The sequence below is a fragment of the Prinia subflava genome, chromosome 13 (assembly GCF_021018805.1).
Source record: "Prinia subflava isolate CZ2003 ecotype Zambia chromosome 13, Cam_Psub_1.2, whole genome shotgun sequence".
Lineage (NCBI taxonomy): Eukaryota > Metazoa > Chordata > Aves > Passeriformes > Cisticolidae > Prinia > Prinia subflava.
Window position 1 is genome coordinate 10219684 of NC_086259.1, and position 144179 is coordinate 10363862.

Consider the following 144179-nt stretch of genomic DNA (forward strand, 5'->3'; position numbering starts at 1 on the left):
GCTGATGTTCCCTACAAGGAGAGGACACAGGGCTGAGCCTGGAATTAAACACAGTTTTTACACCTTCCCCAGAGGGTCTGCCTGTATTGGAGCCCGAGTTTATGGCCTGACATCTGCACTGGGGACAGCATGAACAAGAACACTGTGGCACAGGGGGTTCACCCATTAGCTGACAGCACTGGTTTGTCTCTCTGTGACCCACCAGGACGGGACCAGCTGGGAGATGGGAGAAGGGCAAGGGCTGCCCTGCACCTATTCCCTCTGCCTCTGCCATCAGTCACCCAGCAAGACATGGTTTCTCATTTCTGATGGCCTTTAGATGGTTTAGTCTACAAAACAGATTTCACAGCATGAGCAGAGTGGCTGAGCAAGAGGAAAGCCAGTGGCTTGCAAAATGTAAAAACATTTGGATGCATCTTGTAATTCATCTCCTTAGAAAAAGCTTTAACATCTAAAGATTAAATTAGAAATAGGCGTGGCCTTATTTTTCCCTCAGATCAAGAGCTGGCCAGGCAGGAGCATCACCCATCACCCAGAAATGGCCCTAGCCCTGCTGTGTGTCACGGGGCTGGTGCTAGATCTGCTCCATCATACAGGGTTTGATCTCCCTCACAGTCCTCAGGGCTGTGTGTGGCAGTGGTTTGTCGTCCTGGCAACTGAAACACAGTTCTAGATGCTGCTTTTATCTGGTGCTGTACAACAACACAAATCCCTTCTGTCTGTCAAGCTTAAATGAATTTTTGGGGGGTTTTGTTTAGTTTTCTGGGGGGTTTTAAGTAAAAAAAATTCTTGGTTTTGTTAAGAGCTGGCAGTTGTTATGAAGGTAGAGATGAACTTTAAAACTTTCAATTGTTATTAATTCACTGTATTCCAAAGCTTTGAACTGATTCCGGGAGATTAAAATTCTGCAACGTTTCATTAAGAGCACACTGATGCACGTGCTGCTAGACTGTATAAAATGAAAGGCTTTTATTAGCACTTCTCCCTAGCATGAGAGTGACTTTCATATTGGATTAATATGGCTAATATTGCCACTGCATTATCACTTTATGAAAATTTGCTAATGAGATTTGAAATTGCTTAATGAAAATATCCCAGCTCTTCCAGACACCTACCCTGCTGACCACCTGCTGGAAGCTGGACTGCAGGGCCACTGCAGGAGTGGGGAGCGAACACCTGATGCCAGGAGAGGCAAACTTTGATTTTTCTCCCACACTGCAGCATGTAATAACATTCCACATTCCACATCAACATCCCCTGAGCTCCACCACATCGGCCTGGCTCAGGCTTCACGCAGTGTGACAGAAGGTGACACGGTGTAATCCAAAGCAATGAGCTCTGAGGAGCCTGTTGCCTCATTAAAGCACTTGTGCAACAAGGCTGGGTGTGCTGAGATCAACATTGCTGGCTCCTTTGCCCCACACCTCTCTCCAAACTGCAGTGGCCAGACCTTGCTGCCACCACGTGCCCCCAGCAGCCGTGGGCAGTGGGAGCCACTGCTGCACGGGGAAACACGCCCTGCAGACAGGTCCTGGATTTCAAAATAAAAATAAAACAAAAAAACCCAACCCAGAGCCAACAGCAGCAATAGTTATTCCCTGCTGTTTGCTTTGAACAGCTTCCACTTTGGGATCTGTTTTCAGTTTTAAGCTTAGCTTGTCCCACTTTGCTATTGCTTGCCCAGAGAAGGCTAACAATGGGCACTAGCAGAAGTGGCTGCACTTCTGCATTTGCAAGAGGGAAGACCTTGGAGACTTTTACTACTGTTCAGGAGACTTTAGGACTAAAAAAACATCCCTACAGATATACAGCCCAGGTCCACAGATTTGCAACAGATCCATTAAAAAGGAGCACTTCTCACTTCTTACAATAATTGCTGAAGGCCATCTGACTCCTCTGGTAAGCAATAAAGCTCCATTTTTTTCATCATTTCCAGCTGTCACAGTTTTCTACCAGGCCATGAAGACAACGAGAAGGAAAGCTGGAAGTCTTGGTCATAATTCTGCATTCCCTGGCACATTTCTCAGCCATGGAATTATGCAACAGAAGAATCTGTCCTCGGGTGTCTGCTTTTCTCCTGCCACGTGTCATGGCTTGTACTGCTGCATCCAATGCCCAGTGAAACAAAAAGAGCCCGCACTGTAGGAGGCATTTGGGCTGCTGCTAGCAGAGTGAAGAGCTCTGTGCAGGGAGCAGTGCTGTGCTCCAGGAACTGCTGAATGCCAGTGTTTATTCAGCAGGAATCTGGAGCATCTGAATTTCTCTTTTGGTTTTTGAGTATTTTTATTTATTTCTTCATTTCTTCATTTCTTCATTTATTTTTATTACTATCTTTTCATCCAAGTGAAAAGCTTACAGGAAAGAACCACTATGCAGTTTATAAACAGATTAGCGAGCAGATGTTCATCTAATCCAAGAACCCACCAGGAATTTTTGTTTATTATTGGATTACATTTAGGCCACAAGAAAGACAAAGCTGCTACTAGAGTGCACATGTATAATGCATATCAGGGCCATCCTTCTGCAGGTTTTAATGGAGAAACCCCAATTTTGGACACATAAACACAATAACACTAACAGGCTACTAGGAAGTAGTTGTACTTTCTAACTCAGCTCCTGGTGCCACTTGGTTCTCACCAGCAGAGATTCACCAACACCCCAGACAGCTCAGATGTCAGCTGGGAGCATTTAGGACTTGTATCCAAAATTATAGTCCAGACCATTTTAAATTTACTATTTATTTCTATTTCTTTTCACATCTTCACAGGCTGGTATGATTTCACAGCACATGTTGGAAAATAAACACCTTGATTTGAGCACTATGCCAAAGGCAGGTGGTTAATTGGTTATGTCATTAACTAGTCAATCCCCAGCACAAAAGGCATAAACAAAGTTACACGGATCAATGTTAATAAAATACTAAAACAAGGACTCCCAAACAGTCTACATGTATTGATCAGACATGGAAAACCACAGAATCAAGCAAAACCCCAGCCCCTGAGCCAACCTCTGCATGGCAACTGAGGGACTCAGAGCTCCTTATTCTCATTCACACAGAGGTTCTGAGGCATCACTCTGACAACATAGAAATACCTCAAAGGGGATATAAATATTCAGTCCTTAAGGTCCATTTACATTGCTAGAGGGGTGTAATATGGCCTTAGGGTAAAAGAGAATTAAGGTAATAGATTTTAGGGGCAGAAGGGATCCCTGTGATTACTTAGCCTGACCATAGAGTTTTACTCAATAATTCATTTGTTGAGTTGATATCTTCTGGTAGCAGGAGTGCATCTCAGTACCACAGGTACTTCCTGCCCAGTGAGCCATAAGGATATTTTGCAATGAATATGCCAAGGCTGCACAGTGCAGTGAAGTGCTCTCATGGCATCCAGACATCCCATTTGTAAGAACTGAGTCCCTTCTGTTTGGGTTAGAGCCCACCAGGCTGAGAGTGTCCAGGCTAACAGCACCACTTGAGCATTTTGGCTGGGGTACAGCATCAGAAGGAGCACCAGGACAAGGAAAAGGAAAAGTTTATAAGAGGAATTCTTTCCTCAACAGTTAAGGCAACCGACTCGTCACGTGTGCAGAAGTGACAGCCTGAAACCAGAGACAGTATTTATATAAATCCCACTGTTGTGCTGCTGCTGGCCGTGGTCATTGGTGCTGAGAAATACAATGCTGAGACACAGCTCCAGCAGAAAGGGAGAAGGTGACCAGCACCAAGGGGGATGCAAAAGGCTGCAGCCCCTGACTTGGGCTCATCTCCCACCCTTCTGGGGAGAGAAGTTCAGATGCACAGTGCTGGACCAAGCTCTTTGTGCTCTAGATGACCTAATTTTAAAAAAATTGGGTTCAACATACAGGCTCTTGCAAAAAAGACACATGCTGCAAGTGAGCTGAACAATCTTGGGTAATTAAATTGTAATAAAAAATTTGCTTCATTCATTAACTATAGTAATTGACCAAAAAGCAATAGGACTCCTGCTATTTTCATTATAACTGCCCTGATATAATTCAGGGTGCAATCTCCATGTGGAACAGGTCATTTAAGTTTAACATGGCTTCAGATTACTGTATTACACAGCTCATAAATATGTCCACTTTTTATTTCCAATCACTACTTTCAATAGAGTTTGACAAAACTGAATCCTTAGCCCAAGATTTATAACAAACATAATTTCACCAGATTTCTAAGAGTATTCTCATCTCCTTTTGCTCATTCCTCTAGGACTTATCTAGCATGAAATGTCTCTTGTAGATCTTTCAAAGGTCAGTGGGTGCTGCCTTGCATTTTGCTTATTTGTTATTTAAATGTGATAAATGTGACAATATTCTGCCTTATTGTTATTTTTATTTATTATTTATAGTGTGTCAATAGATGGAAGTGTCTCCCCTGCAGAGTACTGTCTGACAAACAGATGTACTGGAGATGCAAAAGAACACTTCTATTTTTCCAGTACAGGGCGCTTTTTTTTTTTTTTTTTTTTTTACATTCTGAAAAATTAGGATTTGTTGTCTAACTCTATGGATGTCAGTGCTGTGCCAGTTCTGCAGCCCAGTCTGACAAGGTTCTTACTACAGCAATATATTTACCCAAATAACAAGCATTGTGGCAACTGGTTGCAAGGATCCAACCAAACCCATTTCTCACAGTTTTAATTTAACTAGTAACGGAGTATGAATAAGTAACAAGAGCAAAAAATAGGATGGATTCATATAAAGGAATCATTTCAGTGAGTTTTTCACTGTAAAAATTACCCCAGAGCTCCTAAGTCGTATCTTGAGAATTTTAGCTAAGCTGCTTCTTGGCCGAGTTTTCTAAGGGCTCTGCTTATTTTCAATTTCAGCTGTACAACTTGTACAGCACATTGAATGATTTAACCAAGCAGATTTAAAGTTCAGTAGACAGTGTTCTTTGTTAGATTTTAGTCACATACCAAATTCAATAGACTCTGCTGCAGGCGTACGTCAAAATGCCAGGAAGGCATGAGACATTGTTGAATATGTTGGAGTTTATTGTTTAGAAAAAATTAAACTTGGTCTCTCATTCAATCTTTTTAATTAAATAGTCATACTCTAAAGCTCAAGGGACAAAGGAAAAGAGAGAATAAAGGCAGTTCTGTAAAACACAACAGATATTTCTTTATATCTGCACTGAAGAAGTCAGTATATGTTATCTTCCTCAAAAATAAATACAAGTATTTTGGGTAAATGTGTTCCAAGCAATGAATTACCATCACTACTACTAGCTATTACCTACACAAGATCATTAACAAACAAACAGCTTTCCTGCATAAATAGAGCTTTGTTTGTTTCTGCATAAGAGCTGCCATCATATTCTCTGCTGGTGAGTTTTGGAAAACAAGACTTAGATCTCTCTGTAAAAATCTCACACAAAAACTGAACAGCCATATGTGATAGCTAGCTGGAAATCAAGTCACTTTTCTGCTCCCTGTCTGCAAATTCATCCTTAAACATGAACCCTGAGCAGACTGTATGCTAAATCCCAGGCATGAGCATTAAATTGCTTAAGCCCGGAGAACCGCCAGGATTGTGCCGAGCCTCCCGTTTCAAGGAATCCGCTCAAAGGCCACTGTTAATAGTCTGACCACAAACCCCACCACTGGATTCGGTGTGGGAACACTTGAAAAGTGCTCCAAGTGTGGGCAACCACCCCACAGAGGAGCAGCAGCCTTTAACTCTGCCGCCCCTGCACTGCTGGAAGGATGTTCACTCTGCTGGGGTCGCGGGGGGACGCAGGCTGCTGTCCAGCACAGTCATGGCTTTGCTTTGCCAGCCCACCAAAGCAAGATGTTCATTTCAGACCATCCATGGGGTATGGCCCCTTCCACTCCCTGCCATGTTTGCCCAGACACTAATGCATGTCACCAGCCAACATTAAAAATAATGATAGTTTTGGCTGCTCTCTGCCTTTGACTGTATGATTATCAAAATAACAACAGGAACGATAAATCTCTTTTATCCTAGTTAATGCTAAATTGTGTGACAGAAGTGCTTAATTCCTGCAAATGTAATGAGAATGGGAAGTGGTACAAATTCTAAGCCATTGAATTACAATCTTTAAATTGTAATCCTGTTTTCTTCCTTGCAGACTAATTCACAGTTACTTGCAGCAAATCAATCAGTAACTCTTTAAATTGGGCTTCTTAATATTCACATTCTCAATTATCTGTTTAATGTCGGTAGAGATAGTTCATTATTTCTCTTCACTCCAAATATTTTCAAAGGCAAAGTGAAGTTTTACAAGGTAATGACTAAAATATGCAGTATTTTTTTACACCAAACTGCCAAGTCAGGAAAGTCACCCGATTAGTGGCAATCAAGCAGCAGCCATGGACTTACAGGCAGGAGCCTCCATCTGTTCCCTCTGAAACTGAGAGTTCCAGTTTTGCAGAGCAGGTCAATGCTGAGCGTAATCATCTTTGGTAGTACTTGAACAATAAAAAAAGGAAATAATTCTACAGTTTGAGAAAGAAAGAAAGAATATTAGTAGTTACTGCTCAGAACTTGGCAGTTAGGCTTAGGGCTTGGAAAAGACTAACTGAACTTGATATAGCAAATTTTCCCACTTACTTGCCTTCCCACACTCATGGGTTTGCCTAAAAAGTTTGTACATGAAACTTTACCTTCCCCATTCTGAAACTTTCCAAAGCCAGAGTAACCCTTGCAATGCTTTTAAAATTAGTCCATTTAACATAAGAGTTAAAAATAGGGCTTGCAAAGGTTTACTCAGCCTGGTCTCCAGTGTCCAAAATGAGCTGCTCTGGGATGAGAGTGAGAGCAAGACACACACATCATGTTATTTTCCCAGACTGCCTTCCAGTCTCCGACCAGTTTTATCAGGGGGCTTCCCAAACCAGAAATATCTCTATTGAAGAAACCTGAATGGATTTTCCTTGATGATTTTGACCTTTCCACACCTTGAATGCTCATAAACTTTCAGCATCCTGACAGGAGGAGTCTGACATGTTGAATATTCTGCAAGGGGATAGGATGGCTGGTACAGGTGCTGTACAGAAAAGGAGTGCAGGATTTAACCTTTTGCATGAATATATCAAAGCAAGTATTTAGCTGAGAGTACAGTAGCTATGTGGCAGTTTTATTCTTTCTTTTTAAGCAGAAGTTAACTTTTTTATTTAGTCGAACAGGCTTGAAGTAAATTCTACCAACTTTCATTTTCAAAATACAATAGCCAATAATCACTTACAATCCAGGTGCTGGGGAGGTGTTCAAGAACCTTTTAAAATGTAAAATAACATGATTCTCTGACAAATAGAAAGGAAATCATTTTCAATCTAAAAGCAGTTGGAAAATTCATGATGTGTACTCATTAAAAGTGCCTTCAAGATATCAAGACAGGCTTTCTCTGTAAACGCCAGATGAATAAGAATGGTAAGTAGCAGCTATGATGTACAAAACGCTTCAATGAACACAGTTGGATTTGGTTTATGCTGCTGGGATGGGGTTTTTTTTTAATCAAATCTGTATTGCTTAAAAGAGTTGTAAATGTACCAAAAGTAGGAAAGGAGTAGGGTAGAAAATCTAATCCCACCTCTGTGTAAAAACGGGAAAACCAGCAATATTGATGTTGCTTTGTTACCAAATATTGGGACAGTGGAGGCAGCACGTTTTTTAAAATTACTAGCTGCTTAAATGCCTAAGTGTGGAAAACAAGACATTTCAGTTTCTCTGTAAAGAGAAGCAGTATTGACTCTTTCAGCACCAACTGAACCTCCAAATTTTGCCCAACCTCAGTACTGCTCACAATCATTCATATAGAGCTGCAAATATGAACAGGACTGTGTTGGGCTCTGAGTCAAACAGCCTTCTCCTTGCTGCCAGCAGGAACATAAGCATAGCTCTGCAGAATAAAAATTCTTTTACTTTATAAAACTACCAAAGCTGCTTCGTCAAGACTTGGTTCTGTAGCCCCAAAGCTACTGTGAGCTTTACAGTGGATTTCAAGAGGTGATGACTAAAATCAGTGTTACTAAACAAAAACTATGGGATGGAAATTCTGCATATGATACTGTAAAGGTTTAATTACTTTTTTATTCAAGTGCCACTAAATTCACAAAGGGATCATCTATCTACTTTGTTCCAAGTGCTGTTTGTTACAGCACTTGACCAGCAAATCTTAGCCACAACAATATTTGTCTTTAGCTGCAGACGATCAGCCTCTCATCCTCTGCTTTTCCACACAGGAAATCCAGGAGGATGTTTTAAAGAAATAGGTGCGGCTATCAACACTTAAACATCACAGATGTTAATTAATCACCAAGAATAAAAGTGACCTGGTTCTGCTTTTCATGAAGTCACCTATTTATTCTGCTGCTTCAGTTTTAACAAAAACTCATGTAACAATCTTTTCTTCTTACTCCATTTTTATAGAGTGAAATCCTTAATAGAACCAAAACACAAAATAAAATCAAAACATCAATCCTTTGGGAAGCCTCGTTATTTCTATTTTCAAGGTCTGGAGAAAGAAGAGATGGATTATGAGCAGTTAAAGGCTCTTCTACTGTTCTTAAAGCTTAATTATGTTTTATACTCTGTAACATGCTTCCTAAGGAGCTTAACTTTGAGCATAAGAGACATGGAATCCAAGGAGAAGAAGGCAAAGTGTAAGAATGTTGGTAACCAGAAACAGTCTCTTGGCAGGCCACAGGTACCATTAGCTCATCTTCAGGTTGACAAAGGCCATTGACACCTGTGGGAGATTTAGAATGGTTTGATTTACCTGGGCTTTTACTGGTGTTTATTTTTCTGTAATAATAATGCATTGAATTTAAGCAGATTTTTCCATCTGAACGTGTGCTGAATCAGGTGTGACTGTCAGTAGGCCTGTTTTTGCTCTGGGTCTTCAAGTGAAGGTGTTTGAAGGCAAAAGAATCACAGCATCATCAAATCACAGAATGGTACGGGTTGGAAGGGACCTTAAAGATCATCTCATCTGGTTCCAATCTTCCTGCCATGGGCAGGGACACATTCCATAAACACCACACTGGTCAAAGCCCATCAGACCTGGCCTTGAAACACTCCAGGGGATGGGGCATCCATAATTCTGAATTCCTCTTGCCAGGTGCAGCCAGCAGTGAAAGTGCCCTCGATGCTCAGCAGGGCCTGCACGAGCCCACAGAGCCCCATGTCACAGGGAGGGCTCACTCCTGTCCCAGGGGTTTTCTGTGATGATCCTGAAAGTCACTTCACCACTGACATTGCCTGGCTGAGACTGGCTGGCTGCTGAGAACAAGCAGCAGACTAATGACATGGCCTCGAGTCTGCATAAAAATGAGAGTCCTGAACCAGTGGCAACAAGCAGAAAGCAACATTTGCCCTCAAGAGGAAGGCCTGGACAGTGCCTGTATGTGCACTGCGCCCTGCAGGGACTCTGCAAGCCTGTCATGTTATTCCCAGTTGCCTGTTATGAGCAACAAATACAGTTCTGGAGGAATTTTTGCTACACATGAAAGCTCATACAGTTTGTAATTTTGAGAGTGTTGTCTTCGGGGTTTTATGTGGTTTTGTGTTTTGCTTGTTTGTTTTTGGGTTTGGGGTGGTTTTGGTTTTGTGTTTTGTTTTGATTTGTTTTGTTTTTTTCTGATACTCTCAACATGAGTGCTATTTTATCTCTTCATTGTAAGGCTTCTTGAATTATTCAATTTTTATTTTCCTGTGCTGTCTGTGAAATGCTTCTTGTTGGCTGACCCAGATGATGCTGATACAGAGTGCTCATGTACCCTTGCATTTCCTTGGCTCCCAGATACTGACTGCAGATCTGTGTAATTAAAACCATGCTTCCCCACATGAATGCCTATTTGTCTGAGTAGGCAAGAAACTGCTCCTTGTTAGGGTTTCTTAAGGGTGCAGATTATCCCAGAATACATCATATATGTAGTTTGCCTCAATTTGTATGGATGACCAATTATCTTGTCATCTCCTTTTCTTTTATTCTGTGTCATGCCTTTAGCAGCAGAGGGCAGGGATTGTGCAGTGCCCACCTCCCACCTGGAAGCACCTGAAATCACCCTGCTTGGGAGCCAGGCTCCCACCAGGATTGTGTAACTTCCCAAAGAGGTGACCTTCCTCCACTGCTCGGGTTTCTGGTATCTCAGTCCACCTGTTTGTTTGGTCTTCTTGTGCTCCTGGCTCCCTTGGAATGGCCCTGGAGAACCGAGTTGCTACCCAAGATAAAAAAGATAAGGCCAACAGTCTTACCAATGTGGATGGAAAGGATTTGAAATCACCTTTACTACTTTGGTGTGTTAACCAAAACTCCTGTCCAGTTAGGAACACTACAAGCATTGTGCATTTTTTACAAATAAGGTACCTCACACTGGCAATAGCTTTTACATGTATAATTGCACTGCAGTTCTATAAAATAAAATGTAATGCAAAACTTCCACTTTCCAATTACACAATAGCAATTGTGAATAATCTCACAAAATCTCTGTCCTTTTTAATGGAAATTCCTAACTCTGTGCTTGTGCACACTGTATAAACACCATCTGTAGAGAATGTAAGACAACTTCTGCTGGAGCACAGATACATAAAAGTGTATCATCAACTTTTCAGTGAGCATCCAGTTAAACAGCTACTGTCTGTACCTTCTAAACTACATTGATTCAGCAACTTACCTTTTGGACTCACACTCCTGCCTGATTGCCTCCAAGCTTACAGACCTGTACTGTCTGTCTCTGGCCAGAACATTTATGCCTGTGCCCCAAATCCCTGCAGCACGTCCACCCCATCCTCCCCGGGCTCCATCCGGCACGTGCACCCTCACACCCTGCCCCAGCCCCTCCGGGGGCAGCCTGATTATGCAGCAGCAGTGGACACAGAGCAGTGGTTTCCAAATTCTTGCTGTGAAAAGCTTTTGAGGTGTTTCAGTAGAAGGCTGCTGGCTGTGAATACGAAAGCAGGGGCTTTCCCCTGTGCAGAGGCCCCTTCTTAAGTATAAAGTACAAACAAAGAAAATGAAAAGCAATAAAAAAAGAAAGATCTGGGCTTTGAATGCTTCTTAGGGTCAAGCACTAAACCCTCTTTTGACAGCTACACAACCCACACTTGTTCTCCTCAAGAGAATTTGACCTCAACTAAGGAATTGAACAAAGTGCATATTTTGTCTACAGTGGACAAATACGTTGTTCTAAAGAAACAAACTGCAGATAAAATATACAGATAACGATAGGGGAAAAAACCCACACTACCTAAAATTAAACCCCACTATAATTTATGCACATTAAGAAAAAAAAAAGTATATTTTTTTAATTTCCTTGACTTTGTATTGCACGGCAGAAGCTTATTAAAGCATTATATTTCTCCTCTGTTATTGATTAACTAAAGTCAAATAACATTATCATTTTGCTTAATGCATTTAAAGCACAAATATTTTCCCAGATGCCCTGCACAGGCACTTTGCAGATTTCAGTGGAAGTTGTTTACATGCTGAAACATTGAGCCTGGATAGAAACACTTTGCTGTGATAGCAACACACACCCAACAGTTTTCATTTTCTCAATTCAGAAGGAAAATTGCTGTTCCTCCCTCTCCTTCAAATTCTCTTTCTCCAAGAAATATTCCTACGTCATCGGAAAAAATTACAAGCGTGCTCATAATGGCTGCATTTCTCTGTCCATTTTGAGCTAAGCCCTGGTCCAAAGTCTCCTGAAATCATGGGGATTATTTTTACTGGCTTCAGGGGCTCTTACTCAGCCCTGGGCACATCCAGAGCTGGTTTTAGTTTTCTGTAGATGCAGTGCTCAGCGGTGCTGCTGCCCACTGGCACCCGGAGCTCTCCTGCCCCGCAGGGGCTGCAGCTCCACCCCCGATGGCCACGGGGATGAGGGGATGCTCTGCTCCCTGAAATTATCACTTTTAACATTGTGAGGTTAAAAGTGACATGACAAGACAAGAGTGACATGAAAGGAGATGGACACGGAGCCCACGCTCACCCACATCACCCATTCACCCATTCCCAGGGGGAGCTGCCTGTGGTGCACCTGGACAGGCAGGGATGCAGAATGGTGCATCGGTTCTTTTTTCTTTTTCTTTTTCTTTTTCTTTTTCTTTCTTTTTTTTTTTTGCTGATCAGCAGCTTTGAAAATGGAAAGAAATAATCAGAACAAACTCCACCTTCAGTTTAAAGCCAAGTACAGCTACAGGAAAAATCAACAGAAATGAGTGTGAAAGCATCACAGTTTTTGTTCAAGGATGTTTAATTTGTCCAAGCCTGCTAGCAAGTTCTGGCCATTTTCTGAAGTGAAGGATAACTTCATTTGCCTTGGGTTAAAGGAGAAAAGGAAGGGAAAAAGAGATATTGCCCAGCCTTTACAGAAACACAAGTATCTAAACTGACACTCAGAATTACATGTATTTCACCATGGGCTCAAGATTTGCTGTAATACACTTGTCTGCTGTGATTGATCAAAACTCTTATAGATTTATCTGCCATCATTCTATAAGGGAGGAAAGTATGTTTACAAAAGGATGATAATTATCAATGGCTTCATCTATATTCTGTCAGTGCCAAGGCATGCTCAGCAGTAACCAAATCCTTTGGCAGTCCATGCAGAAAAACACCTAACATGTTAACCCCAAAATCCCCAAATGCATGCCCAGATTAATGTATATTTTAGATATTTGTCACATACAATTAAGTGCACCCATCTGGAGATCTTTTTAGTAAAACAAATATGTGTTGTGTACATGCACAGTCTATTGATTTCCTTGTGACCCACAGGAGCAGGAGGAACATGAAGGGGGGTTGGCTGAAAGAGGAGAAGTTCTTCAGGACAAGCGTTCCACAGGTGGTGAGCTGATAGGAGCAGGGTGCAAGATTTTATTTATTTTATATATATATACATGTATACACACACCTGAGGGCAGCAGTGATAATCCCCTGATCAACAGTCCATAAAGCAGAATTTTCCAAAGTGAATTCTGATTTCCAGACACTGAGTATTCTTCACTTCCAAAATTAGGAAGAGGAAAGTAAGAAATGGTAGAGCTACTTACTATTTCTTTAAATGCAAAGGTCAATTCATATGATTCCTGGAACATCAAAACTAATTCCAAGATAAAGTACCTTTAACTACCAGCAAGAAACTTGTAACACAAAGGATTTATTATTTATGTCCTTTGTGCTAATGCAATGTATATGTTTGTTATCAGTACAGCATGGGCTGTAGCACTAAAATAAACCAGCCTGCAGTAACTACACCCTTTAGGTTTCACAAATACTGCCAGCAGGTACCCTGGCACTTCGCTTGCCTGCATTTACTTCTCTGTTCTGTAAATACAAATATTTGGTTAAGGCATCTGCTCAGTCAAGAGCTGTGACTGCTGATCCAGGTAGAAGTTTTCAGACCCGTGCACAGTAGAACCCCTTCTAAATGCCTGCAGATACAATTCACCGTCAGGTGGGCAATTCTTTAAACACTTATGATGATTCAGTCATTGAACCAGCACTAAGGTGTAGATATCTGTACTTGAAAATGAGACCCGTGACTTGTTTTGAATAGAATTTAATGAAAGAAAATGCAGAAAATGTAAGATTACTTTCAGGTTCTGATTATTATTATATATACTTGAATCTGTTTGGAAAACAATGTTTTCCAATTAGACCCCTGATCTATGAAAGCACTTGAGCAACTGTATAACTGAGCATATGAGTAGTCACTTCAATGAAATTACTACTTTTATACATGAATTATCAGCTCATTTTAAATTATTTTCTGGATCAAAGTCCTCTTCTACAATTAGAGCAGCAGAGTTACAATGATGTAGCAACTAACTGCATCATAAAGATATTTCTGGAGAGGAAAGAGAACAAATGATACCTGGAAGAGGTGTCCATATAGCTGCAGAACAAGCATAATTATCTGTTCAACTTTTCTAAGCTAGAAGATTAAAAAAAAAAAAAATTTGAACCTTCTAAGAAAACTCTCGACTAATTTGGTCTGTTTAGGGACTGAAGATGTTAATGCTCCAAGAACTTGGACAAAATCTGCTGTTTAAAATAGCACTTCTGGTTTTTAACTGAGGTAAACAGAATGCATTCTCAACCTCCAATGCAGGCTATTGAAGTGTCACAGCAGCTTGTTCAAAGCAATACATTCACTTCTCAAAGATTTTAGTATTATAATCGAAAATTCTCTCCCTCTGATGCACCTGAGAAGCATTAACTTCTTGGTGACTTTAAGAACCAAATCCTTTAATACAAACCTAGCTTTTCCCACAGGCACTTGAAAATATTTAGCATTTTTTCAGTTGGATGCAATTTTCATAATAAAGTAGCTCACTTGGCTACCTGACACCACAGACAAAGCCGCCGAGTGAGCAGCTCCTGCCAACTTAGAGCATGATTGCAACCCTCAGTTACATACTAAGTAGGCTTTGAAACATCCAATTGCTGTAACAATGCAAGTAATTTATGTATTATATATTATTGTTATACATCTTTTCATTATTCGTAACATATGTAGTTTCTTCTGTAACATCCAGGCTCAAGTGTTTCATCCCCCATGTTTTTTAGTCAGCCTTAACTGAGCATACAACAGTTCTTACATTTATGTAACATTTAAATTCCACCTCTCTGACCAGTTTTAGGTTACCAAAGCAGCCCTTTGGTATTCTCAATGGCACTGGCCCACTCCTATGAACGAGCTGCTCCCTACATTTGTTTAAATTTCACTGGCAAACCTCACAGAAATGTACAGGAATGACATGTTTTTTTCTGTGACAAAATACTCAGCCCAAATCCATCAAATCAGAAACATTCATAGCTAACTGCATTTCTGGCAGTTTCAAGGGTATAACTGTAAACCTACAGTATATTTTGTCAAATCAAGCCCTACAATGATCCTGGTTTACTTCCATCCACTTAGCCCCTTAAAGCAGGCTAATACTGCATGTTCTTGTGGCAGCAAACCCTAAAGTGTACCAGGAGACTCTGGTGATAGATTACATGTACATGCTGTGTCATATCCAATTAACTCAAATTGACTGTGTACCGCATTCTGCTGTTAGTGCATGGAAGATCAATAAATATGGAGAAAATCCAACGAGGCGCTCTCCATTCCCATCCAATTCTAGTAGGTCTGAGACAGATCATGCTCCTATGATGTGTGTGCTGCTGCTGAAGAGGGCAGGTGGTGCATAGACACCATTCAAACTTGGCCTATTCAATCTAAACTCCTCTAACTCGCCATTCATGCATAGCAAAACACCATCTGGTCCTATTTTGCCTCCAGCAATCACAGCTGACCAAAAACGATAATAACAGCTGTTGCAAAACAAAAGCCAAACAAAGGGGGGAGGGAAAGGTTAGAATGCAGTCCAGTGCTGCAAAATACTCCATGAAGTGAGAAATGGAAAAGGAGCCATTCAAAGAGGAATCCCCATTGAAAGGAGTCAGTGCAAGACTTGTGGTTAAACTTGAGATATTTAATCCATCTGTCCTGCAAAGCACAATGGTCAGGTGATAATATAAAATTGAGATTATGTTGCACAGAGGTATTTAAAGGCTTTGTTCTCCAAGTTAGAAACTAATGACCCTGTGTCAGCTAAAAATTAAACCTCCTTATGTTCTTTCATCATGTGTCAACCTGGGTTAATGTGAAAGTAGAATGTGGTTAACCGAGGTGATAAAGCATCTGAAACCTTGGGAAAAGAAGGGAGCAGTTAAGTGCTTGTAAATGCTATGAAGAAAAACATTCTTAAAAACCATGCATTACACTGAAACCATACAGATTATTGCATTTTTCTAGTATAAATTGCATATCAAGCGATTTAAACTAACAGTTTTATTTATGACCTATGATAGCACAGTTATTCACTTAGACTTAGTGAACATGAACACAAACTTGCACAGTTTGAAACACAAGATGTTCTGCAATATGCTATTGTGGGTAATGTAAAATATAATTTTGTGGCAAGCAGGGAGATGCTCCAGTTTTTCAAGATTTAAATTTTGATATTTAAAATGTACAGTCCTGCTTGATCATTAATTTTCTTTTTTTTTCTTTTTTTTTTTTTTTAGCTGCAGTAATTAAAACTATTTTTCCTGGAATTGAACATCAGTAGTTCAGCAGCTCTTAATCAAATGTGATAAAACCCAGGATTTATGAAACCATTTAATGAGTGTAATAACACCTGCTTCTCGCTGCAAATAGTTGAAAACAGACTTCAGTTGTAATTAACTCTTATCACTTGTGACATTTTTCCAACGATACTTCATAGGTCTTCAAAATGACAATTATAGAACTAATACACAATTACTGTCACATGCAGTTTAGCAATTATTTCTGAAGACATTTGTCTGAAGGTTTCAAAAACAACTATAAAATGGTTTCCTTTGTTATGTAACATTGGTTAAAACTGACACACACAAAATCTCTCCCAACCAGCCTCTGTCGTGCCATTTCTAATGCAGACAGGCTTCCTTGCACTTGGAATAAACACCCTCCATCCCAGGCATTATTAGATATCATGCTATGGCTATTAGGAGCATGGTAGCTGTCAACTAACACCTATTATGAAAAGCCTCAATTTATACATGATTTTTTCTGCTGCAAGAAATCTATAAATTTATAATTAGAATTTCTTGCTGTTCAATATTTGTACATCATAAACAGAGTACCTGAGGATGATGAAATATTGAAAGCTGAATTCATTATGAAGAAACTCACATGGTACAGTACCTCTTCCCTCAAGTCTGGCTGCAACTTTTTGGGGATCTCTATTCCACAATTTTTGGGTTGTGTACTGAGCATGATAGCCATGCCTCAAACAGGATTAGGATTCTGCTCAGGCTTGACACTTGCTGTTTTTAATTTTCATTTTATCATAAGCAGTTTAAGATTGTTGCCAGTGGTAATTTGCAATTTTTATCAAGACCTCTTCATTATAGCTTCTGACAGGACAGATGCTGTAATTAATCATGCCAGACAACTGGGGATAGTGGTCAGACTCCACTTGCAGCACAGATACTGCAGGCAAAAAAGGGAAACAAGAAAATAAAGGCTCTCTCCTTTCTGTTCAGAGCAAAAATATATGAACAGCACTAAGAACCTGACAACACACTGGATGTTAATGTTTCCAAACCCTTCATATAAAAGGCCTGCCCCCTCCATCCTCCCCACTCCATCATGTTCTCCCTTAACTAGAAAATAAAAGTCAGACAACTCAGGACCAGCCCAAGGCAGGAGCTGGAGCTTACAGAGGGAAGGCCCCAGCAGCATCTGCATTTACATCTGAAACTCTCAGATACAGAGAAACCCAGAGTTTGTGCTGATCTGTGTTTCTGGACATTACTGCAGACAGGTTCTGTCCCTGTTCCTGCAGATTACCAGCACAGGGCACCACCTCTGCTCTGAGACTGCACCATTTGCTTTCTCCCTCTCAAGTCACAGACATCAACTCTTCAGCAAAAGGGTACAAGAGCCAAGTGCTTGCTCTCTTCCCACTGGCACCAGTTCACCCAGAGTGTTTGATAAAAATCCAAAGGAGTTTTAAAAAGCCCAAGAAAGCATTTGCAGAAGGAAACACTTCTGGTTTCTCTATCAAAGACTTACAGCTCATCAGTTTTACTGAAATGTGTTTATTCTATAGCAAGATAAAAGCATTTATTTCAGATAAGCAAAATACAAACAACTTAATTGCTGCTATCATAACTCATAAAAAAGTATAAAACAGCATAAAAACACAATAAGCAATGTAGCAATTAATAATTCATGTTACCAGTGTTTACATTAAAGCCTCATTTATGAAAACTTTACAACACATGATATGAAAACTTACAACTTTTAAAGAAAATATTTACATTGATTATTCAGTTGTGGAGTTTCATTTAAATATTCTAATGGTTTTACAGAGTATTAATAACTTGCATTTCTCATCTTAGCTTTTTGTAATAACAGTTTTATTTAAGTGCATTTCCCTTTTAAAAATACAGTGTATTAAATCTGAAACTCATCACTTAGACACAGAATATAATATTCACATTTGTTCTGTAATTGGAATTAACGTAAGAGGGTAAATGTCAATATATATTTTCTTAAGAACTATGGCAGGTTTATTTGGGGAAATGAAGTGAAAAGTTGGGTCGAACATTTAAGTCCAGTTACTTGTATTTGTTTTTCTGAAGACATTTAAGAGAGAGGAAAAAAAAATAAGAGCTTTGGCAAAAATCTGTGATTTACTCTATTTTTTCATGACAAAAAATGCCATCAACTAACTCATGTAATACAAGTATGATTGTATGAAATCCAATCATAATTTTACAGGTAGTTACAACTGTGCTTTAAGGGCTCCATGAGTTCATACTGCCTTGAAGTGCATTATTCACTTTTAGAGAAAGAAGGGTTAGAGCATACACCTCTGAAAGGCCGTTTTGCAGTCATAAGGTCCAGGTATTTATTAGGCCAGATGATTCACATATTGTAGGTAAAGCTTAAATAAATTAAAAAGGCATCACATGAAAAAGAGAACAGCATTTTTCTTTTAAACAAAATGATTTATAGTCAGCTAAAAGATGATACACAGCTACATTGTAGTTCTTTATTGCCTATCTAATAGACACTTTAGAGGATCATTTGATCTGTTATGCATCCCTGCATAACTACCATCAACAATTTACAGTTTTCAGCCAAATATGGTTTACCCCTACCCCCTCCATCAACGCAAAGCCATGTTGCAAGATCATTTATCTTCAGAAAATACTGACCTGCGATAATACTTGAGTCTGTGTCTGAGATTGTATTTGTGACTGGTGCTGCTGAGGTGCTGGCTGAGGGCTCCCAATGGCAGGGATGGGAGAAGTGATCTGCGGGGCTCCTGGAGAGTGCTGCTGAGGAGAAGGCTGTGACTGGTGTTGCATATGCTGCATTTGCTGCTGCTGCATTTGCTGAAGCTGTATGTGCTGCAGTTGCTGTTGCATTTGCTGTTGATTAATCTGCTGCTGAAGATGCTGCTGCTGCTGCTGCAAATGTTGCTGCATGTGGTGCTGAAAATGCTGCTGCTGCATTTGCTGTTGTATTTGCTGATGCATCTGATGCTGATGTAGTTGCTGCTGCTGCATCTGCTGCATCTGTTGCTGCTGGAGCTGTTGCATCTGGTGCTGCTGGCTTTGCATGGAGGGGCTGACTTGAGACGAGGACGGCGTTGGCACCATGTTTGTGCCCATGGAGCTTATCAAGGGAGCTGCAATGTTTGTTGGCATGTTGGGGGCAATGGTGACAGAAGCCACAATCTGATTCATTGGCAGTCTCATGGTCAAGGGTTTTGGGGCAATTGCTCTGGAAAGGGGCTGTTGAAGAGTTTGGGGAGACGCCGACACCGTCGCGTGTTGGGAAAGGGAACTATTCAGAATCAGGGAGGAAGACAAATTTGTGGATGCCAGTGTTTGCTGAACAGAACGAATTGTCTGGGCCTCAGCAGATTCTGCAGCAGCCTGTGTTTGGAAGAGAAATTAATTGTCTTTCCAACAGAAAAAACGTTGTTACTGTTTACATGGTAATAAAAGTAACAGCTACTCCGAGACCTTTGCCATGTTTTGTTTTCTATCAGAAAAAATCAATCTGCAGTCTGAAAACAATCACTGATCACCAACACACGGTATCACCTCTTTATCAGATTCCCTATATGGTACCTCCACATCTTACTTGGACAAAAACTAACTTGTGCCCTTGATCAACACCTGAAAGTCACAGATGTCACAAACATTTTGTTGCTGAAAGAGCTAGAACAGGCCCAACATATTTACATTTTTTTTAAAAAATCCCTGCTCTTTAGGAGTCAGCAGTACACACACTCCCCACCCCACGAGTTATCAACCAACGAGCAATTAACTGACACTCTTTAGACATTTAACTGGGAATGCAATAAATTGTGCTGCACCAGTGTCTACCCCCTCCCTACCCTCAGCAACCACCTCACTGAAAAAGCTACAGCAAGGATGTCTTGGTCTAGAGGAGATGAGATACAATGACTTTGAGTGTCATTTCCACCTGCAATCTACCCAGAAGTTACTTGGCAGTCCTGGTCCCATGGATTTTGGGGAAAAAAATATGATTTCAGAAAGGGAACTTAAGATTCACAAAATAATATCCCTCAAAGGTATTTAGAATTCCTGCTGCTCTTGAACTTAGCAGTTAGTATTGTGATACTAAAGGCTTTTTGAATAATATCTAAGTTCCAGAGGCAACAGAAAAACACAGCTTCTTAGGACAAGAAGAAGAATTCTTCCAGCTTTCAAAAACATGTATAAAATTTCTGATGTTGTATTTTTAATCATTAATTAAAATACACAGCAACTTTCCATATGATTTAATAATGCCCTTCAGTTGTACATTCAAATAAATATTCTCAGAAGTTAAGACATCAACCCCCTCTCTTGCTTTCTTGTGATTGAATATATTTTTGTTGTTGATCTTTATAAAATATTATCAGATAAATAACCACCTTGGTAATGTTTTACCCATATTTTAGATGTCTATAAGCACACTTCCATCTATGATATTCAGATGCAACAGAACTACAACCTGCACAGTGCTGCTATCTAGAAAGGTAAATTCTCAAGTAAGAGAGCAGAGCTTTGTTTTCTTCACAGGTTTTATTTTAACTCAGGATCCACTAAAATACTCCATGTGGCTCACTGCCAGCTAGTGCATTTTTTAGTACTCTCCAAATTCAGAGTCACTATGCATTTCTTTCCCCTCACCTGCGAGAATACTTGAGCTTTGTCACACAACCACTGCTCTCCAACTCCATGCAAAGTAAGCCTGTCCTTTGAGGAGCAGCAATTGAGGAAAAACAAACCCCTGCAAACAGCTTGCAAATATTAATGTCAAAAGGTCAGTATATTTTTCCTGACTGAATTTTATTTGTGTGGTGAAGTGTATTACTTTGCCTCCGCAGCTCAAGGAAGATGTACAATTACAAGGATGTTTTCTGGTAATCATTAGTATGCCAGTAGAGAGATGAAATTACTTTTGCAGAGACTAAGCAGGGTTCAAGCAGCAGCACAACATCTTGTAGAGCTGTATTATAGAAATCCTAGGATTCTATTTCTACTGTGCATAACATCCCCCTCTTGCCCCAAATATTTCCATACCATTGGTAAAAGCTCATTTGCACTATATTGAAGCATTATTAGGCTTACCTTAGAAACAAGGCTTGCTCTGTAGGCAGCAAGTGCCTTTAGGTATTCTTTTTTGGCAGCTTCAGTTTTTCTTTTATATACCTATTAAAAGAGACCACAATTTCACCAACTTCAACTATTAAGAGGTTTTTGTCAGAATGGTCTCAAAATCACTTGCAAAGAAACAAAAAACATAGACTGAAACCCCTGAAAACGCTCCATTGTTAGATGTGCTTTTTCTTCCTTAAAAGTTTTCAATATTCTTGCAGATGTTATAGGCTTTCAGGTCTACTTGCACTACAGTTTATGCCGATTATTAGGAATAGCAAAAGGATGCTATTTGACATCAGTCTAAGCAGCCAACTGATTGACAAGACTACCTATGCACTCTTTCCTTCCCCAGAAAACAGTATTTTACTACTCCAAGTAGCAGGGATATTAGAACATTGAGTATTTCAGATGCTAAAATGTATCATCAGTAGTCTAGAATAGCAAAATACACCTGAGCATTTTCTTTTCCAAAAAAAAACTTGAACTACATATAAAAAAAAAAATCTGTAGCCCTTAAAAAAAATGTGGATCAAAGAGCTTGGACTTGCCCCAGAGCCAGCGTGAGAGAACCCCTTTGAGTTAAACAAGAACAGTTCAACAAAAAAATGACTAAATCTGTATTTTTAATCATCCGTAAATTTAAAGTTCACCTTTAAATCATGTTCATTATCACCTGTTAGATCAGACTAAGAGTTTCTAAATGTTTTTCAGAAACAAGAACCATTCATCTCTTGCCAAAAGGTGTCCTATCTGGGAATCTGTTCTCCCATAAAAGCTTCTATTAACTGTTACTGGGAATAGACAAACAAAGGGCAGATTTTTAACCCCCTTCAATCCATGTGCAGCAGTTCCATGTGTATGGGAAGAAGAATAACCCTTAAGGAAGTACAAAACTCATCACTCTGTACCAAGTTGGAGCTGGAGATAGCATTTCACCCACACCACCATGATGAGACTCAGAGGATTGGCTTCAAAGGTTAGAAATCAACACGCTTTGTAACAAATTCATAAGGAAGATCAAAGGAAATGGTAAATAAGCTGTACCTTCCTCTTTTCTAACTTATTAATAGGAAATAAGGGCTTTGAAATAGGAATCATCAAAAGATGGTTTTAAGAGGACTCTAGGACACTATAACTGAGCTCTTCAACAAACTGCCCTTTAAAATTCAAAGACAAACACAGTCATTTAACACTACCTGTTGGCTCTTACATAAAAATAACTTTTAGATGCCAGGTCTTCATCAAGTTCAAAACTCAGTAGCTCTACAGGGATAGAGTTCTACACCAGCAAGTAGCATGGTTCACTCAGAGCAGAGGTGGGAGGATTTTTTTACAAGGATTACTATTTTACTTCTGGTGAGACAGCCCTGCACCAATTTACCTGCTTTTGTTCTTCTCCTAAACTGTCCCACATAGATGCCACTATTTTTGAAACATCTCCAAACGTAGCATTTGGGTTCTGTCCTTTAATTGCAGCTTGTGTGTCCCTGAAGAAAAGGGCATAAGCTGACACTGGCTTCTGTGGCTCATTGGGGTCTTTCTTTTTCTTCTTCTTTGGAGTCTTGGGCTTCTTGCCAGAATCTGGGGCAGCTCTTTTTTCTCCAGTAGCCTAAGACACAGTAAGAACAAGAACAGTCAATAAATGTATGAAAGAAGCCAGATAAATTGCAAAAAATTATTGACAGTCAGTTGTAATATTATATGGATAAAGCTATTATTCAGGCAACACTTGGGAGAGTCCTGCTGTGCAGGCCCTTCTCTCTACCACAGAGGACTTAGACTCAGCATAATCTCATACTGGAACTAAATGCATGAGTAGTTTCTACTCATTTTAAGCATGGCTTTGAGAGTCACATCTCATGAGCTTGACCTGAAAAAGGGCACCTCAATGCTAATTTCTCTTTAAAAAAAAAAAAGATTTAGTTCATAGCATATTTTGAAGAGGCTATCTATGTTTTTCCATTAAGATACAATCTCAGCAGTTGAGATTCAAAAGGCAAAAGCTTGGAGGCATTTCCCAATTCCCAGGTTTAGACTGGCAGCTTAGATGTGTGCCAGGGGTTAAAAATCCCACCTCTGAGGCAAAAAAGCAGCAGCACCTCAGCACTTTGTGTCCACTGCAGTTGCGCTGGCTGTGTCCCCCAGGCCCCCAGTGCTGGGCAGGTGCCTTGGGGGGCACTGGGAGCTCTGGGCAGGCATCCACAGCCCCTCTCTTCCCTCTGGGATGAGGGTCCCTGCAGCTCTGCTCCCTGTGTGTGCCCTGTGCCCCTGGCCCTCTTTTATAATCTGAACTATGCACAGATTATTGCAGCAAGGAGATCAAGTGGCTCTAAATATACCTCTATGATAATAATTTACTTTGATATTTTGAGGATCGTGTACAATGAGCTTTCCACATGTATCACTTCCATCAACTTAATGAGAAAACCTTTCATGGAACAGCCTGAAATTAGGCCTTTTACATATACTGCTATAACAACATTTGTACTTCATTTGGTCAATATTTTTTTTACTTTTATAAGAGATTTATTAGAAGGAAAATATAAGTCAACTAAACATGCAGTTAGAAGAAAGCTTATTTTACTTTTCTGTAAACACATCTATGTTTTACATGACTCCAGAGGATACCAAAATGACAAAACTGCCTGAAGACATTCAACAGATCTGAAAACCTGAGCCAAATTAGACCAAAAGAAAAAAAAAATCTATTCTTAGGCTTATTATTATAGGAGTAGTATGGAAACTTCCTAAGTAAAGAAGGTAATCAGCAAATTAATCATATTCCACTTTACCATAACATTTGTATTTTAAATGACCACACTGCAGCTGAGCTGATACCGCCACAAACATGGAAATATAGCGTGTGGAGCTCGCTGGCTGCAGCACGTGGAATGACTTACTCTGTTTGATTCATCTGCATCCTCTTCATTGATAGAGCTAGATGGGGAAGGAGTGGCTGATTTACTCGCAGGAGGGGAGGGAGAAGTGTGTGGCAAATTAGTGCCTCCTAAATTTAGCCCCAGCTGCGCGCTCAGCTGAGACTGGTTAATGGTGGTGAGCTGAGACGGAGGCATAATTCCCGAATGAGCAGCATCAGTCATATGGACAATGGACCTCATAATCAGAGAGGGATCCTGGCGGTACTGGGACACCTGGGTGTGACTCTGATCCTAAAAAAGATGGAAATAGTGGTGAGATATTAGCAGTTATCATACAGCACTATCGGGTGAAGTTATTGTCACAGGCTTACAGAACCAACACTGTCAACATGCAGTTTGCTTCCTTTATTTTTAATGAATTAAATATATTTTTAATAAATTAAGTGCAGCAACAGTTAGTATAATTGCCCAGACTTCTCTTTTCCTCCAGCTGGGGCTGGTTGTTTTGGGGTTTTGACTAAGAACTGCACTTCTCTGTTTTTAAACATTGCTTCTCTTGATGTAGTGAGAAATAAGTACCTAAACAATAGGGAAACAGGATGACTGAGGATTTAGGAAATCACTGCAAATGAGGAGACACAAACTGTTGTCAGAAAGTAAACAAAATTGGGGTGGGATGAGGGGATCTATATATATAGAGAGAAAAGCATCTTCCTTTACTGATTTTCAGTAAGTCTTGGCCATTACAAATACCAGGAGCAGGTACAAACCAGTCCTGTCTGAAGGGATTTTAGAGCTGTTTTAAACACAGAACACTGCCCTGCCAGGGCTGGAGTGCATTCACTGCAGCAGGCTGGAGAACCAGTCCAGTAATCACCATCACTCCTGAAGATCCCTGTTGGCAAGCACCACATAAAACTGCACATTTTTGTCTTTAATCCAACAATTAAACGCGTGCAAGTGGCGATCAATGCACAAACCACCGACTTTATTTTTCTTGTACTCCATGTCTCACAAACACAAGTGCTTGCATGGTTTGGTTTCCACTGTTTCTGGAGGGCACAAACTGTGTCTTCTACATCTGCACAACATTTACACATTTGTAAATAAAAAGAAGCAAGACCCTGAAGGTAAAGTCAGCTGCAATCTGCCTATGTAACTTTTTTTTGACCACACACAGATCAATACCCAATGAAGGAACATGTAAACAGAAAAGAAGGTTTTTTTGTAAAGTTAATAAGAGAATAAATAGCTCACAAATTGATTCAGCAACCTGATTAATCTACAGTCATTGTTTGAACAGCCAGAAACATGAGAAATAAATTAGATTTTGAAAACTCTTTCATTATTAATAAGCCACATTGCAATTAGTAGCAGGTGCAATGATCCTTAATGAAATGACACAGAACAAAACAGCAATTGTGGGAGCCCACTGGACTTCCACAACAGAGTTTGACCTTCGTGGTGCTCTCTTATTAAGTATGGATAAGTACAAACCAATTTTCAAAAATCTGTGTCAGCATGGAGGTAAAAGTTTAGCCCAAATGACTTTCCCTGAGTTTGTACAACTCTGCCCTCAAGAGAGGCAGTGGTTCTATGCTCCTGGAAGCCTTTCCTGGGCTGGGACAAGGGGGGCCATACAAAGAAACAACACGTGTCAGAGAAGATGCACACCCTGCCTCATGTATCTCTATACACAAATACTGCAGCTCACTGCTTGCCTACAGCCGTAAATCATATTAATTCTGAATTTCTCATTCGTGTCTCTTTCTGCTGAAGCCCATACAGTAAAAACAATCCTTCTTTAGCATAAAAGTACACATGGTGGTGCAGCTGGGGCCAGTACAGACCCAGTAAACCTCACAAGTTCTCCATCCAGATCCTGTGCACCAGGGCTCACCCTCATTTTCCCCATGCCTCCCCAACCATTGCCAGCTTGGCTCATCATCCATACCGTACCACACTGCTTTTCCTACTTCTTAAATGCTTTTAATATTTTCAGTAAAGGACTGTAGTTCCTTAGAGATGAGTGTGTGTGCCAGAAGTGGAGCACTTGATACAGAAAGATCAAAACATCAGACTTATTGGCTGAAATACCCCTTTGCTTCAGGGCACCTTTCTGTGAAAATTTACTGCTGTTAACTACAGGGTCATTTTGATTGTGACTTGTATTGGCAGCGGCATCTGGAAGTCATTCAAAGTCTTTTGTGAAACGATATCACTCTCTGCCTATTACTCCAATCATTTTAGCTTACAGACGTTACTTTATTGCATGAAAAAAACCCTGTTTTTTCCAACAAAGCTGAAGATCATCAGAACAACCTTCACTCATAAGAACTAACTTTATTCATTACTGTGCAGTCCTTTCTTGGAGGTGTTCTACCCCTAAAAGCCTTGCTTTTGTTCTCCATTTATTGCTACACAATGCAGGCCTTTCTGGCCTTTACACCGAGGCAACAAAATGTGATGACATGGGTTACAAACCATTTACTCCAAGTCTTGTCATTTCGGTTGCATCTATGATTTTATTGAGACTAAATTCTCTTGACTTGCACTGACCCAGAATCTAATTTTATACACAAGCCCATGAATTCTTAACTGGCCCTTTTTCTGATACTATTTGATGCTTGTGTGGATTTTCTGCACTCACTTAAATTCAGTTTCTCTTTTCTGCATCTTTTCCTGATTTCTTTAGCCTTTTTTTTTTTTTCAATCTTAAGAGCTTCAGTAAAATCTAGGAATGGCAACAACAATATTTTGTAACTGGCCATTGAGAACTAAACTGGTAAGATATACTATATGAAAGAAAATGTTTCATATAATATTCAATCCCTTATTATTCACATTATATGTGCATATGAAAACAACAAACAATGTATTTTCTGCACTTTAAGTTATATGGCTGATCAAAATTTTAAAAAAAGGAAGGAAGAGGATTTTTATTTTTTGCTTTGTGGTACAGTGCTGTGGGCCTGAACAACCTATGGTACCCATACAAGAGCTTTCAGACAAAGAAGTATAAGCCATTTTTTATGTGTGTACAGTGGCTTGGAAAGAAGGCAGGAATGCTAGTTCATAGCAATATTAAAGTCCATGGCATTTTTCTATAGCTCCTGAGCAAACAACAGTCTTCTAACAAGGGACCTAAATCAAGAAAACAAAATTTCCACCAATTATCTTTACTCTTATTTTTTCCCTGATACTACCAAAGGCCAATACTGAAAGGATCAGTAGCATTTCCTTATGCTTGAGATGTTTATCAAAGATACATTTAACAATGAAAATCACCCTATATCAGAAGCACACATGGAAATATGAGTGCACTGAAGCACCCACATGGCATTCTAATTACATTATTATATGAAAATTGAAAAGCTCACATATCCAAAAATAATCCACTGAGAATACTGAGAGAATTTTAGAGAATATCACAAGCTCTTTTACATAAACTTAACCTGAACTAAATGTGATACACAAGTATTAAAAGCATTCAAGATTTTTGTAACATTAAGCAAAACAAGAGATTAGTTCTGACAAAAGTTCATGAACTTCTCAAGTAGACAGTGTCAAGTTTTGATTGAACCTGATCTCCTTTACAGCCTTAGATTGAATTAGGCAAAACCTGATGATCTTAAAAGAAATCAGACAGAGCTCAGCCACTGGTTTACTCAGCATGACAATCAAACAAGGATAGAATGTGTGAAACCAAAACCAAAATATAAATAACTTGTCTAATTCCTCTGCAGACTGAAATGGCTTTGACTCAGATCAATCTGTTGTCACCCTACACGAGTGCTACAAACCCCTCAGGTACAGAGACATTTATTGAGGGGAACACTGGGCACCTCTCTGGGCTCTCCAGTGACAGCGAGGGGGAACAGCTCTAAAGTGAGATATGGGGGGTTTGGGTAGGGAATTAGGGAGCAGTTATTTAATGTGAGAGATGAAGCCTTGGACAGAGAAGCTCAAGGCCAGGCAGGATGGGGCCCTGAGCAGCCTGGTCCAGTGGAAGGTTTCCTGCCCACAGAAGGGAGTTAGATGGAGATGGTCTTTAAGCTCCCTTCCAACCCAAATTTTACCCTTCTATGATTCTAATGATATACCTGGACTTAAAAAAGGCAAAACATAGTCCAAATTATTTTCCTCTTCTCAAAACAACTTTATGGTGACTGTGTAGGCACACTGTCTTATACAGCTGTCATCACCCTATTGCACACATTATAAAGACATTCAGCATTTGATTCATAGAAGGCCTCATCAAAGGAACCATAAAGATATCTGTCCATCAAACTATTCTACTCTCAACAATTCCAATCACTTTAGACTCTCATGCCACAGAAGACATATTTAGTCCTATTGCTTAAGAACACATCTCACAGCCCATGACGAATATATAGCTTATTTTACATTGATTTATAAAAGAACAAGTTCTCAAATATCAGTGCATCAACAGACACTGGAAACCAAATAATAGAGTAAGGAGACTTTTAAAAAAGGAAATAAAAAGAAAGGGGTATGTAAACTCCACCACTTTAATTTATACAGTTTTATCAAAGGTGTTTTTCAACGTACCATGTAGTACTAAGTGAAAAAATTATATTAATAAAAAATAGTTTGTTCTGCTGTTAGCAACTCATTAAGCATCCAGTACTTAGTATAGCTTGTAATAGAGTTAGTATTTATTTTGACAGATAAATGCATCCAGCCATTACACTGAGAGATGTCCTAATTTCCGCTTACTTACCCTGCATTTTAAGAATCATTTCCACACAGTAATTCTATCCTGAATTCCAACCCTGATATAATTTTAATCTCTGGGAACATTCAACAAGACATTTAAAAATATAACTAGGAAATTACTTTTCATAACATTTTTGAGCAATGCTGAAGTCTTGATTAAAATCAATGTCTACACCCTTCCATCATTTAAATATGCAATACCTCCAGTGAGACTCTGGTCCTGTGAGGACTGATGGAAGTGCCCCATGGAAGTGCCTGCAGGAGGATGTAGGGCTGAGATCTCACCCCATGCTGCATGAGATAGTTTAAGGGAATTGAGAAATCACCCAACCAAAATAACTAAGGAATAACTAAGAAAACTCAGCATTTATGGTTATGTTCACTGTGCCCTGGTTTCAGAAGTTGACTTAAACTATTATATATTCTATTGCCTGAGGAATTCATCACTGTCAATGTAACATAAGCTGATGCAATATTTTAAAGGATGTATTTAAGTTGAAGCGAATGCACTGCAATGTAAAGAGTGAAATCCTCAGTTGTCCCTGACTGTAAATTACTCTTTTTACTTTTAGTCAAGTCAGCATATCTCTAGAAGAAATCCTCAATATTCTTTTTCTCCACAAGTAAAGCATAGATAAAAGAATCCATTAATCTAAATTTTTACAGGATTGGACTTCACTGCCAATCAAAACAAATCAAACTAACAGGATGCTTTTCTCTGTCAGAGATTAAATCCTTACTTAATAGAATACAAAACAGTTGCACTTGGTACTGCCACCACTGAAGAAGTGTCCTTCCTCTCCCCTCCACACACACCATCATCACTAATAGAGCTGTCAAACTGCAGTTATCAGGAGATCCTACAAGCAGCAGCTTCTTTTCTCTGGCAGTGAAAAACTCTCATGTTCCACTTCATGTCTCTGTAGAAAAGTAAACCCTACCTAATATGATTCCCAAAAAAAGTGTACAAGAAACAGTACATGCCAATTAGTTAAAAACCCAATTATATCTTCATCTGGATACAAGAGACAGGTTGGTGACAAGAGGTTTGCACACATTCTGTTGCCTGAAGAACATGAAGAACATGACATTTTTTGGTATGTGTGCCCATCCAGTGCCTCTACTCTCTTCTGTTCACACACAAACCATGGAAGAGACATGAAAAAAAAAACAAAACCAAAAACAAACAAACAAACAAAACCCCAAACCCAACTAATGTGAGGGCCCACTGATTTGTTCCTTAAAACAGAGCAACTTATTGTGGGGGTTGTAGGGGGCTACTCTGGAGGTCGTACAAGATAGGTATTCTCAAAATCAAGTCACTCATTTGTGGCACCAATTCTTGCACTTGCACAGACTTGTTATGTAACACTGCATAATATATTGCATATATAATGGAACCTGTCAGTGCAAAGTATCAATTTTGTTCCTGCCTACCCCAGGTGAAATTTTGCCCCTCTGTAGTTTGTGCATAGGCATTCAGGATGTTTTCTGCAGTGATTTCACCACCGAGCACTGTTTAAGGCACACACTGCAAATGACTCTAACACTTTCCTTGCACCACTGACAGGGGTGGGAGATGCAATGTCAGACTAGCAAACCACAAGTGGAAACCTCCTCTGTGGAAGCACACTCAGGGGTTAGGCAGCGACTCCAGGCACTGCAGCACCACCTCAGAGATGCCATTGCAAAGAGGAAGGTGCCAGGGACAGAGCCAACCACCCAGGTACCTGCCAGGACAACACAACTGCAGGTCCCAGGACTCCCTACCTCTGCACCATGGTGCTGTGTTCTCTGCTGGAACCAGTCATTCACAGCATGCTCAGCTGTGCATCTCTAAGAAAACGCTGTGCTACGTGGTGAAGAAATATGCAAAGCTCACAGCAAGGTCAAAATCACACAGCTACCAAACTAAGGGACAAAGACTCTGTAATGCTTACAATTCTTTATTCAAATTCAAATTCTTACTGGAGATGCCCCACCACCCTCTCCTGGAGTGTTTTCTCTCTGGGAACTCTGTTCTTACCCAGTTACTTTCCTGTGAGCCCACAGATCCCCCCACGATCCCCAACCCAGGCCGAAGGGGTCACACTTCTCGGTTACCTCATTTGCTATCAACTCCTTCTGCTCTTGCAGACAAGGACAGGCTGGTCACACCCTCCACCCACCCACAGTGGCTGCTGCTGCTGCTGTTTCAGCACCACCTAATTGGCCATTTCTTTATAATTTAATTTTTACACCATTTTGTAGAGGCATTTAAAACAGACTCTCCACTCTCTTCCTCCCAAGCTTCTACCATACTTTAAAGCATATTGACTCACACTCGTCTTGGACAAGGCACCCAACAGCACGATCACAATACATGTGTGACTCAGATCACAGATCTGGGCTCTGATCTGATGAGTCTCTTGGCATGGGGAGCTTCTCTCCAAATTAGCAGTACAAGCTTAGGTCTGCTGTATGCAAACAGTGACGACACATTGCAAACAAATCCTGGATAGTTGAAATTTAGTCCCAGAATGTCAGATAAATGCTGTTAGCAGTTTTGTTACAACCTCCACAACTCAGGTGCTTGAGCTCCCAAATCAAAGGCAGACTTCAAAGGTCCTTATTATGCAGTGGAACGTGCATAATAAAGGAACATGGGGAGAAGGTGTGAGGGAGCATGACAACTAACAAACATTATCAAAGGTAACAAGAATTGTGCAAGGAATTGCAGAGGGACAGACTCAGGTTACATGGCATTTTTATGTTTAAAAATTGCTACAAGTGTTGATAGCTATGTTCAGGGATATGTTTTCTTCAGGTTTTGAGGGGATTTTTCTTTTCTATGAGGTTTCTTTGTTTATTTATTGGTTACTAAAGTAAATCAGAAAAGTAGGTCTCATTATGTTTTGTATTACCAGACCCAGATATGTTTTTCTTCCAGCTATCTGACAACACAGAGTAATTAAGAACTCTAAAGAGACTTCACATTTCTTCAACACAAACTCAAAGTGGAAGTTGAGTATTGGGTAAGCTGTCCAAGGGGAAACATGAGTGGTAACAGCAGAGAACACCAGGAATTTCAAAGGAAGGTTTCAAATTACCCACGAGCAAGTGTGGCTGGACCCAAATAAGCCTTTGGCCAGGTACAGCACATCCAGACCAGCTGCAGCATCTGCCTCATGCAGCTGGCTCATGGAAACAGCACCTGATTTGAGAGTTTAAACTCAGGAGGCAGAATAGCTTAAAGCCATGGCCTAGACTTAATGCACAGTTGGTGTCCACAGGCACAAATATTTGAGTTCCTTCTGAGCTCAGCTCTTAGGAATATCAAACACAGCTTCCGCTCCAGTTCCCGACAGCTTTCCCAGTGAGCTCTATCCCTTCCCCAGATTCATATGGCACCTCACAATATTTTCTGGAGCTGATGGATCTTGATTTAAGTACTATTATGAAATAGCCACAGTCTCTTTTCCCAAACTGTCCTGCCAACATTACTGTGCTTCTCTTCTTTCATGCAGGAGTCCCTCATGACCTCAATAGGCAATGACCTACCTGTTTCAATTTTTATTATTTTTTAGTTTAGTTGAGTGCCTGCTATTCAGACAGGTGTCTTTGGCAACTGCTGCCACTTTGTTTCCTATGGACAGGTCCTTTCTAGCAGTTACTATGAGTGGCCTATTTTTAAGAACGGCAGAAGACATTTCCCTCCCTCATTAACAGGGGGCCCATTCATTGGTCTGTACCAATGAGAAAAGAGTATGTCTCACAAATATGACTCTATATCATCCAAACTGAGAATTCCAAGGGCACTGAGGATATGAAAATCCTCACACTGTTATTTACAGGCCAGCACCATCTTCCCATCAGGCCCAAGCCACAGCAGGCAGCCCCTGTGCCAGAGCCACTGCTGCCTCCAGGGCCCTTCAGCTGGGCACCATCGTGCTCTGAAAGGTAACTGCAAAATGCCCAACCACCTCACCAGGTGTAGAATATTTAACTCCACACCAAACAAAAAGGAAATTACTCTGTAAAGACTTGGAAGTTCATCTGCAAAGCGCCCAGCTCTGAGCTGTGTCACAGCCCGGCTGGGAGCGGCCACCAGGGCTGCCAGCTGAGTCCTGAAGCTCTCGTGTCCCCCCTTGTTCTGTGCACGGCCAAGTGTCACTGCTCAGAGCCACCCCTGCATCCCTTCAGGCAGGCTTGCTTGAGATTAATTTTTCCTGGTAGCACAAATTATAAAAACCAGTGACAATAACAGCTGCCATTGCTGCTGGGAAAGGCCAGACTAGCACTGCTGAATTAAAGCCAGAGCTTAGCAACTCAGCACAGAAACCCAAGAAATAACAGAAGAGAATCTCTTTCTCTAGTAAGAGTAATTGCTACTCCTATAAACTAATACCTAGAAGCTTGTGAAATTTGTTGTGCATTTTGTATCAAAGATGACAATAAACACATTCATAACAATAACAAGGGCTTGTTTTAATAAACTATTTCAGGCGTTAAACACATTAATGACCCATGAAATAACTGTTTCATCTGCAACAACATTAAACAATGTTGTTATAACATTTTATTAATTGAAAACCTACTCCATTCTCTCCAGATAGGAGATTACTGACTGGGTATTAAAAGAGAGATGTAGAAATAAGTTTCTTTGTAAAGGAAAATTAAACATATAAATGAGAGGCACTCAGTCAGGTGAGTAGGGAAATAACGCAACGTTTTAAGCTTTTAGTCTTCCAATCTTATATTAATATATTCACTTAAAGTTCATTAGTAATTTGGGAATTTAAACTACTAAAGAAGATTTTGAGCTGTAAGTAAAAGGCACCACTGTTCTGAAACATTAAAAATATTTCTATTATGTGCAGCCTTTAATAAGCTCAAATTTGCACCTCATCTCTTTAAAGCCACATTCTTGATATGTTTATTTTAAAAGTCTCTTCTTCAAATAAAAGCAATAGTCACCATTGTGTCTTTGATTTGAGCACAGTGCCACTCCTAAGGAGTAATATAATTAAAGATGAGCATATTCCACCATGAATTACCCTTAACTGTGCAGAATCCTGACTGCACTGGCAGCACTGCAACAATTATAAAATATAAACAGGCTCAAATCTTCATCAAATAGGAAGCACATTTTGTCTAGCAGCATCAGTAATGTAGCAAGCAATATATGTAAAACTATCAGTCTGTTTTTCTAACAATTGTACGTTTTTGAATGAAAGAAAAAATCAGACTGAAAAAAGACAATTATTTTACTGTCTGTTTCTTAGATATCAGAAAGAGAATTTTGAAATTCATCAAAGCTAACCTTCTGTTATGTACAACAGGCTAAGCTGAAAAGAATGTTAACAAGTTCAATTTTCATTCAATCAGCACTACTGCTCTCTGAAATGTTTCATTGCAGGAAAGAAATAAAAATAATCTATATGGTAATTATGAGGATGAATCCCCCAGTAACTTTCAGCTACATGAAAGGTCAGTTCTATTCAAGATATTTTATCAGTCCCCTGCACATACTCCTGTCCTGTCATTTTAAATCTGAACAGCATTTTATTTTCCCATTTACAGCTACCTGCAGAATTAAGTACTTAAGCCAAATAAGAAAAAAAAAAAAAAAAAAAAAAAAGAAATGTTGAATGCTGGCAAAGGCTATAATAGCATGGAGATAAATCGTTCAGCTGCTCTCTCTCAAGCCTCTGGGGCTGCAGATTTTTCTTCTCCTGGTGCACTGTGGGTATTCAAAACTTGTTCAACATGATTTCATTTCATTTCAGGCACTGCCTGAGAAAACTAAATTACAGAATCAATCATACAGAAGGTCAGAGTGAGACTTCATTACAAGTATTGCATGCTTGCATGAATATCTTTCATTTATGACTGACCCAATATGTCACAATAGCTGTCTAGTAAAAATAATCCACTTTCTGAAATTGATGTACTACTGATGTCAATGCTACTCAGCAGGCTGGGCAGATTAGAGAGAGGTGTTAAAAAAAGGAACCCTCAGGAGCAAAACTTGTAGTTTTATAGAATTGCCACAGTTTGCAGATTAAAATAATTTTTTATGGGCAGCTCAACAGAAAACAGAGCATTAATATAAAATATTGGGGGTTGATTTCTAATGAGGATATTGCTGTTGAATTCTGCTTATTTATATTCAAGTATTTACAGGGATAATATTTGCATCATGTAAATCCATGCATTCTTTGAAGTCAAATGTACATCAACACTCCATTTTTCAGTGACTCCTTTTTGAACATCAGAATTTTATTTGCATGTTATTAAAATATTAAAATTAATCAAACTGCCTCCGTTTTATCTCCTCTTTATGTTGCCGTTGCCTATTTTTAAATGCTAAAAAATGCTATAAAGATAAATGGGTTGTGTTTGTTGCCAATAATAATGAAGTTAATCAGCATTGTGACAAACTGTCACTCTTTCCATAGCAAATGTCTCATAATAGCATAAACAATGGTTAACTCACCAATGCAATCTTTTGTAATTGCTGGGTCAAGTTTGTGCTGAGAATAAATATATAGACAAGTTTTTTGCACCATGAATGCTATTTTCAATATAATAGTACATAAAGAATATGTTAAATCTTTTTTCATTTTCCTTTTTGTTTTCCATGTGTGTGTCTTCCTGTGAGTAATATGTGAGATACTTGCAGAGGCATTATGTGGTACCTAGCCAACTCCATACCCTAAGGGAGACATAGGAAAACCTTGACATAACCTATTTTTAACCATGCCTCTGGCGATTCTGCATTCAAGTTTATAGGTGAACATGTCAGGTAGTACATAGAAAAAAGCCAAAGACACACAGTATTAATCATAATTCTGTCCAAGCCCATTTTATTTTTTCAACATTTGTGATTTAAAATCTCATGACATTTCTTCAAGGTGAAATTCTTCTACCAGGCTTTGCAACAGGGTAGGACTACATTTACTTAAATTAAATATTGCTTACAGTAAAGCTCTCTAATGCTTCACGAGATAAGCAATAAACTCATTGCAGTTAATATTAAAATAATTTAAGTTTGTATTCAGCTCAAGAAGCTTTAGTGATTAGCAGTACACCATTAATACAGTGTTTAAATAAGACTATCCCAGTATCGCTGGATAAGAACATTGTTCTGTAAGTGTATACGAACATCATAATTATTTTACAACCCCATCTTTAGTTCTTTCAGATATAGTAAATTCAATTGACCATGAAATGAAATTTCATAGTCAAAATGCCTCCTTTACATTTTTTTATTGCTGCAATAAAGTTTTTATAGCTCCAAGGCAAGGTAATTCATGAAATGTCTAATTTAAAGATGAATTCTAATATTATTAATAAATATTTACCAGCTTAATAAAGTGTACATTTTCTACATAAAATATTATATATTTTCATTTTTTATTTTTGAAATACAGATTAACTGCTGGAAAATTTGACTACTAAAGACAGCTATGTGAGTTCAGGGGAAAGCTATGCAAGAACCCTCTGTTAATGTTTTTAAACTTCCCAAAGCTACCTAGCATTTATGAGCAGAAGAGAAAAAGACTACTGACTACAGACAATGGCAGGGGCCACTTCATCTCACAGCATGAAACAAATCAAGCAGTTGTGGGGAATATGTGACACACAAACCTCCCTAGGTGGCTCCTCCATATCAAATCACACAATTCCTCATCAATTCTCTGCAGCAAAACCGTAGCACACAAGTTCCCAATCCATAGCTTTGAACTAGAAATCACCCTAAAAAATGCCACTGGACTACCAGGGTAAGAAGGCACGAGCTTCTCTACATCTTTCCAGTGACCTATACTGGAACAAATCTTACCAGTGCAGTCAGTGTAACCTGTGCCATCAATTTCTACATTGCACAGTCGAGGGAAAAGGCAAAGATGTGAAGCCTCCCATTCAGCACCATTGGAGGTGAGCACAGAATTACATCATCTAGAGCCTCTTCTGCTTGGAACTGTTAAGGCGACAGCATTTACTCATGGAAGAATCACATCCAGTGGAAGGTTGCAAAATTAAAGGGCAAAGCTGGGTCAGGTTACAAACCACTCAGTAACATTGAGGGGAGACTCGAACACATAACCCAACACCAACCCAGCCCACAATATTTTCTGACCCAGTTTCATTGTATTCAGTGCACACAAGCTCCATTACTTTTGTTTTCAGGCACAACATTCCTAACTCTCAGGTTTTATCAATCTGATCTTCCTTCAGAAGTTACCCAACAAGTACAGTGCAAAATGAGATCTAAAACAAATACCATCTCCTTCAAGGCCTGCTTGAGGCAGTGCCTGTTTTGGATCCACAGAATGACTGAATTCTGAACCCCCTAAGTAGTAAGCAGCTTGTGGTTCACTCTGCATTAGTGCTAGCTACTCTTCATGACCTCAAAAGAAATATTAAAATTTGCAATGAAGTCAGCAGCCTGTAGAATTATAGAGAAATATTTGCTGCCTGTTGGTTTGTAAATCTTTAATTAATTTTCACTTGCCAGAATAATAAAAAAAGAAATCACAACATAACAACACAACCTTTATTACAGTCCAGCAGTAAATATGTATTTTCACTATGCCAAGTTCAGCCAAAGGTCCTATATAAAAGAGCTAATCAGAGAAAAATATAGTTGATGTAAAATATCTGTCAAGCTAAACATTCACTCGCTCTTCAATATGCAACACAGAAACAAATTCTAATTGTAAGCACTGAGTTTAAAGTGCTGAGTAGGATGAACTGGCTCACAGCTGTGCCTCATGGCTGGCAGTGGGGATGTCACTGCACAAAGCTCTCAGAAACCCACCCTGGGAGATCCCCCTGAGCCCAAAGGGAAACCCTGCAACAGCAGGGGAACTGCCCCGTGCACCCCCTTGGAGACTGCAGCCCTGCAGTGTGTATTGGTTCTGGAGCAAACTCCACACATCCCTGCTTCAGATTGTTCTAACTGGCTCTGGAATTAGCCTCACAGCCCCCTTCACTCAGCTCTTCCACACCCAGATCATGCCTGGGCTTCCTGAGGGCTCAGACATAGCCTGAGAAAACCACCCTGCCCCAGCCTCTACGGCCAGCAAGAGCACTGGACACAGTGCTTTATAATAAAATCTTTATATGGCTCTATATTTCTGAGTACTGTCAAGGTAATGCATCCCTATCACTTCTATTATGAATTTAAAAAAAAATTAATTCCCTTCTTTAAAAATTTAGCCCATGCAATATACAGGATATAGGGTAATACTGCTTTTTTCCTGCTGCCATACTGTGTCTAGCTCTCCTTCTGAACTACTCTCAATACTGCACTCTCAAAATATCCTGATGGATGTCAGATGTGGGTCCTACACTTCACATACAGACCAGCAATTCATTCTGAATGCTGTAGCTCACCCTGGCCAACACTATGGTCTTTCAATTCTTGATGCCAGTGCCAACTGTACAACACATTTTTGAACTTCAGGAGCATTTGGGATGCACACGATGCCAATGGATATGGGCTTCCAAGTCCATTCCCAAAATGAAAATTGTGTGTTTGTAAAGCCTGACTCCTTCTTCACGAGAGATCTGTTCACTAAGAGTATAGCATTGCACTGCATATTAACAAACATGTTTATCTTGCTGAATCCACCAGTATTTCACCCTTAACCATTTGGCAACTGCCCAAAGGAACTGAGCAACAGCAAACCATAGTTTGGTGTGTAACAACACCCGTGTCACCGTTCATACAGAACACACCTGTAACACAACACAGAACCAAGCAAATGCTTGCTCAGGCACCCAAGAAATCATACAGCTCTTCTGAGGGGTCAATGGAAACTGAGAAATGGCCCAGACCCACACATGACAGACACCTTTAGGCAATGGGAACACACAAAGAACCAGACCTACCATGTGCAATCCATTGCTGTGGATGACGCCGTCCTGCTCCACCAGATTCCGGGATATTGTAATAGAGGGAAGGTCCAAGCTCTGGGGGGGGAACTGAGGGGTAAATTCATTTCCTTGTGCAGGCAGCTGGTCACCAAGGCCCTGAAAGGGGAGCAGTATGTCTGCCATGCCCAGCGTGGGGTCTGACTCGGGCGGGGGGGTAATGGGTGGGATTTCAAACTCCTCGTCCCCAAGGCTCGGCGTGTGGAACGTCTGCTGGAAAAGGACAAGGCAAACAGGGTTAGGACACAGGGCTCAGCAATCACCTCCACACCTGCAGTCCAAATCTTGGCTTGTTCTCAAATGCAAACTCTATCACCAACAAAATTTTTCAGTTTCATGTGCTGAATGGATTTGTGGATGATTCTGATTAAAGATTTAAGTCTCATTATCATATGGCTTAAATGGAGTATCAGTATTAACAGTTTTTTAATGTGTACTTAATTAGCAACATCTGTCTGTTGTTAGTCCGAATATCAGCTACATTGGATTTGGCTGTACAACCAACTGCCACTTTATTGATATGTTAGTAAAATAGCACAAACAGCTTACATTACTCTCACGCTTCATAAAACACTGACAATTTCGTAGCACACACACAACGGGAATTCAGCACTGACCATTTCACATCTTTTGTTTGCTTTTATCCACTAACAAACACGAAATATTATCGTTCTTTATTTCTTTTCCATCCCCAAAACACAGTGAAGCGTTTTAAACACAGGTTGTAATTTGAAGGAGAGCCGTATGAAAGCGTGAGGGTGATTACAGCAGCTTCCAGTGCTTTCTGAAGCAAGCCAGCTTTGTTTGAACAGTAGGTTTGTTATGAACTAAACACCTGTTAAGATGCCTTGAGCAAAACATTTACTGCCAGTTATCTTCAGGGTTTGTGCATGTTGGTACGTGTGCATGTGTCTGTCAAAGATAATCTTTATTCAGAGTCTGTATCTGGCTTCAACATTGCTGACTTTTATTTGGGAAACAAATGAGCTGCACTTATTCAAATTTTTTGTGAGTTAAATGAACTTCCATGTATTATTTCAGGTCCGCTGCTACTTAATAATAGAAATTCAGTGCTTGAAATTAGGCCATTTTAAATGTACCCAAATCAGGACTGCCTTGATCAAATTGGGCAGTTGGCAATCCTAAAATAGGCACTCTTGTCTTGTTCTAGACATGCAAGGCTGCTCTGGGATTTGTTTGTTTGCATTAGTTCAGGATTCAGGTTGGGGCGGGAGGGAGAATTGTTTTATGTATTAATTACATTGTTGGAAAGAGTGACTTAATGCCAGTTAATTTAAAAATGATAAGTTCAGTGAAAGATCTCATTAACTGCTGCAAATTGTCATCCTTCAAACTGTTAATGATGATATAAATTAATAACCGCTTGAGAGAAGATGGAAACTGAAACACAAGAAAAACCTTTGCTTGCATATAGAACCTGTCAGCTGTCATTATTGGTCTCACACCAGAAATGATGGGGTCCCAGATTGCTGCAGTCTGCAGCACTGTCAGAGTCTGCTGAGACTGTGCCCACCTCGCTCCAACTGCAAGGCTCTAACTTCATTCTGCACGTGAAGGCTGGGCCTGCATTAGGGAGATGTTTGACTTCCCCACTGCTATATTACAAAAGGTGTGAATTTTTCTTCTCATGGACCCCGTGGCTCGCAAACACAAAGGATGGATTGGCCAGGAGAAGTGGCTGGCTAATGAACATAACCCTATGGCTGCATTTGCAGTTATTTTGGCACTAATGTGGTCTAGTAACAGATGCAACTGTAATTTGTGACTCATTTGCTACCCCATTACTGCTTAATGAAATCTAACATATCACATTAACAATACGGATAAACACTCATTCTTGATATGTGGCATTTGGCTGTTTTCATTACCACTGTAATTAACACTTGAAATATTATTTCAATAAATATTTAAGGTGCTTTAAAATGAGTCGTAGTAATCATGACATAGAGACTGAAAACATAAAGCAAATGTGTGGCTTCTAAGCCTGAATGTGCTCTAGGATTACACTCTTAAGGCATTATTTACAGAAATAAAATGAGATTCTAGCTCAGCAGTGCTCAGGCCCAAAATAATACCTAGAAAGCTGCATTCATGTTAATGTAAAACCACTATAATTAAATACATTGTAATGCAGTAATTGCAAAGTAAGGTTGGTGCTTTAATATGAACAGTAACACTTAATCATATTTTTATTCCTTGTTCAAGCAAAAGGGTTCAGTGAAACCAGTATTATTATACTACATTTGAACCTCTCTTTACTTGACATATTTATGAGATATTAGTAATTATAAGAACCCTTTTTTTCCCATCTAACAGAGTAATTCCAGGACAGTTGCAGAAATATATAACAAAGCTAGATAATAATACAATCTTTTACTTAGAAAAGTAGCATTCATCTTAATACTTATAGCTACAAATGGGAGAGTAAATTGATTAATATATCTTTTAATCTGAATTTAATTCTAAGTGTATAATTTATCCAAATATGTGCATATCTTAAAAAAATAAAAACAAAAAACATAAAACAGACATAAGACTGAGAATAAAATAGATGTAATCTTAGAAGAAAGCAAGCCCCTTAGTGAAGTAGCCTTAAATCCAAATCACTGAGCTATTCAGTCTGCAAAAAGAGTCTGAATAGTATGCAATTTGAGACTGCAGAAAGGTGGTGTTATGACCAAAAGATGGTATAACATTTGTGAGATTTATCTTACCAATCACATTTTTTAAAGTTATTAACTTTTCAAATATTTATATCTTACACATATATTAAAAAAAAAGCCAAAATGTGTGTGCATGGTTAAATGCCATCTGTACTGAAATGTTCAAAACATTTGTTCCTTTTGATAAAAATGCAAATCTGGAGAACTGTTGTATCAACATATAACAGCCAATGTCTGACACGGTGAATTATCACAGCTGGAATTAAATTGTCTCTGAACAGCTGCTGGCAGCAGAGCTTTCATCAATGTTTGATTCAAATGTAGGAAAGAAATTCTACAGAAAGAAACATCATGTTGTCATTACAGATGGGGTTTGTGTTCATTATCACAAATAACACTGGAGCTAGTGCCAAACAATATTCCCTTATCTAAGCAGTCTTGCTGGGTAAAAAGAGATGGTGACCATTGTATAAATGATTCATAAAATCCTACCCTTAATTCTAACCTTCATATTTCTTGTTACACTTTCCTGCTTATTTTCTCTGAGGTCACTGTTTCAGCAGTGCACAGGAATACCTGGACTGAGTCCCCAGTCCCAAAATGAAAACCAGGGCTGCCTGGCTTTCTACTCTTCCTCATGTTGGGAAGATCATTTATGATGTGCACCCTATAAACAGTTCTTGTTTTCCATATTGCTGTGCACATTCTAGACAGTGCACGGAGTAAGAGCTTGGGTTTCAAGGATGAGCAAAAGTGGTTTCTGTCTGGCCTTGGGGTCAGGATTAGTGTGTTGATAGTCTCTTCAGTGGTTATAAGGTAGCCCCACCTGGCAGATACATGGAGCCTGGAGTTCCCACACTTTCTCCTGTTTCCATTCTCAAAGGCAGTGATCAAATACATCATCTCCTCAACCCAGCCAGCCTCCACCAGCCCAGCCTCTGGGTTTGTTCTAGACCCTGGATTCAAAAGATTCCTTGATGTAGCACATACACTTCAGGCAACAGAGCTGGCTTTGGTTTTCTATCTCGTATGAGTATTAAGAACCCAAATTAAACCATTTGTATCTATAACAAAAATTAGAACATTAGCTAGTAATGACTATTACTAAGCTTGGTTTCAAATGTACACCTACTGTGTCTTTTATTTGTTTCCTTCTGTTCATAATTTTTTTCCATACATAAAGCAGATTTGTTTCTATTGACATGCTATGTAAGTAACAGCCTTATGGACAGCTAAATTGACTAGTAATGGAGAGCTGTCAGGTTATTTTCTTTCTCATTAAAGTCTTTATTTTGTGCTCCATAAAACACACAGAAATTCGGCACTTCACTCTTCATCCATTCAAAGTCTGTTAAATTATCACAGCAAACAGCAGAATATGAGCATAGATAAAAAATAAAAACATCTACCTCATTTGCAGCAAGAAATGCATTATTTGCCTCTGCCATGTTCATGTAGTTGTTATTGTTTCCAAACTGAAAGAAAAATAAATATTTGGATTTAATGTATGCCATGATAAACTTTTCTCTACCCCACAGCTGGCATAGAAAAGGTGGGGAAGAAAAAAACCCAACAAAACCAAAACAACAAACAGATAAAAAGTATTTGCAGATGTTCTTTGAAGTCAGAACTCAATTGGATTCATTATTATTATTATTATTATTATTATTGTTATTACATACTCTGCACCCCCCAGTCTTTACAAGGAAGATATTCATGTGTATCTCTCCAAGTTCTTTTGCCCATGCAGCAAAGCCACCCCAGAGACCTAAAGGTGACTTTGGAAATTAAGAATCTGTTAGGAGGAAACTCCCAGGAAAGACACTTCTACTCTACTACATCTTTTCTGGTGCACACTATAATATTTCTGCCAGTGATCCTGACCCAGAGGATTGCTGCAGCCAGAAGTAGCTGCTGTATTCCTCCTCCAGGTAGACCTGGCTTCAAAGAGCTGAAGGCCAGTAAGGGCAAGAATGAGAATCTGCAATGCTGCTCCTGAAGTCCCATTCTTTATACAGAATCAAAAAGCCAAACAATCCTCCTTTGTTTCCCTCCAGTGGAGCTCCCACTCTCCCAGTGAACAGTAACACGAGAACATTTTGCAAATCAGAGTAACTGTCTGACACTGGGACCCCGAAATGTTCCCAGGGTTTCCTTGCTCCCACCAAGGTGCAACTCTCACGCCACGGTGAGCACAAGGGATTTCCTTCAATGCCAGTCATTTCCTCCAAATCCTCAAGTATGAACATTTACTGAGGAAGATAGGTACCTTTACTTCTACAGACTGAAGACAGACAAGAAAGAGATTATCAGCATAATACTGTGCCTCATGCCCTTGAACAGCACTTCCAAAGGCATGCAGGCTGGTGAGCAATCCTGCACATGTTCCCAGAGGAGGGAGGCATCCAGTCTTTGCTCCAGGGAACAGACAGCAGGCATGTCATGCACCTCCAGGAAAAGAGGCTTCCACCTGTGCACATTGCTCCCACCAGGCACAGAGCACAGAGCAAGGCAGAGTGCTCCTGGAGGGAAAAGCCCTCCTGCTGTCCCTACCACATCTCTGCTGCTAGAGCCACACTGAGCATTCCTCCCTTAACTCCCATTTTCAAGTTTTATAAAAGAAATTTTTTTAGGAAGGCTTTGTTTTGTCTTATCTTGCCAGATCTTGGTGGACCTGCACCCCCTCCTCATCCCCACAACAGCAAACACTCCCAAGAGCAGCACAAGCTCTGCAAGCTCTGCGTGGGGATGGGTGACCAGGCACTTGCACAGGTTCTTCTTTCCAAGCAAGAAACTCTGTTGTGCTTTCAGAGCAGCGGAACCTGTCCTGAAAGGAAAACCCCTTTCCTTCAGCTCAATTTGCTACAGCTGCACTTGGTGCCTGACTGTTTTTAGCAGTGAAATGTTTCAGACTCTCCATTTTCTCACTGGAGGGGACCAGTGATCCTTCCAAGAAAGGCTCTTTCTCCGAAAAGTCAAACATCCACTTCTGGCAATAAGACAAAGTTAAAAGGAGATATAAAAATAAAATAAAATGAGCAAGAAAGAATTGGAGCCTTGTCTACCTGATGAATTGTCAGATTGACTAAACAGGACATCAACCAAATTAGGAGACACTTATAGGGGAGGGAAGGAATACAAGATGAGATCCCTCATTCTGAAGTAACAAATTCCATTTGTGTACTTATCATTCTGAATCTTTCAACCTATAACACATGTTAAGCAACAGAGGCCTTAGCACAATATGTAGGCTGCCTCATAGCTATTAAAACTCTGTTATCCCCAGCTATGCAGATACTCAAGTAATGTCATCCATTTTTTAAAAGCCCAGATGTCACCCATGTTTGGAGATTAAAAAATTCAAGTAAAATTGCACATTCAAATGACTGTTTTGGCACATAGGGATGTGTGTGTGGATTTGTTGCACAAAGACACTACTTCAGCTCAACAGTGCGATCGACAGGATAGAATTTTTCATGTCAGTTAGTGGCAAACTAAGAATGATTTACATGAAAAATTCAAATGGCTCGAATAGAGCTGTTCTTTCTACAGTAACAAAACAAAACAAAACAAAAAAAAGGAAAGAAATCAAGATTTCAAAGGATACCTAAGGGCAAAGGTACACTAGGCAAGCATTTCTCTAACACTGGATAAATAAGTGGGGATAAACCCTACTCTATTTTAGCATCCTAAGGGCTCCAGTGCCTCAAAACAGAAATGTGGCTGATTTTTTTCCTTGAAGAGTAAAATTCTGCATTGTTCTGATGTACATGTATTGCTCACAGCACAGCTGCTGCTTTCTGATTGCCAGGGCGGTTTTCTTCTTTTTTGTTTTATTAAAGTAAAACAAAGGGGAGAGTGACAATTTAATTTTCCATTTTATTAAGACTGTGGAAGAAAATGATATAACAAGGACTGTCAAAGCTAAAAGTTACAGGTACATATTCTTCAAGTCATTCAGTTTTTAGGCTATAATATTTAAGATCCTATTGTGTATGACTCAGGCAATGATGTCAGAAACTGAAATATTTCAGCTTTTGCTAGTATGGATCACAACTAATATTCTTTACATTTATTTTTTGTCTCTGAACTAGAAATCCATTGAAGGCACATAACAATTATCAGCGAGTATTTTTTAGATTAAACTTCCATATTATCTAATGGTACCTATAACAACAAAAGAAAATAAAATGGTTATTATCTTAAGGACCTAAACAATTCAAAAAACAAATTAAGCTTAGAGTGAAATAAGAACTGGGTTAGAAATCCTCTTCTGAACAGTTAGTCTGCGAATGTAATTACTGAAGAAACTACAGCTAATCAGCTGTGAATTGTATCCATTAATTAGTATTTGCCCTGGAGAAATGAGAAAAATCAAGTAACAATGTTAACACTGCAATGCACTGATGAGTACTGAAACACAGGGCCCTCAGCATTTAGTCAAGCAGGTGGCTCCAATGGTCCAAGTAATTTAAAAAGCTCTCACCTGAAGTGCAGAGCTGGAATTACAAAGCACTTCTTGCATATCTTTGTATCTATATAAGGCTATAATTAATGGCTTTTAATTTAGAAACACTTTGTGATCAGCTGGGAACAGTGATAAATCATTCTAAATAGAACAACGGGTTCTTGTCTATTTTAGCAAAATATTTTTTTGTGAAAAGACTTTTGTTGCAGACAATATTTTTCTCCATTTATTTCCTTAAGGATCCCTTGCTCTGACCCCTCATAAACAGCTCAGAGCATTGGTATAGTTGACAGCCCAGATTCAAATTAAAGGGGAGACCCAGCAATTTGGCCTGCCCAGGTAGGCTCCAGAGGCTCCCACCTGTTGGGTTTCCCTGGGACAGAAGAAGAGTAGGATACAGCACCTAGTCCAGCTATCTCTTTGTTTTGGGATGGTGTTGGGATGCTTTGCAAAAACTTTGCCAGAGCAATTAGCAAGGTCTTGCATAAACTTTTTCATCCAAAGAACTGAGAGCACCCTTGCTCTCTAACTAGGAAAAAATAAAATGTCTCCCTTGGCAATACACACCATTGCATTACAAAGCACAGGGTTTTTTCCCTTTTATTTCAGTTCAAACTCTCTCTTCAGTTGAGATGAACACATTAAGTGGGAGTACCCAGCTGACTGCCACCACCAACCCATGGAAACCACACGCATCTGCCCATTTCAGGAAATGAACTGCACACAAACAAAGCCTCTTCTGAACTTGCTGTGAATCACAGCTTCCATTCTTCATGCAAATCACTGCATTAAAACCACGACAGTTCAGTTCAGTCCCCTACTATTGTATGGAAGGACACCTAATCTTGGCCCTGCTGAAATCCCTCTGGACAGACATGAAGACTGCAATGAGACTGCATGCTTGGTTTGCTAACACCTTGTAGAATGCACATCCAGAAAACTTATTCATTCTAAAATAGCTGGTTGAAGCTCTTCTCTTCTCTTTGACTGCCAGACCTGAAGCCAAACACCAGGTCTTACTCAGCTTCTCTAGCAAGGATGTTTATTTGTAATGCAAAGGGGAAATTCATGCCCCCTCCTTCAACACCTGCCCTAATGAAGACCAAACCAACTCCTGCCCAGCATTGGGGATATAAAACTGCCACCCTTCTACAGTGTGTGTTTTCTCAGACCAAACCTCCGGGGCCAAACGTTAGGCTATCTGTTTGTAAATCAAGGGACAAGCCACTTGGAACTGGCACAGCACAATGCTGCTTGGGTTTTCAAACTACCCTTTGTACTCATCAGAGCTTAAAAATTGGTTGGTTATGAAAGCTGAGACTAATGAGAAGTTGTTTTAAGGCAGAATTCTGATATGATGAATGCCACAGAATACCCTTGGCAGCTTGGGATAAAAATCAGTGATTAAATGTCCACTGAGTCTGAATTCCTACCAAAAAAATCTTCACAAAATCTCAAATGTTGAACAGTGGCCACTCTCTGGGCTCTTTGGCAACTGTGATTGACTCATCGTAGCAAGAGATAAACCAGGCAAAAGAGAACTTTACACCACAAAACTATAATAGTTAAAAAGAAGCTTCAGAACTAATGCAAATAACATTTAAAGGTATGACACTTATGGACACACAGAATAAAATTTTGAACCTATAAAAGTTGAACAGAATTTTGCTACTGATTTTAATGGAGAAATCATTTTACTTACAATGTTCTGTCATTAATATTTTTTACAACCTCTCTTTAAACAGACTGACTTTTGGTGCAATTCTTATCTGAAAAATGTAAGAACTCACATCCAACTATTTATTTTTTCAAGAGGCCAAATACAGAAATACATAAGCTACTTAAAATCAGACATAAAGGAGCACAGACTTTTATCTGAGCATATCAATGAAACAACAAAAGAATGTTTAAAACACTAATATTTTTACACTCAAAAAGAAAATTTAATTCAGCAGGCAAATTTGTTAAATATGCCAAATAATTCTTTTTACAATACTCCTGTTTAATAGTGGAACCTCAAGGAAGAACCACCATTGGGAAGGTTCTTGTTCAAGCACAGGATAATAACAAAACCATGAAATGTGAATAAGTGTCCCAAATGAAAAATATATCCAGAACAGGAATGAAACACATTTTATCATCTACTCATAGCTAATCTATCAACTTAAATTTTGCTTAAAAGGAATGACTGCAACTCCATACTCAAAGATAACATATCATATATCTGAAAATAAAATAAAAAAAAATAATAGTAATGACTAAATCCACTCCTTGCTTTTTTTTTAATTAAAGAAAATCTTATCCCAACCCTTACCAGAAAACAGAATTCAGACTTAATTATCATGACAATAGCAGTCCTTCCATAATTATTAGTTAATTTTCAGTCAAAATACACATCTAAATTTTGCCAGGATAGTATTTCTACTCAAAATTCTCACTGCCTGTAGAACAAGATCGAAACCAGTTCTGTCAGCACTATATGTCCACTTGTGTACATATTTTAGGTAGTTACACATCCAAATTCTATTATTTCTGATGCCAATTTATTGCTTCTGGATAATGGCATCCTCAAATGATCATACTTCCAGTATTTCTGCAGTAAAATTAGAATCCATATTTTTAAAAATAAAGCCATTAATAAAATATTTTTTTTATTGTGTGAACATACTTGTGGTTTTCATATAGAAAAATATTGACTAGCACAACTATATATTATGGCAAGAATATCTCAGTTTTATCTTCATATTTGGCAAATTAATTCCTCTGAGGTTACACTACCCTTATGAGTAAAATGAAAGATAACAATCCCAAAAGATGTAATTAAAGACCAAAACTAAATTACTTTGCAGGTCTAAGTACTGTATCTTAATAATTTCACCGGAGAACATCTTCACTGCATTTGGGCAGATTTGATTTTGCTGCCTGACCAATAATTACAGCTCTGGCAAATACAATGTCTGATAAGGACATCAATTAAGAATGAGCATTGTGTTATTTAAAAAAAAAAAAAATTCATCATGTTCACAGCCTGTCTGATTGAATGAAATGCCAAATTAAATTAATGGAGATTGCTAAGTCTAGCTGGCTGGTGGGGAACCATGCAGAAAGTGGGACAGCATAGACAATAAACTGTCTGTAATTAAAAGATGAGAAGCTGGACTAATGCTACTTCAGCCTGATTATTCCAAACAAAACAATATACACTAAAATTATTCTGGCAACAGAAGTAGAAGGAGTGGGAGGAGGGCTGGGATAGGGGACATTTTCTTTTATTTTAAATAGTATTAACTATCACCATCTATGAACAGCAGTGTCCTCACCAGATGTATTAAATTAAATACTGGGGTGGTCCTCATCAGAAAACACAATTTATTTTCTCAATGAACATAAAAAAATACAAGAATTCTCTAATCCTTTCTGTTCGAGATGGATATCCAGCTGATCTCTGTAGAGGCTTTACTCCTAAGTTATTATGTGTTCATAGGAGGAGCAGGGAGTTGTTTTCTGGAAGAGCAAGTTGTTCATGGAAGTTTCTACTTCAGAAGCAGTAGATGGTATCCATATTATTTTATAAAATACAAGTGTTCTATTTGGATTTTGCTGCTAGAAACAACAAGGCAGATTGTTGTGTGACAGGTGCCACACCAGCAACGCTGTTAGTGACCCATATTGTTGGAAGTGAATGCAGCATTGTTTAAACCTTGCAAATGAAGAAGTTTTACCCAGGATGAATGCAAAATGGTAGCCTTGATTTTGACACTACACCAGTACCCACAGAAATTTTGGCACCCTCTCCTCTGGCAGGACACCAGCGTTCTGGAAGGTATGTGTTACCCAGCACCAGAATTATTCAATTTCTCTCATTTCATCCCCATCAGGATTCTCCATCACACCTTATCAGGATCCTGCAATGGCTTGGAGGGAATGCAGGCCCTGTAGAAAACCAAGGGGGTTCCTTTGGAGGATTTCATGCCAGGAAGCTGCATTTCCTTACAACCACATTGCTGACAGTCAACAAGCCAACAGACAAGAGCGCAAAACTTTAAAGAATGAAGTACCCATCTTTGTGGTCACATTCTCAATCCTAAATTTTAGGCAAATGAATAATCTCATTAGTGGTTCATTAATTATTGAATCTGTTCATAAATATGTGTAGAATCATACATGTGACACTCTTTTGATATTTAAAATCTTAAAGCTTTTAATTCAGGGGACCGTTTAGATTCCAATTTTTGAGTTTCAAACATCTCCCACACTAATTGTTATATATATCCTTATATAAGTGAGGCTATGCCTGTATATATATGTACACATACACACTCTAACTCTGCTTAGAGCCAAAAAAAATCTCAGTGGGATAAAATACTTGAGGAGTAAGATCCGAAAGAAAAATAGATATTTATATTTTATTCATATAGCCTCAATATCCATCAGGCACACTGTTTGCAGATAGTACAGATTTAAAACTTTGGGAAAGCAATTAGAATGGAAACATTTGAAGTTACTTTAAAAGCTTTCAGCTAGCAAATAAAAACTTTGACAATAACAATAAAAAGCACTGACTTAATCTCTGTGATTCCAGCCAAACGCTTTAATATGAACTTCTTCAGTGAATTCCACAGCCAAAAGCTGTAACTGAATGATATTTTGCCAAGTGTGATACTTAGTCTTAGGAACAGTAGTGAAAGGAATATTTAATGGTCTCATGTTAGACATTTTCAGATGTCTTAAGAAGGACACTTTCTATAAATGTTTTTATATGCAAAAACTTTGTATGAATATGCACAGTATTATTCTGCTGACTGACAGTCAAAGCAATTTCAGTATATGCCAGACTTTCAATGATACTTATTCCATATTTAAATGCATACATATTAAAAGGTGGTACAAAGAGCAGTCCTGGTCCTAAAATGTATACAAGATTAGGGTGCTATAAAATCAGTCTGAATCTTGAAATTTTTCTCTAAGACATACCAAAATTTTGCTGTTACATGTTCAAAGAGTTTCAATTTACTATTTTGACTCTTTGTAGACAAGAATGTCTGTCTACAGTCTGTGGAGGTGTGCCTTCAAAGGTCAGAAAATGGACACAGACATAGATTCTGGGTGTGTCTCTGAGTCTTCTTACATATGCTGAGACTACTTCTCTGTATGAGGCTAATACAAATATCAAACTTGGACCAACCCACTGAGTTTCACATTAAAAAGACCTTACAAGATCTACAGCTGTTACTTTGCATAGTTCTGAAGTACATTCCCTATCATCACACCCCGTTGTTGCCTGAAGCTTGAAACACAGAAAGATACCAGATGTTAAGATACTCAGTTATAAAGCCAAGGAGAGGCCACTGTAGTTTAAGTCTTTGTTTAACAATATATGAATATTTAAAGAACATGTTCTCTTGCTTTGCTTTCTAACCTAGATGTGTTTGCAGTGATGAACTACGAAATTATCTTCCCAACCACTCTCATGAGCACATACTTGTTGCTACAATAAACCAGATTAGGCATAAATGTCATAGAAGGAAAATATTGCTAAAATGCAAAAAGAACTTACTTATATTGCACCTGTTTATAAGTATTTTTCTACAACTTTGTGGCAATTTTGATCCCACATGAGCAAAGGACTTCTCACACATGCAGCTTTCACGTCACCCATTCGATGTACGTATTTTACATTACTCTAAATTCTACATAAGATTTCTGATGGCATCTGAGGACATATGGCAGTCACAATATGCTCTTTTTACACAGCTGCTCTAAAGAATGATGCAAAGCTAAAGCACAATCCAGCCTTTTCCATGGTCCTCTGAGAAGATGGAAATGTCTCTTTTCTCCATGACATTTACCAAATAGAAGATCAACAGCTTCTCAGAATAGCCTCCAACACACCCACAAAATAATTTGAAAAAAGGACCCAAACCAAATCTGTGGACCTGTTGCTGGGGCTGCCCCACCTCTCTGGTTCACACAGGTTGTGGCAGGAGCACTGGGGACGTGGAGCACTGGGGACTTGGAGCACTGGGGACATGAAGCACTGGGGACATAGGTGGAGCCACTGCCTCATGCCCAGCTCATGGACAGGAGTCCTCCAGCACCCCTGGGACCTGAGAGCCAGCAAGGTCCTGAGAGGGAGCAGCCCTAAGGCACCAAGAACAGCATCAAGGGCCCTTCTTCAACTCCTCTCCTACACCTCTGAGCAGCCCTTTATCCCCAGCAGTTCAACTGCTGCAAGGGAGATTCTTATTGGGAGTTTGGTTGGGTTTTTTCTGGAGGTAAATGCATAAACACAGAACTGGTTTTGCCTTATGAACATTTCTGTTTCACTTCCCTCTTCAAGGCATTAAATTCATACAATCAAGCTGTTAATCATGTCTACCCCCCCTTTATTTTATATAAACTGTCTAAGCATTGAACCTAAGCATTTCTTAGAATAATGACAGCATTTTATACTTAGGATCCCAAGAAATACTTTTACATCACTATATTGAAGATTACTGAAACATTTTCGCACACGAATTTAAAGTGATGTGATTATACTGCAATTGGGGCTGTAAGTAGCTTTTCTTACAATTTTATATCAAATTTCACTCACTTCAGTGAAAATTGTGAATTCCATTCTAGCCTGTGAATCAGCTCTACTACACGAGCAAATTATATCAAGTTTTAAATGTAAAATTGATAGAGAAAGGGTGAAGCAGATGTAGACATCTTATATTAATCACAATGGAGGATCAGTCAAGATACTTTCAGTCTAAAATCAGTACATGCATAAAGTCTTAAGTATCTCAACCATGTAGATAACATGAGTTCCTGCATTTTTTAATGAAATTAAATACTTTCCACTTTAGAGCACTAATCATAACCAAACAGATAAATAGCATTTCTTTAAAGTCTCCATTAACTCTACTTCACCATGTGGGAGGCTGTAGAAAGCAAATCTATTGCAGAGACAGCCTGTGGGATGTTACTGCTCTTGTAAAACACATACCCCATGGAGAAACTGAGGAAAGCCACCCAGGAATGCCCCAGTGCCAGAGCTGGTGTCAGTCACCCTCAAATGTTCCTCAGGTGATGACATTTTTCAGTTTGGAAAATTTACGTGTGTTAATATAACATAGATCACAGATGTATTTTGTAAACAGGCACATAACATCACTTCCTCCTGTTCCTTTATTTCACATCAACCTGAAACCTGGAGAATTTCTCCACTATTTTTAGTTGGGGCATGATTGCAAGTCCCACAGCAGCACCTGACTTTATTTAAACATGCAAGATGGAATTGGATGCAATGCTCTGAAATAACTGTACAGGTGAATTAAATTTAAGAGTAGAATAATCCCTCATGGTAGTTTGTGTTCCTAATTTATGCCACAGAGACTAATCAGGCTTAATTTATCTATCTTTAGCTTCCCACTGTTTCATTCCAACCTAAAGGCAACATTTTGGGCAGCAGAAACTTTATTTGTCAGGTGAGTAACCTACTTTAATTGCATTGTCATCCATTACTACAGTGTAGCATTTTCTTCACTTAATTGGGTCACTGTATTTCTTCTGGAAACTGGGCACAGAAATTACTTCTGATATTGATTGTAGCCCCTGAGGTTCAGCTGAGAGTTGAGGACACACAAAGGGTACACAGCAAATTCCATTTATGACAAATGAAATTAATAATGTTTCAGTAAAACCTTCATGTTAGGGAAATCCTGATGTTAAAATACAGAGATTCTCTATAAAGCATCTCACACATGCAGGGCTGGAAATGCCTGGAACCTTTGCAGAACCAGGCCTCTCAAGTCTTCAGGTGATCTTCAGCATTGGTGTGCCAAAATACTAATGAGTAATTAGTGTTAGAATTAAGTGCATATTAGAAAGCACACCAGTAATTCCTCCTCATAATTTTGAGATGCCACAGAAAAACCAAAGTTTTTTAAATACAAAATTAAAAATGGTAATAAAAGCTCACTTGAACAGTTAAGTACTACTCTTCATGTCTTGATGTAAGCATGAGCTTTGATACATGAAAATTCTTGCATTTCTTTTCTTGAAGTATAAGAGACACCAGATCCTAGTGGCATTTCTGCTGCCAAGCTGTTCCACAGCTCACAACTCACACCCTGAATATATTCTCCTACTTTAGTGGACTGAGATAATTCAGTCTCATGCTATTCATATCAAAGATGTGAAAGAAGTTGAATACTTCTTAGTTGAATTTAAAATTGTCAGATGTAGCTTTAGTGTGAATTCAAAGTAGATGCATGAATTGTAATCATAATCAGTAGATGTAGAGAAACTGTAATCTCTTCATGAACTTTCCTTGTCTAAATGTTGGAAACTATGCAACATATTCCTAGGGATACGTGTTAATTCCAAGCCAGGTTGATAACTGGAGGTCAAATCAGAAAAGTCACAAGTAGAACTCTTTTTCCTTGTCAGCTGATGATATGACCTGAGCTCTACCAAAAACATTCTTTGGGTGTCTCGGAGATAGTATTTTTGATACAGAAACCATTCTGAAAGATCCAAGTAATACTTTGCACCATAACCACATGCTTCTGGCAGGCAAATGCCTGCTACAGCTAGCTGCAAACTCCTGGGAAACCATTCAATTATATTTTATATCTTGAACCTTACCATTCCATCCCACTTTCAGAATGGAAAATTCCCCAGAGATCAGAAATCTTTGGGTACTAGAAGTGAGTCCTGGAGTCAGGGCACTCTCACAAAATCCTATATATTCAGGGTTTTGTTTCCCAAATACTCAGGGCTACAGCTGTTTCATTACTACATTTTGGATCACACAACAACTTCAGCCAGGTTTTACACCACAGACATGTTGTGCTTCTGTGATATCAAAGCTGTGTGAAGGTTCAGAACTTCAAATCCCACGTCCAGCTCTAGTGAGCCAGTGAAATGATGCAAAACCATGCAAGGGAGCACAAAACCCAAATTGCTCTGCCTGTTCACAGCAAGAACAATTCACAGGAAATCCATTTGGTTGCTTCATCACCTGCCAAACTGGGGTGATTTTGCTCTACCATGAAGTTTCTCAGTCACTTTTTCTACCTGAATTGGGAAACACTGCAGTGTTAGTGTTAATGCAATGGAGAAGGCAGGGACAGGGCAAAACTTCTGGCAGCTTTTTGCTACCAAAAGAGGAAAATACTAGCAAAGGGTGGGAAAAAAATAACTAATGTATCAGTTAAAAATAAAAGATATTATAAATAATTGCTTTGTCTTCATTTGTGTAAGCATCTAGAACCATTGCTGGTAATATTTTATTGTCCAGTGGTTTTAGATTTAGAGAATCCCCAAACCAAGCCATCCTCACACTAATGGTTTTGCCTGTAATTGCTTGCCTGATCTGCCCTGGAATTACAGCAGTTTTCCAGTGAAAGAGATTTCGTTTGCTAATTAAAATAAAGTTGCTCAACTGTATTTTCAAAACTGGAGCAGAATAATAAGTGCATTTTAATAGAAGGGAGTTGTCAAATACAACATACATAGTATGGTTTGAAGAGGAATAAAAAATGTACAAGTGGTATGAAATGCTGGGTACTAGGAGGCAGAGAAAGCGTGGAATAAGGACCCACAGAAAAGTATACTAGGACAATAATTATCAGAGCAGGATAATAAAAATTAACTAATCAGATAGCTAAGGAAAAGATAAACTGAAACAAGTAAGATATTAAAGTGAGACTAAAATAGGTTTTGAAGAAAGATTAATACAGAAAGGAAAAAATTTTCAAAATTTAACCAAAAATACTTATAATATTTTGTAATATCTTGTAAAGCATGATTTTGAGAGCATCTAGTAACGATTGAAAGGACACATTTTTACACACACCTTCATATGAATGCCATTTTTTCATATTTTGAAAAAATGGACAGCTTGTACCAGAAAATATGAAATTTAGATTAATCTTATAATTCCAGACCACCAGTAAAGAGGCCTAGAGCAAAGAGATATTTTTCCTTTTCCCCCCACACAATCTTACAGTTTTTCCCTGTCCAGCACATGGAACAGTTGTCCATGTCTAAGTTCACATGCACCCAAGGGAAATTCTGGATAACATGCTGTGATGACCCTTCCCACCTTTCCACATGGGACCTTCCTTAGCACCACTGAAACCACCAAGGACAGATTCCAAGGACACGGGTGAAGGAGTTACTCCGTGACTGTAGAGTTGATGACAAAGTGTCTCTATAAGCGAAGTAGCAGGGGTAGCACCTGGTTTATTGTGAGGGCCTTGCTTGTAGCTGCTGGGCACAGCTAAAGCAGGCCAGGAGAGCAGGAACAGAGGGCAAGGTTCTGAATACCGTACATTAAATATCTTTCCAGGTTGAATAGTATGAGTTGGATCAATCTAATACAAGATAACAACATTTACATACAGCCAATAGAACTGTCCCATTACCTAAGGCAAGCAGAAGGGGATTGTTTAATCAAGGGAGCTGGCCCTCAGCTTGGCACATCATTATTCACTAGCTGATGGCCCTGAACCCCACACCCTAAATCTCAAAGCTTGCTTTCATTTCTATCTCGCTTGCTGAACTCAGACTCCCAGAATCTAAACCACCATATTTGCAAGGTCTTTCTGCTTCATCCTTCCCAACACAGGGGAAAATTCTTCAGTGCTGTAACCTCACCTTCATCCAACCTTACAGACAAAGCACTGATGATAAGAAACCCCTCTCCTTCTGTTTACATACCAAACCCCCAAACCCTCACACCTCTCATCAAATCAAAATTCAAACAACATTTTGTGTAAGAATTACCCAGGAAAAACAGACACCTGCTGTGGTATTTACCAGGGAGAAAAACACCAAAGGGTTATTTGCCAGCATAAATCAGGCTGTGCCATTTGATTCAGATGGTGGTGCTGGTTTTGTGCCATAATCCACTAAATGGAATATCAGCTGTAGCTAAAAGAACTACTATAAAAAAATAAAAGGGTTATCAATTTTCATGTATAAATATATCATCTTCTGAGGCAAGGAAAAAGTTTTTGCATATTGTTATACCATGCATGTGCAAAAAGTGGCTAAGGAGTATAAACCCTTCACCCTCTCAATTGTAAATTGCCTTTCTACAGTGTTCACTCTTCCTGTTTTCCTTCATACACATAGATTTAGGGAAGTTCAGTCCCATTTCCAGTCTCGTCCTCCCCTCAGAAGCGCAGCTACTGGCTCAGGAACCCCTGCTTGCTTCAAAGATATGGAATTGTGTTCAGCTTGAGAATGTCACAGCCCTTCAACCTCATTAATAGATTTTTTTTTATTATCAAAATCCTAAAGTGTCAATTTCAGACACTTCCCACATCAGAAGCTCCAGGGTCATCTAAACAGAATCATCAACATTTAATGGTCATCATCACCAAGGAGATTCACAACAGCATTTCCTGCTTCCAAAAAAGGTTATATGCCATGTAACAATAAAATGGTTATAGCAGCAGGAGTGGGAACCAAACTGAAGACATTGCAGTGACTCAAACTCCTGATGTCAGCACTGCCACCAGCAGAAATGATGCTAAGTGACCTCAAATCCCAGTGACTATCTCAGCGTGCATCATGCTTCAAACCTCCACCCACTTGCTTATTTAGTTATTTGCTCTATAATTCAGTACAACTTTGCTTATGCTGATACAGCTTATTTCAGGTCCCACTGCAAAAAAATGAAACATAGAATTTGGAGAGGTAAATGCAATTAAAGATTCTTTTTCACCTGGGCCAGAAATGAAGAGTAGACAAATGAACACATTGAACTAACAACAGTGACAAACATGGCACACTGTGAAACCACGCATTTATTCACCAATAGAAATGGTAAGGTTTTAAGTATTCATCTCACACATTTATTCACCAATAGACATGGTAGAATTTTATTTTTATTCATCTCACTGCCATCAGGGGATTTTTTTTAAAGTCAGCTTTTATACTGAAGCTGAATCATTAGAGAGATGGCCCAGAAGGGACATGCTGGACATGCACAAGTCTGACTTATTCACTGAAGTACATCAAAATTTCTGTGTACAACTGAGCCCTGAGTAAGGAAGAAGAAATGCACATGACCAAATGGAAGCAGTGATTACTAAGATTTATATAACCTCTAGATAAATTATACTTTGCTGTCGTGCACTAGCAAGAAGCTTACAGGACAGAAGCAGGATTAGCTCAGGACAAGGGAAATTATTCATGTAACAGTTAACACTTGAGAAAAGAGATCTGGCTTATATCAAGTTGATGTTTCAGATAGGAGACTGCATTATAACAGGTTATAGTTGCAAAAATAATTTTGATTGGCATATCATTTATACTAACTACTGCTTGGAGCCCACCCAGGATACACAGCGTACTATAAACTGTTAGGAAATACATCACTGTATTGTTCAATATTTACAATGTGCTTTATTTTGTAAATATAAGACCTGGCAGAAAAATTGTAGAGTATTAAAAATAGTTCTGTTTAAAAAGAATGCCCTTTTTTCCTATAAAAAGAAGTATTTCACTAACAGTAGTTTATAATTTTGTTCAAAAACGTTCACAGCAGAGCTAAACAAACTTTCAATGAGGAAAATTTGATTGCTTTGTTCAGCTGCTCACACAGATTTCTATCTGTACTTATTTGCATATTTCTGAATATTCTCTTTCAGACCCACACCATTTTTGTTAGCAAAATCAATTTTCTGTTGGACAAAAAGTGAGATTTGCTCTAAAGATTTTAAGCTTTTAAATAAACATGAACTGAATGGTGTAAAGAGCTCTCCTTTTAAGAAAGGATTCTTGCTGTTTGGAAAGAAAAGAATTCTTTGCATTCACAGGTATCAATTGACAGCAACAGATTTTTACATGAAGAGAGGAAAAAAATATACAAGGGCAAAACAAAAAGAGCTGCAATGTAATTACGTAGCTGTAACAGACTGATTTTTAAGGAACACATGTCCATATACAAAACATAAAAAATATTAAACTCTGAGATAAAAGCCTTATTATTAGCTTTATTATTGATTTTCCAAAGCTCAAAGAATACTCATGATTATGAAATTGCATCCTCTGCAGCTGAAGAGGATTGTTCTAAAATCCAACAGTTCTGCAGAATCCTCAGCAAACACCAAGCAAACACAATTTTTTCTAGGTCTCTTCAGCTCTGCTAATAGTTATTGTTTGCACAACTGTAACTAAGTACATTACCAACTAGTTGTTCAATCTATATAAATTTAAGAAACACACATTGCCAAGGAGTGACTCATATATCAGTCTATTATATGCTACAGAGCTGACTGTATTAAACAAATCACTTTCCCTACAGCTGAAGAATAGAAGCTATATACAGAGCAGAGGTTATTGTCTAATTTAAATCTTGGCTCCTTTCCCAGAGCTGTACAAGATTCCAATTTGTGGAAATGTTACTCTCTGCTACTGCCAGAAAGGCTACAGAAAATGGTATTGGGTGCCTTCCAGAAATATGTCTGCAAAATGCCAATCAACAAGTCACTAAAGATTAACAGTATGACTGTACCAAATTAATTTAAATTATAGAAACATATGGCTAGGATGTTTGCACTGCACTTAACACAACACCTGCTTCACAAACAGCTAAGTTTCTTTCCACAGTATAAAATAATATATGTCAAACACCTTGAACCCAATTCCTATAAATGGGAAAAAAATCAGTTCATAAACAGTAACCACAGGGTACTATTATCAGCTACAAGCCACCATTTTGTAATGGTTAAATCCCTTGTTTATTTTAAATTCTACACTAACCCAGACTAGGTAGTCTTTTCCCACCACAGAGAAAGTAATTACCGACAACAGAGATAAGAAAAAAATCCTACAGAAATAAACATCTTTATATTCCATTTTATAAATCAAATATTTTAAGTTGATTTTGCTAGAATTCATCCAGACTTATAATAGTCCTTCAAATATGGTGTTATCGTGCTTCTCTCTCTTTCTCCCCCTTGTTGGCATTCTTAAGCAAAAGCCTCTCCTGAAATGCTTTATAAGCTCACAAAAAGTTAAAAGATGAACAATCACAATGAAAAGTCAAATATTTTATATTTTCTCAATGTGGTTTTTCTATTCTTTTTTAAAATTTCCTCAATAGATATGATCATGTCATCAAATAAACAAACAATTTTAAAAATCTGTGGCAGTCTCAGAAATATTTACACATTAGGGTATGCCATATTTCAGCTGAAGAGGAAGGGAGCTGTTTTATGTTTCTCTCCACTGCTTTTCTATTATTGCCTAGCTAATGGAAATACATCAAACAAATGTTCTACAAGAGCAATAAATATTAAAGTTGACCTATCCATCTGGAAGAAATGAGAACAATACTGCTCACTTTTAGCCCAAATATGACACTGATAAATGAAGCTGTGAGATTCCATCACACTTTCAGCAACCTGGGCTAAGCGCCCACCACGTGATTCTTGTACCAGCAATTTTCTCCATTCATCTTCATTAGGCAGTCACTTGACCTGCCTCCCAACATCCCTGTCAGATTTGAACCTTTAGGGGGCTGCTTGTAGTTTTGAACAACACGCTCTAAAAGCTTTACTCCCTTTTGGAAAAAACCCTCAGATGAACATAAAAGGCTACATGAGCCATTTCTTCTGGAGAGAGAACCACAAGCTGCTGGTCCCACCTACAGCAGGAGACGGCCGCGCCCAGCATGGGATGGCAGGAACAGGAGGGCAGCTGTGGCCCTGCAGAACCACACCTGGCAGGAAGCACAAGTGGGCAAAGCCATCACCCTTCCAGCCATCAAAACACAACTACATCTGAAACCAGAACGTGTGCAGCCTCGTGCCACAAACTCACTGCCCTCCACTTCCTCCCTCCATCACTGCCTGAAGGAGGCTGGAACGGGCAGCCAGAGCATCCTTTACCCAGCAGAGTGAGAATGCTCCATCACATTAGCTGTGTTACATTACACCCTCGTTATTTCCTTTTTCAACAGTAACAGCACAAATTTGATTATTCTGTCACAGTGAAAATGAATACCAATTCAACATGAATTTGCCAGTGCAATAAAAAGCTCCTAACAGGATTTTTAGCAACTTCCTCAAAAAACTTCATAACTTTATGATCACTTAGGGAAATCAGAAAGGCTAAAAGCACCAAAAGGCATTAAGCTTTTGACATTAAAACTATCTCAGACATTCATGCAGTTGCAATACCTTCATTAGGGTAGCTCTGCAATGTTTATCTGAAAAACATCTGACATATTGACTCTTTTCTATTGCACACAAGCAGCTTATCTTTCTTGTTTCAAAGAAGTCTTTATAATTATAAATATTGTAGACTGTCATGGTAATGTAGCAATTAAAATATACCCACATAGATTTCTTTTAGGCTGTAAGTTCTTCAACCCTTTTTCATGTTGATCAGGTCTTACATGAGTGGTTCCTTGCAGCTGCCAAGCATACCAGGGACTTACTCATCCAGGAAAACATTGCTGAATTCAAGTAAAGACTGCAGAATAAACAGCAGATAGGTACTCCTGATACAGGGTTGAGATGGATTTCACTGTGATCACCAAAACATGAACAGACATGACTTTTATACAAACCAAAAAGAGTGCTTTCATGCACAGGTACTTCAGTCATGCTAAGCTGGATTTACACCACTACAATTTTTACTTTTCTTTTTAAAAGCAATCAAATATCTTATTCTCTGCCATAATCTCAATGGGTTCTGCAAGTATCAAAACTTTGCTGAAAACCTGAAAATATTGCCAGAAGTATGGACGAGAAAAACTACTGAGAGATGTGCCATTTAAAATCAAGACTCGTAAAGGTGTATTTGTGCTAGGTACATTGAACTTCCTGACCACAGAACACCTTCCAGGTAATGAGCAATTGCTGATAAGGTGTTGTGCTTCCATGCCCAATACAGGGAATGCTTGAGTCTAAGCTGGAATGCTGATCTTTTAATCACTGTTACATGTTCCTACATCAGCATTAGGGCAATTGCACAACAATCCCTGGCAGGACTTTCCCCAGGCTCTTCTGAGACACAGACAATTCACAAGAAAGCCATCAGTGGCATGAGGATTCACCTGAGCCAGTATTACATTGTACTGGTATTACCTGCCTTATCATCTGTGACTGCAAATGCCTTTATCAACACACACTGAGCCTCTCTTTGAAAGAAACTAATGGGATGGGCTCTGTCTTGCTTGTCTGAGACACTGAAGATTTCAGTAGCTCTGCATCAATTCCAAGCTCAAAGTTTGTCATATTTCCCTCACTGATGATGTGGCCTCGGTGATTTTCTCTGAATGAACAGATTATTCTCAAGAATGAACAAATGTCTCTGTGATGACAGAGGTCTTCACAGGGGGTTTTCACAAGTGGGTCAGTCTATGGTTGCTGCAGAAAGCTGATTCTCAACACAAAGCAACTTGGAAAGATGAGCTGGTAGATCCAATGGTCCTCAAAATCACCCACAAGTCCATTATCTGCCAATTCTCTTTGTCTGAGGTGACTTCATCCAAAAGATTTATATCAACTTAATAATGAAACAAACTGCTCTAAATGGAGTCTCTGTTTACAGGATGACAATGACTTTTCAATATTTTACTGTAATCAGTTCCTTATAGGGGCCTGATAGTGACAAGGTTGAAAAAATTGTTTTGCCAAGGTTGAGAGCTATAAAAACCAAAACACAATACAAGGAAAAAGAAAGGCCTGAGGCAGTTTTCAACCAGCTTGCCAACAAAAACAAAAGTGAGAGAGATCACAACACAGCTTTAAGGATGATCCCATGTATAGCAAGAGATACAACATACATGAAAGTCTAAGGTATGCCAGGGAAACTATCCTTAGGTCTCTGAAGACCTAAGGAAAAAAACAATCAATTAACCTGTTTTCAAGAAGACATACATATATATATATATATATAGGGAGAATTCCTATCTCTTGGAGTTGAGAGGGGAAAAAAAATCCAAGCAAACAAGAGATATTGCAAGAACAAGAGTCAAAGAAATGAAGCATACTTTCATCCACAGCTGATGTGTGCTGGGGAATGTCTCATCCAAAGTGATGACGAGGTGCTGTGATAATGTCAGCTTTACCAACACCATCATCTGTCATGCCACAACTATTCCCTGGCTCTTGGTGATGAAGAGGCTGTTCAATTCTTCAAGACTAAGTGACACTGAAGCAACCCATAAAAGTATTTGCCAGAGACCTTCAGAAAATGAAGTATTCTATATTGCATTAGGCTATGCACACATTAGCACAATATTCCAGTTGGAATTAGTTTTTCTCTGAGTAGAAACTTCAGTAAGCAGTTGTGCCTTGACCACAGGCAACTCATCTTAAATTTCATTTACTTTTTTCTAAGCTACTTTCTTAACTTTATTCAGCATGCCCCTTCAAATGCAGTTCAGTCGTGAACTCTATCATTCACAGTGCAGCATTGTTTGTGTCGAGTCTCTGCAGCAGGGTTATCACTGCAGGTTAATGGATTTGTGTTCTGAGGAGCCATGATTAGAATGGCTGACCTGTGTTCTGCATTATACAGTGAAAAACATATCTAGCAGCACGATTGCTATCAAGTGTCAAAAGAGATACTGAGAGCTGTGTGTACAGACAGCACTAAACTCAGATGGTTCTATTACTCCTAGGTATTGTGCAGTGGTTAAATCTGACATGTACAAATTGCTGAAGTGAAGATTTGCAAAGTAACAGTATATATCAAGGCTAATGGCTTAGTTAAGAAAATGATGTGCAGGGTTTCAAGTACAGCATGAATATGCATTTAAAATATTTGTGACACTTCAATGGACATTTTCATTAGCAGAGGTTATAACAAAGGCAAAAATCTGAAATTTTAGACAAGGAGTAACATTATTACAATAATTCCACAGAATTCAAAGAGATAAATTCTTACTGTTGGAGAAGACATTAAGACCCTTGAAGTCTCCTTCTAACACAGCTATTCCAATAGAAAAATCAAATACAAATAAAGGAATACATTTCTTGTCCTTCTGTAAAATGTTTCAAGCACTGTTCAAAAAGTAGTAGAAAGTAGTAGAAAACTTAAGCTGTCAAGGCTTTTCTCTTCCTCTTTATCATTACAATACACGATCTGACATCAAGGAGAAAACCACAGAAAACTCATTTATACCTAAAGTGGCCTATAGAGCTGCTTGCTATGCTAGCAGGGCATCAGAAGTGGTCATTAGGAGAGCATTTAATAGTAACTATAACGTTAGAAAGAAAAAGTAGCACACTCAAGTGAGAAGGCAAACTAATCACCTAGTGAATACTAACTTCTGTCAGAGCAAACTGCACATATGATGCATTCTTGGACTTTCAGACCATTCTATATGCACAGCATCCCTTCCTCAAAGTTGGCCTTTTACACATTATTTCTTTTAGGAAATATGGTGATACTGCATTAAGACACTGAACCAAATCAGTTATGAAATGCTCATCAATTAAAAAAAAAAGCTTGCAAGGATAGACTTCAATGGACACATTCAAAATTTAAGCACTTTCATAGCACTGTGCCTAGAAAGTCATTGACTTGCATGAGAGCTATACCTAGCATGTTTCCAGTTCCTGCAAAGGGAAGAATTCTTTCCAAATTATGTTCAGTATGCTTGGAATAACCTGGGCCACGAGGAAGAGTGAATTCAGCCCATCTGCACCAGTCTCATTCACAGATATGGCTTAGAGAAGCCCAGATTTTGACAATTGTTTGTCCACTATTTCAACTGCTGCACTCCCCAAGAGGAGCACTGATGTCGTGTTCCATGTGAACACCTTCTGTCTACACAGCTGAGTTCTAACAATGACACTTTAAAATTCATGTGCCTTTTTTTTCCTTCCCAATCATCAGCCTTGAATCGCCAAGAGTTAGTTAAGCCAAATGTTTATTACACTTAAAAAAAACCACAAAAAACCCAAACCACACTGCTTCCCTTCAGAGGCAGTAATGTATTAGCATCTGAACTAAGTTGTCCTCAGGATATAATTTCATTGAGCATCTCTTCCTCATTTATTGTAGTAGCTTAATCTGCCTTAGCTCTTGTTACAGCTTGTTTAAACTGTTCTCAGATAGATTTGTTTTTCTACTTAACACTTTCTGCTCTGGCTGTAGAATACTTTTGACATGACATACTGTGCTAGGAGTTGCTGGTGATCATTTCCAGGGCTGTCACTGACATACCATTTTCAGTAATTCTCAAAACAGCACTTCCCTTTACAGAGAGCTGATCAAAAGCTGCTAGAAAAGGTGTCCTTTGTCCCTTGCATATTCTGTTAACAGGGCATTGGACTGGTGTCTTCATGCAGCACAAGTGCCAGCTTTGAACCAAAACATGAGACACTAACTCCTTGAAGCATCATCTCCCAGACTTTCCAATGTGAACCTCTGCTCCAATGAAATAATGACATCTGGGATAATGACTCCAAAATAACCTCTGTGAAATACTGGAAGACTGAGCCATTAAGTAACTCTCTCAATTTCTGCTGTTACCACAGTCAAGTAAACTGCCCTAAAGGGTCTGTTTTCAAAGACTTGAATTTGTCACACCACAATTAGTGACAATGTGCTCACCATCACTTGCTCAATGGGACAGGATATTTCAACCCATTCCACTCAAATAAGCACTTTCAGCATTCTGTTCCAAAAGTTATTACACTCATTTCTGTAGCAAAGATGATAAGTACTGTCTGCAGAGGAGCATCTTTCTTGGAACCACTCTGTTAAAAAAAAAAAAATCAATGTCCATGATGGAGAATTAAGGCATTTGGCGAACTGAAGCACCAACCACATTAAACTTTTGTTATCCTGACATTTCCAGGCTGAAAAGGCCCGAGATGTCATTGACTATGAAATATGGATTATTTTTAAAAATCCAGATGCTAGAAATAAGCTGCTTCAAAAAAAAGCCACATTTTGAATGCCAAGAAATCAATTCAATACAATGTGAAGTAGAACACACACTCCAGTATTTTTTTAAGAAAACATCCATGAACATTACCTTTTCTAATAGGGCTTAGTGTATTTTGAAGTCTACATAAGAAAAAAAAGCCATAAACTAAAGATAGATTTTCAAAGGGTAATACATTTGTCTTCTACTGCTTCAACAAAAGCTGGTAGTTCAGCTCTCTTTTTATTTTGAAGGAAATTAATTTGCAACTTATTAGATGCTAAAATCTGTTCTTGAAAGCAGAAGGAAAAAAGAATATTAAGAGCACCTGTCCAGTCCAAGTAGGTGCACTTTACTAAAAGTGCAAATACCCTATGAGAAACCCTACATAACTTAGCTAATTTGAATCTGTATGTCTATGTATGCTCATTTTGAGCTTTTTTTCTTTAAACAATGGTAAGTGCCATTTCAGTTAGAATCCTATCTGAAAGTGTTTCTATCCCTGAGCAATAACCAACAGGAACATATTCCTGTGCATTTTTAATTTTTTCTGGCACAAGAAGTACTCTCACATCTGTGAGGACTGATTTGGAATCACTACTCTTGGAGAACAGATTCTTTTATTTATTTCTTCAGCATGTTTCCCTGAAGAGTTAGAGAGGCTTCAGAGCCACAAATGGGGTAACCCAGCAAAACCCCAACCTGTGCCAAGGGACAGGGGGGAATAATTTTAACACCACAGTGTAATCTCCTGAGCCCAGGGAACTGTAACCAGCCTGGGGACTTTTACTGATTAGTCCAAGGCAGCTTTTTAATTTCCTCCCTGGAAGCCACTGACACACACTTAACAGTCTCAGTGGAATTACCTGTAGATTTCTACATCTTGCTAAGAAAGTCACTGGGAGAGGAAGGATGGAATTACAGCTAAGGAAATACATGTACAATTCCTGGTTCTGCCACCTGACCTTGATCAAGTTATTTAAGTTGTCTGTAACTCCTGACCTTGAGCAATTAATGAAAACAGTAACATTTCTAACATCACAGAGGACAGATTTTAGGCAATGCTAAAATGTAAGTAGGAAAACTTGAAGGACTGTTTTTCCAAAGGCAAGGGAAATAAGCCAACAGCACCAAAATCTCTAAGGATAAGGATAAATGATGGGATTGCTGGCTACCTGTAGAACACAGGAACTTTTTCTAAATATAAAGGCTTTTGAGAAAAATACAGGTTCCTATGGACCGAAAAGAACACTAAAGTAGCAAATTTTAAAGCTCAAACTTTTGGATTTAGACAATTTCTCTCCAGACCTCAGTGCAACGCACTAGGGTACACACTTTTAAACCATTTATGTTTCTAGATGGCAAAAAAATTATTTGGTTAATTGTTCTTGCCCTACAGAATCAGCACTCAAAAGAAGAAACTGATGGATTTTATTGTGGTAACTGACCTGTCTGACTCAAGTAAGGTAAGACTTCTTTATTTTCCTTAGTACAAGGATGATTGTGCAATGCAGAATATTAGGGAATATGAAGCTATCGTAGCTGTACATGCAGTATTCATATGCAATTCAATATCTCCCTATATATATATTTATTTATATATATATATATATGCACTGAGCAGCAATCACTGCTGCCTATGGTAGCACTGAAGAAAGCCAAGACTGAAGATTTATGTTCTTTAAATATTTGCTTAATTCTCTTGAACAGAGGCTTTTTCCCATTATTCAACTTGATGATGTAAAATAAAAGTGATACTACCTCTGCACTTTGAGTTAGTGAATGTTATAAATAGTTTATGGAGCTTAAGAATGGCTGCTCCCTTCGAGCCAGCAAAGACTGAATGTTAACACTGGAGTGAGATCACAGTCAGTGTCCAGAGCCATTACCTCATGCAGGTAAGAATTCCAAACTCACTTCACTACCACTTAGTTTTATTCTGGTGCCAAGTTGCTGGCTTTATTTTAACCTAGGAAGACCCAAAAGGTCTATTTCCACTGCATAACCCTGCAAGGAGAGCACATAAAAAGTCCTGCAGGTTCAGTGTGAGACAATGCATCTCAAGCCATGACACTTGCATGACACTTGCATGACGTGTGTTACCTGTTTACATGACTGCTGGCACCAGTGGCTCTCCTCGAGCCAGGACCAGCTCCAAAGCTCCTGCAGGTGAAAGCCAAAGCAGCCAGGGCCAGGAGCCCTCCCCTCACTCCTCAGCTGGGGAAGCTGGCACTGAAACTTCCAAAAGGTCGCCGAGGACAGAGGAAGGAACAGTAGAAACTGCTGTGCTGGAAAATTGCACTGCAACAGAATAAATCATAGCAGAGCCACAAGAGTTGCATTTTTCTCCTTCCTTTTTTTTTTTTTTTTTTTTTTTTTGCTAAGGGAATGAGACAGAGCTTGGCCCAGGAGACAGACTCCAGACAGACTCCTCTATCTAAATATGAAGACTCAACAGGTAAAAACAACTCCCTTGTTTTAAGATGTGAGAAGCTGGTGTTCTCTCTGCAAAACTGACTTTATTTGTTTGGAGACAATCTTCCCAACTGCATTTGGAACTAATACTCAACACAGAACTATTTATACTGATCTAAATGCTTGGATTACAATGCCTGTTTCTTTTTTAAACTACCTTCACTGCAAAAGAACCTTGCACAAAGAATTCTTCCCCAGGAAACGCAAATCAAAAAGCACAAAAGATGCTACCTTTGCAAAAAATGCAGCATTCAGATAGAAGATTATAATTGGGTTTCTATTCCAAGTATTTCAATGCACAGTTAACCTTAGATGACTGGGCATAAACCTTTTAATTAGCATGTTATCTTTGAAGCAATTAATATCTTGTACCTCATATGTTATCTTCAAATTAAAACTTTCACTTGCTCAGCATTATTAATTAATCATTGTGAATCTGAGATGAAATAGACATCACTCAAGAGAATGCCAGTGTTTTTAGAATGTCACAGCCACTGACATTTCAGAACAATTATTTAGCTGTCTTCCAACAGCACAAGGCTCTTGCCTTTAGCTTTCACTGTCTTCGTGGAACATGCACAAACCCACAACATACATAAATTACATAAATTGTTTTACATCCCCAAAGAAATTTTATTGTTGCATTATACAAACCATCTAACTAGTGCAGTCAAGATAAAACTCAGTTAAAAATGCCAAAGTACATTTTTTAAACTCTTAATAATCCTCTCAGTACAATCACGAATCTTCCCCTCCATCAGGGCCTGCAGTAGAGCATATAGCCAGTAGCAACAATTCAAAGTAAGAAGAAATATGACTATTTGACCCTGAAGATACCAATATAGATGAAGATCTTTTATAAGCCACCGTGCCAATCTGATTTACTGTGATGAATGAATAAATTCATAGCCTAATAGCTTGTCTCTATTCATTTGATTTGAGACATTAAAAGAGGAAATAATTTCAAGAGGTGAGTGTCCTTATAAAACAGTTTAAACTCTGGAATACTTACTTTTCTTGTATCACATATCACATTTAATAAAAGTAAATACCAACCAGTGTAATGTGGCTGCTTGCTATTAACAAATAAAGCCATCTTTTATAACAATAAATTTCCTGTGCTTAAACTAGAAACTGTTTTAATCTGTTCATAAGCAAATAAATCTTCATCTGTACTGCACCAAAGGAAATTAGTACATTTCAAAGAAAACACAACAGGAATCAGCTACAAAACACTGTGTTTTCTTTAATTGGCCTTGGCAATGAAGAGAATGACCCATAAATATTGAACAGACAAGACAAACATATTCTTAGGGCTGCAGTTCATCTGATTCCCAGTTTTCTTCCCCAATCACTTAACTCCATACAGACCTAAACATGAAATTTTTCCGCAGAAATAAACGTCCTGAGTCAAAGCACCTGTGGATTTAAGAAAAAGAATTTGCTCCTACTTCTTCCACCTTTATTCTACTATAATTACAAATGGAAACAAAAATCTGTGTAGTGTCAAAAGATGGCTCATTGAACTATAATTATGCAGGATTGTGGTGAAACCTGCTGATATAACACACCATATATACATATATTCCTCATCTTTCCAAAATATATTATGCACAGTTATAATGTACATGAGAGTGTATTATTTTAAGAGAATGCACTTTCTAGCTTGGAGTAATCAAGTTTCATGAGTTTATTAGGAAAAATCTTGAACTCCATGTGGAAATGTTCTTCATGAAAGAAGAACAGGACAAAACACTAATAAAAGAGCCACCACAAATTTGATCAGGAGTGAGCTAGATTTATATCACATTCACATCAGTGTAGGTGGATTTTTTTAAAAAAAATACAATTGTTGAAGCATAAAGACTTACAAAAGGTTTTACCAAAATTAATATCTTTAAAATTTCCTACCAAGAAACTAGATGGCTTTCATTAGATGTTCATAAAAAATGCAGAGGAATTATGATGGTAGTAGTTTTAAATCAAATATAATCTCTATTTAAATGCATTTTCTTTTAAAAAGTCACTCTCTCCACACAATAAGCCCTGAGAAATACATTTCCTGCTGAAATTACTCCACATCTTTCATGCCACAGGGAGAAATGGAAGTAGAATAGTCCAAATGAAGTTCTATTTGTTTAAACCATCACTAGCAAAGCCCAGAGCCTGAAGGGAGATGGATAGAATATCTGGTTTTGCCCTCATATCTACCCACTGATGGTTGGTTTGTCTTTTTTTAATGTTTAGTGAGAAAAATCACCATTTTTACATGTCTCAGGCTTTGAAATGCCAAAGAATTGTATCACAAAATAACAGAAGCTTCATCAAATCAAAGCTATGCCAGAAGTTACTCCTTTTCCTGGCACACCTATAAACTTCTCAATTCTCAGCCTAGTGAAATTATCACATACAATAATTTAAATCTAATCTTAAACCAGTGCTGAACTCTGGATGAATGATAGAAATGGTATCATTTATTTTAACTTTATTTTTTCTTTATTTAATCTGAACCACTATTCTGTATTTTTCTTTCCAAGGACATGATAATTCTAATTAAGAAAATAAATTTACAGAACTTTGTAACAAACAGTTTTCAATTACCTTTAATAAATCTTTGGTATAAATGGGAATAGCTGCTTATGCAGATGAAGAGCATTAAATAATGAATTTAATGCTACTGAGCAAATGTCATTAACATTTTTTGAAGACTGGATGAACATTAGCTTTGTTGGTAAATGACATTTTGAATATTTAGGGTTTTATAAGGGTGGTTCACTTCTTTATACAGCAACAAATCTTCAGACAGTACTTGTGTCTGGTTGTAGAAAACTACAATTGATATCTTTTCCATATATACTTAACCTCCTACAGATTTATTTGATTCTCAATAATTACTATTCTCTGGTAAGAGGCATATGTTATTACAGCACACTGCACTCCCACAAGCTGTCCACTCAGTGTATTTTAATAAATCTCTGCCAAAGCTGTATAAATTTGATCCTGTTTAAATTTAATAAGGATCAGAATATATCAAAGCACAGATTCCCATGAGAGAAATAGATATTTTGCATAGTTATTGAGTGCCCTATTCATAAATACAATGTGTAAGACCTAGACCATCAACCTTGAATTAAAAAGAAAAAGAGATTAATGTGTGCAAAGCCAGCTACTTCTTAAATAACTAGTGAAATTAGTGTTTAATAAAACATTTTCCCCACACAACTGTTGAAGACAGCAGCACAGCCACAGTTTCACTGTTATGGTTCTAATATATAATTATTGAATTTCTGCAGTACAGAAACTTGAGAACACCTTCTCAAGTGCCTTTTCCAAATCTTCCATTGAGGATTTACCTACATAAGGGCACAGATTCCAAAATGTGTCACCAAAGGTTCCTCTTTGGGGCTGTGCTTCACCCCTTCCTATCCCTTGGGAGCACTGCCTTAGGCAGGAGACAGAGCAGCCACCAAAATCCACAGCTACTGCAGAACTTGAACCACTTAGGGACAATGAAGAGCATAAACACGTGTGACATCCACTTCCTTCCATTTTCTGGAAGGATGTCTAGAGGAGGAAGAAATTCTCAACGCTCTATTAATTCTAGGTAAATTTACTGATTTTATGTAATAGCCTACAAAACTTTATGTTCTATTAAGTAGCTCATGTTTCAAGGCCTGCTGCAAAATACCAGGACACAAAATGATGCAATTAGATGCTGATCTAGCAGCTTATGAAGAATTTTGAAGATCGCTATCATAAACACAAATACAGCATGTATTCTAGATACAAATATATTTATATACCTAGTTCTTCAGATTCCAGTATTTTCTTTGTTTTTTACTTTAAGGAAAAAATATTTTTGCATGTAAGGAGGAAAAAAAAATCCAAACACCTAAACCAGATTTCCACTAACACATGTAGAGACCACACCTGATAGCTGCTGGTCACAGAAAGAATTCAACAGTCTTCCCCTGGAAAATTGCCTTACCCATCATCAGTTTCAATAAGCAGTTGTGTATATAACTATACATACAACCTACCACTTTCAAAATAGCTCCACTTTCTTTTATCACCTTTGATGTTTACATGATCACAGGTATGGGAAGGAAATCAGATTGTATTTATCCTAAATTAAAATTCATATTTTCAGAGTAAGAGCATGAAAGTCAAAAGACAAATCATTTTACATAGAAAAGAGCTCTTTCCCAAGGGTAAAAAAAATGTACTAAATCAATTTGCCATTGTTTTATAAGTCAGCTATTGAGAATGAAATTACAGACGGCTGAAATTAATGTGAATTTTGCCATAGACTTCAATGAGCCAAAGATGTCATCCTCAGTGTTTTACTATACACAGAAGCCTGATGTCAGAATTGGTACAGCTTTGTGAAGTACATTACAACATAATTCAATCCATCAAAGAGAAGACAATCATACCATCACTCAGTCATTGGTCCCATTCACATCTGCGGTAAGATTCATCCTTTTTTTCCAGATAAGTGCTGGAGCTGGGAAACACCTCAGCCACATTTGTCAGCAATATTCCTTAATTCCTCAATGTTATGGTGAAAGTGAAGGTAGAAAAATGAAGCTGAAAATTCAAACTAGACCAACTGAAATGTGTGTAAGCCACAACTCAGGAAATGTAGCTTTGCCAGAATATTGTCACCAAAATCACAGCATTTGAGACACAATTACTTTGAACTGAGATCAAAAAGTATCACAGTGTAACTACTGATCCTAGGTAAAAACATGTCTAAGGCTTTCTATGTACCACCTGTAGCACAGGTCTTTGTTTCCAAGAGTTTTTGAAAATTTTCGAAAATATTATTGGTTCCACTCCTTTCAACATTCAGTGTTTAAGTAAAAAGTTGCTGAGTTAAAAGTATGGTGACTTATTTCCTTACTTTTACACATTAAGGTCTTTCAACTTTAATGTTATTTCAACAAGAGGCCTTGTGCTTATTTTGGAGATATTCTGTTGTATTTCCCTTTTCTCAGTTCATGATGCTTTCAATATAACAAGAAAAAACACAGCTCAAATTCTTATTTTGAAAACCATATTGTCATTTTTATTCAGCCTGTATTTTAATATAGCATCAATATTTAACTACTTCATTAAATGAAGTGTGACTTTTATAGTGAAAATGTCAGTCTTTGCAGTTCATTAAATTCATTTAAAGTATAGCTGCTTGATTTTTTTTTCTCCTGAAGGAATGAAGGAATATTAACTGAAGGCATAAACTTAGCATTAGCATGTACTTTTTACTTCAAATTAACATTCAAGATTTGCAACAGTCTTTACAAATTTAAGAGATTGTTTGTACCCTTTTGCATTATCCTTATTTTTATAATAGATGTCACTTCTATAGCACATACAACTGTTTATCACAGTTGGATATGACCAGTAGGACGTCGCAGAGGATATTAACACGTCACGTGCTATTATGAATCTGTAGAATCTTTCAAGTAATATTAAAAATACATTATTTTTAACTGTGGCATCTGGAAAAATAAACTGTATATGATGTAAAATGTAATAACTCTTGGAATCCAACAGGGTTTATGAGTTCTCTTTTTCTGTTTCATAAAACATTCTTTGATGAGTATCCTTTTTTCTTTCAAGGAGGGTTTCTATTAAGTAATACAAAAGAACACAGGGAAGCACCATTTCCACAAAGGCAGCACCATGTTTTTGCCATATGTAAGAAGTCCAGGTCCATATTCCCTAGGGTGATTTCTGTGATAAATGTCTATAAAACTGGAAAAGCTAATTACTTCAGGTTAATAAATCGATGTGATTATAAAATAATTTCATAAGAATAAAAAAAGTTCATTTGAAATGTACTAAGATATAAAGGTGGTGATACTTTCTTTTCAACCTACTCCTTTCAATGTTTGGAGCAGGTGTTAATGCCAGTGAAATCTCAGTTCAATTGTTTTGGAAGACAATTATGAGTTATTTTCCATTTCAGTGTTTAGGTCCTGTCCTTTCCTGCCCAACAAAGCAATTTCATTAGGCCACTCTCTCATAGTAATGATCTGAATCTCTACCATGATGATTCTTATACAGCTTTTCTCAGACTGCACCACCCAGTCAAGGCTTAATTTATTACAACACAGGTGGAGTTTGGGCATGTGACATTTTAAAGGGCTTCATTGTCATAACTATAACATCTATCCTCTGAAAATCAGATCCTTTTCTAGTGCCTTAAATGTGAAATCCAAAACACCCTACAATACATGAACATTTGGGGTATTATTACATACCATAAAGATTTAGGTTGGAACCAGGACGTTGAAAAATATCAAATTATCCAATATATGATTTTAAATTCCCCACCTTCCCCACATTCCCCGCCTCTCACATATGGGCACTTTTGTTAGTTCAAGCAACTAGCAACTGGCATCAAACTGCAGAGGAAGAAGAAATGTAGAAAGCAGTAATTAACATCTACTAAAGTTAAAAGCTGCCTTCAAAAACCTTCTTCCAAAAATGCTGTGCACAATAAAGTTTTATTTTCTAGGAAAACTACTTTACATCTCCAAATCTGTGCTGCTACTGGGATTTGTTTTTCTGTGTACCAAAAGCAACAGGGTTTCTAGGAAATTCTGATGTTTGAACTACCTTCCTTTGGATGAATATCTCTAAATAGTACTATAGAGAATAAAAACTGAATTATCATGTGGATGGAATTCTGAAGAAGGAAAGAAGAAACTCTAAAACTTAATTATAGAAGCAACAGCCAAGTCACATATATGAAAAGCTAACGGGTACCAGCAACACCTATTCCAGATTGGAGTTTCAAATAAAGTCTTTACACCCTTATTTTCTACACTGTAACAGCTGCCAAATCAAACTGATGGGCTCCATTTTAGAAATCCCTTACAGCAAGGGTACATGGAGCTAAACAAAAATCATTTGTTTTAGGATGTCATGAGTTAATATGCAAAGGCAGAGGGATCCAGACAGCTGTATTAAATCACCATGGTCTGACAGGTCACAGTGACCATCTCACTCCCACTTGAGGACTAACTCCTCTCCAGCAGAGCAGAGATGGTTATCCTGGATGTGAAATTCATTCTCCCACTGCAGGGCCTGCCAGGCAAAGCCTCAGGCAATGCCACCCTTCCAGAACTGTTTTTTTCTACAACAGTGCCAGGAGGATCAAATTTGTCTTTGCTGCCTGTTCACCTTGTGCAGCCCTAGGAAGGAACACCAGGAGATCTCTAATCCAACCTCTGCTCAAAGTACAGGCCACACCAAATTGAGGAACTTCTTGCTTGGGGCTTTTCTTCAGTCAGGTCTTAAGAACAATCAAGGATTTCAGGCAACCTCTTCCAATACTCTGTTATCCTCAAAGTGATTTTTTTCTCTTTATATCCAGTCTTATTTCAGTTTGTGCCTGTTACTGCTCAGACTCCAACCATGAGCCCTTGTGCAGAGCCTGGCTCATCTCACCAGCACAGGGGGTGCTGTCAAGGCCCCTGAAGTCTTTTCTTCTCCAGGCTGGTGCAGCCCTGGTCCCTGAGCCTCTGACCACACAGGGAAAGTGTCAGACACTGACCACTGTCATCTAAAACCCTCACTCCAGGGTTTTGTGTTCCAGTCCACCAGGACCTGCTGGTCCTCGCCAAGAGATGTGCTTCCCTGGCAGTCAGACCCCAGCCCAGACCTCTCAAACCAGCACACCAAAATCAGTGTTTGACACATTAGGCCAGGGATAAATGCATGTCATCATGTTCCAGGGGTCTACAAAAGCCCCATGTATTCCCTTTTCTAAAGTCCACTTAACAAGAAAAATAATCTTTCTTTCACCCAGATAAAATACTTCATTACCCATTCTGATGCACAAGCATAAATAAATAAAACTCAACTGTTAGTACTTAGCAGCCAAAGTAGGAAGAATAATTACTTTGGACAGTTGAGATTTTGAAGAAAACTTTTACATCAGCTACAGTCACCTGCTTTAAAGTTTAACTTTCAACTATTTCAACCTATTCTTCAAAAAAAGGCAAAGCTAGAATCTCCTTGGAAAAAAAAATCTATGCTTGTTTTTAATCACACTTTAATAGCACAAAATTGATATACTTGTCTTGGGACATATTAAGAACTAGCAGCATTGAAATTTGACAATAAGATTGCCTTATAACCAAGCAGCACATCTTCACAGTATATTTTGGAGCTCAGTAATTCCCACAAAATCATGCTGCAAATGCAAATAATCAGATACCTAAACATGAGGCCACCATGTTCAGAAAGAGCCATTTAATTCTTAGAACCTCAGAATTAGTAGATGTTTACTATTGTTAATTTTTTCTGAACTTCTGAGATTAATCTACAGATTTGTTGAGTCTGAAATACAAAACCAGTTCAGCCAAATCATCACTTCCGAAAAGATCAGTGTGTCACATCCAGTGCTATATTTGAGAGGCTTTCAAAGAGATCTGTGATCTACCAGGCCTTTGTGCCACACACTTGGGCCCTCTCTGTTGGAAACAGTAACTAAACTGATTCCACTCCAGCTGAAGAATTCTCGAGATACTGTTTGTTGACATACAACTTCTGCAGCTTTACACTTATTTCATATGATTTTTCAAAGAAAATTACTTGGCTGAAGTTTCAATTTTATATACTCCAACCAGAGGACCATTTCAAGAAGCCAACAGATAATCTTTGTTTGAAATGAAAAAACACAAGCCCACATTTTTCTATCATGTAACAGGCTTGGAAAAGGACACACAGGGAAAAAAAGATCATTACATCTGTCAGAAAGACATGATGTTAATAATAATGATGGTAATAGAAGACAGTAGAAATTTCCATAAAAGAGCAGATAAGTAAGTATGCTGTTATTTTTTTTACACTGAACTAAAAATATGCAAATGAACACCAAAGGATCCAGTACAAAGCATATTTCCTGGGAATGCTGTTCTTGAAAATTGAGGCAGCTACCAGCTAGCAGAGCATGGAGGTGAGGAAGCAGATGATTACCTGATGTGCACTTGCAAAACACCCACATCATAGAAACCATCCAATGATTAAAACCACACTTCTAGAGATTTTCAAGGTTCCAGATGTGGATTGTTCCACCCCCTCAGATGCCCAAAGGCCTTTTCCTCCCTCCTCATCACCACCAAGGAAAAGCTCCCCACTTCTGAAGGAAGAACTGAATAGTCTCTCCACATTCACCAAGAGATACTAGATAACTACCCACCATCTATAAATCTCATTTCTAATTGTTTTCCACTATATAATTAGATTTTGGACATGAATTTTCTTTACTAGCTGTTATGCAATACTCTGAAGTTGTTACTAAGTGTGTAAGTCATTATCACATCTGTGGCTGTCTGGTCTAGAGTCTCACAAATTCAGTATCACGTATTTAGGAACGTAAAGATGAAACCTAAAAGAACAACATTAAATGAGCTTAAAGGTACAGCCAATGCCATGGCCTGTGTTTCACCCAACCAGATGACATTTAGCATCAATCCTGGGCCTTAGAAGTGATTACTGCTCCTTCCCTGTGTGAAGGCTGCCGCAGCAGCTCAGCCCTCTGGAGAGAAAGGCTTTCCTCTCATTCTCAACCTAAGCTCATGGCCAGTGTTTACACAGCCATGCTTGGAACACGGTTTTCTTCCTCACCCTGCTCTTTCCATTATTACTGTTAAGCCATAGATATTGTCTCTTATGTCTTCTTCTCTTAAGAAATTCTCTAGTATCACGTATTTATAAAAAAAACCTTAAACTTTTCTGGCAGGCCTGCAACTGTGTGTGTCAGTCCTTTCACGCTTCAGATATGAAGATTATCTACACCTCCTCAGCTGAATTTAGCATTTTCCTTGATTTTTATTGGGTATCTAAGCCAGAGAAAACATAATATTCATTCATTTATTTAGTAAAAGTACAGACAAAACCAGTGAGAGCAATGTGTTGCTTCTGGTAAGGTGAGAGGCCCAGCAGAAGTGGTGTTTTCCAGCAGCCAGAGTTAACACCAACACCACAGCCTGTCCTCATATCACATATTTGTCAGCAGCAGCACTGATTCCTTTGTCTCGTCAGCAGGTACAAAGGACTGGCTTTATCCTTCTAGGAAATTAATGGTTCAGTGCCCAAGAAACTGCTATTTCAAAGTACACCCTCAGTGCTGAATTTATCTCAGCAAGTTAATGAAGCTCAGTTCAAAAGCAGACACAACTCTCTTGTTCAAATAGAGTATATTCCTATGTGCAAGAGCAGGACTGCACACTTCCCTTTTGAATACACAGAAGATTTCTTTACAAAGTAAGGATGAGGGGGAAAAAAAGCTGAATATGTTTTAAATCAGTTCTTACATGAAGTTCAGTTTGTCTCACTGATTGATTATTTTTTAAGATAAACATAAATCAGCTTCACAGGGAAAACTTCAGTAGCTGGGATCAATAAGCAACTGGCCTTGCTCTAGCATGCATACTGAGATTCATCATCTAAAATCTTCTCATTTCTTATTTCTGCATTCAAAGATCCCTGGATACTTGAGTTTTGGGGAAAAAGAGTGCACATAGAAGCTCTTTTTCTTGGGTACCATAAACACACAGAACAGGGAAGCAAAGATGAACCTGCCTCTTTCTTTTGATCAAATGAGAAGCAAAGTTCTTTAAAATGGAGGGGAAAATTTTAAATGGGAATAACATGTCTTTTCACCCCCTTCTACTTCTGCTTCTCACCAACAAAACAAAGAAGTTTAATAACTCAGAGAGACTGAAAACACTTGATCCTCAAATTGTAAATATTTAGCAGTGTTCCCAAGCCACTGTTCCCTATTTCTTCCCAAGGTGTTTCACATCCCTTTTTCTATTCTTTTAAATCAACAAATGGCCTTTTCCTTTGGCAACAGATAATGCAAAGACTGCTTCCTACCACAGAATTGTGGAAGATAAGCAAAACTCTAAGAATGAGCAATATAAGAAGAATTTTTAAAAAATCATTAAAAATAAGAAGATCAAAGACTTCTCACTGTTAATATTCTGTGTCAGATTGGTGGTGCATTGGTTGTACTCACTGTAGCTGCAAAGTATCAATCTGATTTAATCAATCTGAAGGTCCAGAATAGATTTCCTCCATGGATATTGTTCCTTCTTTTACTTTCACATTTATTTTAAAAGAAAAAGGGTTACATCTGGGAGAGCAGAAAGCAAAATGTATCCCTTATATCAGGTTTCACCCACGCAGAAAATAAATGAAACTCAGAAGAGCTACAAATGCTTTATTTAGTCTAACAATATATGGATAGATAGTTATATTATTAGGAATTCTAGACTCTATCCTTTGATATGCATTTAAAATACTCCATTGACGTCATGGTATTTTAATGGAGTCCTTTTTGAGTCACAGAAACCCTCAGAACGAGGCATAACAGCAGCGTTCACCTGCAGTTAGTCATTATGAATCAAGCTTTTTATCACTGTCTCTCACTTATGCCTCATGATGGAATAACCTTAAAAGCTTCTCTTTAGAAATAATTCTCCATAAACACACAAGTGACACAGAATATGATGCAGAGTGCACTATAATGGAAGTCAGTTAGTTAGCAATCTAAAAGTTACAGGCCATCATAAGGAGTCCCATCATCTCCAAAGAAGAGGTTTGTATCCTAATGCAGGGATTCTGTGCAGGAGCAAAGGGCCCCTCCCCACATTTTCCAGGCAGTGGAACTGTGCTAGAACTGGCACAGACCAATACACACTGTCTGAGCTTTAAAAATGTGTGACTGTCCAAGAGTCACGTTTTCAATTTCACATTTATTAGTTACATGTATTACAAGCAATAGTTGCCAATTTTCTTTATAAAACCCAAAACAAACCTAAAAAAAAATAGCTCTTTAATATGTTATCAAGTGAAGAATCAGGATTCTTTTCTGGTATGTAAACTCTCCACCAGACTATTAACAGAAGGGCAAATTCTGAGACCTCCCTTGAAAAATTGCTATTTACTGGAGACAAGAATACAGGAGATAGGCAGCATACTCCTATGATATGTTATCACCAGCAATACATTTGTGCTGATAGAAGTCAAAGGCAATCTTCACCATCCCTACTCAAACACTTTCCAGCAGAGAAGACAGCAAAAGGCTGCCATCCTATCACAAGTTGTTTGCCAACTAAATTTAGAAAAACAGTTTGCTACTCAAACTGGGCAACCTATAGCTACAGACTGAGGCAAAATAAACACAGAAGCTCACACTACCATTCTATAGCTGTTTGTTGTGAAGAATTACAGGTATAGCAGCAAGATTGATCTCTGAGCTGCACACTGGACACAGCACACATCTGTGTACGCACAACACCGAAGTGCTGTTTGTTTGCCTGCTTGAGCAGGTATTTAATGAACATATTTTCCTTTCACATGATCTCTGATTAATCGCTCTGAGTCATATTTAGCCCTAGATCACACTGCCTGTCTTTCACCTAAATCAGGCTGAGCTGCACACAGATTCTGTCCCAGTTGTGGGTGGCTCAAGGAATGTCAGGTTTTTGGTGTGTGCCACCAGCCAGCCCAAGGCAGAGCAGGCAGCAGGGCCATGGGGAGATGAGAAAGCCACCCAAGGACTGTGCTGAGGCAGAGCACCCTCCAAGAGCCCTCTCACAGCAAAGGCAGCCACAAGGCTATTCCAGAAAGGGAGAATCTCAGAAGAAGGCACTGTGTCCCTCAGGCAGGACAGGGGGCACTGAAGCACTGTGCAGCCCTGCCCTGCAGCCACCCACTCGTGGGGATGGCTGTCCTGAGTGCTGGAAGCAGACCCAGGTGAGACAACGACGAGGAATGAGACTGCACACACACAGGGCCTGTCACATCCTTGAAACAACGAGTACCAGAAGCCACACAATACCCAATGCACCTCTCAAGCATCATCCAAGAGCCCAGCACTGTTATGTTAAAAGAGGCTTAGATGAAGGTATGAGAATGAAACAAAGGCACTTCTGCTCTGTCATAAACAGCAGGTAGATCTCTATCATGGAAGCAGTGATGCAAGCCACTGTTTAGGAAGCCTGGCTGCCCTGTGTGACATAACATCTGATTTACCACTCCACACGCTCTCCTTGGGTCTCAGCTGCACCACCACGGGAGCATAAAGATAGCTCTAAGTAGGTTTTAAAAACGTCAGGAGGAAAGGACAGCAGAAGCATCTGTTAAATCCTTCTATTTAACAATGTCCTGAAATTGCAAATTATTTGGCAGGACAAAATAAATTGATACAAATTACTTCATCTGATCATCTGCAATACAGTGATTGGACACTCTCATAAAACCACAAACAGAAAATCACATAGGCATAAACATGTTATTTACTCTCAGGACTGCTCTGTAGTGCAAATCTATACTAAGCTCCTGTGTTTGCACCTCACAGTGTATTTCCATCAATGGTTTGTCCAGTGTAGTTTTGAGATTAGTCTTTTTTTTTACCGAAAGTTCTGCTGTAGAAAAGAGCAGAGAATGTATCATAAAATTCTGGGGTTTTACCACAGGTATAGAATAGGCTTTTTTACATGCAAAGTATACTACATATTTCAAACTGTATCAAGCGAAACAGCAGCAGAAAAAAGAACCATGCTGGGTTGTGGTAGGAAACCACAATTACCAAGTTTTTTGCTGCAACAGATCAATAGCACAATATGCCCATATTTACATGGCCACCACCTATTATTATTATCATTTCAGGCACATGCTTTTCAGGAACCCACAAAAGTAACAGCATTGACCTACTAAAGCAAACAAAATGATTGTTTTTCCATGCCTAATAAAATTCCTCTTTATTTAAAGAACGCAAATGGAGGACTGTGAATCCCCTATCTGGTAAAGAGTTTACTGATAAAAGTACAGTTTAAAAAAAGCATTTTATTAAGAACAAATTTTATTAATAACAAATACTGAAATACAGTATCCCAAAACATTCAAAATTCAACTATTTGTATAAGCCTTACAACCATAAAGAGAGTAGCATGAAAAGAACAGCTGATAAATATGATCTGCGCTGAAAATAAGCTACTCCAACGTTCAGCAATTGATTTCTGCATGGTTTTAGCACCATTTTCATATCAAAATTAGACAGTTAATCAATATTGAGGTGTTTAAATATGTCCTGAACCTACAAACCTTTATATAATTCAGTGACTTTGAATACAGGCGTTGTCCCATTGGGATAGAAAGGATGATTCATAAAGCTCATGTTGTTTCCTTGCAAAAAAACCACACAAAACCCCCACAACAACAACAACACAAACAAACAAACAAACAAAGCCCCACCTAAAAATAAACAAAAACCCCAGACTTTATTAATTTGGATGTCTAAAACGATTCAGATTTTAGGTCCCTATCTACTTTCTCTTATATTAACTGTTCAGAGAATTACAATACTAAGTATAAACACTTGGAATGCCAAACACAGCAGAGTTTCTCTTGACAAAATTTCTTATGGAAATCAAATGGAGAGATAAAGACACCTCACCTCAAGTGACCTCAACCATCAGCACGTAGACTTCATTTCCCATAAATCCTACCATGTTGGTAATTTTATGTATTTCCAACCACTTGTTAGGTTGCCCAGTCAATCAGAACTCTTCAGAATATTCATTGTAGAGAAGGAAAATACAAATGCAAATGTATCTGTCTGAGAAATGTTCTGCTTTAACAAAATGGTGTAACATAACCATCACTTACACACGTGGTAAAGCAGATGAAGAAAGCAAGGAGATCCCTGTGCTGCTGCCTCTGCAGCCCCCAGCCAGCAGCTGAGACCTCTGATCCCTTATTTCAGAGGTCACCAGTCCAAGTCCTGGCATTTCATCCCAAACACCCTCTGTTTTTAACCTATGTCACAACCCACTCTTGTCCATGTTAGTCTTTGCTCTCACAAGCCTTTGGCCAGGAATGATAATATGTGGCTCTAGTGACCCAGACAGTAAGAAGAGTTATTACTTTAAAGCAGTGAAAATAAAACATTGAACTGATAAAAATTTCTCCCATGAAATACCAAGGTCAGGCCTGATCTAATGCACATGTAAGTAAGTGAAAGATGCCCACATTGAATGGGTCTTGTGTGGATGTAAAAAACACTTTGATACAAGGGATACTTTCAACTTGCAGTTTTTGAGAATGGATTGTTTTTCTTTTCCCTCTTGATATGGAGCTTTTCAACCAAATGTGGGCAAACTGGTTGAGCGGGAATAAACAGCAAACACTGATACCAAGAGCTGGAACATGAACTATACAAACAAACTGAAAGCTAGATGAACTGTTAGCTTAAAACAGTTTCCACTTTCAATGATAAACTAACATTTTATGCACACCTTTTCCAACACAATTCAGCACTGGTCAATCATACTTCCAGCACTCAGTTATTTTTAATGTGATGAAAATAATATTTTCAGCTAATCTGTGCATTACCACGAAGTGAATGAAGAAGTTCATGAAAACATGTTTGGATATTCAAGGTACCTAAGGCAGAAGCAGCTGTGTAATGACAGTCTCCCGTTTCGGTTTTAATAATTCAGCTGCCCTGTAATGCCTGTGATTTTCAATACATTGTGTCAGATATAAACAGAGAGAATACATTCAAAATAGGATTTGGACTGTCTTGACACACGCTAACATGCAGTGGAAAAGATGTGGAATAGAAATCTTGTTACAAAAATAAATAATGAATAACATGGCAGCAAGCATGATCTCATCTAACTCTTCATCTGAACAGAGCACAGAGGCAAAGACCAGAAGGCTCTTGTGTGACATTGTTATCTAAAGTCCTGATTAGATTTTCACCTCAGAGTTCTCAATTTTGGTAGCAATCATCGCAAAGATACTATGGTGACTGGCACTCTATAAATACATCACACAGACAGGTAACAGCACAGAACACAGCTATCAGATAAGAGTGTGAAGCATTTGAAAATTCAACCCTGCCATTAGGTCTGTATAACAGTACTCAATTTTACAGCAGTAGAAATGTGATTACAGATAAAAAGGTAGGATTAGTGCTGTACAAATTCTTCTCCTCTTAAACTTGATCATCATCATTCAATAGCATTACTTAGGTTTATAAGGGAGTATTAGAATTCAACAAATATATAGGCATGTATTAACTGTAAATGTAATAAAGCTGCAGCACAAACCACAGGTCACAGTTTGACTGGCCTCAGTTTGTCAGACACTGCACAAACTACAACAAATGAACCACACAACTGAGAGCCTCCTCTCAAGTATCTAAGAATAGAGGATGTTATTTCCTGTGTTTCTAGTTTAGATTTTTATTATAAATTTGCAATAATTCATTATAAGGTTCGGCTGGACTGGGTACCTGTCTGTGAAGTACAACATGGTGTGCTGTTGGTGGTACTGGGGGAATGAGACTCTTGTAGATTTGGGCAATGTTTCCTCACTCCAGAGGAAAAGCCAGAGGTGTCTGGCTTAGTGGGTCTCCATGGCATACACTTCCCAGAGTTTTGACTGCTACAAAATGTCACTATTTTAAAAACTCCACCCACTAGTGATTTCCACACATACCTTAAGTGCTCCAAATATCTCCTAAGCATTAAATTCAAACTCTTCGTGCATTACTGTACATTATTGCATCTTACTGAGATGGTTGTAACCCACCTAGATGAAAACATCTAAACAATATTTCTAAAAATTTACTTCTACAAAGTATATTTTGTATACAACCAACTCTCAACTAACAAATGGTACATTCAGTACAATAGCTGCATTATTTGAGCTACAGAAAAATTGTACACTGCACAATCCAATGAGTGTCCCCAGCATAAATGTTCATTCTGAGTACCACAGGTTCTTGCACAATTGTGGCATACAGGGATTTCCTGTTTCACAGCCAGCTCTTCAGCTACATCAGAGAACCTCAGGGATGACTGTGCCTGCAAAACAGCATAATGCAAGGTGGGGTGAGGACACAAATTATAATTTCCATTCTGGTGGATGTTATTCATACGACCATTTCATTTCCTCTTCCGGGGACTAGGAATTATGTATCCAACAATTTGAGTGCTGGACTAGACAGACAAATATTTTGGGAATTTTTTGCTCCCTAGCAGTAGTTGCCTACATAGTCCTGAGGTTTTGAGATACCCAAGGCAGGGGCTGGGTGTTCTGGGAAAGAAGCAGTTCAGCACACTTACTACATGTGCCAGAAGGTCTGTGGAAAATACTGGTGATAAAATGCCATTTACTGACTTGATGCTGCAACACAAAGTTCCCCATCCCCTGCCTAAACCATCTCCAAAAAGACCTGTATTTGTGTCTCTGCTACACTTCTTTTTGGGAGCTCCCTGGTGCTTGGTGGCCCTGTCCCATCAGCTGTGCCATGGCCAGGCTGGGGACACACACACGACCCCAGCACGGAGCAGCTGGAGCTGCCCTGGCTGCAGCAGGGCAGAGCCCAGATGTAAACCAGCAGATCTGCAGGGCAGCTGATGGGTGAGCACGGAGCTTTCTGTCTGAGCAACATGCAGGCACCCATTGTCTCTCACCATCTGCTGCAGGAGAGGAAAACCTATGCATACACAGCCACACTAAATTTGCAAGAAGAGTAGTTTTAAATTATTTGCATAACTGTAATCCACTTTTTCCTAACACACACTAATAGGAATGTCTTAGAGCCCCAGTTCAGCTGCTACTAAACTACTGCTGTCTTTGCTTTACCTCTGGAAGAACAAGATAAACTTCCTGAGCTTCCTTTGTAAAATGAAAAATATTTCAGCCAAAAACATCAAGCTCTGACAATCTCATATGTACAGTAGTGCCTAAATTAAGGTATGTATGTTTGAAATTTGTATCCTTCAAGGACAATCTGTGTAGAAGAGATAAACATTATAAAATGCAGGCAACTAAGTAATGAAGTAAGGATTCTGGAATTAAATATGATAACTCAAGCACTGAGCTGTATGTATTTAGGTTTTGGAGTTTTCACGTTTTACAAATGGCATTATAAGAATTACAGTTCCTTGAAAAAAAAAATATATATATGCCAGGATGAATACTAGTTGCCTAAATATTTTTAGTACAAGGCATATAATTTACTCAATAAGTGAATAAAGTTTGTTTAGAAAAAGCTACTCAACTGTACTGAATGTCCAAAATCATTCTCCATCTGCAGAACCATAAAAGTGCTCAACACAGAAGCAGAATGTTTTACAACAGCTGGTCTCTTTCAACTTTCTGTAATTTTTATAGCTCCTTTTTGGTGATTTTTTTTTAGTATACTGCAGCAGGATACTTCTAGAAGCAGGCAAACCACGATTGCACTTGTGCAATTCCATGAAGCAGAAGTGGATTGCTGTTATCCCGAACCACCACCAGCCAGACACATGCAGGGTCAAGTTATGTACTCTCACATCAGGACTGAAAACTTATCAAATATGGCCCTGAGCCAGCAAAGCACTTAAGCACATGCTTTACTTTAAACATGTAAGTAATCCTATTAGAATAAATGAGATTCAGCATAAACCACTGGACTGAATCTCAGAATACCTTGGTTGTGGCCCTGATTATGTCAGTGACCGACTGTGTAACCTTGGACAAATCACTGCACCTCTGTGTCCACATTTCCTCTTCTGCCCTCTGCATGTGCGTGCCACGTTGCACCACCTCACCAAAAGTAATCCCAGTGAATCTTCTAGAAACTGCTGTACTACCAGTGATGGCAGGGGTGAGTATGTACATCAGTCAGCTTTCAAACACCCGTCATGTACTCCACACTAACTCTCCTCCAAAAAACCCCAAGATGACACCCCTTACCCTTAGGCATTCTTATCCCGTGCTGAGCACCAATTTCAAAAGCAGGACATGGCACGTAGAAAGCCTTTGGGATGGAATCCAGCTGAAGGCTACCTGCAGGTCAGGACCAGGACAGCTCCTCAGCATGCCAGATTCCAAACCCAGGACTCGGGATGCAGCTCCCCTCCCACCTCAGACCCTTCCTCACAGGGCACCCTGAGATCCCCAGCCCTGCCTGGGGGTTCACAGGGCTGTCTGCCACATTCCTGCCAGTGTTGTACCTATGAAGGAAAAAACGTCCTACAGTCCTAGGAAATTCTGTTTAAAGCATGCAGGTGGAAGGCAGCATCGTCTCACTGGGTGCAATGGATTTGCACTAGAAGCCTTTATAGTTGATATTTTTAGACACTATGATGCAAGATACAATTTTCCACAGGCGGGCCATATGCCATCAACTCTATGTCTTAATGATCTTGAGAATATTTTCACATAAATAATTCTGCTTTTGCACATATATACAACCACGTAGTCTGTTTACTCTTGCCATCACACTGCTCCCTGGCAGTTGTCACAGGCAATGTCACTGTCACAAGGAGAATATGGATTCAACTCCTAACAATGAAGCAGGCATGGATGAGTGGGCAGGACACTCAAATGAGTTTCAGAAAGGCTTGAGGTGAAATACTGTCCCTAGTGAAATCAATAACAGTCCTCCCATTTACTTCAGCAGAGTAAATATTTCAGCCCTTTTTTTCGGTGCCTTCTGGTCATCTCAGTACTTAACAGAACAATCATTTATTTTCCTTAGAAACACAGGGAAAAAGACAGAAGACAAGCAAGGCAGGGAGGCAAGACATTGAAATAGATGTACTCTCTTTATCAGAATAAATTTAAAAAACCCAAATTTACAGTGACTCCTATAACTGCAGATTATAAACAATGCAGAAAATGAGATTAGATTAACACAGTTGGGACTATCCTTTCTAGGAATTCATTCACAAATTCTTCTTCTGTCCTTGAAACACCTGTACACCACATTGCTGTTTTCCCAGCTGAGCCAATGAAGAGCTCACAGCAACAGCAACACAATTCCGTGTGTGTCAGCCTGCTCCAGATCAGGCCGTTTGCATACAAAGATATCTATTATGAGACACAAGCATCAGGAGCTGTACTCTGTTAATTAAAATATTTTCTGCTGCAGACTGGAAGCCTGGCGTACGAGGTACTTGCCAAAATTATGTTCAGGAGTACAGCAACTGAAATGTGTTTCTGAATAGGCCAAAAGTTAGTTACTTTTGACTTTTTCTGAATGCACGCTCTGTTCTCATTGTACAACGATGGGAAATACAGTTAAAAGGTTTTACGTAACTGTGCACTAGCAGCAAGTTAATGGACACAAGAAACTGCCGGTATTCGGAAAGTACTGAAAATTTTGGACGTATAAAAAAATTTAGAAAGACCCTACAGAGTAACCTGTACCTGAGCCTGAATTAAATGCACGCCGTGCACAACACAGGAAAGTCACAGAACAAGTGAAATTTACAGTAAATATTCCGGCTGCCGGTAAGCGCTGAAAGTTTCCGAAATGAGCCGGCTTGTCAGCCAACAGGGGACACTTGCTGTGCGCCCCCGGGCTCCCGGAGCCGCTGGCAGCCCGGCCCGGGATGACATTCCCGTTTAACCCGCGCCAACAAAGCCGCGCCGACCGCCAGGGGCGCATGCGCCGGACGGCCCCGCGCCCCGCCGGCACCGCCGGACAGGGACCGGACACGGCCACGGACCGGACACGGCCACGGACCGGACACGGGCATGGACCGGACACGGCCACGGACCGGACACGGCCACGGACCGGACACGGGCACGGACCGGACACGGCCACGGACCGGACACTGCCGGACACGGCCATGGACCGGACACTGCCGGACACTGCTGGACACTGCCGGACACGGCCATGGACCGGACACGGCCATGGACCGGACACTGCCGGACACTGCCGGACACCGCGATGGGCCGGACACTGCCGGACACTGCGGGACACTGCCGAACACGGCCGTGGACCGGACACGGGGATGGGCCGGACACTGCCGGACACGGCCATAGACCGGACACGGGGATAGGCCGGATACTGCCGGACACTGCCGGACACTGCCGGACACGGCCATGGACCAGACACGGGGATGGGCCGGACACTGCCGGACACTGTGATGAGCTGGACATGGCCATGAGCCGGACACCGCCGTGGACCTGACACGGCCGGACATCGTGGCCCACCACACACGGCTGGAGACTGCGATGGGCCGGACACCGCGGACACCGCGGCCTGCCTGCCAAACTTCAGGAGCAGCGGCTCTGATGGACATCAGCCTGCAGAGCGACACACGAGTCCACCCACAACATCTACCCAGACGCGATTTCTCTGGGAGAAAGTTTTCTCCAGCTACTGAATCTATTTGAACCCACGTTACTTCTCTCTGAAAGTGAGCTTTGTATTTCAGCAAAGTTTATCTCTTCATTTGGAAAGGATTTTTGAAAAAAAAAAAAACAGGTTTGAACGTAAGTTCAGGCTTCATGCAGCACCCTTCGTTTCCCCAGCATCTCATACAGTGCCTCACAAAAGGCCCCAGAGGTTGGACAAACATAGCACCAGGAAAAACACAGTGTGAAAGGGATCTTTATGTGCATGTGTGAGAGCCCAGTGCTAATAGCTCAATGTGCTATTGACACATCACAGTGCAAACAGCTAAGTCTTTTTCAAAATAGCATGAGTCACAGTGTCATTCTCAACTTTGCCTTTCCCAGATTTGGGTAATTTGTGAAACAAATCATCCCCGTATTATTAAAACATATTTCTGTAAATGAAGGTGAGACACTGGGAAATGACTATTGCTCCTGACTGTAGCGTTTACTCCAAGCACCGCACATGCCGCAGAGATGTGAATAGACAGAAGTGGTACTGCAACTTCTCTGACAGCCCTCGCCAAAGCGGAGCGTTAGACACCCTCCTGTCCCAGCAGCTGATGCACTTTTAGATAATCCTCCCGTTTGGATAATCCTCTAGTTAGGAGCTGGCCATGACAGAGCCGGACTGAGCCGAGAGAACAGAGCGGAGGGAGGCTCCGTCCTCTCCTCTCCTCACGGGGCCGTCCGAGCCCACCGGGCTGTGCCCGGCGCGCCGGAGCCGCCGCGGCTCCCGCCCGGGGAAAGTTCGGCAAGTCCCGACCCCGCCGCGAACGCTGCGCGCTCGGGACGCGCCTTTGTTCGCCGGCCACGGGGAGCAGCATCGCCTCCCCGAGCCCTTCCCGGCTGTCTGCCGCTCGCAGCGCTCCGAACCGCGCCAGCACCGGCCCGGGGCAGGTTTCCGGGGCGAGCCCCGCGGCGGCCGCGGCAGGAGGAGCCGCCCGGCCCCACCGACCACAACTTTCCGGGGCCGGGCATCCCCCGGGCCCGCGGAGAGCGGCGGGCGCACCGCGCCGGGCTCCGCGCATCCCCCAGCCCCGAGCCTCCCGCCCCGACGGAGCCCGGCTCCGGTCCGCCGGCAACCGGCCCGGGCAGCAGCGCGAGGAATTAACACCCGCGGGAATAATCACCTTGTTGTAGTTGTAGTAACCCAAACACTGGGCAAAGTCCAGGTTGGAGGGGTCTCCGGGGAGCGCGCTGCCCGCCGCAGCCGGGTAAAATCTTACATCCATGCTGGAGATTTGGTCCGCTTGGAGAGACCGCCGGGAGGTTTAATAGATCCACCTTCAAGTGCCTTCCCCGGGCTAGGGGCACGGGCAAAGCGCCGAGGGAGCGGAGCTGCGGAGCGCCGAGCCTGCCCGAGAGCGGGGACGAGCGAGGGCCAGGGGGTGACGGGGACAGCGGGGGAAGAGGCGGCGGAAAAGTGCAGGTAAACAAGGAGAAGAAGAGAGGAGGATGAGAGGAGAGGTGGGCAGCGGACCCCAGGTGGGTGCCCGTCCACCTCGGCGGGAGGAGGGGAGGGGAGGGAAGGAGGGAGGGCAAGGGAGAGGGAAGGAGGGAGGGAGGGAAGGAGGGAGGGCTGTTGTTTTTTAAAAGCTCGGTGCCAAGCCACAGGCTTTGCCTCCGCATTCAGGAGCAGCTGCTGTACACAAAGGAGCCACGCGCCCGGCGCGGACGGACTGACGGACGGACGGACGGACGGACGGACCGGCCGCTGCCGCCCGCCCGACAAAGGCGGGGGGACCGTCACCGCCGGGGGAGCGGGGCACGGCGGGGCCGCGGCCGCCCCGCGCTACCGGGCAGGGGGCGGCTACCGCGGGCTCGGTGCAACAGGGCTGCGCGGGCCGGGCGCTGCGGGGCCAAGTGCCGAGCGAGCGGCGGCGCTGGCAGCGCTCCGGGCGGAGCGGCCGGGCCCGCGCCCCTCCCCGCCCCGCCCGCCGCCCCCCGCCCGGTGCGCGCCCGCCCGGGCCGGAGCGGGGCCGGCTGCGGCCCTGCCCATGGCTGTCCTCGCTCCCGGAAGGCTCCAGGTGAGTAACTTTCGCCGCTTCCACCAGTTTTCCGCCCTTTTCTTTCTTTCTTTTTTTTTTTTTTTTTTTTTGGATAATGCACTCTATCGATTCACACCGCTGCCTTGCTGCGTCAGGCTGGCAGCAGAAGAAACGAGATTTTTCTAACGCGCTGTCAAGAGCAGGACTCTAAACGGCAGTAACCTGCCTCACAGAAACCTGCTCACAGTCTCAAAGTCTCCGGGTGGTGAGTCAAAGCAACCCGCTAATAACCCAAATTTGTTTTGTCAGTCGTAGGCACAGCCCAGCCGTATCTCCTCCCTTGCACGGAGCTTTGCTGGTCCGAAAATCTGCTCCAGAACTTTTGGAGAAAACACTAAAGCAGCACAAGGCCGTTTAACCTCACGACTTTAGCCCTGCAGACAAGGTGCAAGGCAGAAGGATGGAAACACGCCCTGGACTCAAGGCTTCCGTGACAGGAGGGAGCCTTTTGGGTCTGGGGCGGATTCCTGGGCAGTTCTAAGGCAGCGGAAAGTACGCCCCAGGTGGGGTTTACTCTACTCGGGTGCAAAATAGTAATGGTAACATAAGTATCGAGGCTTGATTGTACAGCAGCAGCAAGACCTTCTCTGAAGGACACACATCCTGGGCCCGTGCTCAGTCGCACTTGTGACTGATGCCTCCCTCAGGAGCTTAGTGCCCCATACTTCATCTCCAGGCATGATTCTTCACTGTCTAAAAACATCGGGAGCAAACTGTAAAACAGTAAGAGCTACATCATGTAGAAGGGATCATCTTCCCAACTCCATTCCTAGAAATCTTATGTTCAATATTTGTGGTGGCACAAGTAGCCCCTGGTTGCATAGGACATGCTGGATTCAGGATTGATTCTGAAGTCACACTTTGACGCAAACATCTCTAGCATTGTATTTTGCACTAAGAGCAGAATTAAACATAGCACAGATATGTATTTGTATTTCCATAGAGTATTCAGAATTTAACTTTCTAGAAAACTGTATACGAATGGGTAAATGCCTCGATAGCGAAGATAACAGGCATACGCTGTCAAATACCTAATCCAATTTCATGTTCATTGTGGCAACCGTTTTTAACTGAAGGGAAAAGACTGCAAAATGTACTCTTGCTAGAAGAGAAATGGTTAAGGCACATACAGCACAGAGTATTCACACAGGAACACCTCGTATCTGTGGCAAAAAATTACTGATGCTCCTGAGAGAAACAAATTGTTCAGAAAAGGACAATGAAACTGTTTCAGAATGCAACATCTCATTAGAGCGTTTCTCCAACACAGTGAGGGAAAAGTGGTAGTGTACACACACAGTAAACACCTTTCAACTGAGACTGAAAGTAAAAGTTGAATTTTACCCAAGTGGAAGTATTAGATTAAGCAGATTCTCAGGTACAGGAACAGATCGTTGCCCTCAAGTTCTGGACTGCTCTGCTGTGTGAACACAGCTATTTCCCACTGCCTAGAAGACTACATGAGTGAGGAATGAACAGCAAATGATTCCAGGTCAGGCCGTGGTCTGTTGCCACACTGCAAGAAGGCAGTGCAAGCACACAGAGCTGTGTGATCCATGTGCGATCCGTGTGCGATCCGTGTGCAATCCGTGTGCGATCCATGTGCAATCCGTGTGTGATTCGTGTGCGATCCGTGTGCGATCCGTGTGCGATGCGTGTGCGATCCGTGTGCGATCCGTGTGTGATCCGTGTGCGATCCATGTGTGATCTGTGCGTGATCCGTGTGCGATCCGTGGCCCTGGGCAGTGCGTGCCCCCTCTGGCTGGGCACAGCTCCTGCCTGGCAGTGCCTCTCCCTGCCCGAGCTGTGCCCGTGCCAGGAGCAGGAGGCTCAGGTGGGAGGCACTGGGTTAGGAGACCTGGGCTCAGGAGATGAGCAGATAATGGGGATGTCAATAGCCATGATTTTAAGTATTCTGCTGTTTCCAACACAATTTCTTCTGAAAGTAAAAGAACAGGCACAACAGTAATACCTCAAAATACTCCTTTCTGACATCACTGGCTCAGAAAGTGAATGTAAAATTGAAACAGACTCAGTCAGCATTAAAAAAAAATTACATTTAAGCTAGGCAAAATGTTCCTAAAGTAGTATTTGGTGAGAAGTTTTGAAATACTGTCTGTTTATACTACCATGAAACTAAAACAGAACTTCAATATTTTCAACAATGAAAAAGAATTCCAATTCCTGGCTATAATCTACCCCTACATAGTACCCAAAGTAAGTCTTATGCAAAACTAATATGACTGCAGTGAAAGGAATAAGTGATCTAAAATGGTCTAAAGAAACAAGAGAAACTGAGATAGATATGCTAATATATTTTTCTTTTTAAATAAAATATTATGGTTTATGTGATACTGTACCAGAGAGAATTGTACAAAGTAAAGAATTAGGCAGGTGTGTGTTTTTCTTTCTCAACACCTCTTCAACATAGTTTATTAAATAAGTAAACTTGAGTAATCTCTGCTATACTTTCAATCCACACACATGACATCATTATGTGTTTTTTATTACAATGCATTTATCTCACAAGTACCTTAAAAATGGAAAATGAGCCAAAGTATTTATAACCTTCTGTACATGATGCTTGAAAGGAGTCCAACGAATTCTTCTCTCAAGCCATTCTCTTAAAGGTCTTTCAGTAAAACTATGGCTTTGAAATACCACTTTTATTTTTTTTTTCTTTCAAAGTAGATGGAAGTATGAAGTATTTGCAATTTCGAGTAAGTATTCTTTTTTCCCTGCTGGTTTAATAAAAGCAAGTATCTATCTACAGTAAGTGGAGTACTCCAATAATTTTCCTGGTCCTGGGTAGCCTCAGTTTCAAAGAAACTTTTCAAAAAGCCTTGTTTCATAAAGGTTTGAATGTATGCCTACTGCTGCCAACAATTATGATTCAGGAAGCAACACACAAATGGTGACTCTGTTCCATCTTCAGCTATACTTTCTTCTGACTCATCATCACAATTCAATTTTAAAAGCCATTAAGAACACTCAAACTGCTTTCCTGATGTAGGAACAGAAATTGTATTGAGTGAATCAGTCATATACAGACTTAAAAGTGTGCCTGCACAAATTCTCACTGCTGCCAGAAACCTTTCAACTTGCTTAGGTAAATATGAATGTTCCAAGCCTGGCTGATTCCCACACAAGCCTTGCAACTTTTTTTTCACTTTTTGTTGCTGTTGTTGTTGTTTTGTTCCGTACCAGGCCAAACTTTGTATCCTGACAGCCTTTGCAAAGGCTGTGTCAGTTCAGTAAGGTGGAAATAGTATCTGAGGTGCAGCACAAAGGCACTGGAAGATCTACTCCAGCAAACCACAGGGTCAGGAAGGAACCTCAGAGGTAAGACAAACAGACCAGATCTCTTAACACCCAAATTCTCAGGTAGGCAGCCAAATCCTCCACAAGCAGCACACCTCAGCAAACCCCCTGTCCCTGGCCACACCGTTCCCTCCCTCTGGCAGAGACAGCAAGCATGGGAGGGCAGGGAAATGAGCGAGAAGGGATGGAGGGAGCCAAGGCTGGACTGAAACTCTGCTCCAGTTTTACAAAGCAGAGTCAACATTAAAAAGACCTGACATTTGCTTCTACAATCCAGGATCCACGTCTATTGCCCCAGCCCTCCCCACAGGCAATGGGAAGGGGTTTACCCTGGGCAGTGTGTGGGAGATACAACCAAACTCTCAGGAGGTTCAAAAATAACTCTTACCCACAAACTTTAGAGCACTCAAGTAGAGTGAGGTGCTTGGCAAATTTTAAAACATCCAGATGAAGTAAGGCACTTTGCAGTCTTTAACTCAGCAAACTTAAATGGCAGCCAAGTTGAGGTTGTGTCTGTCTTTAGCTGGACACCACAAGTGTTTAATACTGGAAATTTTTGGTTAAGCTTTAAGAAGAAGTTAGAACAAAGTGAGAGAAGGAAAAAGAAGAGGGAGAGGTAATCTTTCACCATCCTAGGACCCACTATTCCTCCAGTGTCCTACGCTGTGTCTTTTGGCTTCTGTGAGAGCTGGGAGGAACAAGAGGAAAGGGAGGAATACAACATCTCTGCTGTCTCCTGTTAAGATTGTCTCGGTCCCTTTCCCCCAGAGCACATGTGGAGGATGGAAGGGCACAAAACAAAAAGTGGAATACAGAAGGAGAAAAGACAGAGCACCAGGCAGCTCTGGTTTAGAAAAGAGTCTAAAACCTCCTTGAATCAATAGAAAGTCCCTTTAATCGACTGCAATGGGCTTTGAATTAGACCTATATTCTACTTATCAAGTACAGCTGCTGAGAATCAATAATATTTGGACTTACCCTTCAAAGCAACAACTACACTAATAACTTCTGGCTAAGAAAAAGTACAATTAATAGCATATTAATTCATTAGAGTTTATCTCACTGAGGTCCCCTTCTCATCAGGTGGTAGAGTCAGACAGCATTTAGAAGTGATTACACATGAATATCCTGTATAAGTGAGGCCATAAAGAAAATACTTTTGTTCTTAACATTAAGTCAGATCAAATATTCATTGATATCTACATCTCTTAGCAAGTATCTCAAGCAGAGATCAATAAACACTTATTAGTCACTGACTACGTTTCCTGCAGTAAAGGAGGGAATTTCAGCCAGCAGATCAGAGAAGCCAACCAGCCAGGGCAGCTGGAGTTTAGTGCTTGCATGCCAGATGATTATTTATCTTCTCATTGTCTCAGTTGCCACAACTAGAGAACTGCAGATCAAAGGATTATTTAAAAACTATAATTATTCCTTTAAAATACAAATCATTATTTCAAAATACAAGTATGGATGGTTGCAAGGAAAAAAAATCACAACTGCAAGTTTTTGGTTTGTGAAAGTTTTTCAGGCCCAAGTTAGGAAATGCATAACTTTGTGAAATGGGAAATAAAATAAAATTATTAAACTTTTCAAAGATTTACATGTGCTTCTTTGATGTTTCTGTGGATTGTTGAAGTCTCTTACTTTACCTGAAGTATTTTACCACCTCAAATCACTTACAATATTTCAAATAATATTGTAGCAGAAAAACAGGTATTTGAATTGTTTAGAGAGCAGAGACAACCATTAATACTGTTGAATTATGTTTCAGCAAAAAGGTTGCTACTGCTTTAAAGAAAGTATTCCATAACCTTCCAAAACAACCCGTGTGGAATGGACAATATAGGATTACTTTTTGGCAGAGGGAATATCCTGTTGCTATTGACTGCACTGTTACAGTATCCTCACATAGTGGTACACAGTTATTGTGAGATAAAGACCACGTTGAAAAACAAACTGATTGCAGCCCTGAAAACAGTAAAGGAACTGTCCAGTCATATAAAAAATCACTTCTTTAGGAGAACAATGACTGGAACAGTGTCACTTCTAGATTAGCATTAAAGAATTAAAGTTTTAACTGCAGCTAAGAAATCGATGCAGTGTATTCCTTTCTTCCAGGGATGCCATTTTAAAGCAAGACAGGAAAACTTAATTAGAGATGGTGCTGTATATGGTTATATATATAAAAATACATATATATATAAAATTACATGTACATATATATAATTTATATAATCTGTTGATATAAAGCTGTGGTTTATGTTTCTGGTTTTCTCCTCCAGCTTTCTCCACATTCATACATTTGTTGAATTTATACTGCTGAAACTACTATGAGGTGGAAAAAAAGCTATTGGCATCTACTTTTTACACGGAATTTACAAGGACAATGTCTACAGAAAGAAAAGTATGCTCACCATGAGCAATCCAAATTTTTCTTTAATTTTCTCTGTTATTCTAGAGGAATGTAATAGGCAGAAGCTTTCATTTTACAGTAGAACCAAATCTAATTACTGAAAGAATTATTTTAATGAAAAGTCTTAGTGAGATATAATGAAGAGTTTTTCCAGGTGAGAAAGGTTACATTTAATACTTGTATCTGCAACAAATTCACTCTTGCATGTTTTTCAGTTTTAATTTCATCCATGTTCTTTAAGGCAATGATTTGAAATATGCACATACAACCTCTGCTATGTTTCAGGTGCACACATTGCAATATAAAGCACCCAGAGGAAGATGTGGAGATGTTTCTGGAGCAATCAGTGAAATGTCTTTCTGAGATTTTGTGACTTTAATTCAACAACCCCCAATGCAAGAGCACATTGACCCTTGAGAGCTGTGTGGTACCCCGGGGGAAGGTGAGCAGCAGTGCCCTGGCTGTCCCCAGAGCTGGGGAGGTGGCTCTGGCCACCCCCAGGGACCACAGTGCACATCCTTTGGTGGTGGCTGTGGAAGGGATGGCTTTGGCTCATCTCTTGGAAGCCAATGAAGAACTTGGTGAGACGCTGCCAAAGCAATGTATAGTGTCACAGTCCTGCCTTAAAAACCAGTGTAATTATTTAAAAATGCTGCCGTCATCATGTCCCTTTGAAATGTTACAGTGACTTACCACAGTATTAATGTCATGCCATCTACTAGCACAGGTTATAACATAAAATAATTAGTGACCACTGCTAGAGAATGTGAAGATAGATTAAAAAAATTAATAGGGCTGTAGACATACAGCTTTATTTGGATAGATCAGATCCATACAATAACTGGGAGTAGTCTTCCAAAGGACCCATTAGTTATCCTTTAGGTCTTCTAATTAATGATGCAGTCTTCTGAGAGCATATTAATAACGCTGATATTAATAGCAGCATAATTCTAGCTGAGGATTAAAAAAATGAATCACTGTTTTATAAGTACTTGTACAGTAGTTTGGGACTTAGTAATAAACACATAAATTCATCAGATTGAAAATGAAGGGACAGATTTCTGAAGGTGTGATTAGGGACCTCAATAACATCTCTAAAATGAACATCTCTAAAAAGAACTGCTATACTTCCATTCAGGACTTATCCTCAGTTGTATCAATGTATAGAGTTGGGAGTGGGGGGTTTGTTTGTTTGGGTTTTTTTGGTAGGGTTTTTTTTGGGTGGGGGTGTTTTGTTTTTTGTTTTTTGATGCCTCAGTGGGTCAGATTTTCAGTGTTGAAAAGACAGGTTCCAGTTCTCAAGACTATTTCCTGAAGCTCATGAACAGTATGTGCCAAGCTGCTCTTAAAGAATCAGTCCCCATTACCATGAATGGATAATATTTAATAAAACGTGATCACAAAACAAAATCTGAAAAAAAACTAGTAGTAAAATAACACTCCAACTTGCTACTAAATGCAATGTTCTTTGGTATAAGTCTATTTCAACTTCATTTATTCCAGGGTTCTACAGCAGTCAAAATAATCAATGCAGAATTTTCCATGTGATTTACACATTGCTTTTTAAAATGAATTGTCTGAAACAAAAAATGCTTTTTTCTGCTGCCTGGCTTGTTTTCTAAAACATATTCTCTTTCTTTTAAAGTGAGAGAACGACCTCTGCTTCGGGAACAATTTTCTGAGACAGTGTGTTTATCAAACGGCTTCTCTGCTTTCATGAAAACAATTTATTTTCACTGAACTCCTCAAGATAAGCATTGAAGTCAGGAAGAATGTACAATGACATTTATAATTACATTCAAGAAACAAATATTTTGCTAAAGAAAGGGTTTGGATTTTTATCGGTTTTAGAGATACAAAATATTTTCTTTCTTCCACCATACCATTTAATGATATTGTCTCCCTGAAATCACAAAGTATATTTTCATATGCATGGAAAGAAAAGCCCAGGACAGTAATCTGCTCATAGAAAGGCTACAGTATGCATCCCAAACAATGAAAGCTGTAGCATAATCCTTACAACCAAATTGCCTTCCCTGCCTCACTCTTTGGAAATAATCTGCAGAAAAGGGCAATTTAAGCAGGAGGGTACATGCCCCTTGCAGAGGCTCCTCCAAACAACCCCTCTGTGCTCAATCCTGGAAAAGAGACAAAACAGTTGTCTCTTGGGATGGCACATCCTTCCTCCCACACGTTCCCCTTGCTCAGAGACATTTCTTGAGCTCCAAAGCTCAGTGCAGAGCCTGCAGACACTGGGCATGGTGCCTCCCATTCTCTGGGGAACTAGAGGAGCCTGCTAGAAAATCCCCCTCTGTTTCCCTTATGGATTGGGCCCTGGACCTGTTCTCAACCACCACCAACAGAAGCTCAGTCGTGCCAGACAATTACTGCTTCCTGCTGTATTCTCAACTACCCCTAAAATCAAGGTAGTCCACAGTGAATCTCATCTTTCAGGACAATGCAGCCACAGCTTTAGCCATACAGTGCCTGTATTTTGAAATGCAAATTCAATAACTACCTATGCAAAAGCTGCCCATGAATATATTTAGGAGTTCCATTTGGGCTGCCTGGGAACGTGGGGTTTACAGGATTAAAAAGGCATACTGCTATCACTCCAATGAATGCCCTTTAATTTGTGTGAATTCATTTTAGAATAAAAAATTTAAGATCTGGTTTATTCCATGTCAGTCAAACATCCTAGCTTTTCATTATCCCATTTTTTTTCAGTGCATGTAGGTAGTTCTCATCATAAAGATCCTCTGATAAAGTTCTCCTCCAGAGACATACTCTTTTTGTAGGCTCAGCTAGTGAAGAAATATCATTCATTTGTAATACTCAAAGAGAAGTTGAAAAAAAAATCAAAAGCAGCTGAAAAGAGATTGTATTTCACTAATATACACCAAGGCTTTATTTAAAATATACAGTGTTAAATTTGATCAAATATCAACCCACCATTCAGAGTGAAATAATCTCTTTTAATTTGCATGTATCTGTGTGCGCCAAAGAGAAGTGTGTTTGCTTTCAAGCAGGTGCACATCCTGCTATGACTAAATCTCTAACTCATCAAATTGCTTTACCAGTGTGGGACATGCCCTTTTTCTGGAACAGCTTCAAGTATTTTCCCCAGCATTTCAGCCACCTGTTTACTGAGTTCATACTCCAAAGGAGATGCATGCAATTAGAAACAAGGAAATGAAAATAAATGACCTTGTTTGTTATAAATAACAAAGAGACTCAGCAAAATTAATGCAGTGAAGCCTGACCTTCTGACCTGAAAGAAAGAATCACCTCATTCCTTTGTAGCAGGCTCACAATGCTCCAGCACCAGGCATTGTTGTGCAGCTTTGCCTCTTTTGATGGATCTTAAAGGAGTATATTCTAAATATTAAATGTTTTACAAGTTAGATTAGGAAATTTGCATAAAAAGAATGTTGAAACAAAGTCAAGAGAGCAATGATAAAGATTATCACTGCTTTATTTAGAGAATCCAGGTAAGCCGTGTGTATGGCTGTTCACTATAATACAGTTTTTCAATTGAAAAATAAATATGGCATTCCAGGTGCTAAAAAGCCATGAAATGTCTCCTTCGGTGTTCAGTGAATTGACGAGGGAGAAATTTTTTAATTAGCCAACTCCAGGAAAAGGAAACATTTTTCTTTTGTTGATTGTTTGTGCTATGATGGTCTGACTTTTGAAAAAAAAGCAAAGTACTTCCACAACTACTGCCAAAACTATATACTTTTTTTCTCATCCTTTAATTAGGCAAGCAGAAATGCTTTCTTTTGTATGAAGCTTACTGAATAATGTTTCTATGGGTTACATCTTCACTTTTAATTGATTCATGTCAGTCTGGAACAGTGTCCAGCTGCAACAGAGGGCAAGGTGTTAGAAATTTGTTTCCCTGCTTGTCTTTGGAGAAAATGAGAACACAGCGTTGTTTTCATGGCAGCCCTCACAAAAAGAGCAGTGTGTAATTACAGTGCTGGTTCCCATCTTGTCAGTCTCCAAAACAAGTCTGTTATTAATGAAGCAGCTCAGAACCGTTGCAGAAATGAAAGGAAAATGCGTTTGCATCTCACTGAAAGCAGCTCCCACAACAGGTATTGTTTGATAAAGATTTTTCCAAAGCTTGTTTTGTGGCTTTTCTTCCCCTTCTCTCACTTTCAGTGACATCCATCCAGCTGCTGAGGTACACAACACCCTTCACAGCAACCACAGCCTCAACCCTGCTAGTTCCTCTCCCGCCCAGAGCGCACCGATGGCAGTGGGGATGGGGCAGCTCTCCCTGAGTGCCCAGGGAGGAGGGCACAGCCCAGGGACACAGCCAGCCACGGGGGCAGGGGCACAGGAGGCAGGGCACTCACTGGGAGGCACTGGGAAATCAGTCCCAGACACAGGAGGCAGCTCCGGGGCTGGAGCAGCAAAAGGCAGCTCATGCAGGACCAGGACCAGGACCAGGACCAGGACCAGGACCAGGAGCATGAGGGGGGCAGTGGCTCTTCTCCTCCCCTCCTCTCACCCTCCTTCCATCATTCTGCATCCAATAGAGCCACTCCACCCCCTTAAGCTCTTGGCATGACGCACTCCTGCTCCCAAACTTTTACAGTAAAAGGGTGACCTGAATGAATAATTTCCAGCAGAAAAAGAGCTGATCAACACAGCCTCTCCTTCTGCTCACGCAGTCTCATGAACAGCTTGTGCTTTTGTCCAAATGTGTGTATCATTAAAAACTAAATACTCCACATGGCTGAAGATAGGGATATGTTGAAGTGTTTAACTGAATCAGAGACCTTTGGGGTACTCTTCTCAATCAATCTACATTTGTCCACACAGACTGAAACCAGAGCACTCACATGTCTAAACACTGAGCTGTGAGGCCCTGTATGACCAACCCCATCTGAGAAAACCTGCATGACAAAAAGGTTCTGAGAGCTGAGCCCAACCAGAAGAAATTCTGCTTTTGTGGAGCATGAAGTCACAATCTCTGTTCTGCTCTGGGGCTCCACATGTGCTCCCCCAGATACCCAGGCTGGAGAGGGGCTGGGGATCTGTGCTGATCCACCACTGTGTGATGTGCAAGGGTTGGAAAAGGGAGAGCAGAGCTGGGGATCCATTATACACAGACTTACACTGCCTTCTTCAGCTGATCACCTTCATTTTGTAGCAATGACTCCTACCCTACAGTTCCAGCCGAGTTTACTGCAAATTGTGCAAGCACCAAAACAGTGCTAATGTGCCGTTCTAACATGCAAGCTGGTTGTGCAAGCACAACAATTTGCTCTGCACCACATCCTTGAATGTCCTTGCAATACCTGGGTGAGACAGACCTCACTGCTGGGACGAGTGGTCTTTTCTGCAATGACAACCTAAACCAAATGCTAAAAAAGACAAAGAACACAGCAGCGTTACATCCAAAAATCAGTGCTAGAGAGATGCAGATAAAAACAGTACTTCTAAAGGCTTGAAATTGTAGCACCCAAAATGAGTGATATTATAAAATGGGTTTAAAACGAGCAATTTTCAGGAGCTTTAGTTTACATGAAGCACATGTGTAACTGGCTTTGAAATTCAGCTGAAGTCAAGTCTCCCTGGAAAGCAAATGGCGTAGTTAGTGGTTGCTCCATGGCTGTTTCACTGATTCAGGAAGGGTAGCTACCCACACTGGAGCAGGAGATCTCATATTTTTTTTCCCAGTAATACAGTAGGCACAAGCTGACCAAAAAAATAGCTGTGAGGAACAGAGTTCCTACATAAAAACCAGAGCTCACCCAACTACAGCTCTTGCAATTCACAATTGAAGGCACCACATGGTCAAAATTATTGTCACTGGCACTGGGGAAAACCTCAGAATTAACAAAAGTTTCCTTCTTTCTTCCTCTGGTACCCATCTGAGGAGAGAGTCAGCAATACCACAGACAGTCAGAGGGGACAAAGAGAGTGTCAGGGCCAGTGTCCCTGTCTCAGCACGACAGCCCTTACTGTCCATGGCTCTGTGAGCTACTGCTGAGCACATAATGATTTTGCACTGAAAGGCTAAACCAGCCCTTGCTCTGGACTGAACAACCACAGCTCTTAACTCATTCCTTCATAAAATGCTTTGGCCATTCCTTGAGAATGAGAGGGTCTGTAGAAAAATCACACTGTATTCCACTGATAAACAATATCTTACATATATTAAACCATTCTGCAGTAGTCATCTGTTCTTTCCAAGCTGTGACAGGACTTTGAATTATTTGCTCTATCAGCAACTGCTGCAGTAAATTCCCCAGTTGTGCCGTGCATGGCGGGCCTGCGGGAACCCCCGTGACAATGGAGCGAGCAGAGAACTCACACATGACAGAATCCACTCAGCAGACTGGTTTTTGGGGACAGTTGGGCCTCAACAAACAATCCTTTCTTCTCACTCTATAGAGGAGCTGCACTGGGGCCTACTTTGGCCATTAGTCTAAGGAAAGCCTTTGTTGAACATATAGCTGCTTCTCACATTGAAAGAATAAATCACATTCTTATTCTGGGTATGTCTCCACTGCATTCACTGATGTGAATGTTGTTCCATGGCTGAAAAACTGGGTAAACAGCATGCCCTGTGCAGCTCAGAGCTGCTGTGGCTACGTTACTGCCTGAACAACCTCATTTACAGCCAGCCTGGGTGTGCCTGTAGGAGCGGCAGCCCTGGCAGAGATCTGTTCTTCAGACAGCATACCCCCTCTTTTCCGGAATATTTCATTCCACAGGCTGGATTACCAGGATTTGAACCACTTTGGAACCCACTTTGCCTGAGAAAAAGGGAAAATCTTATTTTCTATGTGACTAGAGAAGCAAAACACAAACTAGGCAAGTTTCAGGCATGGTTTTGAATCTATAGGGTTTTTTAGGGTTATGCAGATATATGTTAATTTCTCAGGCACATATCCCAGAAGTACATGTATAGTGCATGTTCCCCTTCTAATACTTAAAATCCAGAGTAATTAATCTTCCTAACTGTTTCAATGTACAGCAATTCAATACTCATTCACCTTCACAACCATACACAGCTCTCCACTCTTCAATGTGCTTCATCTTTTATTGTTAACTTACATTTGTGTCCATCTTCATATCCTGGAAAGAAAAGGGGACCTCCAGGTTTCAGCAGACCATAGGGACCTCTGCTGACAGTTTCTATGGAGGCGGTCATTGTTGGGTGAAGAGAAGTGGTCTTGCATCTACCTGAGCTTCAGTTCTTGGACATTCAGTTTTATGTTTGGTAGAGTGGGTCTGACGATCACCCTGGCGGACAGGCTTCATTTTCCAGGCAGGATGTCACAGCTTCATCTCAGCTTTTCTTTAATATAAAGAAATATAGCACTTGTTAGTCCATGCACAGACAGAATTCTGTATTTTTACATTTGAACAGGAGTTTATTTGTCTCTGGCAAAAAAATTCCTGTGTCCCTTCTACCCTCCATTTCAGTTAGGACTTTTCCATGAAGTGTTGTGTTACAGAAAAAGACCATGGCTGAAGCAAAGGGGAACTCCTGATTAAACAGGAGCTCCAGTCCCTGAAGGGCTCTCACAATTTTAGTTCAGAACTACAGCATGCAATTTTCTGGGTAATGATACCATATAAATAGATAGATAGATGGATGAATAAATAAACAAACGTGTGTGTGTGTGTGTGTGTGTGTGTGTGTGTGTGTGTGCATTTGCATACTCCTCTGCACAGATGTCAATTTAAATTAATTACAAAAAAAAAAACCCAGAAAAAGCCAACCAAACCCAAAACCCAAGTAACTCCTCTGATGACACAAACTCTTCTGCTAAACACATTTTCAAACAGGATAAATGGTAGACACAGAAATATATATAGTAAAGTAATGTTTACTCCCTCTTTCCACACACAATTGTCTTGTGCTGTTGGGGAATCACTACAGAAAAATTTCCAATAACCAGAGTTATAACCACCTCTAAATTAAAATTTCTATTTTGAAGTGTTTCTGCCTTTTTTATTATTTATTACAATAAAGCTGTCTTGCAAAAAGATTATGTATGATTATTTGCAAAGAAAATAGCTCACTGTAAATGCTAATGTTAAATGTCTGTGTTTTTAAAACCTTAGATACACTAAACCTTTACATTATTGTTTAAATTGTTTCTTCCTCTTGCTGCCATTAGTGAAATATTTTATATATGCAATTGCTCCCAATTTGTGTAAGGAATTCCAGATAAATACGGTGGCCATTGATTTCTCTTAGTTCATCTCCTTTGTTCTTGCATCTCAAAAGAGTTCAACTAACCTGGCAGCATTTATCCTGCCTATTCCCTTCAGAATTATCTCTGACTCAATGAGATGACCTCCTAATTTCCCCTGTTCTATAGATCTGCTTTCTTTAACTTTAACAAATAACTAAGGTCTCTCTGCCCTTGTACCATACTAGCAGTGGTTTTGAACCTTCTCTGATTGTAAAATAACTTTTTAAAAATATAATTAAAACCACAGACTGGTCTTTTGAGCATTGCCATGATACTGTCATGCCTCACCAGTATCAGACTACATCAAGCCTCTGTATTTGCATTTCACACCTTGCTCTGGTCCTTTTTGCTGTTTATTTTTTTCTTTTATTTTGGTGGGTTTATTTTTTCTGCTGAGAACTGTTCAGTCCTACTGCTCTCCATTGGTGTGGGCTGTCTTTGAAAGCATGTTGTACACTGTTTACCTGATTGCAAGCTCATGGTCTTTCCTCAACCATGTTTAATTGTGTTTAAATACCCTGGCTCAAACAGAGTGAGGATGTGGCCCTCTCCTGTCACCACTGCTCCTCCACATCAACCTCACCTTGGTCTCATTTTGGTGCCCTTCTCTCTATTGCAAACTTGAAAAAAGCCCATAGTACACAAGGATAATGGAAAGTGCTGTGTACAGAACTATTCTCTTGTAACCACAGACTATCCACACCACATGTCATGACTTAAAATCTGCCAAGACTTCACCATCCAGGACTACACTTCAAGTCTCCAGGCATTTCCAGCCAGGCACTATTTCCAATAACAAGGCCAGCATGTTTGTGTCTCCTCCTGAGTATTTCAGTTTCTCACAGGAATTGGATTGATTTTTAAAGTTCTAATTTTTGTCAGTATTCAGAGTCTATATTAACTCCTTTTTCTCTTTCAGTGTGTGTTCTTTGTATTATCCTTATCTTCATCAAGAAAACTTACTCAAAGAATTTAACATCTGAAAAATATATTTCTCTCAGCTAAAGGTAGGTTACTTTTGCAATGGCTCAAACTCAGCTGCATTCTCCAGTGACCTCATTTCTTGTGTATTCAGAAAATCTCTTATTTATCTTAGCCTTGGCACAGACTTCTTTTATTTTCCTCCTTTACTTACACTTTCCCCTTTGTTCTGTAATCTTTCAATCTTCCCCACCTGCTTTATCTTACAGATGATTGATATCTGCATTTCAACAGTCTCAACTGATATTTTATTTATCCCAAATAAATATCCACACTGGATGGCAGGTAGAATTCTCTAGCTACAAAACTTCAGCTTTGAAAATCTCCTATTTTATTTTCCATCCATACCCTTCCATGATCCCCTTATGCTTTTCAGAGCTTTTCTTTCTTCTTGCACTTTTTGATTTCACTCTAAACCTAGTTTGGTTCTAACAGCTCATATCAAAATATTCTCCCATTCTTACATCTCTAGTCATGCTATATTTATTATGCACACCTATGAAAAGGGTTTTTCCCTTTTTAGTCCAACCTTTTTAAATTGTGCAAAGAAGCAATATTATAGCATTCAATCTGTGGTTTGATTACACACCCAGACTGATTTAAAGCTAGATGGAGGGGTAATTCAGGTGTGTTGTGTGTTTAAAGGTCTCTGTGTGAAATAGAAAGAAATCTATACTGTTACCCTCAGGATTTCAGGCAATGATATTCCAGGTCTGAAAGAGAGAGAATAAAGAAACTGAAAAAGGATACACACCACTGACCAATCAATTGAAAAGTACGGTAAATGGAAAACAGAAGCCTCCCTGGATTTGCCTTATGGGCTGACAGCAGTGGCTTTGTATAAAAAGACAGAGCACTTATGATCCACTTTCTACTTGAGACATTATAAATTAGTTTTTCTGAAGGCATAATCCACCGTAACAGATTCTAAGGTGGTGTGGAAAAATCCCACCACTCCTTGATATGAGCACTAAATGATGCCCTGTCTGTCATGGAACTCATGTCTCTTTGCTCAGGCAAAGCCTTTCTCTGGAAAACTCAAAAGTTATTGAAATGCACCAACCTTTATTGCAAAACTGAACCACACCGAGGATGGCTGCAACTTTTATTAAGACTCAGGAGACTTTGGTAAGGCCTCACAAAAGGCTACTGTCTTGTGCTACTAAGTGCAGGAAAGAAACCTCCTACAGGCTTTGAAGGAAGATGAGAGGACATTCCCTACACCCTGATTTATTTCCAGCAGGGATCCTGGCCTCCCAGCTCCTTCCCAACACAGCTCCAGCTCCAGCTCCTTTCATGGACACAAAGTCCACCTCATTACTTCTGGGCCCCAAATAGATCTTGGGCACCTATTTAGTGAAAACTCATATGTAAGAGAAAAAATGTCTGGGGCAGGGTTCCTGTTGCATGGGTGGAAAACCACAGAAATTCCAAAACAATAAAACTGGAAGCACGTAGTGTCAGACCATAAGGATAGACAGAGAGACCTCTCAGAGGATCAGTGGTTTTAGAGCTGGGTGGTGATGCAGGGAGCACTCTCTGACACCTTTTTAAATACCTGTAACACCGTTCATTTCTCCTGTACTGCTAATTTTCTCACAGCTCCAGGAGTATTATAGTGGCATCTCTCCTAATATATCAGTCTTTATAACAATGTTAAAGAATTGTCAGCCAAAGGAAATGGAATTACACACTAGAAGAGAAAAAAAAAGAAATTAGACCTGCCAGTCATGCTTCCTATCTCCTTCAAAAACTTCCTTTGGAAACATGGTGGAGAACAAAAGAAGTCTGTGCAGGCAACCTGGGCCACTCCACACTCATTAGCACTGCTCTCCAGTGAGCAGCACAGTTAAGCTCATCATGACTTCTCTAAAATACTAATTATGATTATTTTCAGTAGGATTCCTTGCATAAGGAAGACCATAGGAGACTTTGCAAGCTCAGTTCTAAAAGACTGAGTGAAATACTCTCCTCTACATCACTTTTCTCTGACAAGTTGGACTTATTTTACAAACCACAATTCACCTTTCTAGTACAGGGACACTTCAGGCTATAAAGTAAATAGGCAAATATTAAATGAGGTGACTCAAATATTTATGCAAGCAAAACCACTCTTATTTTGTCAGAAAACAAATAAAGTGAAAGTTGGCAGAGTTTTATAAGCCACCACACTTTCACTTTGTTTTTCTACTTCTTTTTCATGGTCCAGACTTGAAAAGCAAGGTCACCTTGGTGACTGCTGAGGTGGCATACCAACTGCTCAGGGCTGTCCCACCATCCTCAGGGCTCCCTGAGGCCAGGACATGCAGACCAGCTCCTCTGCAGGGTCTGGGGGCAGCAGGAAGCAATCTATTAAAACTGTGTGGTGGGCAAGTGATTGAGAAAAAGAAAAGATCAAACAGAACCTCAGCCTTTTTCTCATTCTTGCAGAACATGAAAAAAAAAAAAAAAAGCTTCGTTTCCTTCAATATATATATTAAAATGTAATGAGGTAGCTTTTGTTTATATTACAGGCATTGAAAAGTCCTACCTCAACATCTCAATCACATCATTGTTTTGCTAGTAGGGTTCTCAGAAGGTGGAAAGAGACAAAGGAAAGATAAAATCTAATGGACAGGACAAACACCTTCCTTGGAAATAATGCTAAAATTATGCATGGACTATAAAAAACCTCCTTAGTTTTAATGACAGATTTATTTCAGAACAAATCAGGCTTCATTGAAATGCTTAGCTTTGTGCTTTTAGCTCTTTTTGTGTACAACTTAAGTGATATAACTTGATAGGGAAGACATTGACTGGAGACTAGAAGGAGATAGCTCTGTTCCAAAACGAGGCATGTAAAGGTTGTATGCATGTTTGGTGGATAGTGCCCTAATTCATTACAGAATGGGATTTGTATACTTACAGACTGAAAAGCTTGGATTAGGCACACAACATAATTTCCATTATGTTAATGTTGCTTTAAAATATATTGCACGCAGTGCTGCAACAATCAAATTATCAATTATAATGTCTACTCAGAGTAGAAAAGTGTTGCAAACAGAGGGCTGATTACTGCTTCAGTACTTCCAATCTGCATACTCATTGTTTAGTACAGGGAAAACAAATTATCTTGTGTTGGCCCTAGTTCAAATTTAATTAAATGAGTGCAAAGCAATTATAATAAAGTACAATAGTATAGTAATGAAAGGAAAATAACTCATTAACCTATTAATCTTTATTTATGTTCCTCTCAAATAAGTATGTAATTTCTTTATCACTGCATCCCATAAGAAATAGCAGCTCTCACTGCTCATGGCTTGCTTTAGTGGGGCTTATTTTGCTAAAGATCATTGTATGACTTCACTGTTACTATTTATATAGATTTTATTTAATGTGTCTGATTTTTCTCCTCTCCCTTGCACAGTGTATTTTAAAACCCTTTCCCACATATCTGTGATGTAGATTATAAACCTGTTCACACCCCCCATTTTCTTTTAACACTTGTCAGCTCTGAAAGGTAAACCTCTCTAGGAGCATTGCTGTGCTTCTGTCATTGCATAAGGGAGGGAGCACTCCCAGAACATCTGCTCAAAAAGACTCTCTTACATTAAGACATAAGATGAAAGCATATTATTTTTAAGAGGGCCTTACACAGCTATTGCTCTACAATCTTTATGGGTATAACAACATACCCCATATTTCCAAATGTGGTTTCTTTTGATTCTTCCTTCTGACATTTATCTAGGCTGTTGGGTTGTTTTGGGATTCTGACAAATCTCAGGTTTAAGAAAAACCAATAATTTCAGATGATTAGTCAAATATTACACTGTGGTGTACTTTAATTGTTCCTGCTGTATGCTAGCTCTCATTATTACCTTATCTCTCCAGAACTGGCTTTGTTTTCAATGACATCTTACATTCTAGTGTGTACATTTAATGTCACACACCAGTGCTTAGCTTATTGCAGCCAGTCAGGGTTGACTCTGTCCTTTCACTAAGCTGAGCCACTAACAAAAAAAAAAGAGAAAAAAAATTACAAGGCACAAACCCCACACCAAACCATCACCAAAACTATGCCATAAAGAAGTAGCAGGATTATGAGCAAAAATACATTTTAAATTTTTTTACTAAAGAGTAGTTTTTCTGGTTTTAGACTGAGGAAACTAATAACACTGCTTTAGTTTTTTTCTGCAAAATGAAACGAAGTGGTACTGTACCATAAGCAGTGATTGAATACTATCCTGGAGAGTGGGACAATTGGTATATAAACTATAAGAAAAAAAAATCAAATTAGAAGTGCCACAGATTTAAAATACAGTTTCCACTTCTGCATAGGCAGGTTTAACCACTGGCACTTACTGAAGAACAGAGGTACCTGTGTGAAGTATTTATCAACAGAAATACAATTTTGAATACGCATAAAGGGTGAATGAAGGCTGCTTTTGAAAACTGAGAAACAAAACTTTTGTGACAGAGTTTACAGTGTCAGATGTCCTGAGGCTTCTTCCTTTCCATGCATGGACCCAGGCAGGATCCAATCTTACTGCCTTATAGGATTCAAGCAGAATAGCTTCCAAAAAGTTATTAACAGATTCTCTGAGAGGATTGTAGAGGTGCAAATTTACAGCTCAGATGGCTGAGAAACATACAAGTTCACCATATCTTTCCTCTTCACACATAGCAAAAAACTTCTGCCTTGCAGAGTGTATTTCTGGTTTCACAATCTGCTGCTGAGAACTCTGTTAGCAAGAAATGGAACTCTTTAATCATAATGACACTTAATGAGTCACTCTATTCTTTGCACATTTTTAACACTCAGTTCTTTATTTCACACTTACTGCTCAATTCTTGCTTTTATATTATTGCAGCACTAGTACTGCATTAATACAAGCAGGCACAGAGCTGTGTGTAGCCCTGTTGTGTGCCATGGGACAACTGGCATTGTTCATGGTGGCATTGCCACTGACCTGCTGGGGAGCAATCAAGAAGTGCAGAGGCATCACCAATAGGTGGCACATTCGCATTTTGCAGTGTATAATGCCATCATTCTTTTTGTTTGTTTTTGTTTGTTTGTTTGCTTTGACAATGAATCATGTTTTAATTACAGTATTTCAACATGTGAAGTAACTAAATCATTAAAAGTGGAAGAAAGACAAATAAATGAATTTCGCTATGTACAACCATCAGAATCTCAGATGAATTGTCATCATTTTCTGTCCAGAGTTAAATACTTGTCATCAAGCTAAATCAATGTTTATTCTCTGTGTACAGCAACCACTAGAGGGGAGTTTGACACTCACATTGCAAGTTCACAACAATATGCTAAACTGCAGGGAAACGTAGATCAGAAATCTGCAGTAATTAAAAAAGACCATCCTGCCAAACTCACGACTTCTCACCATCTTTCCAGATTACTGAGTGAGATGATTTCTATCTGACTTAATAAAAGTCTAAATCCTGCTGCCAGTTGAGCTTTGTCCGGCTTCCTGATACATAAAATGAAGCAATGAAGCTGCAGTGAGCCGAGGAAGAGAATATGAAGTGTGCTCAATAATGAAGACAAATATAAAATAGAATTGCCTGAGATGAGACTAGACTTCACAGTCACTGGACTTTTTGAGCCCTAGGACAGTTACACAAGGAAAGACTTTTCATGTCTTACTCCTGCCTGCAGATCACTGGCTAAATGTGATATTTGGTGAAAATATACACCTTAAAAATATACAATAATGTCTTCTATGTGCACCTAGACTGCATAGCTAACTGCCTTTGATGTTTCCTCCTGTGTGTTTCTTGTTTTTATTTAAGTGAACTGCTACTGCATTGTGCACCACAGGGAGATCAGATTTTGGAAAAGCATCGGTCTCCCTTTGCCGTGGGTACAGTTTTCCATCCATTAAATTTCCCCTATAAAATATACCTGCCAGGACATCAGACGTGTTTCAGAATGCTTGGTGGGGGTGGGAATTAGGACACAGCTCCTCAAGTGCTGGGGCACAGGGAGCTACAACTGATGCATGGTGACCTCCCCAGTTTGATCCTTTGTACACCCACCTCTTTAGCCAGAGGGAATACTTTAAGCCTAATTGATTTAACCTATGAATCATACACAATCTCATCATAACACAAGCTCCTGTACCACAGCATCATACACAACTGCTGTAGAAAATAAAACCAGTGCCATGGATTCTACAAATTCTTAAAACTGTAGGTGGACATTTTCAGGTGCAAGCACACATCTGTTACAAGCAGAATATATATATATATATACATATATATACAACATCATTTTTCCATAACTGAGTCTAAATGTACTTCTACTGATCTTCAGAATACTGGAAGAGTGCAGATTCAAAATAATGAAAAACATAATCTATGTTCTAGAAGAAAGAAGTGAATGCACTGCACATTGCTTGTCACAAAGAATGTATTTAATCCATGCTCTTATTTATAGCATCGAAATGTTTTTGACAGAGCAAGGAGAGTAAAAAGTCAACAAACATGAGACAAAGACTAAACAAAACGGTACTCAAATTAAGTCAAACAGTACTTCAAGGAACACTCATCATGTAAAATATAAAGCATACACTTAGAAGCTAAAGATGTTATTTATTACAATGACACTCCTAGGTGCACCATAACATTCCATTCACCTAATTTACTCTAACGCCTACCAGTGTAAATCAGTGGGTTTTTCCATTGACAAAAATGACATTTCTGTGGCATACAACTGATACAAGTGGAGAATTTGACCCTCTATCTGAAAACCTTCCTTTAAATAAGTAATTAGTGTACACAGGTGTTGTTTTTCCCTAGTAACTGATGTGCAAGTCTAACCATTTCTAAAGCCTGGCCATTTGCTTGACAGACAAGAATTTATTTTCCTCAGTAATGAGCACAATTTCATATGGATGGGCTTTTTTTTCCTCTCCAAAGTAGAAAGGCCATCTAGATTTCAGCATTTGATCTTGCTCATGACAAAATCTCAAATGGCCCTTAAAGATCTTGGGCAGCTCCAGTGAGTTTATGCAAGACACTGTTACTAGTCCTACTGGAAGGCAGCACCTTGGGCTGCACACATGCCTGAAGACCTGGAAATGGACTGAGAATAACTGGAGACTGCTGCCCTCACCATTCATACTGGAAAGCTTCCAGGAGCCCACAGGTAATTCAAGACAAAATGACCAAAAGGCATTTCTTCATGTTTACAACTTAATGATGACATTTTTGCACAACAGGTTTCCCTCCACAGGGGATGGGACCAACCTTATAGAGGAGACCACACTTTGGCCACAGCCCTTGCAGCAGAGAATCAGTACTTTTTTCTGTATTAAGAATTATCCTTCACAGATTAATTCCCAGCATGAGAATTAAGCATGTCTACTTTAAAATGAGATTTCAAGATCAGTGTATTAATTGATCATGAAAGGAGTATAAGTCTCCACGGTAACACTTAAAATGATCCCAAAGACTTAAAATGATCCTAAAATACTTCATGAAAATAGTCAGAGCACCATGCCAATGCTTTCACAAATACACTACAAACCCTGCATCTGGAATAGTTCCATAAGTTTTATTCTGTTCAATATTCTACATAGCAAAGATCATACATATGACAATAGGATGAACATGGACATCAAGACCTAAACTTACAAGGACTGGTTAGACTTTGCCAGCCTCACCAAATTAGTAGCTCTAGAAAAAAATCCTTAAAGTCACTATTTACAAAGTGTGATTGCTCTGTTTAATGGTGACAGGGAATTCAGTATGTAGTCCAGATGGTTGGTCACACAGCTAACAAATCCAGCATGGCTTTTTGGTGCTATGGACAGGCTGTCTGACTGGCTCACACTGTGATAGACAGATAGATTGATAGACAGACAAACAACAACTTTCTTTTTTTCAAAGTGTTTTGCTGATAATACACATAATTTTTTAAAAATCCAGCTATTCATAGACCTCACTCAGTTACAGAACTTCTACAGAAAAGATGGGAAAACATCAGCAGAGTTTCATTTTAAGTTTACGATTTCAGATGTTTTGTTGTCCCTTAGGAAAGAAAAGGGCAAGGACTGAGTTTGAAAACCTATTCAATAATAGATCTTAAGCTCTTAGCTAGAGCAGGACAATTCTGGGCCAGTACAGTGATTCCCCAACAGCTGGTATACACACTTTGTAGTACTACAAGCTTTTGGCAGAGAAACTCAACTAACACTGGATTCTATTCCCAGTGCTGTCTTTCCCCAACTTTTAACCCAGGGCAATTTAGCTAACTTCTGTCTGTTCCTGGTTAGCCATCTGGTAAATAGATAATATAATTGCATCCTTTATAGGCTTATTGTGGGGCTTAATTATTGAAAGTCTTTAAGATAAGTCAAAGTTCTTGGTAAAGAGTTGTGCAAAGCATTAATAAATAATAACAAGGGCAGCACTAAGAGGAGGGGAAGCTTAAAGCTGAATTGTTGCATAAGAGAAATGTGCCCAGCTGAGGCAAGAGAAATATAGGCAAGTGATTAGTTGACATGATGTGAAAAGGAAGGGAGCAAAATCACTCAACTAATTGCACTAGAAAATGTAGAGAAGGAAAATGGGCTAAGTTGAAATGACAAAAAAAGTAAACTTGGACAAATGGGAAAGGACAGACCTGGCAAAACTGAGTAAGTTACGTGTCACTGGAGAGGTGTCAAGATTGGACTGAGCCAGGAAGCTTAAACTGACTGGAAGGAGAACTTCTCTGTGCTTTACAATTCATGTTTCATTCTGTTCCAGTTCGCTCATTTCTTTAGAGTGTGGCTTGCACAGATTGTCCTAATGGATGGCACTGCCACGGGGCATTTGCCCTGTTCTGTCTCATCTGAAGCGGGTGGTTCCTCGGGGAGCTGACAGCTTCTCCTGGACGTGTGGCATTTCTAGGACAGACATCTGCACAGACATCTCCGTAACAGCCTAAGGGGAGCAGTGTTGACTCCCATCACCAGCCTGATCATGTGCAAATTACATCATCTGCACTACCTTCATTTCCTAAGCATAATTGCCCTAAGTGATCCATTGATTGCTATCTGACACTCAGCTTTTCTGTTCTCATTTCCCAGATGTTCCTGGGTTTGTCATGACTCTCAACTCAATTTTATCACAGATGTGACAACGCATATTGAAAGGACATGGTCATATGCAAAGAAAAAATTATATCAGATAAGTACAGTAGAGAACAATAGTGTTTAAATAGCATTATCTCAAATTTATTTGTTTTCAAATTAAACACTATTAGCTTACTGTTTTTTCAGCTTTCATTGGAAAAGTTGTTTTACATGCTGGATTTCTTTATTGCAAAGGCCATGCACTTTAGATAGCATGGCAGCAAACAAAACCTTGTCCCTTCATTTTTTAAAGCATGCTAATTTTGTGGGTGGAGAATAATAGATATTGACTTAAATAGTGGGTTTTTTTCTCTAAGTCCTTTTTTGAACTGGAAATTTTTGGATAAAATTATATTTATAAAACCACCAACTATATCTTCTGCTTGTTTCACATAGTTTTAAGGGACAGTCCAATGGGGGTGGGAGGGAGGCATGTGGACAAAAGATCTTGTCTAGCAATGTCAATTGGCTCTTCTCCCCTAAAGTACAAAGATCACCTTTGGCTTTCCAGAATATTTTTAACTATGTTGATGAACCAGAAGGAGTCATTAGGTATATCATAAAGAAAAATACCAACCAGCAAGAAGGAGAAGAGACAGTAGGAGGAGGACTTTCTGGTTATTTTCCGTATTGCTGGGTCCACAGCACACACTCTGAGGTATACTGAGCAGTTAAGTGACTTTGTTCCACACAGTAAGTTTTGAAAAACCATTTGGCCTTCTCACTTGTTCTAAGCATTGGGTCCTGCTCAATCTTGTTCTTAGAAGTATAAATTACTCAGAAAAAAAAATCCATGCATTTTAGCAATAAAATATTAAATATGAACGTTGAGCTTACCTTCTGTCACTCCACTGCTCATTTGCCTGTTGCTGACAATGAGGGTGCATCTCTTCCAACAAAACTTCTTTCTAGCTTTCATGTTTTTCTCTAAAAAGAAAGCAGATGAATCCTTGATCTGTCAAAGAAAAATGTTATTTTGTTTAGTCTGTCTGACCAGTCCATCAATTACAGTCATTTATCTGCTGTGAAAAAGTGAGCACAGCATCATGAATTTGCTAACATTGCATCTGCCATTACATTTTTCTTTGATAGTAAGTGAGGCATAATAAACCTTGATCTTTTCTTGTACACTGCTTTTTGTTTGAAAAGTATGATTCACTGGATAATACAAGCTGTTCCTCTCCAGAATCACATTCTACAGTCAAAACAAATTTCTTCTCTGGATTCAACAAAAAACACTATTTAATGTTCTTAAAAAATAGTAATATAATAGAGAAAACTCCATGTGAAAATTTTAGGCCCACGTTTTCAGTGCTGACACCTGCTGAGTGACATATCATAGAAAGAGAGCCTGTTATCAGCAAAAGAACTCAAGAAAATTCTTTCTGAATTCCAGTAAATATCTTTCTTTTCAAAGGCTTATTTGAGAAATATGAATGTGATGAAATTCTGCCTTCTTTGTGAGTGAAAGTGTTTTCATTTTCATTCAACAAATAATCTGTAACTCCCAGTGATATTAGAAGGATTATTTGTCTTTTTAGTGCTCCATGGAAGTAATCTGAACACCTATGTCACAACTTCTCAGCCTAAAAGCTACACTGGTGATCATTTACACACACACAATCAATCATTTAGGGGCTGGAAAAGTATTCCTAGACCTTTCACTGCCAGTGCAAAAGAATTTTCCTAACAGGACAATTTCAGTAAGCTTGTCTCACAAATAAAATGTACTACTGAGCTGCATGTTTCCTGTAACACACTCATGATTCACCTTCTCCTATTATGCTTCTCCCAGAAGAACAAAAAAGCAAGTACAGCACCATTCAATTCTTGTCTTTCCCTCAAAGAGAAGAAAAAGCTATCAACTATCACAGATTTATTTCTTTTCAGGTGTTTATTTACATTGTATTTAGAAGATTTCCCCTAAAATCTGGGTAAGATTTTTCACTTTTTTAAGAAAGGGAATACAAAAGAAACACCAGAGGGTCTAAACTAAAATAGATATAAATAAACATACATGAGGGTGTAATGCAATTCAAAGAACAGGTTTCATCTTGTGCTTATTGCTGTCTCACCTGAAGTTAATGGATTCACAGACTCTTATGAACCCAACCCAGTATGTCATCTGTGCAAGGGTGAACTGACATTAATTAAACAAAACCACAACAGAAAATAGCAGTAATGCCCCTGTTAAAGATCTTTGGCCTGTCTATATGCAAGTCAGTAGGAAGATTACTTTGACTCCACTGCTCTTTCCAATGGTGAGATGTATGTGAAAAAGATTTTAAAATAATATGAGATAGGTTTCTCTCATCCCAACACTGAGATTCCTTTTAAAAAAAAAAGTGAATGGGAACATTGTATGATAAAATATTAATTTATGTTTATATATGTATTATTATTATACTCCCTGTGTTGTTTTCTTATCTTGAGCAGTAAAAAATTATAATCTACTCTAAAGAAACATAACTTACTGTAAGGATATAAAACAAGTGGGTGCATGACAAGCTGAGTAATGCAATGTATAATTACCGTATATAATAAAAATTAATACATTTTCTATATTTCAAGGAGGAAAAATTTTTTCAACATTATGCTAGTAATTTCTTGCCCTCCAAAAAATTGTCTCTTCTAATGTATACACAGAGGGAGACTGTAGCTGTATTTATAAGTACACAATGAAACACAATATTCTTAATTGATTTGAGTCAGGAAAAATATTTGGAACAGTTTAGCTCACACAGTAGGTACATTGTGAAGCAACTTCCAGTTATTAAAATCCTGAGATATAATGACAATTTAAACAGTAACAGAAGATCATACACGAGAGCTTTGTTTGCTCAGTTAATATTAAAATTCTTTCATGGAATCACAGTAAGATACTTTAGTTTTCCTTTTATATATCAAAAACTGGTGAACTCTTTACCCCCTAATGTAAGTCTGCATAGTCAGAGCAACAGCAAGAACAAGAGAGAAAATCATCTTTATAAGCTGAAGGCCCCATCTGCCTTATATTTTCAAATCACTGTGAATATTGTTATATAGCTCTCACTTTATGGCAGCACCAAGGAAATCAAACTCTGAATCAGTATTGCCTTCCACAGTGACAAGTACAAACAACAGAGAAGCAATCCTTCCTCCAAAGCCATTACATCTAATCAAATTATTAAAAATAGTAATACTGATCATTATGGTCTGTCTGTAAGGCTGCATTTAAATTCATCAGCAGATGCTACATCAAGCAGTATGCAGTCATAAATTGTTACCTAATCTGCTCAAGGACACGAGACCAACACTTTTGATCCACACCTAAGGGACTGTGACTGCAATGAACAGCACTTGAGAAAAATTAATTCATGGAATGCTTTGGTTTGGGCCTGACTCCTGTGGAGTAAATGCAAACCATAAATATCCTCCTGCAGGAGGACGCAGCTGAGACAGTCTTTAATTTTAAGGTACACAAACCTGAACTACCTTAGACTGTACCAAATTCCTAGAAAGGGCTGGATCTGTTTAGAATATTAATTGGAGCTTGTACGTTTTCTGAATTCTGTCAGTCTGCAGAGTTTTACTGTAATAGTACCATTATCATTAAATTTCACTAAAAAAAAAAGAAACAAAGGGGTATTTATATCCATTTGTAACCTTAAAATAAGTGTTGCTCCAGAGATTCACAATTATGTGCAGTTTTTTGTGAGTCACCTTAACTGCATAGCCAGAGTGTGTGAACTAGGCAGACTCCACTGTAATTAGGTAGAGCTGCACATTCCAACTTGCTTGTGCAGTTCTAAGACTTTGACTCAGTTTCAGAATGGTTTTTTGTTGGGTTTTTTTGTGCAGAGGTTTCTAATTTCTCACCACCAATAAATAATACTTCCTTAAACGACATGTTTCCTTTGTTTTCTAGTCTTTTCACATATAAAGGATCAGCCATTAGACATTCTCACTTCAATAACTCCAAGGTACCTCTCATGGGTTAATACAACCTATCATCTAAGCTAGCAGAAATACTCTATAAAACATCCAGCTTCCATCAGTTTGGAAAACACTAAAAAAAAGTACAAATGGTTTGCTGTAAATTTAGAAGTTGAGAATCTTTTCTAAGCTTAGGGGGAAATACAGTCATAAAACTGAGGAAGGTTTGTGGTTGTATTGACATCTGTACTTATGTTCTTACCAAGAACAGGTCAAATAATCAGTTCTTGGAATTAGACTATGGTGAGTTCAGATAAAGAAACCAGACCAAGCAGCTTAAAAAGCTAACCAGTAACAATTATTCCCAGAATCTGTCTCTCATGGAAGCAAGCACTGGTGATTCAAAGCCATGATTATTTTAGCTCTGAGTTACTTGTACCACAGTGTGTATTGGTCTTTTTCTGAACAGCTCTGGGAGGCTGAGTGAGTAGCCTATAAAACTGCACTCCATGGATTTCACAGGAGTCTAAATGTGTGTAAACAACAGAACTTACAACTAATTGCCTTTGAGATAAAGCTGACTTAAGCAATTGAGATAACAGAATCCTACAATACTCTGGATGCAACATACTAAAAATGTGAATTAATAAGTTAGCTGATATCGAGCTCCAGATGTTTCTTACTCTGGAAATGTTCCTTAAGTGATGATAAGCAGATTTACATACTTAACTAATATGCTTATTTAAAGAAAATTTCCAGATCCAGACTAGCATCCAGATTTCTTACTTGGCTTCAGATCAAAAGACATACTGTCAAGAAGGATGGCATCCAGGAAAACCTTTTCAACATCTGCTTAGAGCTAAACAACAGATATTTGATTTTCTGCAAATTTAATTTCAGGCAAAATTATACTTTAGCCAATAACTTTTATATCCTCAAGACAACCTGACCTAGTCATTTTACATATTCAAATCTCAGAATGCAGCTCATACACAGGAAAGACAGCAGTTGCTATGGAGGAACTCTATTAGTTTGTAGTTCACATTTAAGATTGTTATGAGCAATTTCACTTAGAGTGAGACAAGAGCTTTTTTGGAAGCAAAGCCCTTCCCTCACCAATAATATAAAGAAGAGATTCAAAAACATTTTATGTTTTACTCATAATCTAAAAAAAATTAAGTTCCAGAATTAAAATTAAGGCTCAACTGTTTCAAAAGGCTAAGGAATAGAAAATAATAGTATGAGTTTTAGGTAGTGTTTTTTGAAATTCTTATAAGTGCTTATTGTCACATTTAAGGCATGATAAGAAAAGACCAAATCCAAGCAAAAACTTACAAGAAAATTCTTGGAGGAATGGATACTATTCCAAATTTCTTCCCAGATTACAGAAAGTAAAACATAAATATACTGGGAAGGAAAGTGTATATTCCAGGGCAGAGTAAAAAGAACCAGCCGGGAAATACAAAATATGGACTTCATTTTGAAAATAAATTATTTTAGAAGGAAAAGGAAATGAAAAAAAAAAGTTTCCAAATAAGTTGAGCACTTGCATAAACTTCTACTGAAAGCCTAGATAATGACTATATAAACACAAAAGAGATAAATGTTAAACAATGCATTATGCCAGTAGATATACTGACTGCTTGAGGAATGAGGCCAAGGATTAAGAGAGATGAGAGTAAAACCTACCCAGTTTTTCTTGTGGTTCCTTGGTGTACATGAGAGAACAGGAAATGAACCTACCAGGAACCTGGCACAGCAGAAAGCCCTCTGGATATGGATGGCCACATTACATGATTGGAATCTAGTACCTCACACCCACAGCTCTCAGCCTGCTTTGCAAAGCGTGTCAGTGCAGGAAGACTGCTAATCTGAACCACCCTGCAGGGCCATGGCACATTCAGAGGCACAACATAAGAAACAGGAACACCCTACCTGCTGCACACACTGACCTTCTTCATTTAATGAGAGAATATACTTCTACACTACAATTATTGTGGTGGAAAAAGACAAAAAAATGTGACAGGACTATTCCCTATATCATACTCATGAAAAGAAAATAAAGGGAAAGCAATATTTATTATTTACTTTAGTGAGTACAATTGTTTGTTTATTTGGGGTTTTTGTTTTGTTTTGTTTTGGCTTGTTTTGTTTGTTTTTTTGTTAACTGGCATTGAGACTTTGGAATATCTGAGGTTAACTACTGCTATCAGATGGAGTCAGACTTTCCCACTTTTCCCATTTGTTTTGAGACTGAGTCCTTTCATTCCATCCACTTCCACCCTGAAGACCATGGCTTTTCCCTTTTTAACATCTATACACAGCCCTTCTACTTTTCAGTTAGCCTAAGTCTCTTGTCTCCTCACCTTATTTCTTTAATTCCTCTTCACCAAACTGCAGAATTAATGCTAGGTGAACCTGCCCACAGGGCATCCCTGCCAGTGTGCCTCAGTGCAACAGCAAACAGAAAGTAGGGAAGTTTGCAAATCATTCAGTTATGACAGGAATTTCAAAAAGCAGCTTCTGATAAGATTAGTTTCTCAAATGTGTTCCATGTGGTTTCACTGGGAAGGCAATGGCACATTGTATAAATGTGACCAGGGAGTGATTTGGGCTAAGGCCTTTGCAGTGTGCTAGGGCAGGCAGAAACAGGATGACAAATATCTGTGCTCGTTCTCCTCTTCATTTTCTGCAGGATCTGTGTCCTAGATCCCTGTGAGCTTGCACAAATCTAGGGGCTCATGAGAACACCCTGCTCCAGTTCCTGCCCCATCCTTGGCCTCTTCCATCCAGTATGGCACCAGTCTCCAGTCCTGGGGGCAAACTCTGCCTGAGGTTTGCTATTTCCTGGGAGAACAGTCCTGTTTTATTCTGCCCTTTGTACTAACCTCCTTGGAATGAGCCATGCAGTAATGCAATTTTATATCTCAAGACCCAAGGAAGAGTGAAGGTAACACAGCACTGGAGAAATGCCCTTTTGAGTGGAACTAGCCAGCTCTGGTTCTCTTGTTGCTCAAACTGCCCAAGGCAGGTAAATATGCTTTTTTCAAAAGGTTTGCTTATTTGAAGGCACCCCAAGACATGACACTGCTCTTTCCATTTTGCAGAGTCAGCCAGAATTCAGAGATGTGTAAAGTCATGTACAATGAATCTGATCAAATGTGTTCTGGTACAGAGTCATTTATCTCCCAGGCCTCAGCCATGAAGGAAAATAGAGCTCTGCTCCTTGCAAACCATAAAATATTTCCCTCTAATTATTCTGACACCATTAGACACACTCAGTCACCCATAAATTAATGTAAATCATGTGAATATAATTTATCATAAAACATACACCTGCAAAGCACAGTAAAACCTTCTTTTCCCCCTTCTCAGGCAATGACAAGCATTTCAATCAGTCCACAATAACACTGGATATTTAATGATCCAGCACTGTGTTGGTCTGCTCTATGACAGACATCTGTGCATAAAGGATTCAGCATAAAATAGATTCAAGGGAAGAAACAAGCACTGGTGCACAACATTTCCAAAACTATTTAAGTGATAGAGGAGCTGCCTTCCCAACTTTCACAAGTGAATTAAGACCTATATGAGATTTTGAAAACTGTAATAAACTGACAATAATTAGGCATTTGTGTGAATTATACTTTTTATCTCCATTTAATTATTTACTTTTACTCACTTCTGTGATTAATTAGGTTTTGTTTTGAAACATTATTCCTAACAGCTAACAATAAAAGATATACTAACTACTTGCAGCATAAGGAGGTTTATGTAAGTCCCTTGATGGGGCTCAGAAGAAATGCAGCCTGTAACACTTGCCTGAGGAGTGACAGCAGGAAAAGGTGCTTACAGTGGTGGTCTTCCACCCTGGAGGAAGGACAGCTGTGAATCAGGAATGGGAAACCCATATAAAAAACAGCAAGTAAGAAAAAATACTTCATTTTCAGGTTTCAGGAGATCTGCAGGTGCTGTTACTTTGTAGAGACGCTATGCAGAAACTAGAAAGAAAAAAAAATTGTAACTAACAGGAATTTTGTTGGCTAACTGCTGTGGGAAATGAGCACTATGAAGGCACTTGGGCCATCTGATCAAAGAAGCAAATATTCTAGAGAGGGATTTGTGTCATAAGCGGCAGAGAAATTGAAATGAGAAAGCATTATCATGTTGTCCTGAAAAGATAATGGGAAGGCTGCACTAGGAAGAGCTGGGCAGGAGGGATTTGTGTGGTGCACGAGGGGTGTTCCTGCTGGGTGACGTGTGGAGATTCCCCACCAGGCCATGAACAGCTCTGGCACAGACACAAACCCAGCAGCACCCTGGGGGGACTGTGCTGGGCTGAGAGAGGCTGAGCAGAGATACAGGGGTGCTCTGTTTCCTTTCTTGATTCAAATCAGGACTTCTCAAAGCTGCTACACAGAGGAACCTCGTGGTACTCCATGGATCTCTCCCTTATCTCTGTGTGGAGTCAACAAGCCTCCCCTTCCTCCCCTGCCTTGAACACAATTCCCTTGTTTTCCACATTACTTTTATTGTTGTAGGTGCTTTATTGTTGACAAATACTGGAAATTTGAAGTGTTAAAATGGAAATTAAGAATTTAACAAACCAGTGATTTCAGTATCAACCTGACAGTTTTTCCAGCCTGACATGCTAATACCTGAGTATTCCTTTAGTTTTAGAAAAGTCATCAAGCCATGATAAGGCAGACAAAATCACTTCCAGTCTCACCTGGGAACTTGCAGCTAACAGCACAATTACACATGATACTACATCAGAATATACTAAAGCAAACATTAGGAGGGGTTTTATTTATATGCATTCTGTCTGTGCAGCAGTGCCAGAGTTGACAGCTCAAAAGACTGCTTTTTCCCAAACTCCTACTTTTAATAATCTGCAAACATGATTGAAGGAAGCAGTAAGAAATCTAATAAAAATGAATGCAGAAAGGATTAAGGAGACAGCTTCATGACAATTTACAGTTCTACATAGCAGTCTCTTGCTACGAGTTGTGATAAGACAAATCTTGTTTACAGTGTGTTAATCCCATGTCCCAATAATGCTGGTATGCAATGGATTCAACTCTTGCAGAATGGAGCTACTTCTGCATTAAATGAACAGCTGCAGGTAGCAGCAGCCTGAGTGAGAGAGCAAAGGCCAAGGGTTAGTCTAGATTACATTTTCCAATGAGTCATTCACATCTCTCTCTCTCAGAAAACGTTTGATGTAAGTTGTTTGGTTGTAAATTATAAGTAAAGCTTTATTTGAGCTTTTCTGGGTCAATGATTGACTTTTATTGTTCTCTAAAGAGGGAAATTTGGAAGCTGGCTTTCAGGGTTTTTTATATAATAGAGATTTATGCATACTCTGTGTCTAAAGAGGACTCTCACATCATGAAATACCTTTAGCCATGAACAGTGTGTTTATATAATACCAGGTACCCTCCTAAATCAATTCCCCCTAGGAATGTAAAATTTAGTAATTCTCTTTGCAGAGCCAGTAAAAGTTCATGGACTATTGCCTTTTTATCTCTGTACAGGTGTTAGGTCCTATCACTGCTTACTCATGTCCAATCTCTTCCAAATATTAGCTAATTAGACATTGTCCAACTATTGGCCTCGAAAGGTAATGGTTTGACCCAGATAGGACACATGTCTGGATCTCAGAAACCAGATTATATTCCTAGATCTGATATTTAATTTTCTGGACACTTTAGGCAGCTCACCTCATCTTCTGTGACTGTTTAATCTTTGACCTTTATTACTGTCTGTGTCAACTCTAAAACACTCTCCTTTTCCATATGGATACCTCTCCTATTTTTGTTTGACAGCATCAATATTCCACTAGAAAACAAAACAAAACAATTTATGAAAATGATTTCAAAAGTTTAAAGAATCCTATACAGAGACTGGTATCTTCAGTTGCTGCTTATTAGTAATAATCACTATTCTTCTGTTTCAGTGTTTTATTCATACATTTGGGAATGTGAAAATACATTTTTCTCTAGGCTGCGCTTTACACCAGTAAGGGGGAGTTAGCTGTCCTTTAGTGACCTTTTATTTTGTTTCTGGCCAGCTTGCTCTTGGAAACAATAACCTGAGTTTCTTGTCTCTCTGCCATTGGAATGCCTGCATCCTGGATCAAGTGCTTGCCAATCCAAAAGCCGTGAAGATGTATTGAGTTTAATCACGTCTGTCATTACAGGAGATGGTCACCTTAGCAGAAAGATCGCTGTAATGGGTTGCTAATGGCCTATTAAGAGGCTTTCAAGTATCAAGATGATCATCATAAGTAAGAACTGAGAGTCGTTCTTTATTTCTGTTAAGATTAATTTTTCCCCAGTAATTCCGTGGATTAATAATGCAAGGTTTGTGCACCTCAGGAACTGCTTCACGGTTTCTTACCATATGCTATGCAAATTCAATAATCAACTCTTGACTTCACAATTTCAAAGTAAGGTGCTACTAGCTCTATTTAGGGATGGGGAAAATACTAAACTGAGCAAGAGTTCTGAAAGGAACAATTAGATTATGTACTTAAAAAGGGTCATGATTTCATCAGTTTCAGAACTACACAAATACACATCCAGTTACAGTTCATAAACATTTTAAATGGCAAAAATGAAGAAAATATTTGTCACCTCAGATCAAACTTTAGCATTGCTTTGTTCTCAAATTAATTTCTGCATGCTAACACCTCTCAGAGCTTTGCAGACTGTATAAAAATATACTACATTGTGCCTAAACTCGTGCTCTCAGGGTTGATATCCTTTCAAATGAAAGCAGAAAACATGGAAAGTGGCATTATACATTAAGGTGTGGAATACTGAATTAATTTTGGCTCATATAAAAAATGGAAAGGAAGAAAGCAGGTTCTTTACAGTCCCAGCTGGTTATAGATCTTACAATAAACAGTCAAACAATTTGGCTTTTATGTCAGATTTTTTCCTAGGTCTAGTTCTCAGTTTCTTGTGAGTTGAACAGGTGTCTGTCACTAATAGACAACAGAATAAGGAGGTTTTCCTGCACTTACACCTTTGAGCTTTATAGGTTATTATTGCAAAGCTGTGCACACACACACACAAATAACACATATAAAAAGCTTGGTTTTTTCTCCTTTTTTTTTTTTGCCAGCAATACCCTTATTCTTCAGATCTTCTTTACAATTAAATATTTCCACCTTATTTTGGATCTGCCCCCGATCAACATGGTCAGTGTGCTCTATGTTTAATCTGTCTTTTTGAAGTTGCTGTGGTGATTTTGGTTGTATTTTCTGACAATTCTGAGCTGCCCCATGTAGCATCTCTTCCTCTCTTTTACTATTCCAGCACTATCTTGGAGGATAAGTGTCAGCAGGTGTAAACAGGAAAAAGGAGACAAGTGGCACCATTATAGCATTGCTTTCACTTGAAAGGGGCTACTTTTAGAAAAGAAAGCACTTGCAGCAACTCTTATTTGATTGGCATCATTGTCTAGTGAAGCTGGCACACCATCTTGTGAGCAGGCACAATGCCATGGGAACAGATGGGCATGTGCATGGGAAGCCAAAAGATAATGTACGAGTACCAAATGTGTGTAGTGGAGGGCAAGTTTCCCAGGCAAGGAACATCAGCATGGCAGTTTATAAGCTTCTGCACCTATGTTTAAGGGAGATAACACACACAGTGAATCTTTACAATGTGTGGTGGGTGGGTAAAACACTCCAGAACAATAGACTGGGACCCAAGAGTCTGGAATTCAGTGACTGCTGAAGGATTATCAAATTTGCAGCCTTCTGGAAGTAAAGGAGCCGTGTAAAACCCCAAAGTGGTATCTTTACAGGTGCAAACTAGGATACTCTTTCTGGCCTTGACATTAACCAGAGGAGATAACTGCAGACCAGGAAGCAGGGGCTGTGTGGAAGTATCCTCTCCAAAGCATTCCTCCCAAGAAAAGATTTCTCAGATGAAGACTTCATGTGGACCATTACATTTAATAACAGCTGGACTTAATACCATGAATTTGTGTTACATCGTTGTGAATCCATTTATAGTTTTAGTTCCCACAGCATCTTAATGAATTCTACATGTGGATCATTCATAAAATGAGTGAGTGCTTCCTTTTATTTCTGTTAAACTTGTCCCTTGACCAAAGTTCTAGGGTAGCAGCACAGTCCTTATGCTGCCAGAAATAACTGCTTCTTATTCCTCTCTTCTACAATGCTTGTGAATATATGGACTTCTACAATAGCCCCCTCCTGCACTATGTTTGTATTTCACAGCTATCATTTCAGGCCTCCCAGATTGCCCAAAATGGACACAGACAATTCTTAAGATCTAGTCAGAAATCTGGTTTTGTCTAGAACTTGGTCTTCACTTTTTTTCTGCCAACACCACTGTCACCATCACTAATCTGGTCAGCAGCAATATTATGTGAATAAAACAGAAAAAAACCAAATCAGAGACATGATAAATATTCATGAGTGTTGCCAGTCAATTCAGGCTTGGCAGAATTACACATCTTCTTTAAATGGGCTTGAACGACAAGAAGAAACAGATCACATCAAACAATGCCATGTTGCACTTCAGTATGAAACCACACTTTTTGGAGCCCCATAGCACATGCGCTTCATCAAGGACTAAAGCGCAGTAGTAGAATATAAAAATGATAATGGACTGAGATGAGTTATCCCAAGATGTGGCAATGTTTTAATTAATGTTTCTCTGCACCCTTTCCTGTCAGTCCACTGCATACCAATAAAACTACATTAAAACATCCACTCATATTCTCAACTCATTGCTAAATATTCTTTTAACTGTAGTCTCTTTTTTTCCCTCTATTAGGAACCCAAGGCTAAACAAGGATGTGACTATAATCTGTTTCATACCAGCACGGGGATTTTTATACTTCTAAGAGTGATACTTCTAGATACACCAAAGGTAAGACACCCCAATGTTCCCTTTGATTCCCAAGAACAACAAAAACAGAGTAACTGCTCTAAGTCTAAATGCTCAGTATTTTATACCAATACAACATCAGCAACCTCACACAGCACAATTACTTTTTAATACAGATAACATTAAGTGATAATGGGTTACCTGTACAGCAAGGACATCTCTTTGTCAGTGTAGCACCATTGTAGGATATTGCAACACAACAGATCAAACTGAAAAACTAAACCTTAGGGTTTGAAAACACTGTAGTGTTTTCTCCAGCAGCACCACTGGATTTAAGGACTCCTACTCAGTTCGTATTATTACCCCTGTACTGCTGAATACATGCATATGAAAGCTCTTTGTTTTAACACCTCTGATTGCTTTTAAACCTTCTTTGTTATACTTTTAGATATTTTAAGAGACATTATTAGGCTTCACATCCTACCGTTATTCCCTGAGAACAGATCCAGCCTGCTCCATTTCCTTTGCTTTATACATGTTTCCATACAAGCACACCAAAGCACACTTTATTCCCAGTCACAAAAACTTGAAAGAGAAAATCTATGATCTTTTTTAGTATATCTTGGAGCATTTGGCTATCTTCTTTAGTACTCACAGTAGAATAAGTGATAATCAATAGTGAAATCTGCTTGCATCTGGAGGGTTTGATGGAAACACTTTTGAACACATCATAGTGCCTGATTTGCTGTAAAGTGGCCAGCTCTTCTTTCCTCTGCAGAAGCAGCACTGTATCTAACCTACACCAGTTAGTAGTTGAAATCTATTAAATGTTATTATTAGCATTTGAAAATACAGTTACACCTTGTTGGTTTCTCTTATATTAAAATAACCCAGCTGCTTTAGCTCTTTTAGGTTCAAATTGGAACAACCCACAGGAGAGGCTGGGTATAGGTGTCAACAGCAGCACATGCAGCCACTGGTCTGTTCTGGTTCTGGGTTTTCACTGTAGGGAGACTTTCCCTCTGCTCCACACAGAGAGAAGTCAGAGAAGTAAATTAAAATTATATTACATTTCACAAACTGACTAGGATGGTCTTTCTTACCATTTTGTGTACCAGAACATTATTTCCCCCTAGTTCTACCAAACCAGCTTCAAAAGTCTCAGAAAAACAAGATGAACAGTTATTGCTGCAGAGATTTTACATGATTTAGATATACAAATGTTCACATAATGCCCTTAGCAACATGCCAAATGTTGGCATATTTTGAAGCTCATAGGATCTAGTATATGCATTCAAAATATGCTTTCTGTGCTTTTCTCTTTTGCAGTAAGTTCACTTTTCTGGAGAAAAGGTGTATTAATTAAAAACATTTTTACCAATATTTCTGCCACAGAAAAATGCATATGTGAAATATAAAACCTGGGGGGGTTTAGCATTCTCATTTTGTTCCAAATTTATCGCATAGCATTCTTTCACAATAATTCTAATGCTTTTATGGAGAACTTGTTTGTACCTAACCCAATTTTAATTCAGTGTGAATTTGGAGCAGGTAAAGTGCTGTTCACAGAGTGTATCTGCCAGAGTATAAATTGCTCAATACTAAAATGCCCAGCCTCTAGAGAACAACTTCTGCAGGTACTTTATAAACAACTGCTGAGGTTACTCAACCTGTTAATTACCGCTGAAAATTCAGCCTGGTATCCAAATTATGTCTGTTACAAAGAATGTTTATGCCAGAATTGTCAGCAGCAAGCTGCCTTCTACATCCCACCCCCACTGCCACTCTGCAATGCCCTTGAAACTAAGCAGATACAGTGTCAGTGAAGAATAAAATGAGGAATTCATGGGAGCACTCCCATACTGCAGGTACACACTCTGTAACGACACACTCCTGCTCTGTAAGCACTTCTTATACATCCGATGCTCACAACCTAAGTTACACACCTAAAAATAACTGCTTGTGTCAGGAGGTTGTAAAGCAGGAGGAACAAGTACTACTTGCACCCAAGTCCCTAAAACCAAACGGATAAACACTCCAGCTTTAATAATCACAACAAGCACCATTTCAGAGCACAATTACAATCTGCTGATGAGACTGGGTTCAGAAAGGGCTACTAACAAAAATCCACACCTCAGGGTAGAGTTAATGAGACTGTCGAGGGAGCAGCAGGGCCAGATTTAGTGCCAAAAATGTACCAGTGACAATAGAGAGTCGGGGAAGGTGAAGAAAAAGAGTGCTAAGTGATAAGGAACAGTGCAGCTCAGTGACAGATAGATTTAAACCTCTTAAGTTCAATAACCACATGACAAAGATTGTTAAATCAATTCATAAGAATTATGCTGAATCCTGACTAAGATGCACATCAGACAAATAGCACAGCATTTAGAGCTAGGAAATATAAGTAGTCAAGAAGGTAATCTATGTGTCACATGAAATATGAACAAGGAAGGGGCTCTTGGACTCCTTGTGAGCAGTTCAGCGCCTTCTTGCTGAGCTATAGCAAATTTCCACCATCATGATGCAGACACCCTAGCACCCTTTCCCTGGCACTTCAAATGCAGAACACAGGAACAGTGACAGAACTCAAAAAGGGTCCTTAATCAGGACACACTCAAAGCTCAACACAAAATTTCCAGTTCTGCTTCCCGGGGCTTTTGAATAAAATTTGTCAGCCATTGAGCTGGGGGTAAGAAATACAGAAATGTTGTAGAATGTGTAGTAAATCCCTAAGTTCCAATGGCTCATTTATATTACATATGGTTCAGAGATTAAGTCCAAACTTTCCATTCCAGTATAATCCTGGTGCAGTGAAATCCTGAGATCATGGCAGTTGTTTAGAAACCTAGAGTCTCCTCTAAGCCAACCAAACCGGACTGGAAAGTTCATGTTGGATCTCATCACTATAAGGCCAGAGCAAGGCCTTTTCCTTAGTCCCAGAATGCAGGTGTCCAAATTCCACAAAAGATATTCACTGTGTCTCAGTTAACAATTATGAAAAAATGAGGAATTTTTCATAATTGCGCCAGGTTTCAAACCTGTTTGTCTCCTCACTTTGACAAAACATTACCACTGCCCAAGGATGACAGAACCTGGTGTTTGGTAGAGCTATTGGTTTCTTTCAAATGGCTTAATAATGTAGGTCAAAGCCACTGCAAAAAAGTTCAATATTGATAAATGAAAATTAATGTACATTGGGGAGGCAATGGGAATTAGTCATTCATCTTAGCAAGTTTCAAGCTGATATAATCCAGGAAAGGCATCTAACCAATATTGTGAAGACCTGCAGCATGGCCTGCAGCAGGAATGGGAACTCATAAAAAGAAAAGATAGTTTTACTGTATAAGGAAAAGAATTAAATAATGCGGATTAAAACACCTGGAGATTTTCTGCATCTCATGAGGGATTCTGAAGAAATGGGGTTCACAGAAGCAGACAAGTATGATGGAAGAACAAAAAACCTCTTAGATAAGGATAAATTGCCTTTTAAACTTATTTTGTTTATTTTCTTGAAAAGAAGACAAATAGGAACAGGCATGACAAAAAGTGTATTAAGAAGTAATGAAAGCTATAAAGAAGGTCAACTGGGAGCTTTTCTTCTTCTCTTCCATAATACAACAAAATGAGTTAGTTATTAAATTGAAGTGGGGCAAATTAGGAACTGATAAAAGGAAAATAATTTTTCTCACACAACACATAATTAGATTTTGGGACTCCTTACCATGGCATTTTGCTAAGGCCATAAATTAAACAAGATTCACAGAGGGAATAGATTTCACATAGATAAATTCTTGAGATACACTGTGGTTGAAACAAAGAATTTTACTTAATGCTGACAAAGAATTATTTGAAGTGGTTTAAAACTCTAGGTTTTAGATATTAAGACAAACTTAATGAGCACTTCACAGATGACCCCTATTAGTCAGAATGCTGGACAGCAAAACTAGAGCTCTCCTTCAGTACAGTAATTGCCATGTGCTTGTGTTTCAAACATTACTCTTCATGGCTATAAAGCTGAAAGTATGAGTTTACACTGCCCAGGGAATAAAGACAAGTTTGGGGTCAGGGAGTTGAAGGGAAGGGGATAACTCAGGGAGCAAACTAAGGGGCTTCCCAGTTACTCCTGTTTGAGATTTACAGCCACTGCTGAGGAGAGATTCCATATGGAAGAAGCTTGCAGAGAGGGTTTTTGCCTCCTCCATCTTTATCAGCTACTTTTACTGTCATCAGATCATTTTTAAATGCTGATCATGGAACAATCCCATATGGCCGTTGTCATACCAGAAAGTACAGTGATTGCTTTGTTTAAAAACTGGAAAAATGTGATCCTGCACATAGAGAGCAAAGGTCTGTTACAGTTCCTTCCTAAATGCTATCACAGTGCCCAGAAAGGTCACTGGACTTGTCTCTTTTCCAGCAGTAATGGTGCTCAGGAATGCTGTTTGGCCAATTTTAAACAACAATAGACACAATTTACAGTGGTTAACTTAAAGACCATTCTTTTTCTGAGTGGGAAAATAAAATACTAATTATTATAGGAAAGGCAGTAAGCAGCTGCTTGAATGATTTATCACAAAACATAGAAGTGTTTAAATCAGACTATTTCAGTTACCGGGAAGAAGTGAGCCATTTATGGGGGCAATGGCAAGAGAACAGCATGAGAAATAAATGAAATGGAATGGAATCAGGAAAAGAAGAAAAAAGGAAAAAAAATTGAAAATTGCAAAAATATCCAAAACTGGAGAGATGCTGTAACTGACAGTTTGGCCAGCAGGAGTATAGAATTTTCCACACTAAAATAAACATCTCCTCACAAGTATACAGAAATTGTGTATTAGACAACCTTTGCTGGCCTGTGCTCAGTGATATACATCAGGTGTTTAGGTCCACAGAATTTCACTTCTTTTTGCTCTTCTAACTTACAATTCTTCATTGAACTTCAGTATTGATTTACTTCCAAATCACATACTGTACCTTCTTACACTGTTGCTTTTTTAGGTAAATGTTAACAATGCTACAAGATGGAGCTGATCCAAGGTGTTTGTTAATTCATCAGTAGTGGGGAACCTGTGTGTTTTCAAGCAATGCAAATTGGTTTGGCTTCTGCACAGCTCCTACATTTTCCAAACACTGATGGCAAAGAGTATTTCCCAGGATTCATATCAAGTATTCATTTTAACAGCGTTAATTTACGATGTAGGTTATTCTATTCTACCCTCAACAACATGACTTATTCAAAAGCAAGCAATTTTACAAAGTAAATACTCATTTTCCATTCTAGTAGTGGTGCTCTTTGTGGAATTTAAGAGAAAGGGGCCAAGTCTTGAAAAAAATCTTATCTACATTTTTTTTTCTTGGGGATCATTCATCATACTATTAGGATATTTCAGATACTTAACCCTTCCCACAAAATTTTAAAACTGTCTCACTGCATCTACTGTAGAAGTGGAATTATGAAGTAGAATTAATTTTCTAAAAGAAAATTCCTACTTTATTTTTACTGCTGCTATTTTTGTCTGCTTCTCTGGCGTCAAAACTCTGTGGATGATTATAGGATCACTCAGCCTAAAAAGAATAGTATTTTTCAATACAATATTGACCTAATTGTCCACGAGTCACTTAACCTCCCTAATGATTCAGGAAATATGTCAGTGTAACTGTGCCCTTTGTGCTGGAGTGAATTTTTCTCTTGATAAAATTGATAAATAAAGCAAAGTTGAAGCTTGAGTTGTTGGAAGACATGGGTGCATGTTCACAGACTGGCATGCCCAGGCTGACATTAACCCTGCCAGTTTTTCTTTGGGATTATCATACAGAATGCAGGGAGAAGGAGCTTCCTGGCCTAACCTGAAGTTCTGGATTTAAGATCTGTCACTTGAAAGACCTATTAAATAAAATACCTACAATATTATTAGAAGAAAATCACAAACTTGGACAGACTCTCAAGGGCACTGTGGATTCTGAATGTAACATAGCAAGACTAAGAATTGCCCAGGCAGTTAAACTAAGACAACTGAAATGCTGGGGTGGAAACTAGGCTGTCTGAGGACAAAAAACATCTGTGATTTTGAACTAAACATCATGAAAATCTTCAGAAAAAAAAGTTTACAATGCATATCTGAAAAACAATTCCTTAAAAAATATCTTTTATCCCTACATTGACCTGTTATCTCAAAATTATTAATTGCCAAAGAGAAGGCAAAATACAATAATTCTGTACTTATGAATGAATACTCATACTCTCTCTGTTTGGGTAACTAATAAGCTAATTAAACACCCTCTTGTAAATGAATGCTTGAATGAACTTTTAATTTACTCACTGTTACCAGCACAGTTCTTAATAGAAGAGTGCTCTGTAGTTTATTTCTAAATGGATTTTCAGAGTCAAAACTATGCTCCCCATTAACTAAGAGGGAAAAATGTGTGGGTGTATGCATTGTGTGTCTGTGAAGGGGAGGGATCACAGAACCATGTCGGTGGTTATAAATTATCAGCAAAAACTACCTTAAAAACTAGGCAAGACTTACAAGAAACATTTCTTCTAGATTGCTGATAACACAATATGAGTATTCCTACTTGATGTTTTACACTCGAGAACTTCAAATACTAGGAAAGATAGTAATATACACGAGCAGGGGAAATGTATTATCGTGACATGATGGGAAGCAAATCTTGCAGCAGTGACAAGACAGGTGCCAGGATATCTCTACACCTAAGAGGAGCCAAGCAGGTGATACCACCCAGCCTCACTACCATAGAGATCATAGTGTGTAACAGTGATATCTGGTGCTCTGTGACACTTGCTCTCAGGAATGATGTCTTAGAACTGGACTTCTCAAGCCTCCACTACACTTGGCTCTGTATCTGATTCACTAATTTATTAATATAAGTTGCATGCTAATAGAAATTGGTGAGGAAGAGCCTTGGTGTCATTCACCCTGAGACTGTGCCCAAGGACAGGAAGGGATCAAAATACACCAAAGGCATGAGGAACACAAGTGTTGTTACAATTCTTTAACTAAATCTATGAGCAACTAATCATCGGATGTTTTCTAGAAAGAAAAAGCCATTTACTGTTTCTCCTGGCACACCAGGGATGCTGCTGCTGTTAACATTTCTGCATCAGTAGTATTTGTTTGTAGTACTTGGAAACTCTTGTGCAGGGCTGCTACCACACACTCCTCAGTCCTGCAGGGTAACTACTGGCATCAGCCACCAAGGTGAATGTAAACTTGAACCCCAAACTAGCAACTTCTGTCTGAATTAACTCAATTCACACACACACACACACACACACACAAAAAAAAAAAAAAAAAAAGCCATTTGGGATGACAAAAGTAAAAATAAAAGTCTACTCCAAAAAATCTATGAGGGTCAACAGATCAGAACATATTGCTCTTTCATTTTCACAGCAATCACAGCTGGTGTGAAGCTGCCAGTATTCAGCATAAATAACACTTGAAAAATTTCAGAAGACAAATTGCCTCCTGCAATGTGACATCAAGGTGGTATATGGAATTTTATAAACAAATTTTGTTAGCTCAAAATGTATTTGAGGTATATAGAATAGGAATTATAGGTATATATAGGAATTTTGTATTGAAAAGCAAAACCAGCATGAGCTCACACCCCAAATTACATCTAGATAAGACATTTTTGAGAAACAGGCATTTCTTAGTTACTACAAAAGTTTGTGGTGATAATGAAATCAGTAAAGCATGTATTAGCAAATACTATGTGTAGTTTTAAATTATAATCCTTAGACAAAAATATAGTTTCTGGAAAATTCATACACAACAGAACTTGCAAATACTGGCAGAAGCGTCCAATAGGTGTTTCAAACTTCTACTCAGCAAGGACAATTATGTCTATTTGAAAGTTCTTTTCTATACAACTGACATCCAGTTTGTTCATTTTGAGTAAAGGAAAAAAAAACAGGCTAAACAGATTGCAACTTTTTGGCTCCCTATACTTATTTTTCTGTCTTTAATAACATTATTTTCATTCTATAAAACAAAAGAAGGTTTTGCTTAGCAGTGTTTGCAAAAATGTACACCAAAGAAACAGTTTTGGTTTTATCAGCTCTTAGCTTTTTTCATCAAAAACTAATAAAGGAAAAAGTATATAAGAACTTAATACAGCTTTCCTTTCAAAGCAAAACCTAAACTGCGTCATAAATAAGCATTTTGAACACTTTGAGTTATGTACAGATAATATTTTAAAACATTTCTTATGAAAGATCACCTTTGAAATAACATCTAAGAAAAAACACTCTCTCTCTAGACATTTTTCTTTTTAAATTTCATCTTGACCTTGAAATAATCTGAATAAATTTGATGTGGATCAAACGTGTACTAAAATAACCCATTTATAAAGAGGAAGCTACATAGCCATAGAAATATTTATAAATAGATGGTGCATATAGAAATACAAAAACTGATTTTGCAGAAAAAGCATGATTTTAAGAGATCTGCAGCTGTTCTCAACCTTTAGCATTGCTTATGTGAGCCAAGAGATTTTTGTCTAGTACTGAAGCTAAATTAACTTCATGGCTTGGATTTATCCCCTTGGGTAAACCCCTAACATACACTGTACCAGGCAAAAAGCTTACCCTCAATTTCATTTTCCCAAAATTGAAATGCTTTAAAAAATAAGCATAAATGTATTTCAAAATCCAATTGCTTTGGCCCTAAGTCTATCTTTTCTTGGCAGGGTGCAGTTGTTTTTAATCTGAATGCTAATATTTTGCAATGTGGCATCAGATATAAAATACTAATTTACATTGTGCCAGCAATCTATAGTATTTCAATCCTAGTCAATCAATAAATGATTATAGTAGTGGGTTTCTGAACAAGGGAACATTATTTAAACTAAAAAATAATACTGCAAATTATTCTGTATATGATATGTCCCAAAATGTCTAGAGCAGAACAACTGCAGTCATTAAATTGTCTCAAACAGAGGGGAAGCAGAGTAGAGGAAAGAGCTGAGTGATTTTAGATCATCCTGTTAAATAAGATAACAGAGGTGTAAGATACAGAGGTGCAAAGGAGGATAAATTTAACAAAATTCTGGAGTAAGAATCTAAATAAAAATACCTTTAATAACTGAAAATTGGAAGTGTTTGCAGACGGAGAGTTTCAATTCCAACGCTATTCCTGCCAGCATACCTTTCAGTAAGCAGGGAAAAAATTAACTTGTTTAACTATCATGTGAAATATACTATTTATACAATTAATCAATTAATCAAGTACTTCCCCACTTACTGGACAGGTGAATTTCCTGCAAATAAAGATTTCCACTGCACATTCCACTAAACTAGTCTAGTCCAAATAGTTTCATTACTCCAAGCCAAAGCCTTCATTTTCTATTAACCTGAGTCTAATGCCTTTTTAGCATTATTTACCCCTGCACACCTGCTGAGCTGGTACAGTCTCCATGAGATGTTTCATGGATCTGCCCCACAGCCACACCACAGCAATGTTTTGGTCGAGCAAGGAGGGTCCTTTCTGCTATTCCTAACCCTTCCCTTGCCCTCCCAAAACCATGAGATCACACCACCAGGTTCACAGAACGAGCTGGGAAGGGAAGATGTGGCTGAGGGAAGGATAAGGCTAAAATTACAAGGGTTACCTGAGCCTCCATGCAGGGCAGGAAAGGTGTGTACCACAGAGAATGCACAAAGTGCTCTCCTCACAGCAGTGCCCTCTCCCCTTTCAAACACTCTGGGAATTAGGAATACCAGACTCGTGTTTTGTAAAGAGGAAAGGGCCAAAGGGCTGTGTTAAATAGTGGTGTTACAGCACGGGAACAGGAGATTAGCACAACCTGCCTCTTCCCTTGACATCTGCAATCATAATGATTTAAGAATTTACCCAAGAGGGCAGGGTGGGGTCATGAAATGCAGAGTGGCTCTGAAGCACTTAAACGTTTTACACTGCTACTACAGCCAAACACCAAATTTCTCCAGAATTAGGGCTGGTTTTCTGCAATTTCTATGGATAGCAGTTGTGCAGGCTTAAGGAATGGCTATTATGAAGCAACAGTAATTTTAATACTAGAGTATATATATTTTCGTATTCTGAGTATTATACTTGAATTTTTCCATTTCTGTAGTCTTTATTTTTTCTATGTAGGGATTTACAGTATACTTTATTATATAGCTACTATGATAGTAGTAGCTTACTATATGTATTTTATATGAAGTTTTACAGAGCAGAAGCTTATTTATTTCACATCCTTTTACTGCAGATTTTTTACTTTAATATTGGGATTTGGTTTGAAAAAGTTAATGATATTGTAAGCCCAAGTAGCTGACCAAGGATTATTAAGCACAGAAAGAATAATATTATCACTTCAGTGCAGGATCATAACAGAACAGGAAAAATCTCTGGAAGTTTTAAAGTCTGCCTAACGCTATAACCATGAATTCACAAGAAAATTCATATTCCTGCACTCTATCTGTAGAATGTGCAGAGGGAAACAGTTTTTTCAGTGGTATTTTTACAAAAGAAGCCTTGTCAACAAAAGAAGCTAGCTTAACTCTCCTTTGAGCTCTATTTCTTATTGTGATATATACACATATTCAGTATCTGCTTTAGTTTTAGTTCAATCATCCAGCAGAACATCAGTAATATCTGGAGCCCTATTTAACTCCCTGTTTTCCCTCTGGCCAGTACTACTGTATTTCATATTTAGTTTACTGATCATACATTCAAACATCTGATTTACCTGAGCCTGAGAAGCAGCACAAAACTATCCAGATTGGTGAAAGGCAAAGGCCTTGTCTAGCTCCCTCTCCCACCATTTAGGAATAATTGCAATTTTTTAATGGTTGCCTTTTTTTCCTTCAACACAGCATAGACACAGAGGATCAGGGCCAAGACAGGGTGGAGCTCTTGTCAGGTGTTTTATAAGGGAATCAGATTCCCATATCAATGAAAAATCAGATTTTAAATCAGGGGAATTTTAAATAATAGGAGAATAATATTTTACACCGGCTTAGCTCCTATACCCAAGGAATTTCTCAGTTTATTCATGCAATTCTCAGAGTTACACGAAGCAAGACCACCAACCACTTGGGGCATAAAAGCTGAGGAACACAATAGTCCTTGGGGAAACTTTATCTGGAAAGTTAAGGGATGTAATGGAACTTCTACAAGAAGAGGTGCCACTCTTCTCCCTGATTGATTCAGTTATCTATTTGCTACTTGACAATAAAAGCAAGCATTCAGTAAAGCAACTGCTTTACTTTGTATCATTTACTTCTTTATTATTTAGCCTGTTCAGATGCACACTGTGCAGCACATAATACCTTTCATTTCCATTCATAACTGCCTGCAGTATCTGTCAGCCTAAGTTCTCCATATATACCTCTGCTAACAATAAACTCAAAGTCACTGTTTGTATGGAAAAATCGAGGACATGAAACACAAACACAATCAAAGCTAAAAGAAGATGACAAATGAAGCACCAATACTGCAAAATAGAGTGGAGTGTAAAAGCAATTGAGGAAAATAAAGGTGGAAAATAAAAGGAATATTGTAACAGCATTTGAGATAAATTATGACATATTTAAGAACAAAGAAACCAGAGGTTATTACAGGAAACAGTATGACTTCTGATGCATGCATATTCTGGTGGCTGAAGAAGTAAACATACAGTAAACATACAGTAGACACTGCTTCTAGTAAATTACATGAATCATTCTGCAAAGAATGAAATCTGCAGGACATGCAGAGTGCTGCAACAATTGCACATCTGAAGATACAAAAATGACAACATCAGAAGGCTTCCGAAGAAAAATACTTCACAATCTTGAAATGATTTAATTTTAAGTGGCAAGACAGAAAAGAACTAGGAAGAAATATCTTTGAAAGCAAGACTACAGGTAGCAACTTCTGGCAGATAACATCTCTCAATTACTCCGTGCTTGTATAAATTAAATCTTTTTCTTAATAAAGGTTTATTCTTATGTAAGTAAAAACAAAACCACTAATGCAGCAGATTATATATGCAAAATTCTGTAAAATCCTTAATGAAGACAGATATCAGACTACCAAGGTGAAACTCAAGTTCTCAGCCCAATCTCTGAGTCAGTGGCAGAAACTAAGAACTCAGGGACTGGTCATTTCCTGGGGTCGGTGAATTTTAGCCTTCTCCATATGGTACCATTATCTTGCAACAAAGGAAATGTAATATCTTGGTATAAAGCACTGAAAGTAATTGCAATCCACAGCAGCAATTTCCAAGTTAATATCCTATGCTATGAAATTGGTGGACATTTTGGACTTCTATTCATAATAAGCAACTCGAACTGGCAGGAAATGCAGGCAGGTTTGAATGCTCACCCCAAAACCTGAAGGCAAACCTGCAGTTTACCTGTGCTGAGACACTCCTATAAACCATGTTGCTGGAACAGAGGGGAATCTCAACTAAAAAAAAAAAAAAAAAAAGTGGATTTTTATATACTTTTTGCTTTTACACTGCATTCTTATTCTTCGGCTGGTTTCTTTTACCACCTAAATCTTTAATGACAATTGACAGTTAAAGAATTTTATGATCTTGATTCTCATTTTTATAATGGACTTCTAGAGAAAAAAGAAACACAACCTGACTTGCCAATGTATGACAGCACCAATATCTGAGTCAAGCATTCCAACATGTTATTTATGCTATGTTTTTACTGGTCAACAGAATACTCTTCATACTTTCAAGCAAGGCAGCAATTAAAGATTGCCTTCTGTGTTTAGAAAATTAAAGATTCCTGCCTTTCTGACCCTTGTTTTCTGCTGCTGTCTCAGTATCTATATCACAATTTGAATGCAGTAATTTCTGCATTGCATGTCAAGAAATTACTCCCCTCCTACATTCTTGCAACTTCACTGTAACCTATTTTACAGGGAAAAAATAGGTATCAGATTGCTGTCATTTTGCTTGGGATTTAGATATTGGCAATTCACAGATATCACTAGTAAAATTTAATTTTTCATTGCTACATCTGGATATTTCCTGAATCAACTTTCATGCAATCTTTACTTATGATTTTATTTTACAGAACACGTGCTGCTTCTTGCATATCTAGGGCCTGAAACAAGGCAGAAATGCATCCTTTTTGTTGCTTCCATTTTTCCATGCTACTTCACTTGAGACACCAAGAGCCAAAGCAAATCAATGCCACCCTCTCTGTGTCGGGCCCTTTCTTTGGCTTTAGTCTGATCATAATCAAGATGTTGCTATTGATTACACAAAACTATGATTAGAAACTGACATGTGGGGAAGTGCTCAAATATTTATTATGGACAGGCAGGGGAAATATGCACAGAGAATACTCCGAGATCACTAGTCATCTGAAAAGTAATACATTTTGTTTGTCTGTATTTTGTAAAAAAACCTATTGCATTATGTTAAATACTCTGAGGGCTAAGAGTAAACGTGACTGGAATGAATATAAAGAAAAAACTTTCTGTCTCATTAGATGATCTGAGTTTCAAAATCTGTTCTAAAAGTGTTGTAAAGTGTGTAGTGTTGTAGATTAATGCACTGAATACATTTCCACAGTGCTTGATGTGTTTCATAAAAGGTCCATTTCAGAAGTGTGCTGTATTATAGGTGAACAGTCGCAGTAAATAATCTTGTTACAGAAACCTAAGCAATTTTTACAAGGCGTATTTCTGGCTGACTGAACAATTTATTCTCCAGATGTCACATTGTATTTTTCCAATATAAAATGAAACAGCTTTTTTTTTTCTTTTCTCCTTTTTTTAAGGCAGACTCTTTTGTTTGGATCAAAGGTACTTCCTTAAATAGAAAAATCTATTATTAAAACCCAATGCAGTACAAAATCTACACTATATGTGATTACTACAGTAATTTATAATTTTATTTGATTTAGTGGGATAAAAGACCACACCAAAGTATGAATATTGCTGAAGATAGCTGTGTACACTTTAAAAATAGGAATCATTAGTTCTCAAACCAATCATCTCTGTTGATCCTAAAGGTTACAGGCATCTTGACTAGATCTATGTTTAGTTAAAACTGTGTCACTTCAGATGTTACCCACTAATAAACCCATATGTCACATTATAGGCCCTGGAAGATTACATGATAATGTGATATGATAAGAACTGCTTCTCTGGAAGGCAAGGGCAATTAAAAACATTTTCACTAGGCAGACATCATCAGTAGAGATAAACAAGGTAATTTTCCAGCATATATTTTCTTGGCTTCAGAAGATAAATACTTTCACAGGAAGCTCTCTCCCAGGAAAATTGACAGACTATCAGCAACCTATTTTACTGATGAAAAAAAAAGAAAAAAATAATTCTATGCACTAGTGGATGTCACATATTCCTATTTTTTCATCCTGTTTTCTTGATTATACAAAGAGAAAATCTGCATCAATGGATAAATTTCTTTAAAATATTTCCCAGTTTACTCTTCATTGTTTTTTAATCATTTTTTTTGTTTCTACCCACCAAGCTGTATATTCATGTAGACCTATAGAAGACTGCCAAACAGTTGAATCTGAAAGATTTTGTCTATTAATGTGAAGGTAGTTACTTAAATCCAATTTCATCAAAAATTTAGGATATTGATTTTGCCAGTGAGTGATTTGTTTGATCTGAGGCCTAACTCTCTATTCTGTATTTAGGTTTTTGAGACACATGGACCTCACATCTATGAATTTTAGACGGTGTGGAGCACATGGAATAGGACTGTTATTGATTATCTCCAGGGAAGGAGACTCCACACCCTCTCTGGACAATCTGTTCCAGTGCTTGGTCACTGCACAGTGAAGTTCTTCCCTCATAATCAAGTGGAACTCCCCGTGCAACAGTTTGTGCCTGTTGCTTCTTTTTTTATTGCTTAGCATTACCAAGAAGAGCCTGGTTCCATCCTTCTGCATCAGATTAGCAAGGCTGCCTCTAAAATTATTCAGATAGACTTAAAACTGTGTAAATTTGTAATGCAACTTCAACACAGCCTCTGAAGAAGAGATTCTTTGCTTAACTTCACTCTCATGATGTTTGGGGTTTTTTCCTATTGTCATTTGAATCCCTGACCCTGCTTCTCATCTGGCAGCAGAGGTCACAAAATTTGAGATAGTCTATGCAACATGGAGAGGATACCAATTTGAGAACCAGAGTGTTGATCACAGCGCTTATTGCTGGCCAGTGTGTGCAAAGGCCAATGTGCAATGACAATGGTTCACTAACTCCTCAGCTTCTCAGTCACTCCCAGGGTCCATTAGCAGGCTTTGGAATTTCATTCAAGTCCATTATTTTTGTGGCTGAATTGGGATAATTGGCCTGGTCTTTCTTCTTGCTTGAGAGCTGGAAGGTCTTTGCCAGTCTTCTTATTAAGGTGATAACCTGTCAAACCCATGAGTGTGCTGTGATATCTCCAGTCTCAACAGAGTCCCCTCTGCCATGCACTGGGCTTGTGCCAGAGTTCTCCTTCAAAAGTTCAAGGGACATGAATGAGAAAATGATTTTAAGGCTATTCTATGCAAGGCCCTTTATATATACAGAGATACTGACAAGCACTGTGGAGATCCTTCCATTGCTAACAAGTTATGAATAACTACAAAACAGCTACTTTGACTTTTGCTTTTTCCCTATGTTCAAATGGATTTCAATGAGTTTAATAAGGTAAGACTGACCGGATTCATGATCAGATGAAAGTAAAACAGTGTCTTCCAGACCTTTCCTGGTTAGGTCTTCAGTGTGAACATCAGCACCAGCTGTATGGCGTTGTGTTCCCTGTGGCTGGTTCA

The 144179-nt window shown here is 39.1% G+C and overlaps 1 protein-coding gene and 1 long non-coding RNA gene across 3 annotated transcripts; one reads left to right on the forward strand and one right to left on the reverse strand.

Annotated features, from left to right (window-relative positions):
• Nucleotides 1–17606: 17606 nt before the first annotated feature.
• Nucleotides 17607–91062, reverse strand: TOX3 (TOX high mobility group box family member 3). Of its 2 annotated transcripts, none has more exons than XM_063410734.1 (7): nucleotides 90631–91062; nucleotides 42851–42916; nucleotides 38716–38967; nucleotides 24118–24387; nucleotides 22599–22826; nucleotides 21188–21268; nucleotides 17607–19477 (listed from the first exon to the last, which is right to left on the reverse strand). In XM_063410734.1, the coding sequence occupies exons 1-7, from the start codon at nucleotides 90730–90732 to the stop codon at nucleotides 18737–18739; spliced, it is 1740 nt and encodes a 579-aa protein (XP_063266804.1). In that variant the 5' UTR covers nucleotides 90733–91062; the 3' UTR covers nucleotides 17607–18736. The 2 variants fall into 2 exon arrangements, with proteins under 2 accessions (XP_063266804.1, XP_063266803.1); XM_063410733.1 differs by having other exon boundaries at nucleotides 38716–38970; nucleotides 90631–91060.
• Nucleotides 91063–91545: 483 nt separating this feature from the next.
• Nucleotides 91546–101844, forward strand: LOC134557597 (uncharacterized). Its single transcript, XR_010082074.1, has 3 exons — nucleotides 91546–97273; nucleotides 97568–97724; nucleotides 98928–101844. It is a non-coding gene; the product is annotated as an uncharacterized LOC134557597 (long non-coding RNA).
• The last annotated feature ends 42335 nt before the right edge of the window (nucleotides 101845–144179 follow it).

Coding starts and splice junctions, on each gene's coding strand:
- TOX3 (XM_063410733.1), bottom strand. CDS start 90,732: ATGGATGTAAGATTTTACCCGGCTGCGGCGGGCAGCGCGCTCCCCGGA. Junction 42,917..90,630: donor GTTACTACAACTACAACAAG/GTGATTATTCCC, acceptor TTTTTCTTTCAG/TTTGGAAACAATAACAACTA. Junction 21,269..22,598: donor TAGGAGAAGAACAAAAGCAG/GTAAATTGGTGC, acceptor CTCTTTTAATAG/GTATATAAAAGAAAAACTGA.